Raw genomic sequence first — 141194 nt, forward strand, 5'->3', positions numbered from 1 at the left:
ATTGTTTTTATGCAGATGTCCGTGTAGACTATAATGTCAAGGATCAAGCGGGTTATGATGGTTGTATTTGCTTTTCACCATTGGAAACCATTAAAAATCTAATAATTTGTATGTTTCTCCCCTCCACAACCAGGATCATGCTCACACTACTTCGCTGTTTAAGAGTTATCTAAATAAGTTGAACAATGCAGTGTGGAATATAACATACAAACTATGAAACTATTAATATTGTTAAATGTCTTTTACATGCAGCAACAATGGCTTTTATTTCATTTTGTGAAAGAGGTTGCAGAGAGACATGAAAAGGTATTAAAACATCACAGCGATAGGCACAAGAAAAGCAGCAACATCCAAATGCAACAGAGAAAACTTAATATGAACCAACAGTGAGTTAGTTAATTTCTTGAGTTTTAGGTACACGTTTTGTTGAATTAAACTATTGTAACAAGAGCGTTGTGAATGCTGTCAAAGTGATGCAATATTTTGCATTACTTGTTATCTGGACAATAAAAAGTTCAGCTTTAAATACTGAAAGAATACTCTTACAAAAAGATTTATTGCAAATGTAGAGGTTATGGGAATGATATATCCCGGTGTATCATCCTTTATATAACCGTGCAGTTCATAACACTGTATAGGTTAGCAATAGATGCATTAGCATCATATATATTGATAGTTAAGACGTTTATCAGTCAGTAGAGATGCATTTCACCAACATGAACGAATACAACATGCAAGTTTATAGTGACGCAGCTCAGCGTTTTAGAAGTTCAAAAGTGCAGTTTTTCACCCCCCCCCCCCAAAAAAAATAAACGAAACAGAAGCAGCTAATGTCTCTTTTTACTATCACAAGTCGTCTTTAATATTTTTTTTATTAATTATGCCTCAATTAAATAACTACATTTTGAAATTGAGCCATATTCTGAAGGAATAGATAAATATACACACATAAATACCACATAAAAACATTTAAAGTATGAAGAAAGCAACTTATTACAATCCATCAGTGCTTCCCACAGTCTGAGATAATACTAATGATATAATAGAAATTATGTAATACAATGTTATATCAGTGAATAATATGAATGTCAAATTTCTAGTCGTCCTGTGAGCGCTCTGCTAGTGAGGATCACTTGTATGTCACTTGGCGGTCGGCAACAGGTTAATAAGAAAATGTCTACATATCACATGTTCAGGGAACAAATTGAAATATTCCCCATATTACTTTAGCGTCTGCAGTACATAGTGAGTATATAAAATATACACTCAACAAAAAAGCATATATGTTGATTAAAATGTATATCAGGTGAAACTCGAAGTGATGGTTCGATCATCTGTCGGCTAAAGTCTCGGATTTGCATTTGTCACAGTGTCTCATGGTAAATAAATATGAAATGTGCAGGGTCTGTATTGAAATGTACAAAATGTCACAAGCTCTCAGAATCATTCCCAAAAAAAGTTCACACTGGTTTCTCTAATCTGGCAAAAGAAGCGAAGTTGGTAAAAAAAAAAAAAAGAAAGAAAAAAGTCTATCATTGAGTTTGGAATGAAAACGTCCAGACATGGCCGACCATCACTGGCATTGTGTGTGCTGTGCAGCAGCCCTCTGCTGACAGTGACCTGCTCAGAAGCATGTCCTGAGAGGAAGTCCAGTTGGCAGAAGACCTATAGGATGAGGGAGAAGGCGGCCACTAGAAGGGCGTGTCCATCTGGCTGCCTTTAGCAGCGGGTGACACCACACCGTAGCTCCGCTCCTGCCACCTCAGCCACTGCATGTGGACCTCTTTTTGGACCTGTCAATCACACACAAACAGACATAAGATGCATTAGGAAGCTTTCAAACGAGTAAGATGATGCCGTTGCAAGAATTATGTCATTTCTTTCTTCATGTTATATATAGTTTGTACTCATTTATGTGGAAAGGTGGTCCCGATGAATACACATTTGGGCAGTGCACTAACTTACGTACTACTTACTCACAACAAAACTCACACAAAATAGTCCATTACTGAATTTTGTCACCCTTGTGTGGCTCTCTTTTCCCTTTGTTTCCAGTCTTTACACTAAGCGAAGCTAACTTGATGCCATTTGCAGCCTTAATTTAAAAAAAGGGACAGACATGAAAGATATCAAGCGTCTCATCCAACTCTTTACACGAAGCAAATAAGCGTTTATCAAGCTATGTCGATATACTTTAAAAAAAAAAAAAAAAAGAGCAAAAATAAACTGCACTAAAAGTTGAACATTAAATTAGTACTACTTATGAGGCCCTAAAGCCCAAAACAGATGAACATGGGTTTAGAGTTATTGCGTATTGAATATTAAACCCAGACTGTGTGGGGTTGGAAAGGCCTCGTATTAATCTTGGTGCTTACATCAGGGCTCGAGGTCCTTCCCTTATGCAACGAGGGGGAGAGAGGTGCAAATTATTTTTGCTTTTTAAACATTGACAACTGAACCACTTAACCCTCACTGCTATGTGATCTGGGTACACATGCGTATTATGAGCTGTACAATATCTAAGTGCTTTGTTGAACGTGTTGTGGTAAATGCGTGAGAGTGCTGTTGTACTGACCTCTTGGTTGAGGAAGCAATAGAGAATCGAGACAAGAAGCCCCTGTCAGAGAGATGGTTTAATCATTAATGGTTAGGAAGAGTCTGCACCATTAAGTTGCTCGGGTGAAGGTAGCTTGAAAATTAGATGACAAATGAGAGCTGACAGGCTAAAGAATAAAACATAGATCAGGAAAATCCATTATGTTTCTTTCACACCAGCAAACAAGAGTGGAATAAAGAACTGTTATGGATTATTATCTCATTAGCACATCTGTGTGATCTGAAGGCTCTACACTCTGCTGCCAGTCTCATAATAACACTAAAATCTTCAGAATAAAAATGGATATACTTGTTGCACCTCTTTTATAAACAAAGCCTGGGTTACTGTGATTGGGAACTTTTGTTCCAAGTATATTTTATACATATATGAAACTTAATTTGAATTAAGGAACGGGGGCCAATTCCAATTTGGAGAGCTGACGAGTGAATCAGCACAGTCCTTTCCCACTAATTAACTTATTTATATATTCACATGTAACAAGTCCTCTTCGCTGTTGTTCAAAGTAAAATGCCTTTGACAATCTTTTAAGCCATGCTGGTCCAGATCTTAATATCTCAACAACGAGGGATTCAAAATCATATTTTAGCCCATTTGCCACACAAGAAAAACGTGACAAAGACAAAACAAAAACAGCCGTCCATCCCTGGGCTACTCATAACAGAGGACAGTTCAACATTTGACCAGATTATATACTTCTCCAAAGTAATGCAGCATGTATTACACAACAGCGATAATTCAACCAAACGTGTTAACACAAATACATGCGAGAGAAAAAAACATGGAACCAAATTTAGCAGGAGAGTGTATAACAGTGTACAATGTGTCAGATTGTTGTGTTTATGTGTGTACCTGGAAGGATCCAATACACAGCTCGATACAGAGGCGCAGGTTAACATTGAAGTAGTCAGGCAGAAAATTGAAGACCATGTAATGAGTCCCAAACAACGGGATGAGGAGCAGAGTGGACTTAGTCAGGCGTCTGTTGCACAGAAGGAAAGAAACGCGATGGTGAAGCTACCGCAGGGAGTCATTTAGCCCATGTTAATCTAAATAGCATCATGCATGCAGGCTCGCTAATCATCAGTCGGCAATCAAGAGGACGCTTGTGTGTGTGTGTGTGTGTGTGTGTGTGTGTGTGTGTGTGTGTGTGTGTGTGTGTGTGTGTGAGTCAATCAGTACGCAGACTCTGTTCATGAGAGTAATGGTCGTAGCAGCAGGTGCATGATTCAAATTGAGGTTAACAAAAGATAAGTGCCGAGGTAATGTTTTCTTTTTGATGTGCAGGGGAACAAATCAATCTACCTGGTGCAATTAAGTCAAGCCTCCCTCAACTTACATGCCTTTTGATATGGCTTTTATAAGATCCGGATATGTATTAAAACGTGCTTGATTATGTTTCAAATAGAAATTCTAATTCTGGGAAGTGGAGAACGAGATGCGGAAAGACTGCCTAGTTTCACATTCAGTAGTGACTCAATGAATAATACATTGCCCACTGTGGACTGAGCATCAAAAGTTGTCATCCGACTTGCATCTCTCCCTACATCAAAGTATGTACTTATCAAAGTATCAACCACAGTGAAAAGATACTTGAAAATGTTACCGTCGGACTGTAAAAGCTTAACGGTTAAAGATAAATAAAGTCACGCGGATGCAACTTTGAAAATGCAAGACCGTGTGAGAAGAAGATGAAAGCAAAATCTGATGAAAGCAATAAAATGAGGTAATGACTAAAGTATGAGGAACTGTATCACTGGTGAGTTCAGCCACCCACACCGTGTCTACATGCGTCTACATCACCTGTACTGAGAGGAGTTATTGAAGTGGATCAGCCGAGGATTCAGCTTCTGGATCAGGATTCTGATGATGTTCATGAAGAGAATGAAATTGACCTGTTGATTGAAAAATCAAGAATGAAAAATGAAAAGAACAAAAGGCTAAACTTTAATTAGATAAAATGTCAAATGTCCTGTACAACAAAGTAATGATTAAATGTCATGGCAACAATATGGGCAGCGCCAATGCATAATGGACTTGGACAGGTGAGGGCAGTTTGGAACAGTCTATCTACTGAAATATGTTTAACAGGACGGTACGGAGGACAATCTAGGGCAGCGCAGCAGTCACAGGCAGTCAGTTCTGCAGGTTTTACTAAAAGAAACACAAGAGAACTGAAAACGTTTGTCAGTCCAGAGCTCTATCAATTCACTAAAGCCGGGCTGCTAATCTCCACGAATAGGAGAAGAGATGTTTCCTGTCTCTCTGCTCCGTTTCCCCCCTCCCTCCTCGGCTTTTGTTCACCTCCCTGATGGGTTGATCAGGATCAGGTGTGTCTCTTCTCTTCCCACACCTGATTTCAATGCTCTCCTGACGAGGAGTGGGTGGAGCCTTCTGGCTGGAACGTAGATGCCAGCCACTACCTTTCCCTTGAGACCCTTACACATACAACAAATACTTTTCCCCCCAAAACAATTGCTCCGAAACCATCGCTAATAAGAATGTGAACAAAACATCCGCATAACAATCTGCTGGGTGCACAACTAACAGTTTTGTTTGTATCACAATGAGAGCATTTACCGCAATAGACACGACAATTGGTCCCTTGATGATCCACCAGTAGGGCGAGTCCTCGTTGATGTCCCAACATCTGGAGAGGAAGACGAAATGTCTTTAGTCGGTTTGCAGAAGTTCTTTAAAGGTTTGATGTACAATGACTTCAACTGACCATACAATCAACTCATAACCAGCAAATAGTAGCAAAGTGAGTGCAATTTTTTTTTTATTGTTCAAAGTGCCTCACCTTTCCTCCTAAGAGTGTGTTTCTTAATCAAAAAAGCTGTATATCTTTCAATTTATTTAGAAAATTCCATACACTGTGGCTCTGTCGGTCATTGTCTGTAAATATATATATGTATATAGAAGTGGTTCAGGAAGTTTATACAAACTCTGTGTCCTCGAAATACACTCTGGATCCAATCCACATGATGATGAAGAGCACAGGCACACCTGCGGAGAGGCACGATAGCAAATCTAATGTCAGCTAAATGCAATCAATACACGCTGAGTCGGTTGATTCCTAATTAAACAGTTATATAATGTGTGAACATTTTGAAATGAAAAGCTTTCTAATATCTGTATTGATCTGTCAATATATAAATACATATTTCAGAGGCTTTATTGTGCACGACACATCAACAGAAACATGTTTTTGCCTTGCCACCGCTGGGACAAATTCCTGTATATTCATTGTACTTACGGGGTAGAAACATCCAACACACACACACACACACACATAATCAAATCATAATTAGTCGAGTCTGCGACAAGGACACACATTTTTATTCTGTTTGTTGCCGCTGTCGAATCGAGCCAGGAGAGTTTCTGGCTGTTTTAAAATATTACCATGGGGATATCTGTCTCCTTCTTGCTGTCCTAGAGGCAGCTGTGAAACTTTTAAATCACAGAACTGCAATAAAAACTGTTCAGCTCAATAGGTTTGAAATTAGTTATTTGATTTTGGAGAACAAAGTATAATTCTGTTTGGCCCTCCCATTGTTATCTTAAACCCACTTGGCAGGATGTTATTGAGAGTGCTAGATGTGGTATATTGATACCTATGTTTGCTATTTAATAATGAATGCTATTTGGAAGTAATTAAAGGTAAACACTTCTCTAGTGAGTGATCCTGTGGAGACCTAAAGTAAATGTACATTTAATATTAAATTTGAAACTGCAAAGCTGCTGATGTGACTTTTATAATGCAGAGGCTTGATGGCTCTAATTTAATGTAGTGTGTTGTACATATTTGTAGACAAAAAATAATTAGTTTCTAAAATAAATATTAATAATAGTTTCCAAAATAACAAACGTTCCAAACTAGGTGCAAGTCATGGACTAAACACAAAATCACTCCTTGCGAGAATGTCTGCCCTCCAAGAAGAATAACTCTCTAGAATAACAGAATTTGTCTGGAGCATAAAATTATGGGTATACTAATAAAAAACACCTCTATTTTCGAATACAAAAAGCCGAAAGTCATTATGCACATCATGTATTCGCTGCAGAATAAACAGCAAAGCCTTGGCTTAAACAAACAATGAAGACTTTTTCATGCAATAAATAACTGTTTGCTAATTTCCTGTTCTCTATTTATAATTTATAAGTGTAATTTACTTTAAGCAAACATTTATATTTTATTAGTTTAATAACTAATCCAGCATCCAGTCCACTCAAGTTGTTGCCCTTGCATCTATCACCCACAAATGCTTCATTCCCTACTTGAATGTTCAGTCTTCGGAGTATCATGTCATTCAGGATACTCTATTTTAGGACATTTCATATTGGAAACAGATTTCTGAAGCTCGGCTTAACAAATGTCGAGGAAATAGCGTGTCAAGATCTCTCACCCCAACCCAGCAGGCTGAAGCCCCAGAGGCATCGAAGGCTGTGATAAAAGGACGAAAGCAGCAGGGAATTGAGGTAAAGCGCCTCCACCAGGAGCCAGAAAAAATTGGACATTACACAGTAGTGACAGAAGACCACAGAGACCTTACAGGCCAACTGGACAGAAAAAGACAGGAAGGAAAAGAAGGACATAGGGTGAGTGCAAGGGGGCAATAGTAGGAGGGAGGTGCACAGATGTTATGCAATCAGAAGATTGAGGAATCTGCCCAGTGAAGATTTCCGAATACAACAAATCTTGTTCTCACCGTGGAAAGGGTGCAGTGGTTGGTGTCGTCACTTGAGAACAGAGTTGCATCCTTTATGAACACAGCCACAGCTTTCAGGATAAATGTGACGAAAAGCTGGATGTGGATGAAGTTTCTGGCACAACGCAGCCTCCTGTTGAAAGATCAGACAAGTAATACACACACTGTAGTGTTGTCTTATGCAGTGGTTGTTCTAGTACACCCTAACCAGCGCAGAGCATTATTGGTTGAAAAAACAATGTAATACACAGCGCTGTGCCAACAGTGTCTGTTTTATTATAAAATATATACAAATAAGTTTAAGAACTTACACTTATATTATTTAATATCAATTAAATAACTATTTAAAAGGATTCTTTTTTAAATGTATGCTCATTTTAAATATATATTTTTTAAATCTCAAGTACATCCTGAGGTGCCTTCAAGTACACACAGGGGTACTGGTACCCCCATTTGAGAACCACTGATGTAATGCACCAAAATGGCCTTTACAAGCGAGATGAGTACAAGTCAAATATGTTCTGCATCACACTGCATTGTCACACCCAAACTAATACCCATAATGGCTTGGTGTTCATGGTGATTGATACGGTATGATGTAAATGAATAAATAAAAAACAATACACACAGTGTGAGAAACTAACACAAAACATATGAATGTAAAAAGTGATGGAAGTTATGGAACTGCACACCAGCTGCACAGAGAAAAAATTAAACCAATAATTGAGAGGTTTTATTGTCCCACACGCTCCTACTTCTTTTTAATCCAGTGACCCACAGAGCTGAGTGATGCGGGGAGGTGAGGAAATGATTGACATTGTGACCATGAGTTGCTAAGTGGACTTATAACACCTGTTGGCCCGTGTCAACGAGGGTCCAAATCCATGACAGAAACAAATAATACTCAGAGGGAATAAAGAAAAAGCACGTAGGGGATTAAAAGAAGAAACATGATGGTACTTTTCTTGCGTCATAAGATATGACAACTGATTTCATTATAGTAATGTTTGGTTTGTGTTTTCAAGGTGAGTAGCTTTAAAATGACTTCTCACAACAGCACCGCTCCAATGCTATCCAATGCTATCCAATGGTATCCAATGGTATCCAATGGGATATTTGCTTATTTGCTTTCCTGCCAAGCGTTAGATGAGGAGACTGGTATTCTTATTTTGTGTGTATGCTATATGAATAATTCATGTAACGCAAATACAATTTAGCGTTGTTATATTTATGTTGGAGTACATTTTAACCAAACAAGATATATTGTTTATAAGTCAAATCTAGAGGTGTCAGCTGGTGGACTTTTGGCAGGGCCAGGCTAGATGCTTCCTCCAGTTAAGTCTTTATGCTAAGCTAAAATAATCACCTGCTTTTATAGCACAAGTGGTGTCAGCAAGGCAGGAACATTTCCCAAAATGGCAAACTCCTCCTTTAATAAATACAATGGAACATCATTTTCTAGATGATGACATTATTAAAGGTGTTTTATTCGATTCAAGACTGAAGGTGTCGTGGATTAATCTTTTTTGGTTTACGGTAAAATAATATTGATGTGATTGCTTTTGCTTGGCTCTCTGTGATAAATGAAATGGCCTAAAGTTTATTAAAAGGCACTTGGTACTGATGGAAAATTGCAGTTAACAGTCTGTGTCTTCTCTCTAGAAAACTCCAACTTATTCTAATGTCATTCTTCTTACCTGAAGAGCAACAGGATCAACACTGCAACAGCCAGCACCACGAGGGAGAGGCTGTAGCCGACGGTGTATATCACCTTTACAGTGGCAAAGTATGATTGCTCCATCTGAAAGCAAGACGAGAAGGAAGATTTTTTATAAAAAGGATGTTGTACTCCACCGTCAAAGCTTTTCAAAATGCTGTGAGGCCATAAATGAATTTAATCTCTCAAAATGACACCAAATTGCCAACAAGCTCAGGACGCAGCCGCACTGAAGAGATGAAGGCGGCATAAGAGCAAGAAAGCTTTCTCCATATTCTGAAGCTGAGTCAAATGGCAGTGTGACTGGAATGAGCAGACGACTGAATCGACTTACAAAAGTACATGAAAAGCTTCTTAATTACATCAGAAACTTGTAATTTGTGGCTTTCCACCCTACTATGCTGCTCTTTTTTAAACTCCTGATCTGTAGCAGTAGTTCTCTATTGCACCAAAAGTGAAATATCCTCCAAAAACACTGTCCAGCACAATGAAGCACCATTCTCTCTTCATGGAATAAGATAATTTCAGCTATTACCTGATATAAGTGACAAAGGTATTTTCATATGAGGCACATTTACCCTTGAATACAGTTTATTTTCTGCTCTTTCGCGGCAGGAGGCATGTATACTCAAATTTAAACTACCACAAAAAGTAATAAAGTTAATGTAGCTTGCTTGGTCTGCTAATGTCTTTATTTGTCTTTGCTTCGGTTTGTCCTTGTCCCTGTTGCGTCTCCTCTCGTCCTGACCTCTGACCTCTGTGCTCTCTCCAGTCGGACCGATTCATCCGCTTCACAGGCTCTCACCTCGGGTATGTCGTCATCCACACTGCAGGCGATGTGGTACGGTGGGAAAGCTCTGGACCAGCCTCCTCTGGTGCAGTTACGGCTCACTGAACCTGAGGTGAAAGGTCAAGGTATCAAAAAGGTCATCAAGAGACCTAACTTGTCAGTTAAAAAATTGAATGATTGGTGTTTTTAGTCACAATATAAATCTGTCCCTTCCACAACCAACGCTGCGACCATGCAGCCTCATTGAAGACTCCGATAGTCGTGACCACTTGCTTGTTGTGAACATGAGAATCTTTCGCTCAAAGCGCCACTGTACGCCACCTAAATACAGCCACACAGGGCCAGTAGTGCGGCTGGAGACAATCAGTCTTATTTCAACACTGTTGTATTCTTACCGATACACAACACATCATGGTGATTTGCCTCAATGTGGATTTCACAATCTGCCTACACTTCTTCATCTGCTAATTTACCTGTTAGGCAAACTAATTTGATTTCAGATTCCTGTGACAATCTATCAAGCCTGATCACTGAGAGCTGCCACAGAAAACACACTAGTAGTTGAATACCTGAACAAGTAAATAAACATACTTTATGAGATGAAAAAAAAAAAAAAAAACACCCTTTGCTTTCATTAGAGCAACAATTTAACCTTTTTGACTCACTGGTGAAAACGCTGCTCCCGTCATTATCTCCACCCAACACACTACTCGCCCCCTTCTTTCACCATGTGATCCTTTAGTCACCTGTGTTGTTTTTGAAAAGGGAAAAAACGGCAGGGCAAGCTCTTTGGACTGATTCCCCGACGGCTGCACGAGGCCAGCAGTCCACCGCATCCCAGAACGGCTGACAACCTTTTGTGTAGAAGAAGAAGAGAGAAGGTTAATTAAACAAAAGGGTCGGTGTGTGTCTGTCTGTCGGGGTTGTTAATCAGAAAAAAAGATTACATAAACATACATTTATATGCAAAGTCATGCACCGCCCTTGAAATGCACACAGTTAAAATATATTCTCATGAAGATACAGTGGAGGTAAAGGGCATGAATCACGTACAATACCCGCGACAACATACCCTAGAGCCATAACATCCGCCTGGTTTAAGACATCAATGAGGAAGTATTGTTGATCTACGACCCAGACATGTATTTTAAGATAGAGTACATCCATACCTTCTTATGTAACTAGTCTTAATGGTCTTCTCTACCAATGGATCAAAGTGACGGATCACCCTTTTTAATTCTGCAATCAACTGATGATTCTCTAAGAAGCATTCATTCCAGCTTAGACTCTTGTCATAACATTTTCAATTTATTAAATATTCAGCCACGCCCAGATTTATATGCGCTCTACTGCTGCTGAGTGATGTTTTAAAAATGGAAAAAACACCTTCTGTGCTTCTGTTGCTCTGCTCTGCAATGTACTGAAGGCAGTGGCGTTCCTCCTTCTCCAGCTGAAATATGAACTCGCATTCAGGGTGCAGGCTCGACGAAGCCTAGAGATAGGAAAGAAGGAAGAAGGGAAGGAAAGGTTAATCGATTAAATATATAAACATTCATGCTGAGGACACAGTGGCTCTGTAACGCAATGAAAAAAAGGCATCCTGTGTCACGTGTACGTCAATCTCTAAAGGGCAGTGAGTCATTTTGGCTTCAGTGGGAAATGCTTTCCCACTAAAACAGTAACCTTTCAGTCTATTTCCGTCAGTGGCATTAAGCAAAATGGTCTTTCACTATAGAATACAGAGAGGGTAAGCGCAGACCATTCATTAAATTAGTTTGTTCCAAAGGACACAGACACAGTCCTGGCGTCCGACTGTGCGCTCCATTCATTTCGTGCCGCTCGGAAGTCCTTTTGTTGTTCCGCCCCTCCTCATCCCTTCGATTCCTGATGCCAAATACAAACAGAATAACTGCACTTGCCCTTGACTGACATTGATCTAAGACTAAGACATTCAGAACACTTTGTTTCTGGGAGAGAAAAGGACTGATGTAAGATGGATGTTGGAGTTTGATGCAGGGAAAAGGGTGGACGGAGGAATTAAGCACCAATAGATGACAAGGCTGACATGACTTGAGAGCTGCTCATGACAAGGAACTTCACAATCGACACTGCATCTCCTTCGTGAGCTGTACCCAGCATGCCGTTAGGCGGTGCAACAGTTAATAGGCATCCCCCTCTCAATACACTACAATGATTACACACCAATAAATAGTCATTTTCATAGGCGATGTTTCCAGATGATGGGTATGCCGAAGAAGAGAAAGGCCAGAAGTGAATCCACATAACAAATCTAAGGCCTCAATTTTATTGTACACATTCGTTAAAACAGATAATTTTGCTGTGCTCACTGAGAAAGCTGGTGGCCATTATATAAGTGGAGTATCTTGTGTAAATGAGCTCAACTTTACTGGTTAAACTCATTTATTTTAATCTCATGCAGCTGGGGACCTGAGGTGGTCTCGACTATAAATGTCAAAGCAGCAGGCGGGTGCTTTTTAGTTAGCTTTGAAAGCATACTCTCGAACAATGTATGTTGTTAAAAGTCTTCTATGGTATCGCTACTGACAGAATATATTTGCTTACATTTTATTCAGCCCCACATTTTGGCCTCATAAAATATCTGCTTTCATTCAAGGGAAAAACAAGATTTTCTTGCATGTTGGAAAATATGTATTTATGTAAACTGCTGATTGCAAATTATTGTTAGATGTTAGTGGTTGACTTGGAAAGAAACATTTGATTTCAACCACGCAGCTGTTCTGGTGCAGAATTTATCACGAAAATAAAAAAAACTTTAAAAAAGCTCCAATTTTGCAGATATGTAATCTCGACGCCTCTCCATTTCCAAAATGACACGACATTTTCAAAATGCTTAGCATTTCGTTTTTCCCATGCTGAGTAATTTGACTGTGTTATTTCCAATGCAAAAAAAAAAGATGAATAAAACACAGAGGATAACACAGAGGGTTGCAGACATAGCAATAATGAAGTCATCTCCGTTATTGAAAGGCACACTGCACAGATCTTTGTGCTGGATTCAGCGTCGCTCCATCGCATTCTGAAACACTTGAGGGAACTCATAATGAAAGAAGCTTCAGAGACTCAATTCCTCTGGGACCCCCAACACTCTGGAGAGTTCCCCCCAGTCAACAGCCATCTGAGTGCCACCTGAGTGCCATCCAATAGGATGCGCCCGTTGTGCGTTATAAACATTTCCATTAAAAAGATCTATGCGTTTCTCTGAGGGTAAAACAGCAACGTCTGCAAACCCACCTGGAGCCAGTTTATGAAATTACACGACTTAATGCAGCTTGCATAGATATAGCTTTTTATTATCATAATGTGGTGCATATCATTGGAACTGAGTGAGGGCATGTTGTTACTGGAAAAACAAAATCGCTCAGTAATTTGAGAACAAAATGCCAAACATGTAATGGCAGTGTACAAACAGTGTTCAAAATGTACACTTTTTGGATAACAAAGTAAAATATATAGATTTGTGAGTTTCAAAACAGGATACAGTTTTAGATTCAAACACATTCATTTCTTTGACATATTGATTATTATCTCCAAAGGCAATAACTCAGTCTGTCTTTCAGATTCACATCAATGGAAAAGCCAGGACATTTGAAGGAATTAAACCAAAAATGCTTCACAGTCAATCAAAACCAATGCTGTGAAAATAGATCAAATCGAAAATTGGTTTGAACCAAAACACTTCATTTCTATGTAATCTACCACTGCGGCCTCATTTTGTGTCTCAAGTTTGATCCTGTCTCTCACACACACACACACACACACACACACACACACACACACACACACACACACACACACAAGCTTGCGTTTGTGCAGAGTAACACACCACTTTGGTAACTCAGATTGGAATTCAACACAATTCCAACAGTTGTTAGACGCAAACAAATGTGTCCCTCTATTTTCTTTACAGCTACTATAATGAACTTTTCAGTGTGTATTGACTTGGTCCTCAGAGGGCCGGTTGCTGCCCGAGATCCTGGTGAACCTGGGTGATTTTGTCTGATTTAGAACTATTTAGAAATAGCCAATCTTCTGGCTGATGGTGTTTAGTTGTTTAAGGCAGATATAGTCATCAGTATCCCCACAAGTAGGAACAAGGGTACAACCTCTCACCACCATCTCTCCTTCCATCAACGACGAACAGACGTGTCGGAAGAAACCTGAGCTGTCAATCCTCTTCGTTCTAAATGCAATGCCAACAATTTAATGAGAGGTTTCATCGCACAATTTACAAAGCAATTACTGCTCCGTCTGTTCAAAGGGAGACGAGGGACCCACGAAAAAAAAGGGTTTATCTAACCTCCTGCTGAGACACCAGACCTTGCAGCAAGTGCACTTCAAGCTGTGATATGTATCCAGACGTAAAGATCTATTGTTTTCTGCTAAACTGTGGCTGTTGTTATAAATCATTGTTTAAGCAAGCATGAGATGAACAGCACCACAGTCAGGGCGCTGACATTGAAACATGGATACCATATGCTACCATAAAGCTCACAAACGCATCAGATGGGGCACACATGGTTTCCCTATTTACATGCAAGAGGTTACTGTAAAGACATTTTATTCGAAGTTGAGAGCAAAGCATTGAGGAGCAGGAGGTGAGAAACAAGGCAAAAGACCGAGTGGCAGATATGCTCATGCATTTTAAATGCATGATGGGATAAAGGAAGACACTAACTATTTAAGAAACCAAGAGACATTAGAAGAGAGGTGTAGGGCCGTATGAGGTACGTCTGGGTATATGAGCCATGAAACTAAATGCAAACCCAAAGCCCCTCACACACGGGCAGGTTAGTGTGCAGTCTGCTGTAAAAATGCACTCTGAGAGGTGAAACCTATTATCCACAAACCAAAAGGTGTCCATCAAACGGGGCTCACTTTGCAGATGTCGCCTTATTTTTTATTTTATTTTTTTCTACAGCAAATAGGGTGCACTTTCATGCTTCTGCCATGGTGCTGTGGCACGGGACATAAAAATATAAAATAAATCAGATATCAGAAAGAGAGCACGGATCACTTACGAAAATATGGTTATCAGGTTGCTTGCTAAATAAAAAATATTACTTGTATTCTCATATGTGTATGCTAAATATGAGCTAACAGCTGATTAGCTCAAAGATTAGAAACAGGAAGCAGCGAGCCCGGCTCTGTCCAAAGCTCACAACATCTGCTGACCAGTAGCTACTTTAGTTCCAGAAGAGTAAAACACTTTAGGATTTTGTGCCAAACTGTTTTTTTTTTTTAAGGCCAAACCATAACTTTTCACTCCGCACACTGTTTCCTTGAGTTTTTATGCTAGGCTAAGCTAACCGGCCGCTGAATGTAACATTAGCTTAATATTTAGTGGTACAAAAAAAGAAAAGAAAAGTAGTGTAGTTGATCTCTTGAAAATCTATGACCGCATTTCTCAAAATGTTAAATATTCTTGATCTCACAACCGCCAGCTGTCTGTTGGTGAGAATTCGTTTGGTGAGAATTTGTTCATAAGAATAAAGACATGACCAGACAACTTCCATATTTCTTTTTCCCTCTCTCTGGTGCTTCTTTAGGTGCAACAATCCCATCTTATCTGAACATTGAAAAGAGACAATGTGCGAGTTGCCTTGTTTGTAGTGACTGTGGTTTATTATGAAATGTGTGATTTTGTGTGTTTATGGACTCAGTTTATTAGAACTCTCTGCAGTCCTGAGCATTGAAAGTGAATAGACTGAAGTGGAACATGGTGATGAGTGTTTGCTCTGTCAAGCTGATCATCATTGATAAAAAAAAAAATGCTGTCGGTGTGTGGATGTGCAGAAACTAGTGTGTGGTTTGTTGCCTCTCTTGCTTCTTCACAGTTGATTCGCCGAGACGAATTGTAGTAAATACAAAGAAGTAATGCTGTTGTGAAGTAAATTCAGATTACATATTACAATTTGTGTGTGTGTGTGTGTGTGTGTGTGTGTGTGTGTGTGTGTGTGTGTGTGTGTGTGTGTGTTGTAGGTTAATGGAAAGCATAATAAGTTTAACATTCCTATTATTAATATTCCATCCCACGAGTATACATTTCCTGTTTGGCATATAAAACAATTTACATATGAATGCACAAACACAATGCACAACAGCTAAACATACTCTCATATGCATCTTGCCTGCACTCGCAAAATATATTTTACTTGTATCAAACTACACAAATACAAACCTATCTCCAAAAATGTAAATTACTAAGTAACAATGAATGATTACATAGTATATCTACATAATAAATCACATATGCATTAGGATTGCAAATAATGTTTTTTTTTAAATTTATAATCTGTACATACATTGCATGATGCTTGCCTCCTCTACGATATTGATGCTGTTCAGCTTTCTCTGGGTCTAATTTGACACACGGTGTTTTATTGTTGCTTAAATGGCTAATTTAAGGGGAGAGAAGTTGGAAATTATCATTTTGTCTAACACTTACACACTTCAGTGGTCAATAAACGTGCATTGTCCCTGAAAATATATAAATAAAAAAATCCATTGTCTCTAAAAAATACACACTACCACAGCTACCCAGAACCTGAGGCGACTAAATTCAAAGCTCTTGTTTTGGCAGACAAATAGTCCAAAACTAAACAATATTACATGAGGAGACTCACAAAACCAGTACCACCTCATATTGTGTGCCATGAAGCTAAACACAGTTAATCTCTTACATTTCTTTAACATTATAATAAGATAAGATACAAAAACAGATTATATGTTAATATGCTAAAGGCTCAAGATTCATTTACACATAATAATGATATGGTGTTTGGGGCTACACTAAAACACTTAGTACACACTCACTTCATTGTTATTCTCAATAATTATCGCCTACTGATTAAATTCAGACGTGCAGGGCTCGCGCATTTTCACCCAGACAGACGCACGCAAACACACACACACAGGATAAATTAAAGCTCATTAAACTCCTGAATGAATATGTCGAATACATTTTAAGTCTAGAAATTAAGAGAACAAAACACGAGATACATTTCCTAAAATGTATAGCTTAAGGTGTTCATTCATCATCTTTCATAAACAGTTCACAATGTTTTGGTTTTAATAGATAGCTTGAAGTTTTCTACGTGTCACAAATAATAATGAACCCCCCCTCCACCCTTATTCACAAAGGTTGAATCAAATGAAATCACTCACAGTTGAAGCCAAACAAATAGTCAGAAAAATCCCTCTGATGTGGAGACAGGACATGTCGTCGGTTCAGTCCAACGAGACTGCAACACGCACTCCTGGAGCACGGGATGCTGAGACTTTCTTTCTCTGTGCCCAGGTGTGAGCTACAACATGTGTCAAGCACACAGCAATCAAACTGTAGCGCGTCCTTGTGTATTTTCAGAATAAAAACCTCACTCGCAAAATATCAGTCGGAAATTTCTCTGGAAGCAAATAAGTTCCATGGATTTCTAAAGCCTTGAAAACAAATGGCTCCAACACTATGATGAAGGAGGAAAGTTGAATCAATCAAAGGTTGCGATAGCGTGAAGAGACAAGTTCCTCTTTTATTTTGAAGGCTCCTCGTTCGGCCAGAGCGCTTTACAGCTGCTGCTGAGCTGCTGCTTGTTAGATACTCAAAATGCATCCCCCTGTTTTCACACACACACACACACACACACACACACACACACACACACACACACACACACACACACACACACACACACGCACACACACACACACGTTGGATTTGTGTTGTGTTTCACGGAAACATTTGGCTGAATTCAAACTGAAAGAAGAGATACATAAGATATGTGTCGCAGACCTGGCTTTTTGAAAACCATACCTATTTTTAGTCCCTTTCCTCAAAAATTGCATACCCAAACTAAAAAGGGTGTATTGCTGCAACCACTAGGGCTATTTGAATAATGTTGGTTATAATAAAAGACTAAACATGAGAGATTTTGTACAGATGTGTAAATATCAGGATATGTTACTAAGGCTTCAGGTCCGCCTAGAAAAAAATCACTTTCAGGATGATTATTTCTCTGAAATGCAGCTGTGAGGTCCAACTCTAACCCAAATCATAGCAGAATGTGTGAACATTCACTCTGCAAAGGTTGACTTCGGTAAGCGAAGCGGAAACAAAGTTAAAGAGGGTTTATTACAGAGAAAATTCAGGCGAGGACTCCAAAATTTGCATTGGAGCACATTTTTGACATTTCAATTTGTTCATGTACCAAACCACATATTTTACTTGTATATTTCGTATGATGTTCAATACATCTAAACACAGCAGTTTGGGGCTTTTTTTTTAATAAAACAAGCTATGATTTGATTTACAGTTTTATATTGCTTAGTCTTCCGTTTAGTTCTTTCTGACGCATTTATTATCGTCAAGTTGTTCATTTAATAAAGTCTTCTTCCAATTTCATGGAAAAGTGTTTCAGGATTATTATATGTTGGAGTTTTTTTCACATAAAATCTAGGTCTGCATCAAACTGTTTATTTTTGTGGATTAAAAACCTGTAACGAGAGATCTTGTTTAACTGGAATGTTTGTGTCTTTGATATCTGAATGATTGAGGCTGCACATATGTTAATCTTGTTGTTTCCATCGTTCCAAGCCGCCAAACACTAAACCAAACACAGATTATTGGATGTCGGAGGCGTTCTCACTTCCACGTTTTATTCAGGTTTACTGGGTGCTTGACAGATCCGTCAACAGGCACACAGAGTGCTTGCAGTGGAGATTCGTGCACATTATATTCCTCCAAAATCCTTTAAAAACAGAACGTAAAAAAAATCTTTCCCTGCATGAACACTTTGACAAGGATAATGCCAATTTAACAGATTGAATATTGTTTTTAACAATTTATAAAACAATTATAACAAAGTGCAGCTCTGTAGAGAAAATATGAGCTTTTGCATAGAAACCAATTTACACCCATCAAAAATATAAGAGCTCTGACTGTGAGGTGCCAATAAATTTCTATAAAAGCAGCATATAGACACGCCCCTTGCGTCATCAAGTAGTGTATGGTTGTGTCCAAAAGTGAGCAAGCCTTGTTTTCCTTATTGCTTCGCGATAAAAGAAACAGTTAAAATCACACAATACTGAACCCCCTCTGATCAGAGGGTGATCTAAACAAATCACAAAAAGATTCCAGAGATCCAAACAAAATCCAAACTGAGAGACTTATTTCAATTGATGAACTGAAACATATTGTGCATATTGTGATTTAAACATAACTGGAATTACGTTTTTACAGAATAGTATCAACTCATACCAGGTGTCATGGTTTGTGCTCATAAAAAAAGAGTATAATATACTGATATAAAAGAAAAATAATCTCTGGCGATTAAGAGTCATTAGGCACTTTGAAAGTACTGCAGCTCATAAACTGACAGTGATTAATATACTTATAGTGAAGGTCTGTGTTAGAACAGGCACTCTGCTTCAATGGATCCTAGAACCAAATGGAGAACGCTGGTTTGTAGTCCGCTTACACACAAAGTAAGATGGCAGTTGTTCTTTTTCAAAAACATAAAGTAGGACATGCTTCCACTGGAGGACAATGCTATGTCCCACTCCTGAGATTTGCATAAAATGAATATGTTTCGTGATCAAACGGAAACATTATTTTTCCAAGCCAGTTGCTTTTTTTTTTCTTTTCCTGCGCTGGCAAAGTGCAAACATAGTGTTCAGACGAGTCAATTAACAAACAAGCGAGGAAATCAACTCGGCTGCCCTTTTCTGCCTTGAAAGCTTTGACTTAAAACTACTGACTGACCAAATAAAAAAAAATCTTTCCTGGCTAGACTTCTTTTGCAAATAAATACTTGTCGTCAGACATCAGCCTCTTATCATATTTCATACCCGAGTGTTACTTGCAGTGATCTGCATTCCTTAACGTTAGAGCATATTTGGGGAAACGAGCGGCCAAATCAGTACTAATGCTGCGTTCACACCGAACGCGTCAAAAAATGTCTCGGCGCGCGTCGAGAAATAGTGTTCACACCAACAGCATCAAGACTAATCGCGGCGCCACAAAGGGGCGTGGCTTATCTCTGCCGCTTTTTTTAAAAACTTTTTTTTATAGTATCCGTAGTCCCACAACAGCGCCTGAATGATGCCGTTATCAGCTCCTTCCGGGTGACCGGCAGCAGTTTGATTCAGCACCGGCAGGGCGGCTGTGAGGAGCGGACTATCTCAACGCTGATTGGCTGACGCAACTATGACTCGGGCGTTTTTGCAGCCGGAGTTGGGAAATTTCCACTCGCGCGTCAACCCGACTTCGCTGCGCCACCAGTCTACGCAGCGTCGACGCGGCTGCGCATTGACTTTACATGAAATCTCCACGCGCGTCGAAAGCTTGACGCGTTCGGTGTGAACGCAGCAAGACCAACACAAACTAAAAGGGGAAAATGTGAATAACAACTTACTAATTTAAACCTTGCTGCAATAAAAGTAGGTACAATACTTGGTTTATATTTTAAAACACAATACAACTTTAACATTTGACTTTCCGTTTCTTTCTAAAACCGTTTTCATAGTTTTGACAACACCTCACTTGGTAAAAATATGAGCACGCCTCAAACCTTTAACTTTGACTTAAATAGCACATAAAACATAAAATACTTGGGTAAAAACAGGTTTGGGAACAAAAGAGAAGTCTTGAATTTGCCATCTTTCCAGTTGCAGCAGTGACATCATGACGACGTCTCTATGGGATTTATCCAGCTTCAGGGAAAGTCGCTTCCATCATAGATTATGGGCCTCTCCATGGTCAGACGGTAGAAGACTTTCTTGGAGATAAACCTGTTGGAAAGGGGTTTTTGATTAAAAGACTGCAAATCCGATTAATTTAAACGAGAAGCTGAGGCACAAAAGAAAAGCCGGTTTAAAGGCTGAATGCACACACATACACACACACAGTAGCAGGATATGATTGCAAACACAATACGAGTTAGAACGCTTCTATAGCTCTGGAGCTTCTCCCACCGAGAGGAGGAATCAGATCAAAGACGCAGGACGTCAGGAGGTCCATACCGTGAGAAGGAGTTGTCAAAGACGAGCGTGTAGAGGCCGGGGTGTCGGACTTTCAGCTGTCCCTGTATTGTCTCTTTATGGGAATTGCAGCGAGTTAGAGGAATCAGGACCTGAGAGAAGGACAGACACAGGAAGTTAAACTCATCATCAAGCAGCAGAAAGTCTCCAGCAGAAAATCTCCCCTCGGCCACTATAATTATAAGAATTATGCTCTGATGCTTTTGTTTTTCTGACATTTACGTGTCATTACACAATTGCTTTAGCTGTTAAGCAAGAATTAAATGATCATCATCATAATAATTATTGTAACATATTGTAACACACCTTAAATCTAAAGCAAATTCTGAAAAATGTAACATCGGGAAATATTACCAACCCTGACATTTGAAGTGCAGGGCGTGTACCTCAACCTGCTGAGCACTGCAGCACAGGCAACCTGTAGTGGTTTCCCTCAGTCAATGATATTTAAAAGCTCAAGCGAAACACAAAGAACGGTAGGGGGCGCCCATATACGCAAGCACACGGTCAGTCCCTTGTGTCCGGGGAGAACTTCTGCTTTAGAGTCATCAATATTGAAGTGGCAGCATTTTTCTAACAATTTCTCAGCACTGCATTCAGCTTCATGATGATCACTTTTGTGCTCTTGGACGTTTCCTGTGGCAGAAGACAAGGACCAAGGACCGAGTCTCATGAACACATCCCATCACAGCTCATCTACCTTTGACTGCTCCACGTGGGTGTCGGTGGATTCCCTGTAAACCACACTAAAGGAGATGCTCTTCGGCTCCGAGGAAAACATCCAGCTGATGGTTGGCCCACAGTCACCCATGGTGACCGTTATCACACTGTAACAGCTGGACTTGATGAAAATTTCCCTGGAGCCGTCGCCAAACTGAGAAATATCTTCAATGCTGAGAGGGACAGCCATCCTGCAATGAGAATGATTACTTCCAGTTTGATTGGTATAAAGACTAGGAGACTCATTATATTATATTATAAAAGGGTGATTTGGTTATTGTTTTTTTACCTGGATGCTATTTTCCCACGTTTTTGTGTCTAAGTGACTTATTTTTTAAACTGGTCCAGAGTTCAGGGAGAATACTGCAAACAGCAGACCCTAAACTGGCAGCAATGACGTCGTTTAGGGCAATACCTCACCGTCCACTTACGTTGCTCTCTAAAAGGGCTCGTTTTCTTTTGCCACTGACAGACTCAGAGTGTTATTATTGGTGTCTGACAACATTATGGAAAACCTTTTTCTTCATCTTTTGCTTGATGCGGTGTTTCTCTTGGCTCGGAGAAGTCTCCAAACCCACATTGTTGAAATCAGCTTAATATTGAGCCACAACATTGACGTTTTACGGCTGTCGTCTGCAGCGTTCTCCCTCAATGATGGACGGGTGTGAATAAAAATGTTGTCCCCATTATTAGTTCGTGAGACACACACAAATGTCTAAATAGGGTACAGGTTGTAAAACACCAAAGTGACTCATTAAGTTAACCAAAAGGTCAAGACTTACGTGACTTCTCCTGATTTGAGAAGGTTGATTTCTGAATCCTGAACAGTGGCAACATGCTCTTCCGGGTCATCAGGGGTTTCTCTTGTGCCTCTGCAAGACACATGCAGTAATATAATGTTTTCAATGCATATAACACTTTAATGATAATGATGAATTCAGAACCATGATTCAAGTCTCCTGGTAGCTGACATAAATCAAGCTGTCTTGCAAATGCCTTGGTGATACACTTGAGATTCGTCATCAGGGAGATAAAGTAGAATATGGACTTTACCCACGTATTTTGCAGGTTGTATCCCCTTTTTTAATTTCCAATACATTATGTTGATCATGATTTATGAGAGTAAGTCAAATCTAACACAAGTTATTGCAACGTTAACTCATCTTCCTCCGTATCTTTGGTGTATGAATCCTAGGACGACAGCGACAGAATACTTCTGCGCTTAAAAGGTGTTGAAAACGTTTCCATACTATTTGACTATTTACAACACAATGCTAACACATGCATGCTCCAGTTTCTCTCCACGACCCTGTTATCTTAAGTAACATGAAACTGGCACTTCTTTATTCTTGCAATTTTATTTTTTCTCATCAATGAAAACGAGAAGAAATACTTCCCTATTTACTATTTCACACCTGGTAAGGAGGCAGGATTCCCTTAGGGTGCTGCTATGTGTTGGAGATCCCATTTCTTGAGGTGTGCTGTGACTTTTAAGAGAGTGGGACATTCACAGCAGTGCTTGCTAAGGGAATGAGCTATGATGCCTGTCTTCAATAATCTTGTTATTTACAACAATGAATGAAATATGTCAGAATGGACACATTCTCTCTGTGGTACATTAATGGTAACACAGAACTAGTTCACTTCCTTAATCCTACTTTTCGAAAGTTTGAAGAGGTGAAACCAACATGACGACCCGAAAGAAAGCCTCATTGCTTGGCTGCTTAAAAGTAGCTGCACATTCTGGACCACTGTTTATTGTTTTTCTGTTTTCTTAATGATTTTTTTTTTCTTTTATATTTATCTTCCGTATATGTATGAAGAGCAAAGATAGACCAAATTCAAATTCCATGTATGTGCAAATTTACATGGCCCTTGAAGCTAATTCTGAAAGCAAAATTTGAAACATGTATACATTTTTGTATAATGCGTACATCCCATTCTCATGAACACAATATCTCAGGAAGGCCTGGAGAGAATGTCCTCAAACTGATGAGATTTTGATGATTCATGCTAATTATGACAATTGTGTATTCAAATTAATCCAGCACCTTCCCATACAGGCCTTCAGTACGTAATTTACTTTTGACTTGAAGCGAGCTCTAATTAACCAACACAACACCAATGCACTTCATGAATGTACTGTACGTAGTTGTCACTTAGAGATACAATTAATTAAATTGTACGTATGTATGTAAGTATATATATATATATATATATATATATATATATATATATATATATATATACACACACACACACACACACACACACTCACATATCCAGTGCTCCTGGAGGCCGTGGTTCTTGATCTCCCTCCATGGAGCCTGCGGTGGTCTGGGAGATGGTGTCACTGTCATAGACGCCATTCACTTCCTCCTCAGTGATTATGTCAAAAACGCCATCGTCAGATCTGATGCTGGGGTCTGAAACTGAGAGGAACAAGAATGTATCGGTTAAACTATTGGACCATTATATACTTTTGTCTGATTACACCATATTCATAAAACATATTGAGTCTCCACTAGAGAAGAAAACCTATTCTGGAAATCATGTTTGTGACTAAGCCACCACAAAAAGAGACCTTACTTAACAAGTTCCTTCATTTTTTTTTACAAATAAAACAGCTTCTCCCCTGAATGGAAATGTCACCTTCTTCCCCTTTTGTCCTTTGGACAAGAATTCTGTGTTCCTCAATACAATAAATGTAATAATTTCACTTCTGCTTAAAAGCTCACAGTTACGTCACAGCACAGGGCCGGTGAACTACAGCAATCGACACTTGGGCCAAGTGTACCAAGTGTGTCATGTCAGCATGTGTGGTTCTTTCGAGCATCTCACCTGTTACTCTGGGAGTGGGTGTATACGGGGCTGGTTCCGGTGGTGGCTGAGGTCCAGCTCCTGACGGAGGGGGCTCAGTGTCTGAGGGACTCAGCTCTGCCTCGGTGAACCTCTCCACCACCACGCTGTGTTGGGTGTAACAGTCTCTGCAGCAGCGCTCCTTCTTCCCACTGTGCTTAGTCATCACAAAGTTGTTGCTGCAGTAGTAGCAGAAGATGCGACCACAAAGCCTAGAGATGAAAAATGCAAGGGACAAATATGTGTTTTTAACCATATTACACCTACAACGTTGATGCTTTGCATTCAAACAGGGCAGGTACAGAAAGTGGCAGGAGCAACAGCGCTCGCAAAAAGCCCACCTGCAGTGATGTCTGCGCAGCCACCAGGTGAACTGGCCCTGGCAGCCGAGGCACTGCGTGGTCTCCTTATCGACTAACCACCAGCGTTCCTCTGCTCGTAGTTTCTGCTCAAACTCCAGAGCGTCTGACTTCTGCCAAAGGGCATCTTTGTCCCTGAAGTAATGACAAAAGAAAGATAAATGCAGTCAAGTTTTGAGTCATTTGCTGCTGTCACAAATCATTTTAGCCCCTGGGATCAAAGATACGTTGGAAAATGTTGTTTTCAGATGGATGATTTCAATTTCAACTACGACAGTGAACTTTCAAATCTGTTTTGATTTGGTGTTCTGTGTGGACAAAAGTCGGCGGAGGAGATGCTGCTGCTGAAAATGTATGAATTATGTTCTGTTTGATTTTGGAATATATAATGCTATCTAGCTGTAAAATAAACATGATCTTTGAAGATGCATGTCACGTACTTGTTATGAACTATAATTTTCTACTACCATGCTGGATGTACTTGACACCGGGAGCAGCCTCATTACTCCAAATGAGGCAGCTGATAAACCACACATGACACTAAAGAAGAAAAGACTGAAATCCCGTGGGCACATCCCAAAGGAACCGGCTGAATCATTGTATACGTGTTTCATTCCCGACAGGGTATGAAACCTTTTGAGGCAATGGTAATCCCTGAATCCAGAGTAGAATTAATAATATAACGATGCCTTTCTACTCAGTTCTCTAGCACACTTAACCTTCATGTTGGCCACTCAGCATCAGCTGCTCTCACCTCTGTTCTCTGTAAATTCTCTCAGAATTCATCAGAGCTTTTCCCCCTGATCCTGCCCTTCAACCTTAACTCTCTCTCATTATGTCAAGTACAACACCAGAGATCTGCTCTGACTTGAAGATCCAATTCAAAACACATTCCCCAGTGGGTCTATCAAAGAGACGCAGCATCCAAAACATAACACGGAGGGAGACATCCAACAAGAAAAGGAACTTTAACCCTTTCTTCATTAAGAAACTCTAGAAACACCCACCCTTGACGCTGCTGGAAGCTGTAATAGATACTGGTCATACCTTATAAGCTCGATGAGCCGCTCTTCGAGGATGACCTTGGTACTGTTGAGGTCATCGATCTCTGCGGTCATCTCCAGGCTCTGGCTTTGTTTGTCAGCTTCTGCTGTGTCGAGTTTCTGCTTCAGTTCCTCAGAGACCTTTAGCAAAGCTAAGTGGGCTTCTGTACCACTGGAGTGCGAGGAAAATAGGTCAGCAGCTACATATTGCACAAGGATGAAATTTACGGGTGTCACTGGTCAAAACGCACCTGGTGACTGCATTTCTCAGTTGCTGAATCTCGCTCTCAGTCTCACGGATGGATGTTTCTGTCTTTGTGATGTGAGCATCTTTCTCGCCGGTGAGTTGCAAGTACTGCTCATTTTCAGCCTTTATTAAATATTATAAGTACATGCATAAAAATACTCATTAGTCATACATTTTTGACATGACAAATGTTTAAAAAATTGTTCTATGTTTGTTCTGAAAGGTCTGTTGAACACACCTGAAGTATTGTTGTATAAAAATAGTTTTTTTTGCTGATCTTGAACTAGAGAAGTTGGTCTCAACCTTTTCAAGTCACGACCCCCATGAATAACTGGTGTTAGCAGCTCCATGGCGTTGCAATGTGATCCAGATACTGTGGCTTTTTGATGTGTTCAGTAAATTTGTTCTCTCCTCCTGACCCGCCAGACATCCCCCCTCAGAAAGTCATGTGCAGGCACACTTTGACTCCCAGAAATACACTCAATAAAACCTATTCTGAGGCGAATTAAAACAGGCGAGTCCCGACTCACCAGATTGAGAACCATTGCACTGGATGACATGTAGCTAACATATCATTGAGTAAAGTCCAAATAGCATCCGTATCGATCTCTAAACACATCAAAGTACTAAACAAACAACCTTCCTGTTATTAAGCCCCATGTGGTCTATAGCTACCTTTTCTCCATCCCTTCTGCAAACCCACTAATGATAAAGGCATTGTATAGGAGGTTGCACTTTTGACTGCAACCTATCTATAGTCTTCTCTTAATCATATATATCTTCCTAAGACTTGAAAGAGTGAGTACATCAAACATTTTTCTCTCTCCAAAGATTATAGAAGACTTCTTATGTTATCATCAATCAATGTGTTTTGATGCTTTAAAGACACAAACCTCGAGTTCGGACACTTTGGCCTGCAAGCTGGACACATTCTTCGACTTCTCCTGCAGTTGGGCTTTCATCTTCTCCAGCTGCTCATTTACACTCTGAAATATGAGACAAACGTAAAAGAAAGGAACAGGAAGGCTGGAAAGACACAGTGGTGCTTTGAGCTAAATGCTAATATGCTTACAATGTTTACATGTTCATAATCTTATTATAATTATCAAATACATTTGATAATTAGCACTAAAGTTAACGCTAAGCCAGACAGGAACAACTTTAGTTTGGCTAAGAACCAAAATCTTATCAAAAGTATTAAAGTATTGAACAAATCCAAATATTTATCTGCCGATGGCATTAGATGCAAAGTCAGTTACCAAAGAGACATCTGTAAATCAGTAAATAATTTTAGGGAACAGTACAAACACTTCAATAGCCAATAGTCATTTTTAAATCATTGAATCCTAAAATTTGTAAAATGCATAAAAAATAATTTTCCTTCGATATTTTTCTTCTTTTTTTAAATGATTTATGGCATACTATATACTGCACAAAATACATATTTGAGTTCTCCCCACACATGGCTACAGCTGTGGCGTAAACACGCAGAACTTATGTATTGCAATGGTAAAAAAAAAGCATCTGTGAGTAAACTGTAACTGCTCGGGATCAGAGTTCAAATGCAATCTGTGTCTGGATTAGTTATCTGGAGGACAAACGCCTGTTAATGCCAGGTGTAAATACATGCATGGTGTCAGTCAGACCACATTTGGAGCTGCTCAGGACGGCATTGAGATCTGATCTGACCCAGGTAAAAGTCGTACCGTGTGACCAAGTATTTGACCAGCAGATCACTTTGTTCTGTTGGTTTAAACAAGCTTATGAAAATATATAATGAGTAGCATTGACTCACAAGACTTCCCTTAAAAAAAAGGAATTAAAAACGATAGACGTTCGTTTGTGACATTCTGGCATTGACAGCCGATTTAATTTGCATGCGGCACATTCGAGATAGCAACGTTAGATAGCAACATTTTAATACCAGTTGTAAATTCAATGAACCATGGATCGCATGTCATTATCCAGATATAATATTCAGTAACAGATCACATGGTCAAACCGGGTATTAATGGGGCCAATGAACTCAAATCTACAGTGCAAAGAATCATAAAGGCAAACATTCATAAATCTTAAGTATAACACAAGTCATAAGATACAGTTTCTGACCGACTCACCTTCATCTGGACCTGATGACTCATGCTCTCTGAACTCATTTGGAACTTGATGGCCTCCACCTCCTCTCGGTTAGAGACCTTGACACTCTTTATTTGGCTCCTGGCCTTGTCCAGATGCTCCTGGAGCTTGACGATGGTCTCTGGGAGTTTCACCTTCTGTGTCAGCTCCTCTCTTACTTTGGTATTCTCCAGCTGTAGTCCTGCCATGCTCTCTTCTAGTCGCGCCACCTCTTTCTCCAGTTCTTCAATCCTGGAAGCATCCCCCGCCCAATGCTCCTTAACCTCCTCCTTTTCTGCACTTATCTTACAGATGGTCATCCCAAGCTCTGCCATCTCTGTGTTTGCCCTGTGTAGACCCTCACGCGTCTCGCTGGTCTCTGATGCAAGCCTGATATTTTGTGCCTTGAGGGTGGAAAGCTCTTCTCGGATGGCAGCCGCAGAGATAGACAACTCGGCATGGGCGGCTACTTCTCTGTCACGCTGTTCAATCAGAGCCTCCTCTTTCTTTTTGGACTCCATAAGCTCTGTTACATGCCTTTGATTCAGGGCCTCGGTCTGAGCTTTAAGATGCTCAGCCAGAGTCCTGAGCTCATCTCTTTGGGCCTCCGTCACCTCCAGCTGTGCTTGTGATTTGAACCTTTCCTCCTCAGACCTTTGGACCCGCACCCTGAGGTCCAGGATCTCTTCCTGGAACCTAGACACTTCTTTCATGCACACCTCCAATTGGCCTTCAAGTTTGCCTGTCACTTCCTGGCTCTCTTTTGCTTGGACTGTACTCCTCTCCAGTTGAGATTTCTCCATCGCCTGCTTGTCAGAGGTAACCCTTTCAATCACCTCTGTCTGTTTAGCGCAAGTTGCTTCTGCATCAGCTTTGGCAATCTCAAGCTCCTTTTCCCTGGCCTCAAGAGATTTTAAGCTGCACAACAACTCAGCAAGGTTCTTCTCTTTACTTTCTAGCTGGGCCTCTTGGGCCTGAAGTTGTTCTTGAAGGCTTGCTTCATTCTTGCGTGACACTCCTAAGCTCTTCTCCAAATCTCCGATCTGCCCGTTAACACTCTTCAGGTCAGCTTGCATGCGGCTAAGAGCTGCTCTCACAGTTTCCTGCTCCTCTCTCAGACTCTGGTTCTGATGCTCCTGCCGCTTGATGGTCATAATGGCTTGCTGCAGACTCTCATCCAGCTTGCGGTTCTCTTCACGCAAGCACCTCTCTTTTTCATCCACTGTCATCTTTGTATCATCCAGCTGGCCGCGAAGCTGTTTCTCAGAAGCTCTTAGAGCAGCTAATTCAGCTTCAAGCACTGTTCGGGTTTCCGCCATCTCCTTATTTAGCTCCTCATTTCTCCTCACAGTGGTCATCAGTTTCCTATTTACTTCAATAAGATTGGTGCACTGCATCTTGTAGTCTTCTATCTTCATGACTTGTTCTTTCACATCACCCTCCAGCTCAACAAGGTTAGTGGTCAGTTTGCCCCTCTCTGTCATCAGGCTTTGGTTCTTGGCTTCTAGCTGTTGTAGTGTCTTGCTGCTGGAGGTAAACTCTGCCTCCTTCGTCTTTAGATTCTCCTTAAGGGCAGTGACTTCGGCTTCTAAAGATTCTTTTAAACCACGAGCATTCTTCTGCATTTCGTCTTTATCTTTGTGTGCCCGTATCTTCACCTCCTGCACCTCTTTCTCCTTCTCCTCTAGAGATCCTTGAAGGTCCTGCAGTTGCCTTTGTAGGTTGCTTGTCTCCTTCTCTCTCACTGTCATAGCCCCCTGCAGCTTATCAATGGATCTGCTCTGTTCCTCCACTTTCGCCTCTAACTTGGCCTTCGCCTCAGACGCAGATGTAACTAAGGCTTCGAGTTTTGTTTCTTTATGCTTTGCAGCTGCCTCCTTGACTCTCAGCTCATCCTCAAGCCTTTCTGCCAGTCTCCTCTTCTCCTCTACCTCGGCTACAGCTTCCATCGTCCCTCTCTCTGCTTCCTTCAATCTGTCCAGCAACTCATGTATCTTTTGAGCGGAATCAAAGTAACTGGCTGCCTGCTGGCCCTTCTCACTAAGAACCCCATCCAACTTGGCCAGGAGCTCTATGTTCTTCCCCTCAGAGGCTGCCAACTTTTCCTGAAGCAGTTGTTGTTCAGCCTCCCTGGCTTTTTCCCCGGCCCTGACTGCTTCCACCTCTCTGGACAGTGCTTCTTCTCTTCCCTGCAGAGCTTTGAGATCTCCATGCAAGCCCTGTTGCTCCTCTTGGGCAGCAAAGGACACATCCAGCTGCTTTTGGAGCTGCACAACTACGCCCCTGAGCTCAGCACTTTCCTCGCCCAGCTGATGCACCTTATCGAGGAGCTCTCGCTGCTTCAGCTCTGACTGGTCCAACTCCAGGCGAAGATCTTCAACTGTGCTGACATCCTCGTTGCAGGCAGGCAGAGACTCATTCAGGTCACTTAGCAGACCCTGGCCATAGTCAGGGCTGGAGGGGAACTCATGTGCTTGCTAGATGGTTGCAAGGAGAAGAGAAGGAAGAAAAGGAAGAGTGATGAACATTATGCAATTATTTTAATATTATAAATCAATGACAGGATGTTATAACGTGTATTACCTGGGAATAGGTGCTGGCCAGACTGTTAATACTGGAACTGCGACTGGGTGGTTTCCACATGTGGCCAGGGGAATTTGCACTTCCCAGTGTTCTCCTGTTGATCAGAAAGGAAAACTGATACTGTTCTCCAAAGTAGGTGCAAACAAATGGCTGTATTTAGAAACACATGTTTCTGTAATACTAGATATTTGTGTAGTATTAATCTGCTCAAATTGTCATTTTGTTTGTTACCTTGCAAATGTGGGCCAGGAAGCATCAAGGTCATGGCCCCTGGAGGCCACATCAAACTGGACCTCATTGAGTTCGTACAGGTGATTGACTATGTCAACACTAAGGTGGGGCTTTAAGAAAGGGCTTCTTGCATAGTACCAGTCACTGTAGGTGAAGAGGTCACAATAGAACATAGCGAAACAACAAGAAACAATATTGGTGTTAAGAAAGTAAGTTTTGTCCCATATTTTGACAAGAAACTGCTATGGCATCAAATAAAAGCTGTATGGCTCCTTCAAGTTAAGATGTTGATTTTTCTGTTTGTTACAATACCACAGTAGGGCACCCTTTTTAAACCACTGAAAACTTTGTTTTAATTATTCGTTGTTGGACTGCACTTCATATTCAACTACTGCTGACTGCTACTTTAACCGAGAGGGATACGGGTAAAATAAAACAGCACAACATTCAGCTCAGCAAAAATGAGGAAATCAAATGCCTATTTCTGTAAAAGTGTTTCCTTGTGATCCAAAAACAGACGCGGTTCCATTTTTCTATTCAGTTTACTTGCACTTCAACAAAAGCCTGTCATTCTTTATATCTACGTGACAAATAAAACATCATAGAGACCTCTGCTGTGACAGATTTACCTGGTGAGTCTCTGGTTCATCAGGCACTGCTGCAAGGTGTCAGCCAGTCGCTGATGTACGAGGGAGTATCGGATGAACGCTCGTCCTTTCCCAAGAGATGTCTTCAGCTATCAAAGCAAATAAAGACATTGTTTAATGTGAAACCTTTAGTTAGTGAAAACTTTGCATTCAAAGTGCAGGGACATCCACCCCATAAAATACTAAAAAGTAAACAACAATTAATTATTTAATCTAAATCATAATGGCAATCTGTTGAAGATGTAACACTTGCACATTGAGATATGTTAAATGCTGTTGCATCTTTTGTAAATGACAAACGCATCTTAAAATGCTTTTGTGATTTACAAAAGCATAAAAGAGACCAAATAAATGAGAAAATCTTGACTTATCTAAGCTATTTTCAAAGCAACAATACTTCTTTGAAAAAAAACAAACAGTACAGATAAGTTTCACTTTCACTTCAGAAAATATTTGAAATATAGCATACTTAAACTGATATACATTTTCTTGAGTTGAACCTTTAGGGGGCTAAAATGTATTTTGCTGCTGCCCCAGTCTATATCAGTATACTGCTTTGCGCCCGTGCTAGTTCTCCGGCCTGTTTCTCCAGACCGGGGGCGTGCCAACCACCATCTACGATAGATAATATGCTGACTGTAAATAAGTGTCACTTGTAATAATTCAAACTATCCATTTAACTTGTTTAATGCACTCTAATGCGATAAAAAGGAGTAAAAAGTGACTCGAGGGAAAAAGCAATACAATCACTTTCTTATAGTTTTAGGAGTTAATGATCAGTGTATTAATGTAATTAGTATTCTATTAGCGGTGTCATTGTAAAAAGAAACAACTCTTCTTACCTCAGTGATGGATTTGACAAAGCGAATCCCATCATTGGCTCCTTTGAGTTTAGCCAGGCAGTCAGTAAAGTATTCCCAATAATCCTTCTTTGTACCAAGAAATGTAGTCTTATCCTTCTGGTCAAACTGAAAGATATACAGTCGGATCAGAAAACTGTTGAACAGATATTTTGAGGCATGCCATTAATCATCTATTTATTCACATCTTATTTTGGGATTCACTGGGTCAGGTGTGACAGTACAAGCTAAATCATTCACACCTGCAGCAGGTACTCCAGTTTGTAGGAGAACTTGTGCAGGTTGGGACTGTCATCTGTGATTGGCTCCCCACTTTCCCTGTACTCCTTTGCAAGCTCTGCAACAGCCTCTGAAATTCACATGGTTAAAAAAGGAAAAAAGATCTGGTATTATAATAATGCCACAGTGTTCATACAAACATTCATGTCGATTGACCGACACATGTGGTAAAAGACACATACTTCTTACAAACACTTATATAATATATAACAATTTGTTTTGTTTTTTTCCATAAAATATATTAGGGAAGAAGTATCAAATCAAAAAGGCAGAATATTACAAAAACAACATTTCCATAAAGTCACAAGGTCTAAAACCAAGTAAAAGTAAATTCATAATATTTTCACCCCTTGGTGCATTTTGGTTACACACTCACACCTAAACACTCCTAGTGTCTAAATCTTCAATCTATTCATGTTTACCTTCCATTTCTACCCTCTTCAAGCACAGCTAGTCTGTAAATTGACCACTTGCCTCGTATCCATCGCAAAAACTGGAAAGACACCCGTGATGGGTGCATCCTCAGGATGCACTCTCTGTCTCGCTGCATGCTGACAGAGGTTTCCACCACACCCTTTCTACAGGGTCATGAGGTCGGATGCACGTTTTCACAAATGATTTGATGACCGGGAAAGGTCAGATAGTTCCAGATGTAAAGATGGTACTTAGACTTGACGCTGAGACGCTGGTCATGACATCACATCATGTCTCTTCTTTCTCCTCTCTTCAGTCACACCATGTCAGCCGACAACTGCCAGCAGACAATCTATTCACACACATTCACACAAATAGGCGTGCACACATAAAGCCGCCGTACCATGCAGATCCCGGATAATCCTCTGGAGTTGGCTCTCCCCGACTGTAGCCCCAGCAGCCATGGTCCCACCGCTCTCTCCCTGGCAACCAGGGGTTACAGGGTCACATCCAGTCTGCTGAGTCAGAGAATCAGAAGCTGTCAGGAACAAAAGATGGACAAGAATGCTGCAACATACTGTACTCTCCCGTGGCACACTTGATACACAAAATGTGTGACACATTAATGAGAGTTCTCATGACGGGTACATTGCATTTGAGAGTGTATGATCTGCATAATACATGTTACTTTACACATTCTGATCTTCTGACTACAAACAACTGTTCAACTGTTTTAAATAGAATAATATAATGTGTTGCATGACTTGTACTGCTTTAACCCCAAATGTCTATAAGACATTAGCTCCACAAATTATGGCTGCCATGATTACCAAGAAGGTTATATAGTCAACTCCTCTCTAGTTGAAAATCATAACACTCACAAAGGAAGCAGTTAATCATTGTCAGTATTATAGGTTAACTGGATAGTTTGTAGAAGCTATTGTCCTCATGTGAACTCCTGTTCGTAAGCTATGACTAAACCCACATGTTACCACACAAGCATTGGCATATGCTTAATAATAACTAGTTAAGCTAAACCTTGTATAACGTTAGCTAACAGTTAGCTTAACTAGGTTGAGGTTAGTTGGGTTTCAACAGTTGGAAAACAGTTTAACAACCTTAACTGTCAGCTCTTTCAGCGCTAACAATGTTATTTAACACCGAACAACGACAGACAATAATACACAACGTTAGCTGGCACCTTTTACAGACGGGTTTTGTTCTTTTTTTAAGCTGTCACGGTGAAGTTAACGCAGCTATATTTAACTAGCTTTGACACAGTAAAGTTTTGAGGAGACGTTTTAAAAACAACCGTGACGTCGACGAGAAACAATATATACAGTCTTTGGCTTACACTTCCAAGTGAAAGAATAAGAAAATAACAATAACTTTGACATACTTTTTCAGATATGACTTAAGTCCATAACAAACCAGATATTTAATGTGAGCGTACAATCTTGCTGAAAGTGTCGTGATCGACAATGTGCCGTCCACTCACAGAGCGACATGTAGCCCTCCGACCAATGGCTAGAGGTTGGGAGGCGGGACCCTGAAGCTGGATAGTTTGGTTGTCATATCAGAGTAAACAGTGGTGTCATGTGATCCCAATAACATAAATGCGTGTCCCACTTATCTGTGGTCCTTTGTTATCGGTTATTGCACATCAGTGTATTTAACTCAACTGCACCCCATTACACTATTTTTTTTCAACAACAACAAAATGATTTGTCTTTCATTACTTGCAAAGCCTTTGTGTAGTAAAATAGCTTCACATTTAATATGGCACCCAGATTATTGTTCAATTTTAGTGGGGTCTCATTTCTTAAGGGCATCCATATGATTGACTAAAAGTCAATGCATCTCCGCTTCTAAACAGTAAATTTTGACTTCAACTTTCAACTTCTTTAAAAAAAAAAGAATTAAAAAAATGTTTCCCACAAGTACGCAAGTGTTATGACCACTTTTTAATATTTTTTTTGTATGTATTGGCTCAACCACACCCACACACACACCCACACCCACACACACACACACACACACACACACACACACACACACACACACACACACACACACACACACACACATTTCATACTTGCCCTGTATATTGGAGGGTTTGTGAGAAAGTGAGCGCCTTAATTTTATTCCGAGATGTGGTCCAAATAAACAAGCACACACCTGACCGCATAGTCTATGCGTATAAGCAGAGCAGGTTACTAGAACAGGAACAGAGAATGCTGTCTGTCATGAGAGTAGATTGAGCTCTCCGGGAATACAAAAGGTATCACTTCAACATATTAGTCCAACCAAGCAAGAGGTAAGTCAGTTATTTTCTATGCACACTAAAGATAATAACATTACACAAGTGGCATACTATTACGCTCTAATTTAAGGAGTTCCAGTTTAGCATGGAAAACTACCTTTTTTTCTTATTATTATTACTCTATGTACCCCTCTTGTCTCTATTTTATTTTGATTTACCAATGACATGACTTGAAATAGCCTGCAGTAATTCACAAACTAATACTGTCTTTTTTCTTCTTCCTAGAATCCATTTGTAATGGCAATGAATGATACTTTTAATGAGATCCATTATGACCAGGACTATAATGATGAGGTGTGTGAAAAAGATGAGGTGGTCAAGTTTGGATCCGTTGCCATTCCTGTGTTCTTCTCCGTTGTGATCACACTGAGCGTCACAGGAAACCTGCTCGTTCTCGTAATCCTCACTATGTACGAAAACCTCAAGTCTCTCACCAACATTTTCGTCCTGAACCTGGTCATCTCTGACCTCGTCTTCACCACCGGTCTGCCCTTTTGGGCGATTTACCACATCTGGGGATGGTTGTTTTCAGAGGTCCTTTGCAAAATAGTGACTTTTGTCTTCTTCACTGGGTTTTACAGCAGCATCCTCTTCCTGACCATTATGACCATCTACAGGTATCTGGTAGTGGTCCACTCACAGTCTAACCTGAGCACACTGGGACTCAGCACCAGGGTTTGTGTGTCTTTCCTGCTGTGGACATTCAGCATTGGAGCAGCCATTCCCTCCCTGCTCTACAGCTCCGTGGTCTCGATCCCTCACAACGGGGAACACTCCCTGGGCTGTGAGTACAACGTCTCCCTGTGGAAAAGCATTGGGGTCTTCCAACAGAACATTTTCTTCTTGATCACTTTCGCCGTGATGGCGTTCTGCTATGTTCAATTACTGCGGAAAATCACGAGAACGAGATCCCGCAGAAAGAACAGAGCGGTGAAGTTAGTCTTCTGCATCGTGGCTGTGTTCTTCCTCAGCTGGGTGCCGTACAATGTGGTCATCTTTCTGAGGGTTTTAGCCGACAACGTGGTTGCACCATTTAATGACTGTGACGCAAGTATCAATCTCGACTATGCCTTCTATGTGTGCCGTTTCATTGCTTTCTCCCACTGCTGCCTGAACCCCGTCTTTTATGCGTTTGTTGGTGTGAAGTTTAGGAGTCACTTGAGGTCGTTGCTCCTCCGATTGTTTATTCGAAGTCCAGCTGAAGAGCAGCAGGTTAGAATGCCGAACTTCTCACGTGAGTCTATGCTCTAGCTGCTGATTATGTATTCCACTTGCTTGCATTTACTGCCGCGTTTGCTGAAGTCCAGTGTGTACTTCATGAAATCCATTGTATCGAAATATAGGAATCCAGGGTTCATATTTTTTAGTTTGTAGCAAGCCACACTCAATATTAAATTCTGACTTTATCTGTTTACCGTGTCTGTGTCAAACCTCATGTTATACAAGTCATGTTTGATAAGCATGTCATTAATTAGTTACAGTGGAGCCATATAAAAACAGTTTAAATGAATTATTATGATGTTTATTTAAAATAATGCATACTCTCGCTGATGTGAAGATGTTTTCACTTATCACTTTATTTAGGATTTATTCTGTGAATTGAATAGAATGTGTCACAGCTAAAGTTTGTTTCATATTGTTAAAGGAAGGGGTTTCTTTATATTCTGTTGTAATGCTACTAAATATACTTGAATATAATAATTAGTCCGGCAATAGTCCCACCCTGTATAAAGCAATGTACATATATTTTAAGTTTTGAGTCCCTCTGTGCAATAAAACACCCAATGGCTTTCTTCAACTACAATTACTGTTCGAAGTGCATCTTTATCGAATTAAAGGTGCACTAATGGACAGGGCGGGTGTGGCTCAGGAGGTAGAGTGCAATGTCCACTAATCTGAGAATAAGTGTCCTTCGGCAAGATACTGTGCTCCCGGAGGCTTCAGTTTATCCTCTGATTCATGCAACCTCGGCCATCAGTGCATGAGTGTGTGTGTGTGTGTGTGTGTGTGTGTGTGTGTGTGTGTGTGTGTGTGTGTGTGTGTGTGTGTGTGTGTGTAAGGTTGTTAAGTGATCGAGGAAAATGTAAAAGTAAAAAAATGTAACCATTATGAACATATAACCATTTTCTTTTTTGCTCCAGTATAACCAGTATTGCTCCAGTTTTTTATTTCAATTATAGTTTGTGATTAGACCATATGAAATGCATAGGGGGCTATAAGTTGCTATGTTTTATAATCGTTTCTATATTAGAGGTATTGTAAAAAGCTCTCTTGTGTAATAGGATACAGCAGCTAGTGTTACCATATTAGGCAACAAACAGACAAGCATCTTCTCTCTGAAACTGTTTCATTGAATTGAAATTGTTGGATGTGATATGAACTGTAATATAACTCGTCCTTATAATTTGTAAGTGAATGAAACCAAACAAAGTGTTCTAGTCCTTCAGAACAATTCACCACCTCCTTCCCTGTCCATCCACCGTGGGATACAGAAGTGACGACTGAAACTACCGAAGAAACTTACAGGTGGCACATCATTATTATGCTTAGTTTGGGCTTTGCGGAATTATCCTGATATAATACTCAACATATTGGAACATTTGGCGATGGCTCTCTACTTACTCTCAGGTTTCAGTGTCAAATACAGACTGATTATGCTTTCACATTGGTTATACCCTCTTTACATGCTGCCAAATGACATCGAAATCTTGAAAATACAAAAACATATGTTGATGAAGCAGATGTCTGGTCATTCAAACTTAGAGCAGATACATATGGTATCACTTTTGATTCGAGTTGGCAGTTATTTAGAATTGAGGCACTCATCAAGAAAAGTGTGTTTTTATCGGCACTCCAGACTTGGATCTGTGCTGTGTGTCGTCTTATTACGAGACTGGAGAAATATAGGACATTGAATTCTTTTGGCAAACCAATAAACTATGAGAACAATCTGACACACAGGTTGAATCTGCAGTAAAGGGAACTTGTACTTTCTTAATCATTTAGCTAAGCGTGTGGGTGGGATCAGCCGCGCACTTAGATTGCCCTTTCCAACTTCCTCCTTCTGTCTGTTGACTTGTTGCGCAGTTCTTAAGCACCCACTGCACGGCAAACTGTCACAGGTGGAGGATCCATTTCTAGAGGTCCTTTTTTCCTCCAAGAGACTTAAACAGCAAGTTCTAGGGTCTGAAGTGTGACATCTTGACTTAAGGTTTTTTTCGGAGGGCCATTTTATCCAGGTATTTTAAGGTAATAGAAAAGAGTTGTTGCGATTAATGTGTGTTTAATTATTTGCCTCTGAGGGCTTACAAGGCTATAAAAGCGTGTTTGATTTTGAATGAAACTATACAAATGCCTGCTGGTAACTTTAACTGCTAATTTAATTCTATTATTGCCATTTATTCAAATAAAAGAGCGGACTTTAATGTATGGGTTAGTTTAAAGGCATATTGAGTGGACAGTGTGGGATTGTACATTTGTCGTTGTCCTTCTGCATTGTTCAAAGGTGTGTAATGATACTTACTTATCAGTGGAATATCACGGTGACGGGTCAAAGTTATTAATCCCCAGTGGCCGCATGTTTATGAAGAAGTTGTTTTGTTTTACAGATGGGGTTGTGGATTTTGATTGGCCTTAACGTCATCACAAATGTGTATGGGTACTCAAATGGTCTCGTCTCAAGTGTGTGTGAATCAATGCTACCTGAGCATAGTAGACTGAATGGGCCACTTCTTCCTGCTCAGACCACTGTTGCACCATTTGATGTTTTACCCGAACCCGGAAATGAGGGAGACCCCATTACAGGTACAGAGACTCATGGATCCATTTTCCTGGACGCTTGTTTTTCACTATCAATATATGCTGCCGTTGTCATTCCCTAAGTAGATATTATCACTACTAACACTGCCTTCATTTTCTGTTCCTCCACCTTCTCCCCAATAAATCTTCAAACTGTTTTCCAGTTTCTCTCAAGAGCAAGTCACAGACAGGGTTTCAAGGGTTTATGTTGGAGGCTCGAGAGAGAATAAGTAAAACCGTAATCGGAAACCGTCCTATTGGACAATTTATCGCGCTTGGGCAACAGACTCGACTCTTGTCTTGTTATAATTCAGAAGTAAGTAACCACCCCATGTTGTTACTATTACAGGTATTACGTGCATTACATTGATGAATTAAATGCTTTCCTTTTCTGTTATTAATTAACACATTTATTGGAATATAAGTGGAAATGCAAGGTCAAAGCCTTAACACGCTTTCTTATGGATGTGACGCTTGCTTTACTATTGTCTCTCTCCTCAGGGCGCGGCTGTTAGTCATAGGGAAAACCAAAAAAAGATTTTGATTAAAGTTAACTGGACGGCACCGGGTGAAGACGTCAATATAACTTTCAGGTATTTGTACAGTTTGACTGTCCTCCAATGGTCAATATTACAATGCATAGCAAAACATTCATCATCAACATGCGTCTGATATGTTTCAGAGCCACATTTCTTGAAAATTTTGAGAAATTCTGGATAAATGTGACGAAGGATCTCGTTTTCCCTCCACACACCACACCAGCACCCAGTACTCAACAAACTACTCCTACTACTACTACTACTGCTACTACTACTACTACTACTTCTACTACTCAATCCAGTAATACTAAATCATATACTACAGTGTTACAAACGACCACTCCTCCGCAAGTGCCCAATACTTCATACACATTGGAGGTAAGGTAGACGCCCTATGAAGGGCTCATTCTAAGCTGATGAAAATAAAACAATTTCTAGTTTTGGGTGATTACACACGAATGGAAAAAGAGTGAATATTATATTCCTTTTTTGCAAACGGAACCCCCTGAAATGCGACACACTGGTACTGTAAGATATGTAAATATTTATTTACACAGCTCCTCTTCTCTCAATTTGTCTTCAGGGAATTGCAGTGATCAGTGCCAACAGTTTCCCTGTGGTGCTCAATCTGGTATTGTATACATTTATGTCACACAGTGAATGCTATTTAGTCCTACTACAGAAAATAAAATGAAAAATGATCTCTTTCTCTCATCAGGGACTGCCTAATATATTCTTTACCGTCCTCCCCAGCGGCCCCCTTCCTCATCGTTTCAATAAGGTAAAGCATGAGTTGGGGGCTTGTGAAGCCATAATCTATAGTAAAAACTACAGAGAGAGCTAATTATAGAATTTACAGACGTTGAATTACTTTTTGAAAACGCCAACCAAAAAAAGGTTGTTTGATTTGATTAACATCTTAAGGAACTTTAATGGTACATTTAATCTACTTAGTGTAGTCATTTGCATGTTGTTTTTATTGTTTGCATTTTCTGTAAGTGCATCTCTTTCTGAAATATTGTGTCGTTTTGAAAACGTGAATTCATATTTCTACCGTAAAACTACCATATAGAGACGAGTGTTGCAAATCAGCACATCCTATAATTATATGGTATTTGTAGGCTCCGTCCGTATGCTGTGTAGACAAACCCATATTGAATACTAATTATTCTGGTTTATTGAGATAAGTGAAAGTGCATTTTACTTTCTTTGTAGGTGTCACAGATATCTTGCAGTCTGCTGTGTGCGGCAGTTGAAATATTGTCTGTGGTCATGTTTTGTCATCCCATCCAAGTAGGTAATAATAAGAGGTGTGCAACATTTCTCTGTATCTACATCTATAGAAAAGGTTTTAGTTGGATGAGGTCATATTGACTGTGTGTTTACGCCTGTGTGTCTGTGTTTGGGCACGTTTAGGTCCATCTCCTGGCTCTTGTGTGTGTGGCGCTTGTGATTAATTTCATAAAGCTGGTAATCGCCTGTCTGCCAATTGGACCCAGCCATGAACTGTAAGTTCAACTTCCTCTTCTCGGTGGCTGAGTGTTTGACCTGAAAGTCAACTTCAACACTTTGTGCTTAGCTGTTATTGTTTCTCTTGTGTTCTGCTCTAGAAAGGAGATCTGCGACCGTGCTGTCAAAGTGTGTTCTGTCGTCCATCTGATTTTTACAAGTAAGGAGATTCCCTTGATTTGAAACTGTAAAGTAAGTAAGAAAGCACTCAGATGCATTCATGTCGCTCTGTGAGAACACATGTTAAATGTATTTAATGAAGTAGTTTGACATTTTGGGAAATACACTTGTTTGTGTTCTTGCTAACCAATGTCACAGCTTGTCTCTTAGCCTGCCTTGTTATTGCACTGATTTTATCTCGAAATATGTTTTACGCACAGTCGCTGTCGTCTTTGTTGGTGTTTTGGAGATCGAGAACTGCAAAGAGTACATCAGAGCTTCTTGGCTTCTGAAAATGATGATCACTTCCACAGTCTGGACTTTCCTGTTTGTAATTTGGGATCTCATAAGCAGTACTCAAAGAAACACAATACTGGGGAGAAGCAAAATAGGTGAATGACTTGCACTCTAGTGCTGTGTGAAAATGAGTAAATATACACATTGAATACTATATGGAATATTGTTATTTGCCCCTATTTTCTGTTACAGGGAGTCCACAAAACAGTCAGAGATGGAGGCAACAAAGCAAAGAGGTGAGAGCCAGTGGCAATATAACATGTTTTAATGACATGCATTACAGTCAAGATGCCAGTTTATTGTTGTTTTTTTTCCACCTCTGAATCCCAGAAGAAGCTCAGCGGAGCTGAAGGGATCGTCGTCGCTGTCTCAGTCGTCTTCATCTTTGGAAGCTTGTGCTTCGCTGTTGCTATCACTGTTGGGGTTCTTGGATCAGAGTGGTGCATGAAGGTGTGATGGGACATTGTCTGCATGTAATTCACAGTTGTTTTGGGGGTTGTGTGTATTTTTGTTATATTTAAAAAAGATAATACTTGTGTGTGTTACTCGTTTTTTTTTTTTGCACTATTCTCTGCACCTTGTTTGTATTCTTCTGCTGTGACTTGCACATTTAAAATATTGTTTTATTATTATTATTATTATTATTATTATTATTATCTAAGTAGCTTCTTTTGTAAAGGTTATGAAAATGTATGTTGATCATGTAAAACTGTTTTCCTGGTTGGTGCGTCATGAGTGATTGTATCCAAATCTCAGATCAACAGAAACGGAAAATGCTACGAGTACGAACCACTTGGACTAAATGTTTCCGTGTAGAAATGGTAATAAATTTGGTCAACACACTTATCAGAGTTACGCCTGTCATCAACGTCAAACTGCAAATATTTATTAAATTTGCATTTGTTCATAGTTAAGCATCTTCTTGTCCTAGTTACTATACTTCTCATGTGAAAAACAAACTTATTTAAAATTGATATTGCTGAATGAATACTAAATTGCGATAAGAAGGACACCACATGCCAAACACACAATTATGGCATAAATCTGCCCGTGTGTTTACGGGCAAAGGTAAGTCCATTGAGGAAACACTTCATCACATGATATGACTCAAAGTCTGCTGACCTCATGAATCAGCCTTTTGTTGCCTCTGCCAGGACAATTTAATAGTCACTGCAATGTGTGCAAGCTCAGTGTGCAAAGAGGAATAAAACAAAGAACGTTCAACCAGGAGACAAGATTTAACTTAATTGCAATAGCAATAATCTACACCAGTGGTGTCAAACATTTAAGAACAAAATTAGCAGAGCTGGGATTCAAACCTCTGATCCTCTGCTTACAAGACAGACATGCAAACCGTTGATCCACAGTCACAATTGATGTGAGCACTGATATTGTGTTAGAAGTCGTTAAACATGGATCACGTCGTGAAAGTAGCGCCACAAAAATGTCACAAAGCGAGGGAATCTGCAGAGGAGAGCCAAGGCAGACAAACAGAGGGCTGATGTTTGACCTTTTGGTCTTTATTTTTCTAGGTAATTGTTGAAAGACCTTAAAATAGAGTTTATCATCTAAAAACCTTCACCAATGAGTTAAACATAGAGAAACATTGTCGTTAATTATGCGTTATTACGCTGTGATTTTTCTGGTCCGGCCCACTTGAGATCAAAATGGGCAGCATGCGGCCCCTTCACTAAAACGAGTTTGACACCCCTGATCTACACATATACCCAAAAGAGAAATATACACATATATCCAGAAACAAAGGCAACCCCACGCTTATCCTATTTGAGGGTTGATGGGGCGCGGGAGCCGATCCCAGCTGACAATGGGCGAAGGTTGTCGAAAGTTGGCAGTTTACCGCAGGGAGATAAACAACCATTCACACTGACATCACACCTACGGGCATTTTAGAGTCCAATTCAGCTGAGCTGCATGTCTTTGGACTGTGCTGTGAGGCGACAGTGCGAGCTGTGCAGCCTAAAGATACAGTTGTTTTAATATGTAAACAAATATTTATGCACTGTGATTTTTAAAGTCATTTGGCACTACATTTGTATTTGCAGTCATACAGCAATCCATCATTATTCTCACTTTGATGATTCTGTGGAAGGAAGCTTATCAACTATATGCATATTCAGGTGGATGACTCATCTAATTATTAAACTTTTTCCAACTACATTATGGAGGCAGATCCTTCAATCGCTTAGCTACTTATTACACCCTAACTGGACTAATCTCTGTTGGGGATGAGTCTGCCTCCAGGTGGGAGACTGACCCGCTGGTGACCTGGTGCAGACAAACAAACAACTTATAGCTCATCGCTCTGAAGACAATGGAGATGGTTGTGGATTTCATAGAAGAACACAGCCCCATCCGTCCCCATCACCCTCTGTGACTCCCTGATGTTGAGTCCTTCCTATTCCAGGGCTCCACCTTTACCCAGGACCTGAACATCAGCTCCATCACCAAGAGGGCTCAGCAGAGGATGTTCCTCCTGAGGCAGCTGAAGAAGTTCAACCTGCCAGAGATCATGACGGTGCACTTCAACACCGCCATCATAGAGTCCATCCTCTGCTCCTCCATCAGTGTCTGGTACACTGCAGCCACTGCCGAGGACAAGGTCAGACTGCAGCGTATCATTTGCTGTGCTGAGCAGGTGATTGGCTGCAAACTGCCTTCCCTCCACGACAGGTTTGCATCCAGGACCCTTAAGCGGATATGGAAGATTGCACCCTGGACACAAGCTGCTCGAGTCTCTTGTCCCTGGCAGGAGGCTGCGTTAAATCAGGACCAAGACAAAGCCCGAGACCCCCCTGACCGACTCTCACATCCCCAGGACTATTTCCTTCAACACCTTGCACATCAGTTCTTTTCTTTATTAAAATACATTTATTAAAAATGACTTATTTTAAAATATATATTTCGTATAACTGTTCTATTCGGAACATATAGTGGTGCATTGTTTGATGTTTGCCATATTTATCTTTAAATGATGTCTCAATGTTTTTTTTTTATGTCTAGCATATGCACCTTTCACCTATTCAATTTCCTTGTATGTGCAACATACAAATAGACTATTCTGATTAAGCTCTTAATAAATGATTGCAGAGCTGCTGTGTAGTTTCAATGCTTTATACTGTTTTATTGTGGGACCTACGCTGTCACTTTATCAAAATGTATTTACAAAAGCAGGTGAATATACTGGTTACTAGTGAAAAAAATTAAACTGTAGTAGCTGACAAGGAAGCTGCAAGCCGGTCTTCTATTTCTGCCGCTGCATTTGCCAGTGACACCAATCAGCTTTTTGTGCTAATCTCAAAACGTTGGTTACTCATAACCCAGATATTTTGTTTACTTAGCCAATGTTCCAGAAACTAAGCATGCAGATAAAAAAACAATGAGTTACATCAATTAATTTTTATAGTTATCAAAATAATTTTTATTGAAAATATATACATGTTCACGTGAGCAAAACTAATCTCAGAATGATAAAACAAGAGGATTGAGTGGCATTACAGGAAACAATACTTTCCTTCAAATTATTATTTGCACAAATCAGAACAAACTTTCTGCAAGAAACCTCGTTTGGGTTGTGAAGATGGTGTCAAATGATTTAAGCACGTTTCAAATACAGTCTAATCTTCAACATACGAGTGTTTAAGGCACATTTTGTGACTTGTCGAATAATATTTAGTAACATTTGAGTTTAACAAATTCAAATCACTTCGTGAGAAGCTGTATATTGTGTAGTCGACATCGGCAAAGAAAAACACCTTTTATATTCAATAAATGTACGGTTATCAAAAAAATATTCCGATATAGGAAAGGGATAACATCAAAAATACACACAGTCTGAAAAAACTAAGAATATAAAATATTTATCTTAATAAAAGCCAGCAGTCTTGTTCAAGATAAAGCAAAAATGTTAGTGCAAATCCAATTGTGTAGACAAGAGAATTAAATTAACAATGGGACATATCTCCATAGGGACATTAAACAGAAATACAAAGCAAGCCACCAGCCGATACAGAAAAGGAAATGTACATTTCCATCATAAAACAAAGTCCATGAAAAATGTTTGTTTGTTCCAATGAAAGAACCAGTGTGACCCATGCTGATCGGTCACAAAATGCTCTTTTTAAGATGAGTAAAAACAAGCTGTTGAACAAAGTGTCGTCAATACAGAAGAAGGAAAACACATCAAACTATATAATATATATATGGTAAGCTAAACCTGCATTAAAATATGCATTTCTTACCCTACTTTGAAAGTGGAAGAATGGTGCTACTGCAACATCCTTATGCAAAGCATGTATATGTATGCATGTGTAAAAACTCAGTGCTGGACATATTGAGAGCAGTTAAACAGAATCAACAACAATAGGCTGCAGCACAAGTACAACCTCAACTTCAACAGAGATTTATACAACGGTCAATCATTCAAGTTCATACGTTTAATGTAGCATACCACAAGTTATATTTACATGTCACTTCTTTGGTTCATTGCTCCTGCGTGTTGCCAAAGAGGATGAGGCTAGTCAAAAGTGGTATTCTGACATCCTTGTTGGTGGCTAGCTTGGTTCATCAGCATCCGTTCTGCTCTACATCCTTCTCAGACACTACAGGTAAGATAAGATGGGAGATGCGGCTCCACAGTCCCCCAAACTTGTCAATGTCCATGTCATAGAAGCCGATTTGGTTCCTGGAATACACCAGCCTTTCCTCGACATAGTCATGCACCATCTCCTCCAAGTCTTTCAGACTCTGGATACCTGTGACCTCCTCTTGAGGAAGAAGCACAGTAAACAACAAGAACACCTGCTTGTATGCAGCGTTCTCATGGTCGCAGTAGCGATAAAAAATGAGGGTGGAGCCTGGAGGCAGCTCTTCGAAGCGATGAATGACAGCCACTGGTTGGTTTCCTTCAAACGCTGCTCGCAACTGGCTGTCAATGTCCAGCTTCACCTCATCACTGTCCTGGCTGGCTTTACTGGCTCCATCAATGTGAAGTATGGAGGCGTTGAGGGCAGAAGAGAAGGAGGAGGCCAGCCGCTGAGCCAGGCAGTGCAGCGTCCTCTTAGCCCTGTGGCCTGCGGTAAAGATAAGACTGACAGGCTGAGTGGGCTGTGCCGTTTGGAGGTGCTTCTCCAGGTGGATCTTGCTCATCCTCCACAACTCAGGCCGCTGACTTGGAAACTGAGTCTCAAGAAGAGACAAATGATCAGCGAAGATTTCTGGCTTTACAGCCCTCGATGGATGCGTTCCATCATCTGCAGTCTTTTTGAGTACAGGAATGATCTTGCATGCCAGCAGGAGGGTCGAACAGAGCAGCACCAGGAGAACCAAACGCCATAAATACCAAATGAATCCTGGAGGGACACAAGGCCATAGTCACATGTAGTATTGCAGATAATGTAAAACAAGTATCTTTGGTTGTGAAGATAATGCAATTACAACAATGATATCTTACCTCGACCGGAATATCCAGAGCTTTTCTTGATAACAGCAGTTTTCTTTATTCCTGGTAAAAGACAAAATCTCATTAAAGCAATGTCAAACATGTCACAGCTCCATTAGATGTTGCTAATGACTGAAATATTTAGTTAAATCTGTAATACCTTGTCTTTTGCTCAGAGCAGTTTCTTTTTTTTGTGGAATGTTATTCAAAGGTTGTCGCGTTGTGTAGGATTTCTCTGAGGCTGGGTACAAATGTGGGATGTGATTGTTAACTGCTGGTATACCTGAAAAAGGTGAGAAAAAGTTTAATGTAAAAATCTGATATTTTTTGGGAGATGTAAACCCCATTGGACCGCTCAATGCAATTTTGTAGATACAATCTGACTAAATAAAAACATCTAAATAAAAACATCTACAATACCAGTGGCCTTGGCCACCATCGTCCTCTTGTAGTCAGCCATGCTGGAGACCGACACATCATGTCTGTTTGCTGGTGGTCTGATTTGTGCAGCAGACTTCTTGGGGGCTACAGGTTCCTTTATTGATGGTTTTACTGAAAACAAACAAGCCAGATTAGGATGACTGTATTATCCTTCCTTGATGTAATCATTCCCATGCAGAATTATTCTGTAGCCTTTTCCTACCGCTCTTGGTTTTCATCCAGTCCGATTCTTCATTTACAGCAAGACCGGATCTGTGGCGTTTACCGAGATCAACTCGTGGCGATAAATTTATATTGCTAAGGTTGCCTGATTCAGAAAGAAAAGCTTGATTTAGAAAAAAACAACTATGGATCCCATAATGAAAAGAGGTCTTATGAATCAGATTCATAATTAATATCCAAGTAAATAATTATTAATTTAGTAACATCTTCTTTGGTGGAGACAAAAAACATAGAAATATAACTGCTAAACGTGGATAGTGTCCCTAATAATTGATTAATTCATTTGTTAGTTGATCGTGAAAAAAATCCATAATTTTGGTAGCTTTGAAACTTTTTATATAGCAAAAATGCCAAATTTGACAATTACAGTTTCAGTGCTGCATTTCTAAGTTTTATAGAATTGTTCATGACATACGTTGAAATTGTAAACTATTGCCGACAAAACAAGAGATATAAGAGACACTTTGGGCAAACTGATGAACAATGACAATATTAAATTTGTTGCAGCCCTAACTAACCGTAGTATGTTGTTGGTTGATGAGTTTCAATAGAAGACTCCTGTATAATATCCATTTCCAGGTCTTCATTGTTCACCAGATCTTTAACCGATTCCTGGACATCCATCTCCTTCTCATCCCCACTTTTATCCACTGGTCTCCCAGTCCGGCTCTTCTTGCTCGGGGACTCTGTTAAATGGGACATGACAGACTTGAAAAAGGACTGACTGGTGCGATTGTCATTCCAACTATGCAAATACTTTTAACTGAAGCATTTTACCGTCATCGTCTGAGCCAGTCTCCACATCGCCGGAACCATTGACAGCTGGGACAGAAGCTTGGTCTTTTAACTCCTTTCTTGTTCTCTTGAGAGGACCCCTGAGGGTGGGTTCAACCGTCAATACTAGAGGAGCAGAAAGACATCTTAATGTAGACTGGAATTTCAAAAAACTGCTAAGCTAAAACGTTAACATACAGCCTCTTCTGTGGATTGTCTACATTGATAAAGTAAGCGAAACTTAGTTCCAGCAAACATTCAGGAGGGTTTCTCGTTAAACTCTCAGCGCGGTTTAGCTTCGATGGCTAAACTAGCCGTTTGTAAGCCAGTCCCTTTGCTCACCCTTAACGGTCCCCGATGACCGCCTCGTCGACCGTCTCAACGAGCGAGTCGCTTTATTTTCAGACACACTGGAATCCATTGTGATAACTCGGGCGATTAAGGTAACATAAATTAATTAATACGACGAGACATCGCGTTCACTAATGGATAAGCTTCCCTGACTTCCTTGTATAGTTAAGGGGAACCATTTCGTGAGCGGACGCCGTCGAGGTCCGGAAATGCCAACGTTTAGATATCCCCATGGAAACACGAGTTACTGCTGGACGTTCCGACTGGAATATTTGTGACTCGTCGGTGCGACTCACTCACTCACGTAACGAAACCTAAAAACAAACAAGGAAGTGTTACATTGGACGTATTTCACGGCGATGTGATCGAAGGTGTGCTCAGAATTAGTAACTATAATATATATTTAACATGCATGCATGTTATTTAAGTTACATGAAGGCAGTCCTTATAGACTTACGCCTTGCTAACTGTCGTAACCAGCATATCGTGTCCGTCACTTCAATCGTTAGCTAGTAGGGAGCTACCGTTAATCAACACTTTACGGTAGATGGGTTATAATAGCTAGCTTTGTTCAAGCTTATATAGTTTTGCTAGCTAACTAGTCACTATTTTCAGATTGCTTACAATCTCTGATCGCGCAGCAATTTCAGTAAATTATCCCCCAATATATCATCAGCTAACCTCGGGGATCTTGAAACAGACAATTCAATATTTCCAACGTTCACGTTCTAAAGTCTAAAGTAAACGCTTCTTGACATCTGTCCAAAACTGATAACGCTAAATGTGCTAGGGTATTAGCATACAAAACAGTGCTTAATACATATTTGTTTGTTTAAATAGAGCTTTGAACCATCTCGAGTGACGTGCCCCTATCCAAAGACATGGCAGAGCAAGAAACAGATCGCCACCACACAGCAGGTAACGCTACGAAAACCACCAATGACAAAAAGGACAGGTATTGGTGATATTAGACGAGTGTTTACTAAACTTATACAGCGGTCTAAATGTATATCATGTACTTTTTTTAAAATTCTGCTCTTACATTAGTTTGAACCTTGTTATCCAATTCACGAGGACTCATACAATTATTCACGTAGTTATTTCAAACTAACTGGTAAGACAAAATGTGTCCTTCAGATCGAACTGAAATAGGATTCTTAATTTAAAATATTAGTCATTCAGTTAGACTAGAACTTATATGACACTTAATTTCTGGTTATATTACAGATGGTGATTCAGCTGAGAGGATGGTGTCTCCAATAAAAATATCTTTGCCTCCTGAAGACGACAAAACGCTGAATGTGAAGGATAAGAGCAACCCTGAAGAAGGAAGTCATGGGGATGACAAGAGAGAGATGCTACGAAATGAGCAAAAGCCCATTACAGCGGTGACTTCAAGTGAGTGTTCTTGTCAGTGTTGTAACAAGTGATTTTGAAATGATCCCTGTTATTCACATGGTCAAAGAGCCAAGGCACTTATATTTACTCACTTAACTTGCTACAGACCCATTTAATTTTTCACAATTTGTGTTACTGTTCTCTCTGACAGGGGCATGTCCCAGTTCACGGTGTATTAAGTGAATTTACTGAAATTATTGATGGAGCGTTTGTTCTGTGTGATGCTGTGAGGTTTCCATCATGTCATTGCATTAAACATCTCCAAATGGAAATATTGATCTTGCCACAAACATTGCTCAGTTGCAGAAATTTGCCTCGTTCATCATTTTCTAAACATCTAAATGTTTGGCAGTCAATTTCATTTTCACTTAATCATTTATGCTTTGTGAATTTGTGAGCAGAGTTTTCTGATTTCTGGTTTAAACCATTTACTTCAGACTTTGAACATTTGTCCAAAACTAATAATGCTAAATGTGCTCGGGTCTTAGCATAAAAAACAGGTGCTTAATGTAGATCTTTTATTTTTAAATACAGCAATGAACCATCTCTTGAGTGACGTGCCCTTATCCAAAGACATGGCGGAGCAAGAAACAGATCACCACCACACAGCAGGTAATGTTACTAAAAACACTAGTGAAAAAAACCCAGATATATTAGACTAGTATATTTACTAAACGTATACAATAGACAGTCTAAATTTACATACTTTCTCTCTCTCCTCCTCCCTTCATTCTGTTCTAACATTTGTTGAACTTGTTATCCATTTTGTAATGTGTCATACAATTATTCACATAAAGTTATTTCAAATTAACTAGTAAGACAAAATGTTTCCTTCAGATCTGTAATAGGACTGAAAATAGGAGTCCTAATTCAAAATGAAATAATAGCCATTTAGTTAGACTAGAACGTAGATGACACTTAATTTCTGGTTATATTACAGACGGTGATTCAGCTGAAGAGAGGCTGGTGCCTCCAATAGAAAGATCTTCACCTCCAGAAGACGAGACAACACTGAATGTGAAGGATAACAGCAACCCTGAAGAAGGAAGCCATGGTGATTACAAGAGACAAATGCTAAGAAATGAGCAAAAGCTCAATACAACGGAGATTCCAAGTGAGTGTTCACATGAGCTTCAATGCAGCTAAAGCTGTGTCTGCATCTACTGCAGTGTGCATAGGCTCGCAAATCCGTATTCTGCATTTTACCATCCATGTCATGGGCTTCGTTGCTTTGTTTACAGCTGTTCTTTGTGTCTTTTTAATAATGTCGCTCTTAATCCACTGCAATTTGCAGGTGAATGTCATTAAACAAACTGACCTTCCGTCACAGTATGGTATTGGCATTTGTTTGCAGTGCTGTATTCAGTAGCTGTTTAACTGTGTTTATGCACTTGCTATATTCAATTTCCAGGCTCAAATGGTAGGTTCACATTTTTTCCACGTCAATTTTAAAATTATAATGCCGTGCCCTTTTTAGTGTGAAATTCCTTCCGTGTTGCTAACCCTCCATGGCAGTTCAGCAGGGAATCACAGTCTGTTGAAACATAAGAGAAACTTTCATACCAAAAAGACTTTAGTAACATTTACTGTAACTCACAACCGTTCATCAAAACACAATTTCTAATCTAATTTTAACCCAATTTTCGTGTGTTTTCAGGAGAATACCACCCTGAAGAGTATAAAGCACCAGAAACAACCAGCCAACCAACCCTAGATGGCAAAAACGATGACCACGTAGATGGACCTCATGAGGAAACCCCAGACTCTAACGCCACAAACAGTGAAGAGGGTGAGTGGGACTTTTGACATGCTTTCTCTCTCCCTCAGCTTTCTGATTTGGAGTGCTAAGCTTTTGGGCGTTCCAGTGTAACAAACTAGTGTGGTTCACTGGATGGAAGTTGGTGAGGGAGCATGAACTCACACGTGTGGTAACTAGTTGTCTTTCCTTCTCCCCCCCCTCCTCCTATCTGTAAGATGAGAGCTGCTCGGAGATGGAAGACGAGGATATACAGGTGAACAAAATCTCCACAAAGATTGAGGCAGATGTTGAAACCCTTGGTCCTACCATTAAGGAGACTGCTGATGCTGAACCTGCAATTCCAGTGGTTATTGAACATCGTGGGGGCAATCTTGGTAATTTATCCTCATGTTTATATCCTCTTGTTTCTCTTTGGAAACATTTAGATAAAATGTCTGCCATGGATTTACCATCTCTGTGGTTGCAATTTAAATAATGATTCTGAATAACTAACTCAGTACTAACTGAGACAACACATGTACCTTCTCTCCATAGGAGTAACAAGCCTGATAGCAGCCAGTTTGTTTATGTTAGTAATTGCCTTCCTGTGGCAGCATCTCTTCCAAACCAAGTCTTCACATCAGACAGATGAAGTGCGGCAAATTGACATCTTCCTCAGGCAGTTGGAAAAGGTAAAAACTCAGTTCCCTAATCAACGTCCGGAGCTCTGGGAGAGAAGTAAGATCCACCTGCTGAGGCACCTCCAAACATCCCAGCCCACTGAGCCAGTCAGTCTGATCCTGACCGCAGGCCACAGAGGTGAGAAGACACTGCACTGCCTGGCTCACAGACTGGCCTCCGCCTTCTCCTCTTCTCTCAACGCCTCTGTCCTCCACATTGACGGAGCCAGCAAAGCCAGCCAGGACAGCGACCAGGTCAAACTGGACATTGACAGCAAGTTGCAGGGAGCTTTTGAAGGAGACAAACCTGTGGCCGTCATCAATCGCTTTGAGGAGCTGCCTCCGGGCTCCACTCTTATTTTTTATCGCTACTGCGACCACGAGAATGCTGCCTATAAGAAGACCTGTCTGATCTTCACAGTACTGCTGGGGGAAGAAGAGGAGATTCCTGCAGAGACTCGTCTGAGTACTGTGGAAGAGCTGGTGGACGACCATCTTCAGAAGAAGTTCCTCTCCGACGGCCATCCAGTGTCTTTTGATAGGATGGACATCGACAAGTACAGTGGACTGTGGAGTCGTATTTCTCACCTCATACTGCCTGTGGCAGCAGAGGAAAGTATAGAACGTAAAGGGTGCTAGGGGACATCAATAGTCACTCTTGAACTTTTAGTCCGAGCACTTAACGACCGCCTATCTTTCTGATTTCTCACTGGGTGACTCGTCATTCTGAGGCAAGAAGCAGTGGTTTTAAATACCCTAAAGTTTCTTAAAATTGAAATAATGAAGTTCACTACAGATTAAGGAATCAAGTATAAGGAATCACTTATAAATGGGACACTTGATATGAAGATGATACTTTGGGATGTTTGTAAAAGAAAAGAAAAAAAATTCCAGGACATTGTGGTGCTTTGATTAAATGTAATTATAGATAAATTGCAAGATGGTTCAACTGGGGGCTTTGTGGATTTTGCATCACAAAACTACGAAACAGGGCTATTCTTTTGGTATCACAACACAGGGTTTATTGTTTTTATGGCAAATGTCTTTTTCTGCGATACTTAACCCTACATGGCACCAGGTGCCTTAGCCGTACTTCTCATGTCCCTTTTTATATTCACATGGACATGTGTCACACGGACAGGCTGTATATGATCACACTACACTTCGGAGTTTGAAGTACAGGAATTGGATGTGCCTTAAAGTGCAAATAAACAGGTAATTTTAAATGATTTGTCGTTGTTATGGCTTTCTTCTTTAAGTCATTTTAAGCCACGTGTCCTAAGCGTGCACAACCAAATAAAGTTTCGTTCATTCAGCAGCTTACTCACGGTTTGGTGTCCAGTTGATGAATAAATAGAAGAGTCACGTGAAACTAATCCACAACCAAATTTAAAATGCGGCAACCCAAAGTAAAGAAAGAAAGCTATTTAAAACCCGTTGAAAAGCTACTTTGGCTATTAGCATCCTGAAGCTGCATGCACCGTGTGCACAGCTGTTACTAATGAAGACGTAATCAACAGGTGCCAATTTACCAACAATGCAATGCCACGGTTGGCCACATGGGGCGCAAATACCAACAACAGTCCAACAGCACGCTTTAAACAAAGGAATTGAACGTCCTCCAGTCATTGTAGTGAACTATTTTGCGGGCTAGGGGGCAGTAAAAGCACAGCTAAAACTGGGTTGTTGTATAGAGACTGAGAAGCATCACATCAATATGCAACAGGTTACTTTGTATTCGACCTCAAAAATATCCTTTAGAACCTTAAATGCCAAGTTGAATCTCAAGGAAAGATCAAAAAGAGTCTGACGCTTTTAATGCATTTGTTTCCCCCCCTCACCAATAATAATTGTGCTTCACCACCATCATGTTTAAGTCATTTGAAGCAGTTTAACTCCTCCTCGCACGTCAGATCGGGCCCGCCCCCTGTCAGCGCGCCTCCAGCAGCAGATGCCGGCTGCTCCCTCACTGACTGCACGCTTTCTCTGCATTCACTGACAATGAACACGATGGCATCACGCGATAAATCTTGATCTTGCTAACTGATGGCGCCTCTGGATTCACCGCTCTTATTTCGGTGCCAGAAGTGGGCTATGATATTTTCTTGGCAGCCAATTTAATTTGTGACAGGCTGTGCCTGCTTGCACACTTGCAACGTTGCTTCTCTTTTCGGTGCTCTGTGAGCTTCACAACATGTATAAGCTATGCATTGCCGTCGCCCTGTGCTGTGCGTTTTTTCCATGGTGCTCTGCAGCGCCAAAGACCTGGGGTGCACATCCCAGGTCAGAATTTGAGCGCGAGCCAGAGCAAGAGGAAAGGCTGAAGGAGGTGATAGATGGCCAGGAAAGCATCCTCTCAAAGGTAAGAGCAAACATCCCTTCTTCACATGTTTTATGGACATTTCATAATTTCGTGCGTAAAAATTCAAACTTTTATTTTTTTGGATTGAGCGTGGTGCAAAATTCATCCGTCCTCTTCTCTTTGTAGCTGCTGGGTGATTATGACAAAGTGAAAGCCCTCTCGGAAGGCTCTGACTGTCGCTGTAAATGTGTTGTCAGACCCCTGAGCAGGAGCGCCTGCCGGCGGCTAGAAGAAGGGAGCGCCACCGCGCAGGACTTCTACAGCGTGGAGACTATCACATCTGGACCAGAGTGCAAGTGCGCCTGCATCGCTCCTCCGTCAGCGGTCAACCCATGCGAGGGAGAGTTCAGGCTGAAAAAACTTAGAGAAGCTGGAAAAGAGAATGTCAAGGTGAAGTGTCGTCCGGTCCTTTTTCCAGCCTTACTCGATCCTACGATACGCATAAGTGAACAAGCTCCAGAGCCAATAAAGGCTTTTACGCCTATTGTTTTTTTTTAATTTTTTTTAATTTTTTAGAGAAGCTTTGATCACTGGGGTTTATGGATATCACGGGTTAACAAATTAAGGAGACTGCGTTTGGATGGGCTGGGCATAGATCTACCTATGGCATGTCTTGAATTGGTAAAGCCCTTTGACGGAATCCACTTGATCCTTCTAGCTTTCCACTATCCTCGAGCTGCTGGAGGGCTCTTTCTATGGCATGGATCTACTGAAGCTGCACTCCATTACCAATAAGCTGCTGGATCGCATGGAAAACATGGAAAAGGTATACAGCAACAGTGTACTTTTGAAGTGTGCAAAGATGACTGCAAATATGTTGGTATAGCAAACTGTAGTGGGAGCAGGTGTGTTTTATATTGGGGGGCTTGTGGCTTCAGTGTGTCCAGTAAAACACACTCTTTGGGCCAGTTTTCAGATTTATTAGGGGCTGGACCTGGAAGGAGTGCACAGACTTTCCATCACACGTGGAAGTTTATCTCACTGAACCCGTAGCTGACCTGATTATAATGGACCAACAAAAGTGCTTCTTTGGTCTTTCCCCCATTCATTAAATACTGTCAACTTTTTTTATATATAGATCATTAAAGAATGAGAATATTAACCATATTAAATGATGTAGAGTGGTATTTTAAGTTGACTAAATGTTTAAAGCGTACAGTTTTTAGTGTGAAAATATTGTCAAATCAGGAATTGAACAAAAATCAACAGTTTCATTCTTCACTGTGAATTTATTTATACTTGGTTCAGATGGTTCAAATCATAATTGCCCCCAAAAATGTTTTGTACGTGTCACCGTAATGAATCACTGAGTGAATTGGACTGTGATCCTAATTCAAAACATTGCATATGAGTCACATGCAACATATAACTGCAGTGAATAAAACTGAGAGAAAACGTTGCATTTGCTTCTGAAATAAACATGTTCACAGAGTTGTCTTGGCATGCAGAACACAGCTGCAGCTAATACAATTAACAGATAATTCAAGCTTATGCATAATTATTTTTTATTAGTTTCAGCTGTGCCTGTCCTCTAATGACATGTGAAAAGGTTGGTTGTAGAGAAGTTGTAGTGACATCACTGACATTTGTTTACCATGCATTCTGGGAAGTTCATTTTTTTGCCTGTCCCAATAATAATAATAATAATAATAATAATAGCCCACGTGTGTATAATAATAATGAAATTACTCATAGCTGATGCTGCTGCTGCAGGTTCGGGGTATTGTTCATCACTGTCACACTTTAATTGTTTACTGGGACACTTGAATAGAGCAGAGTGATCTTTAATGTGCTTTTCCTGCTATGACGAGTCAAAATGTCTGCAATGAAAACAGTTCACTCATTACTTAAGAAGTTCCGTCTGTTAGTGATTATGACTGCTGATGATTGCAGCCAATCTTTCATGAAAACATATGCATTATTTCTGTCACTATGTTGATCCATGACTGCATGAAGGCAGTAGCTCTGAACTACACGGCGGTTGAAGTGAAGCCCCAGAAGGGCCGTCAGATCCCGGCTGAAAGCCCGCCCACCCCGACTCAGAAGAGACCAAGTGAGGCCAGCAGGACTGCAGCATATCAAGACCCAGATGTAAGTGACACCTTCATATTCACACATGACGCAGAGGGCTTAACTATGAACACCAGTCAGTGCTATTAGCAGTTCTTTATATTTACTGATGTATAATAACACTAAAGTATATTTGTATTTTGGTCATTATTATTGCAAAAGGGAGATGTGCTTTAATGCCAAATATGCCAACATACTTTAGAGCATAAATAACAAGTGATTACTTCTTGTGTATGCTTTATAGTTAACACCTCGAAATAAAGTTGTAACAAGTATGTTATAACATTACTGTCACATTAGGAACATAACTTGGCTACTGTCATTAAATAAGGTAACAAATTATACAGTACTCCCTAGTACTCACCAGATAATTATACAATACTTATACAGCAAACTACATAGAGTCCTACCTGTCAATAATAACCGGTTGTTAGTAACTATAGTACTTACTTACCGTGTACATATTTCTTATGATATTTACTTCTACATTTATTCCTGCCAGGACCTCTTTGTAAAAGAGGTTCAAGATCTCAGTCGGAATATCCTGAATAAACAAAGTTATTTTGTGCTCTGGGTCTCACATTGACGCAGTCGTGGAAAGGGAGGAGTGAGCGAAGGAGAATTTAGTGGGTTTCCTTCTGCAACGACACCGCAAGATGCCACTAGATCCTGTCCCTTTAAGTTGCTATTATTACAGCAAATGACTACATGTAACTACGATGTCGCTTGAGACCCATGTCCGGTAAAAGTGTTGTGAACCAATAACTCCACCAGAACTATCTGAACATCGAATTACGAAATACATATTGAAAATGCTTTCACTATATTCATGTTTCACACATTACTTTACACTAGTCAGTGTGTTACAACTCACTGTGGTGCCATTCTTAAATCAATTAATAGCAGTTTAATAAAGTTTGAATAAAGTGAACTTCCTTATGAGGAGACTATACGACTATTGTGTTATAAATAAAGCATCAGTATTGTTACAGCACAGACCTGACTTACAGTATTCCGCATTGAAAGCTGTTGAGGAAAGAAACAAGTCGAAAAGAAGTGATTGGATTCACATGTTGCCGCTCAGACTGCGAAAGCATTATTAAGTCTCGCATGCATTCAAAACAAAAGCAGCAATTATGTGTTCTTTCCACAAAGTCCCCCATAAAATCATCGTCTCCACATTAAAAACGTGTGAAAGAGTTATTGAGGTAATTGGAAGGTTTGGCAGACCCTGTGGACAAAAGCAGTCCAGCGACTTTCCCACTGAGGCCTGATCCATGGCAGCTACAATGTGACCTGAGGAGCCTGTCCAGCCGAGCTGGGTGGACCCGGCTCCACATGCAAGTGATTCACAAGTTTAATATGCTTCACTGGAGCACGTGTAAGAAGCATTGAACAAGGTTATTAAGGACATAACAGTGAACTAATTAAAAGTGTCCACTTTATTAAAGGATAAATCAGGTTTATTGCAACTTGGACTGCACTTGGTATTATTGTCCATCATTTATCAACAATAATAACAATGCGCTGACCAATTTAATTGCTGAGGGCTGTGCATAGCGCTACTTAGCTAAAAAAAATAAATAACATGATCATAATTAGATTTCATAGAAATCCCAGGTTAACCAAACTGATTTAGAAGAGAAAATGAAGATAAACAGTAAACCTTAGTTTGCTTAGTCCTACTGTTCTTGCAACATTCATGCACACTCTTATGAGGAGTTAATATCTACATTTTTGGTGTTGTTGCTAATTTATTTCCTCTGCCAAAAAGTTGTCTCTGGATAAACTCTTGCTTTACTTCAAGTGTGATTGTCTGACTTGTCGTTTGTTGTTGAGCTCACTAAACAAAAAGGAAAGTACTTCGTCCCTGGAACAAAAGGTTTTATTTTGTTAGGTTTCGCGAAGTGTTCCAAAATTAAGGCCGATTCAGGTCCACCAGTGCAACGGTTATATAATTTATGTTTTTATTATTGTTTTTCTTTCCTTGGATAAAAGTGCATCTGAAACAGCATTCATATAAAACTCTCCTCTCCTATTATTACCTCTTCGGCTCGGTATGCAATCAAACTGATGTATTGGTCTCGTTTGGTCACACTGGTTCTTTCTTCATAGAAGCAATGTGTGTCCATCTGTCCACTTACAGGAACAGCATGAGAAGAAGTTTATTGGGGGAAATCCATCCTTCCTCGAGACAGATGTCTCTGCTCAGATCATTGAAGTTAAACCTCAGGCGACCCTCAGAAACGTGGCTCGCAAGGAGACTTCTCTGGTGTCGAAGACCGGCCCCAACGGAATGATCATAAGAGGGATGACTTTTTATAAATCGGAGCCAGATCCGATGGTGGCGGACGACGGAGACCCTGGAGAGAACTGTGAGTGTAGACCCTCAGTTATAGGGCTGTCAGGGTATGTTGAAAGCAGAGATGGAAAAATACGAGAATCTATAAAAAAAAAAACTGCACCCATTACAGTAGTGTGAAAGACAAGCGATTACTTGAAAAGTATAGCTTCGGGTGTTTGCATGCACTTAAACTATGATTTCAGACACAGATTAACATACAATTGGATGATTTAATAGAAATAGTTTCATAATTTTCTAACGCCGCTCAATATATTTGACCAAATCTTTACTTTCCCCTTTTTTTTTCTTCTTTTTTTATAAAGTCTTTGAGTATCACGGCTTCAGTGGTGACGGCCCAATTAACCTCTTCATTGAGGAGAATCTTTTACAACACAGAGTCCCTCGCCCCAGGACGAGGACGGGACCGAGATCATTCCAACCGAAGACAAGCGGTCCTTTGCACGGTCCCAAAAAGACCAGCCAATCAACCAAACCCAAAGAAACTCGGCCCACCTCAAAAACTCCCAGTGAGTTCGTCAGTGCGGGTGGAAGCACGACGGTGGACGCGTCGACAGATATACAGAGCGACTCGTCCGCAGCGAGGAGCGTCACTATTGGACCAACCGGGACCACGCAGAAAGCCAGTACCATGTTCACTGCACCTCAAACTGCTCAAAGAGTCACTGCTGGAATCACTCAGGGGCCAATCCCTGTGATGGAGGAACCTTCTGGCACTTCTTCAAGCTTCACTGCCGAGGAAACAACAAAAACTACAATAAACACAACCCAGCCATCCGAAATTAAAGCCACAAAAGAAGTCCAGCCAGCATTCACAACAAGAAGTATACCAACCACAAAGAGGGAAAGCTCTACCCAGGAGGTGAAAGAACAAATGCAAATCATTCCCAGCAGCACTGCAGCTCTTGCAAGCACAAATACGCCAAATCCAGCCACAGAGGCTTCAGCTACCATTCCGTCTTCCAGTAAAACCATCGCAACCCATGCTACCCTGACCTCAGCACCGATACGCAGCACAACAGCTCCCACACCGGCTCCCACAACAGCTCCCACACCGGTTCCCACAACGGCTCCCACACCGGCTCCCACACCGGCTTCCTCCACACCGGCTGCTGCCTCGACACCAGAAGAAACAACAGAATCCATTGTCCTTTCAGCTTTGACGTTGCCTCCGACCACACAGAGGCCGATCACTTTGCCTCCCCACACGTCCCTGCCTTTCACCACACCTGTGACTATCCCTTCTTCATCTGCCGCCACCACCACCACCACCACCACCAGACAGGCTGCTCGAGCCAAACAAAAATACAAAATCAGCTGGGAAGAGGGGGAGGAGGGACACCCGGAATTAGAAGAGCCGATGCAAAGACAGGAGGAATCACCCTCAGGGAAACCTGGTAAGTTGAGTCGAATGAGGGGAAGACTTATTGAATGTTCATCCAGTTAGGTTTAAGATAAACAAATGTCTGTTTTGCTCTTCATTAAATTAATAGCAAATGCATTCTTTCAAAGAAAACCGCTAGAAACACTACAACAGCTCCAAGAAACGTTACAGTGGGAGACATGTTGACTGGCAAAATGAAGATGCAATGAATCCAAACTGCTGGCGGTGAGATTGCACTGCAGTAGGTTTCATATTCCTGGCCCATTGAATATCTGTACCAAATTTCATGGGCAAGCACACAATAGTTGTGGAGACGTTTCTCTAAAAACCACAAATGGCGACCCTCATGACGAGGGATCATCAAAGGAACCGTGAATGTTGTTGTCCGGACATGATGTCATGCCTATCCTTCTGTTGAGATATTTGACATTTGACATTGCCATCCAAAGAGCCAGAGTGGCTAACAAACATCTTGGCAAGCCTTTAAAAGAGTTTACAATGAGCCCGAAAAAAGAAAATATCCTATGAATTCTCTAAACTTTGTAAGTCAGTGCTCGGTCCTTCGTGGCAAGCTCAACCTTCCCGTGATAGAAGCTGGTTGAAATGAAAGCCTCTAATTATTTTCAGACGTAGGTTTGGATGAACTGCCTCTAAGTCCTCACTCACGGCTCTGTGACTCTTTCACAGGGGAGTGTAAGGACACTTTGGCAACAATTTCGGAGCCAGTAACTCACAACACCTACGGCCGGAACGAAGGAGCGTGGATGAAGGATCCAAAGTCTGATAATGACAAAATCTACGTCACAAACTTTCTCTACGGAAATAATCTCCTGGAGTTCCGCAACCTGGAGGTTTTCAAACAAGGTGAGAGTCGGCAGTCAGAGCTTTCACTGAACGGCTTTTTGTTGCCCTCTTTATTCGAGGGAGTCTCATGCTTCTCCGCTGTTCCTTATCCTTTCTAGGCCGTTTCACCAACTCATACAAGCTTCCCTACAACTGGATCGGCACAGGCCACGTGGTCTACGACGGGGCCTTCTACTACAACCGCGCCCTCTCCCGAGACATCATCAAGTTCGACCTGCGTCGGCGCTACGTGGCCGCCTGGACCATGCTGCACGACGCTCTGCTCGAAGAGTCCTCGTCGCTGTGGGATTTGCGCCAGCAGTCAGAAGTGGACTTCGCCGTGGACGAGAGCGGCCTGTGGATCATCTACCCGGCACTCGACGACGAGGGCTTCTTACAGGAAGTGATTATCCTGAGTCGACTGGACCCCTCAGACCTCAGCATGCAGAGGGAGACCACCTGGAGAACCGGGCTCAGGAGAAACCACTACGGGAACTGCTTCATCGTGTGCGGCGTCCTTTACGCTGTTGACAGCTACAACCAAAGGGACGCCAAACTGGAATACGCCTTCGACACGCACACAAACACTCAGATGACTCCCAGAATGCCCTTTACCAACAACTACACCTACACCACGCAGATTGACTACAATCCCAAAGAGGGCGTTTTGTATGCTTGGGACAACGGACACCAAGTCACATACAACATTAAGTTTGCCTATGTAGACCCGTAGTAAAGGGCTGACAGTAGTTCTTTTTAAAAAAGTAAATCTGTATGGTTTGAATGGATTGTAGATCAGTCCACACGGCCTTCAGTATGGAGACCAATGAACAAATGTACAAATATACTGAAGGGTTTGTGAGAATTGTTTTCTGTTTTGTTTAAATTTTTATCTGAAATGAATGAAACAATGAGCCCGATTTCTCAGTCAACACATTAAGTTGAACTGTATATATATATATTTTATTAATGTAAAAAAAAAAAAAAAAAGCCCTGTGAGATAAATTAATGTAGAAAGGTGTCAGAACCAGCTCACGTCAAATAACGCTTTAACAGTTCACATAAAATAACCAATTCTTAGGAGAGCTACTCTTCGAACAAATTCCCCAATTACGTGGTGAAATTCCATGTTTCCATTTTATACACATGATTTTTGTATTTCATTGTTCTTTGCATAACATGCCGCAGGTTGTCTGTGTGGTAGCGTCACACCTTTGTCTTGGGGAAGCACTTACCCATCCATACCAGACTGTTTTTGAAGAGACTGCAATAAAGTTGGTAAATACTAACAGAAAATGTCTTCTGTGTTTGAATAATCACATTAAAGTGGCTTTAATTGTAGCTTGTGTGTGTGCTGATTCAACTGTGGGTGAAAAAGACAAGCAGGCAGAAAAAAAGGGGAGAGTGAAAAAAACATAAATACAAAACAGAGACAACGATTGTTCAAGCCTGTAGTTTACAGTTTGTGGAAAAAAATAGTCCTGAACAGACTTTCTATTGTACTTGTTTAAAAAAAAAGAAAAAAGGATACACACGAAGGTATAGTAAAAATCCAGTGTTTATTTATTTCTTTTGCACATAATAGAATACGAAAAAACAAAACTGTCACACACTTTTAATTGTACTTTTTTTTGGATGCAGTAAAAACAGTGCTGTAAAACAAATGTGTTTTTGAAACCAAAATAAAAATATTTTTTTTTAAAATACACACACGAACGCACACACAAACACATGCACAGCAATGGCCTGGCTCAAGAAAAAAAGTCATCTTTTTGTATGGGCCTTTGTGAAGCTAAAACATAACCATCTGTACAAACATGTCGCTAAAAGAAATACACTTTCAGGTACAAGTATATAAACAAATAAGTACATATTCTGATCATGTATAATTTATTATATATTCCTTTACAGTGCAAATCTTTACACGAAATTAGTTCTAAAACTCAGGTATAGCAACAGTTTCAATTAGGTTGCAATTTCAATATAGGTTCAAGTGCACTAAATAAAAGTGGATGGAGAAGTCAGGACTCACACTATGCTTTTCACCAGTGGTTACAAGTCAAACATTGCCATTTTAAGCCCAACTGTAAAGACTTTGGGTTTCAATATGCAGATAATCTTTTTGGAATAAAACCTTGGAATGGCTACCCAGTGAAAAATACCCTATAATTCCAATATTTATCGTACATTTCCTTTCAATGCACCATTTGCCATCTTATGTACATCTCAGCGCAGGAGTTGGCTTTACTGTGACATAATGATATAAATAAATATGGACAGTATCTGAAATTGTTCACATCAGAGAAGCACAGTGCAAAGACTTTAAAACAAGGGGGGAAAAAAAACAGAGCACCTGAATCCTTGAATGAATGCAAACCAGCCAACAGCATCGTGGTTAGCCTGCTAGCTTTCACAGATCACCTGACTTCCTGAGTTTACCGAATGCCTCTAATTGCGGCGTCTAATTAATCCGTTTCCTGTTTCGCCGGTTCCCCAATTCTTTGTATTTAGAAAAGCCAACAGACTACAAATGAGCAAGAGAGGCCGTGACAGCCCTCCATTTTGTAGCCACGACACAAACACAAATGCCTTCCCAGTGAGATCAACCTTCTGTGTATAATCCTTTTCTGTTTTCTCCTCTGGCCTTGCAGCTTGCTTCCGAAATTAAGAACCCAAAAAGAAGGAGCAGACTTGAAGAGAGCTGCTACGGGGCGAAAGTATTTGTGTTATGACGGGGTGACTCAGGGTTCAATGCTCAGCCCCCTGCCGTTAAGCAATTACCCTTTATGTGGGGCATCTGGGGTTAGGAGGAGAAGTCAGTGTTGCCACACAAGGAGCAAGCGTCTGCTCGGACCTCATCACAGACGGCCCCCGGATATCAGCCCGAATAAAGAATGCGGCTTCCTCGTGCTGACAATTTGAGCGACCTTTGCATTGCCTTCAAATATAAATCAAGTCAGTGGGAGTTCACCAGATCTGAACCGTACTTCATCCCACACACAAAAAGAAAACGTGTGAACTGAGATCTTATCTTCCGTGTGTCTTCATTAATTCAGTCGAGGAGTTATAAACAATAAACGGGTGACGGCGAGGGATCTTAAGCAGACCCCATTAGCACGCCGACGGGAGGCGCGCCCTGGCTGTCATTCGAGGAGTGCTGGTAAAACGTCTGCGTGCGGTTGACCCGGAGCAAAGGCGGGATGCTGGAAGACCTGATGTGGATGATCCTGGTGTCCGTCACCTCACAGTCAATCTGCATCATCACCTCGTAGTCTTTGTCCCTTATGATGCTGTCTGTAACGGCAGAAAAAGAGGCGGAAGGTGGTTATTAATATATATTTTGCTCCATCAGCAGTGGATTTATGCCACGGAAAAAAAATTTAATCAACTCAAGACACGACTAGTGCTCGTCTCCATAGTCACTGGCAGGTTTTCTGTCACGCTGGTCGCAGAAAGACATGACACGAGTATTTTGGGAGTGTCAAGGGGTATTGTTTGGAAGGCAGTTGGGGGGCGGAGAACCACAGTGGGAGCGAGGTAGAGGCTGGGTCACACATGGAGTCCAGAGGTGAGTCACATTCTGGATTTATCCATTGCTGAGATAAACAAAACAAGCCCAAACAAGAGCAGGACATGCACATCTGAGAGGAAACGTGTGTGAGAGAGAGAAAGCTGACGTTGACTCAGGATCATTTAGGCTTATTGTGTTTAGAGAAGAAAAGAAGAAAGTCTGGCGAGTTTGAGATCGATGTTGATGAGTCAGACTATTGTGTTTGGAGAAACCCCAGAGACACACCGCCGTCCATGATAAACACAAAGCTTGTTATCAAACATAAATACATTTTCACAAGGTCATCCAGCAGCGTGACCTTCAAACAGTGTAACTGCTCTGGCTTCATCTTGGGAAATATTAGGTTGGGAAAAAGATGCTAGATTTCAGACAACGGTTTGGTTCTGGTTTTAGGATCTCCAAAAGCTTGGGGGGAAGAACACCATTTATTTTTGTAAAAAAAAAAAAAGACGCTATTCCCAACGTGGTGAGGGTCTGTTGAGGATTCATTGCATTTAGCTGACTTACATTTTTGCTCAATGTACCGTAGACAGAGTAAAAGGGAGCAATTAGGGGTTAAGTGTCTTGCTGGAGGACACAACAACATGGACTAGCGGCGCAGGGTTTGAACCACCAATCCTCTGATTGAAAGACCGGCATGCTAACCAGTGAGCCGCAGTCGCCCTCATTCACATTAACAACACAACTCAAAAACGTGTGGCTTCTCTTCGTACGCTGGCGAGAGACAAGATAATGGCAGCATTCCCCACATGGAGCACAGAAGACAAGCCTCAGTCAGAATAAGTGCACTCATCTGACTCAGAAATGGAGCTGTAGGCGTCTTGAAAATGGTCGAGAGCCCTGCAAGTTGGTTCAGCAGTCTCTTTCCAGACGCCTGTGCAACACATCAGCTTCTTCTGCCTCTCGGCCGGATTTCCACGGACGTGTGCTTTAGAGACTTCATCAGATTTTACAGTGACAATACAATAGCTCCTTCTGGAGCCAGAAGACTCTACGGATGTTCATATCATTAAATGGTGCGTGGACGTATAACGCTTGAGCATAACTTCATCTGCTGCCGAGCTTCCGCTTGTGCACCTGCGGTGAAACGGGAACTTTTCAAATGGCTTCAGTGGGTTTTTAAAATAAATAAAAAAATGGAATAAAATGTAAATCCATAGGAATCCATGGGAATATTGGACTTCAAAAGGAATGTTGATGTTGTGTCAGTTCCAGTGTTCACACGCAACGTTTTGCCCACATGTTCTGCGTCAATGTGTAAGAAAAAAAACAAGTTCTGTTACCCCTGAAAGAGATTACTGCACCCCATACTTTATTTCTAAGTGCTCAATAATACAAAATGAATTATAACGTAAGTTGCGGGCCATAATCTAAGCCATTATCCAAGTTGAGGATTCCCATTTAATTCTCCACACTGTTTATATCCGCCTTTCACCAAATTACCAAAGTGTCCAAATTCTATCCAGCCCCCAGAGGAACCCGACGAGTGAAACGGGAAACGCGCACACACGCAGCCGCGGGGCACAACTTCAAACAGCAGCCCTCTGAAGAAGCTGCCAAATGTACCGTCGTGGCCTCCTTACCCCAGTTCACTGGTGCCATCTGGAGATGTTCCAGAAAGATTCAGTGACACAGTGGGTTGGTGTGCGCTGATAAAACCCTGATGTCTGGCAACGACGCATCTGAGGAAACCTGAGAGTGCATCTCGGGGGAGGGAGGGGGGGGGGGGACTGGCACACACACACACCGACGACATGTTCGTGAAGGAAGCTTTTTTTTTTTTTTTTATATGTCAGAAAGGAAGCAATTTCTCAGCAAGTATAATCACAAAATTACGAGGCCAATAAAATTACATGCGAGTCTCATCGGTTGGTGATTAGGCAACTTCAACATTTACGTAACCTACTAATCCCGAACATTTTGAATGTCGGGAAATTATGCCAATATGTTCATCTTCTCTTTAAGGAGTGGTTGGGAGGTTCTGCAATAGTTAAACAAGGCAGTGTAGAACAGTGAAGCAATGTTTTACTATTAATTCATCTCACACAGCTCGCACGGCTCATAACTAGCTTTCTTATTCTTCTTTTCTTAAGTCGCCGAAGCAAAAAGAATCAGCTGCACGAGTTTATTTTGCAAGGGTGGCTAAGGGTTAAACGTTTGGCTCGCGAAGAGTGCACTTATTTTCAGAGCCCTGGATGTTTGTTTAGATTAGAGGAGTAGGAAAATGTGACCCTCATCTTCTTCCGTGGTGCGGCGCTCTACCTTGAACCCCTCCCCGCCCCCTCCACCCTCCACACCCAGTGAAAGCAGCCTGTTCGCCACAGGGCAGATGTACAATCTCAGAGAATAAAAAAAAAAAAAAAAAGACTGCAGTGCGTCTCCCATGGTCGATTCCACCTGTACATGATGTCACCTCCGAAAAACATTCCTCTCCTCCAAACATGTCGCTTCCACTTGATTGAGCTACTTTCAAACTCGGGGGATGGTTAAACAAACAGACCCATGAGTCCTTATGTGGAGCCACTGTTCAAGAGAGAACCATGGTGGTCAAGGTCGAGGAACTTCAACAAAGCCTCTGAAGCGAGGACGCGCAGCGAGACAGAAACGAGCGACGGCTCACATCAAAGCCTTCGGTCTCCGACGTTCAGTTATTGACGGCGACGGACCAAACGCCCCCTCCAGATTAGTCGAGTCTACCCACCTCCTCCAGATGAAAATCATTTAGTCACTGGAGAAGGAAGGCATTCCTCAAGGAGAGCAACAACAGGGAGCTGGAAAGAATTATCCTCCACTGTGGAGGGATCATGCTCCGGAGAGAGGACAGTGTTCGTGCTTGTCGGAGGGTCTAAATGTGTACATTTGCACTTAATCACTTCAAAGTTTAAAAGACAACATGGATATTGAAGGCTTGTCATCTGTGTGACACATGGGGGCTTCCTATGTCGAAGGAGGGAGGACCGTGGCGGGCGTTAACAATCACCACTGTGCCTCTGCCGGCCATGTGTTGGCTTGCACGTCAGCTGACGTCGTCATGCTTTCTGTCAGGTCGTCGAGGTACTACCAGCAGGGGCAGTTGTAGGCGTCTGAAAGTGACGCTACTGTACAGACATCTGTGATAAAAAAAAAAAAAAAACTGCTGTTGGTCCTCTCTCTAAAAAGATAGCACGTGATCGAGCCGGAACATTAGCTGCAAACACGCCAACGCCTGAAACGAGCAGGCAAAGACTATTGGGACGCAACGTTTTGCTTTTTTGGGCCAACTGTAGCCCTCCATGACAGATCATGCAAATCCAAGGTCCTTTCCTTGAGCCAGACTTGGTATCTCTCCCTGAATGCCACCTTTGTTTAGCCATTTCAACAATTAGCTGAGAAGGAGGTCTTGGATTTCACTATTTACTGCTGTTTCAATGGACCGTCTGACCAGCATGGACCGTAACATTCCTCCCTGACAAGACCAACCAAGAACAATGTTTACTTTCATTAATCTTCATCTCTCACCCCACTCCCAAGGAGAAAAAAAAGGACGTTATTCCCCATTGGCCATGTCTTCCCTGCTCATATTCCACTGACTCACTCCTCTCAGAGCTGGTTGACTAATCAAATCTGCTGCTGGTGCGTTGCCACAGAAACCGGGAGACATCATAAGAACAAGAGGATTTCTGATAAGGATGCTCGGCTAGCACCCAACAACAACAACAACAGGCTGTGGTCCTAATTGCTCACGCCCTACGTAAACACAAGGCCTCTTCAGCAGGTTTCCCTTCAGTCCCGGCGGCTCGTGATAATTAACCGCAGCATTTGGACAAAGGAGACTTCTTTCCACTGAAATCTCTGATGACTTTGACATGCCGTATTGATAATCTAGCAGATCTGACAACCATGGAGAAAAGCTAGGATGAGCTCATGGAAATCACGGAAACATCTGTATACTTCAGTGATTCCGAAAAAAACACAAAAAAAACAATTTGGCAACAAATGTACCATATCCAAGTCTAATGTTTTTGTCGATTGAGAGTTCAGATACAGAGGCATATCTCAAGTGTACCATAGTTTAAATGTTCAGGAGGGACATTGTTTCTGAGGGCAGGCGGTCAAATAAACGGGTGAATGCATCTTGGATGAGCTGATGGAAACTGCAATCAAGTGAGCTGTGATTGCCACCCACGACGTGGACAGGAACCACTCTTTCACGGGAATTGAAGCCGTCCAGATGAGCGTTGACCCTGCTCTATAAGCTGAAGAGGATCTGCATTGATTGCTCATCATGAGCATGTTTACATTTTCACCAGGACCAAAATTCATAAGTCCAGAATCATAATTCTTCACTGAGGTCCACACTCGTGTTGTAATTTCTGTGTTTGGGAACGATTTTCGACCAAGTTGCTGGTGTACGACTTATTATCTGATAATAACAATTCATTCAATTTATATCTATGTATTTATTTGTTGAATCTTGTTTTACAAAGTTAAGAAAGCAACATTTCAAGCCTGAAAAGAATGATCCAAGTAATTTCCACGTCGTAATGCACACAGCGTAATAACTAAACGCTGGAGGCGGATCCCAAAGCCCAGGTTTAGGTATCGGGAGTAAAAGAAGTCAGGTGGTGCATCCCTGGTTTATTTTTCTGTAGATGGCACACTTTGGACTGGAAACACAGGTCCGAATGAAACTGACTGTTTTTCCAAGCAGTTTTTGTCTTTGTTATTAAATACAGATGCATGTGTGACAGATAAAAGCAAACGGTTGAAGAGATGTAGTTAGTGATTACAAAAGGTGTGGTCCCATCAGAGGCAAGCTTAAAGGCCTTTAAAATGTTATTCTTAATAATATTGTGACTTTTTTTTGGAATATAACTTTGGTAAAGCAAACAAAATTCACAAGTCACAGGCCTCAACTTCATTATTTTCATCACAAAAAAGAAAAAGAAAGGAAAAACGAGTGAAAAGGAAAATGGCCGAACTGAAAAGGTGACTTACTGTCATGCTTGAGACCGTGTGGGTCGGTCAGTGGCTGTACAGACACTTGACAGCATCGCTAAATGCAACTGAAAGCCTCATCAGAGGCTGAAGGATATAACAGAAACCACACAGGGCTCCGAGGGAGGTGGGGAGCAAAAAGAGCTTCTACGAACAAGACGCCAGAAGCCAAAAAGAAACTTTTCAGGAAAGAAAATCTTTAAAGAAACCTTGATTTAAGTCAAACAGACAACACACACTCTACATCCAAGAAGGTAGATTTTGGAAAACAACATACCAGCGCTGATGAAAAAGGAGATCAGAATCTCCTTAATAGGCTTAAAACGCAAAAGAGCTCTATTTTGGTAATAGGAGTGTCAAGTGTCGTAAGGCATTCTTATAGGGAGACGTGTTTCTCAATCTACTCCCAGCTCGCCTTTCATCTGTTGCATCGTGTGGATTGACCAAACTCGCCAACTGTTGCGTCTGTGCTGCAATGCATACCGTTTATGTTCATGGCCGGCAACACCAAAGACATCTTGGGTCGACTTCCTTTGTTGTGGCTGGTGGCAGGAAGGAGCAGATGATCCTGAGAACAAAGAGGAGAAGGTCACCGAGAGGAAAAGAGAATACATTTGAAAAGAAAATGAAAAAAAAAAACGGCGGTTTGCACGCGCTTGCCAGTTGTTGATCAAGATTTGGAGTCGAGTTTAAGGGGAAGATTTCCCGGGAGACAATAAAATCTCGAGGTTATCAACGATCTAATGGTCATCTGGGAGGTTCAAGGGTCCTCGCACAAGGCAACAATTTCCATAGAAGGCCTTTCTCGTCACAGGATTCTTCAAATTTAGCCCTTTTATTATGCCTGGCCCCATCAACCGGACAGTTACAATCAGTCTATTTGCAAGACTGTCACTCTCGGCCATTAGAGTACTTATTGTACTTACTGATGTACGAGAAGGCTGAGATCAACATGGCACTAACCAGTGCTTTAGTTTCCAAAGCTTTTAAAAATAGCTTCCGTGTAATTCATAACACAATGAGCGGGAAGGTTTTAATCTGAGCACATCCTCTCGGGAGTTGGGGGGAGAGAGAGAGGAATGCTTATGTTCAAACACACATGACCCACACGCACAAATGCACACACACACACGCTGGTGTTTAACTGTAGGTCTACAACCAGATTCAAAAGCTTTGGCTCAAATAATTTAATCAGTTTAATGATTAATACTATCATTATCTGAAAAATAAACTGTATTCTCTCAGTTTGTAATAAAAGAAAGTGAACCATAAAGTTGTGTGACTAAGACACACAAAGTCAAAATCAAAGCACATACATATCTGGACTCGTAGCTCCTAGTATGGGTCACTGGATCCTACTTTTCGCAAAACACAACAATAGTATCTTTCATTTAAACACCCCCTGCCTCCTAAATAATGACTTATTTTAAACACCACTCCTTCTGTTAGTAACACAAGCTACCTCTAATAAATTTCTCAAGCACAATTCCAGATCATCCTTTAAGAGCATTAACGCAGTCAGTATTAATATGACTTTATATAAGTAGACTCTACTTCATGTGGACGGCCTCTTTAAGAAGAACAGGCCAACGGAAAACAGGTTTCCTTTATCGTGCAAAACAAGATGAACTGACAGATGAGGGGTGTTGAGGTGATGACACGGGGAGCCTGGTCTGAGGTTTGGGGGAAGGGATTACAGCGGGAAGTTGGAAACCAGCATTTTAGAATATGTACAATTAAGAAGACGTATTGATGTGAGGGAGGAAGACGAGATACGAATCTATGGGGATAAAGAGACCGTGAGGAAGAACAGAGCACTCGTGGGAGGCTTTTCTCTGTCATTGTTGTAAATAAGTGTTCTTCATAACTCATAGTGACACAAAGACATCGCTCTCAGCTGAAGAAGATATCTTGCTCGGTTTTACTAGTCATGTTTCTTCATCATAAAACCATCTTGGCACCGCAAGGAATAAAGGATAAACTTCAAGCCATCAAAAGGAAGTATTAAAAGTAAGGGTGCCTTGACTGTGTTACGAGGGTGGCGAGAAACCAGCAGCCTCATTACTGCTCATCATCGGGCGGTGGGAGGGGGGAGCTCGTCGAGCTAACATAACAGCTGCAGCTGCCATGACAACAGGTGGATTTTCCTTGAACCCTATGGGAAACGGTCCACGGTGAAAGCCGCCAGTGTTTCCACCACCTCACCTCAATGCACACATGCACAGAGTGGCAGGTGCTGAAACAACACCAGAAGTGATGCAAGGCCGCAAAAACACGGCAGTGGAGTGGGAGCCGGTTGGTTCCAGGTCTCGGTCTTGCTGGGAGTCGTGTTTTCCATCACCTCACTTTCACACTTAAACAAAGTCACGGGAGGCGGTAATGTATCCATCAAGGAGAAAAGCCCCCTTGACCTAAGAACGGCCATCTCTGAGCGAGCCGCAAACTCTAGAGACATCGAGCGCTGGCGAGGGCAAGAACAAGCCGCCACGAACATGACGAGTTCCCCCGGGGGGGCGGGTGGGGGGAAGTCAAAATTGGAAGTGATTGGCTTTAAAAGCCAAAACAAAATTTCTAATTTGATCCAGAGCTTTGGCAATTTTGTTACATCATCATACCTACTGGAACATAACAGCAAAAGAACACCTGTTTTCTGACTGACACACGCTCACTGAAACCCAGGAAACAAAATACAGGACAATAAACGGGCTGAGAAAAGCTAATAAAAGGTCTCTGAGAATTAAAAAACGGTCAGGCTCGTAATTTCTGATCCATCTTTTACTATTTTAGTGCTCGTTGTCATACAAAATAATGCATTTTTGAATGCTCTAAGCTTTCCCGCTTATTAAAACTAGGATAAGTTCAGCTTGGCAGATCATCATCCAGCGTTGGCAGATCATCATCAGACCAGGCATGTAGTGAAGAAGGCCGGACGAAAAAATTAATATAAAATGAAGTCAGAAAAATGAACAAATATTTTTAGAACTGAGAAAATGAATCCATTCATCAACCGCGAGTAAATTAAAAGGAGCAACTACTCGTATAATGGACGAAGCTCATTCTGTGGTTTCAGTTTCTCAACTGTGAAAATTGTCTGTGTTTCTTATTCTGAACTGAATATTTCAGGATTTTAGACCGCGAGTGGTAAAAAAAAGAAGATATATAGACAATGCCATGGCTTAAGGTATTGAGACGGTCATTTCCTCATCGTCATATTAAAATGATTTAAAGTTTTAAAATAATTGAAACGCCTATTTTCTATCAGTTATCACTTTCAAATGAGATTTTTTTTTTTTTAAAAAGGCAATAAATCTAGGGGATTTATTACAAAAACAGTTTAATCAGCATGTAAGTACAACTCTTAACATTTGGAATTGCTCATTATTATTTTATTTAACAGTTGACGGAAAGAGAAAGTATCCGAGAGGCTTTTGAGCCGTCATGCTAAACTAAAACACCGTCAGTAACTCTGCTCATGCAACACAGAGCTGCTGGAAACTGACCGACAGCCACTTGACCTGCAGAGGCCCTCCACTCGGGGACACCATTGTTACCATTGTCCCTGCTGTCACCATGCCAACTAAGAGCCAAACCTATGTGGCTTGCGTGGGAACAAGGGGGTCTTGATCTTTGACCACATGCTTCAAAACTCCCGCCCCACTAAGTAATCCTGAGGATTTAAGGGCTTAACGTCACCCAGAGGTGCTGAGTGAGATATGAGCTCTTTGGAGAAGTCACCAAATGTGTTTATGTTCAGAAACTCCTTAAATGTTCCTTTTTTTGGACAAATTCGTCTCATAATAATAAAACACAAAACTACAATGGAAAGAACTAAAAAAAAATAAATAAAAAGATTCCCCCTTCAGCAAACTTGTTTTCTTTTTCTTGCTGACGAAGGGCTTTAAGTTTGGCTCTGTAGAAACTAACCCAAACAAATCCAACAACTTTAATGCGATTAATCACATCAACAGGGAAATTAAAAACAGGTCCAGAGTCTCAAATGTGGAAAAATGGTCAAATGAATAAAGCCTGAGAAGATTAACAGTGACATGTGGCCGTGCCTAGAAATCTGCAACATGGCCTTGGTGATTGTAAATGGGCCAAAGAAACTGGACTGGAACGGGGTAGTTACACCCTGAGGCGTGTGTGTGTTTCAACCACCACCCTGCACTTCTCTCTCAAATCAAACCTCTCTGTTGAGAACCGACCTATTCCGTATCATTTATGATTCATAAGTTACTCCGTGTAGAATTCATTTCTCGCCTTTCAATCCCAGTTTGGGACGCAGATTTGAAAGGCTCAAAGGTTGACGAGTGTTGATCATTGAAATGTCTTTCTGGTTTACTTTAACCACGGTGTCGGACTCCATTGCTCCTCTTAAAATCAGTGTAATGGACCAAACGTGTGGAAACTTACTCTGCGGAAGGACACCACGTAGAAAGTGTCGCCGCGACGGTTGATCTCATCAAAGAAGTCACTGTAGGTGTGATGAGGGGCGTAGTACACCTGCAGCTCACTGCCAGGATTCCTGTTGATGAAGAAACATTGAAAAATATGAGCAACACTGGAGAAATATTCAGAAACGAGGAGAAAAAGACATCATATTTGGCACGTTTTGTGCACCTATCAGATTTCTAGCAAACCTCCAATATCAAATAATATTTCATTTATTTTAGACTTTCTAAAATATATTAAATTTTCTGCTTTTCCTTGTTTTACATTCTTGGACACTCATTCTCTTGGAATTGTATTACAAAGTAAAACATGTAATGACATCACCTTGTGAAAATGTGATGGTTGTTTTACACAATATTCTGTTTTGTAACAAAGAAATGAAATCGGTTCATCAAGAAAACAGCAGAATATCGATAGTTCTCGTAATCATTAGTTGCACCTCTACAGTAGTTTGTTTCCCATGGTTCACAACACACCAGATAAATAAAAGCTTCTGCTGACCCCACTGCTGTGACCTGGTTATATGGATTGTATATTAAACCACTCTGGATGGTCAAATAACTGTTTTCTCCCTCCGCCTGGTATGAACTACACGGTGACATCCGGCAGGAAAGGTTCTCGCTGACCCCCAAACCTCTGAATCTGTTCAGGGGATCATGCTTTCAAATCACTGTTTCATAAATCAAACAGATTGTAAAAGAAAGAAGAAAAAAAAAGCAGATAAATTACAGAAATGTGGAAAGAAGAGGCGGAGATGATATTTCTCATTACTGCGCAAGTGAATGAGCCACTTTGGTCAAATGCAGCCGAATGAAATGTACCAGTTTGTTATGTCTACAGTTGCTTTACACAGTATGTCTGTAAGTTTCAGCTGACAATAAACAACACACTCCGCAGCTTTAAACAGGCATTGTTTTACTCCACCACACTGTTGGTTTACCACACAAGCAGTAGTTACTTCATAGCTACAGTTTATTCTGCCCTCAAAACGCTTAATGCAGCTTTAAAATCAAGTAGGGATTGCTTGTAAGAGAAAACCTGCAAAATGATTTACGCGAATATGACACAATTCTATTGCAACAAGCCTTTACTCACTTTTCCTCAGATGTGTCTGTGTATTGGACGGTCAAAATCTGGGCGCTCTCCTTATTATCTGCTTTCTGCGAGGAAAGAAAAACAGAATGAGCCACAATCTCTTCATAGTCGTATCGACTAATCTTTAGATAGAGCAGGATAAACAGTGAAAATACATAAATACAGACTGTCAAGACTGATCATTTCAAAACAGCGAGAGATCAGCACACGCATTCCTGTACCAGGAATGAATCCGGATGAATTCCTTCTAGTTTAGGAATCCTAACATTTAAACTAGCATATTTAAATCTCTTTATATTGTATGTATATATTTACAATGAGAGCAATGTGAAACCAGAAAAATTCCATGTATGTGTACACACATATGGCAAATAAAGCTTTTGATGTGAAACCATTCAAATGAACAGAAACAAAAACACATATATATTTTATTAATATGAAGATACATAGGTTGAAATGCCGTGACGACTTAGCGCGTCTGTAGAACAGCTCAATTCAGGTGAGAAATAAACACGTCGACACTTATTTAAAGTAAAATGAAGAATGGGTATATACGAGTTGGGCAGCGCCGAATGGATGTGACAGATTTTGATAAAAAATGATGGAAAAAAAGGGGCAGGGGGCACTAATCCCACAGCTCGGCTCTAAGTGTTGTGTTTACTTTCTCAGGGCTGCCGGATTAAACTCAGCCCAATAAAGAGAAATGAGAGGGCGGAAAAGGGGAAGGTGAGAAGGGAGGTAAAGCAGTGGTGGAAGAGTTGTTTGGGTTTTATATGGCCTAAATTACAAGCGGAGTTTACTTTGTAAGCTGTATTGCAAACCCTGAACATCACAAAGGTTCTTGCACGGCCCATTAGATGCTGTTTCTTGTTTTTCCAAAACACCACTTACCAGAATGGTCCTGGTGGGCTTGTGACTGCTGTTACTCGTGCGCCTGGATTTGTTCTGGTGCTCTTCATGACGGTGGACCCAACCCCTCAACTCGTGGGCCAACCTGCCAATCAAAGTGGATGAGAACATTTGTTTTTCACATTTTAGGTCAATTTGGAGCATTTTTCTTGATTTCAAGTATGAAAGAGTTCATGACTTACTCTAAGCACTTTGTCCTGTTAACAGGAGGCAGGCAGGGTGGAGGCGGTCTGAGGAAGATGGGATCCTTCAACACCATCAGGGACTTATCCTCCGCGCTGAACGCAGAAGAAAGAGCAGACAGAGGCTGGTAAACAAACAGAAAAGTGATAACGAGACCTTTCATGTGCTCTCAAATCAATGTCAAATGCCAAATAATAATAAGGACGTAAACATTTCCCACATGTTGAGAATATGCTTTCAACGCAAGCGGAGAGCCAACATGGCTGCTGGCCCTCTGACGGAGGTCAAACGGAGTGGATCGAGTGACAGGAGGTGAAACGGTACCAAGAAAGAACCCAGCGTGGCTTCACTGTGGGGACAAATGTATTCCTTTTGAATTTCATTGGTTACTAAAGAGATTCATTGATTCAGATCCCTAATGCGAGACACGTGTAGAGGTGGCAGAGCTTCAGTTCTTAATTACGAACAGAACCGCTGACAGGAAGTGCAGATTCTCAAGTGATACACAGAATAATCGGAAACATGTTCCAGACAGCGTAGCACCACCCTGCAGGTCACATCAAGTCTGATTATGGACGACAGAGAAAAAAAATACAGCAGCCCAAACGATCTGGATTATTGCAGTGGGTTTAAATACATTATGGATAAGCAGCAACCTGCACTGCATGACTTGCCCTTCGTCCTTGTTACTGTGACTTTAATTACAACTGTTATATCTCCCCGAATGAATGATTGTGTTGCTTGAGGTGATGATGTAGACTGTCCACAGGCAGGGCCCACCTGCAGGGGGCTTGTTACCAAAACATCTGTAACCGACGTAATACCTCCCCCGGGACCCCTTGATCTGAGCCGACGGGTGGACTCGGCTTCGCGTTCCCGACTCTAAACACTGTGGAAATGGTTCGGTGAGACAACATGTCAGCCCGAAGAGGCTTGATCATAACTCTAACAGAGGGGCTTGTAATAACCTTCCCGCACACACACACTTTCCTGTTCAGTGGGACCCCGAGATTAGGTTGCATGTCTCCCCCCCCATCCTCCTTCCCGGTGCGTTCGCTGCTGTCAACCCTTTTGTAAAAGCTAATGTGTTCCTTCCTGCCCGCGCTGGGTTTAATGCTGCCGGGAAACCCGACACTACAGAATGAATGGTTCGCATTAACATGTAACATACCCGATGCAGCGATCTGACAAAAGACAGGCAGGCGATGCCATGCAGACATGAGACGCTCCGACCACCTTGTAAAAACCGCTCAGAACCTTGGGGGTGCAGGTAATGCACCAAACAAGAATGTTATTGATGCAATTTACAAATGAGGCTGCTAGGCCCAAATCACTTTGTTTTTTTTATTAAGAAGAAAAATACATAACCTTTTAAAAAAAATAAACTGTTACTGGAAATATAAAGCTGGATGTCAAACAAGCCCGGACCCCAATTTCCAACCTTGTTACTCAAAGCACAACTGCTGGCTCACTGGCCCGGGAGGCTTTTGAAAAGCAGACGTTTGGACAGAGTTGGTCATCGGCCGGCACGCGTGTTTACACACGCTGTATGTAATGAGCTGTACCGATTCAGGCTGGGCCCGGGCACAGGTGCATCCGGGTCTGCTAACGCGGCGTCGCGTTGTTAAGAGGGTGTCGAGCTCATTACCTGTCGGCCATCTCAGAGGGGCCACGGGCGAGGGGTTCGGGGCCCATCACAACCTCGGTTTCTGCCTCGGAGGAGAAGCCCAACAGGTGTCTGCCGCCTTGCTGCGCGGAGATCACTCCGAGCTTGGATCCCGGGCCGCCCTGAAACAGACTGGAGACGCAGAGGACAGGAGAGGTGAGGAAACGAGACAGGTGGGATGGCGGAAACACACCGAGACGAAGAACTAGTTACTGGACTGAAATAACCGGCAAATTCCATGTGGCCCACATCCTGTGCACAGGAGGGGGTTTTCATTTTTTTTTGCCACCAGAAGAATCTGAACCTTGATCTAGACTGCATAACCCAAAGCATACACAAGCAAAAATACACACACAATCTCTTTCAACGGTATTATTTCTCTGGGTGGCATTTTCATTTCAAAGGGATCCGACCTCAAAAGCGGGCATATTTTACATTCCAAAGGAGAGCCCAAACACAAAACACACCAATTTGAGCGCAGGTACAGACGCACACATACTTCTGCCGCTGTGAATACCTCTCAAGTCATAAAAGCAAACTCATTCAATAGTGCACAGAAACGTTTCCATGTTGACGCACGAGAGAACAACTGAAAGGCCACATTCCCAGCACTGAGTGCGGACAGATCATCAAAGCGAGCCAGTCCAACAATCCTCGCATCTTTGTGGAGCAAGCTGATCCCAGGAGAAAACAAACATTTTCATAACATGAGAACAGAGGAGTCATCGCTGTAGTTAGAGGTGGACTTGAGTTGAGTTGGTGGGATTACGCAATCTCTCCATCTGCTAGCTGGGTGGAATAAACTCTTTTTCCCAGTGTTGTTTCACATATCCTCTTAATGTGTTACGGCTGTCAACGTTACGAGCGCCGATCAGAAGTAATGCCATAAACACATGATTTACACTTTTGTAGCCTGAAATCATTTTCTTTTTACATCTGTAAGTGCGACGTGTTTATTTTCCTCGCAATCCAGCAGAGTGTCTCAGAGGCGGATTCAGCCATTAGTCACAAAGTCCTTAAACTCTGGCCACAACAACAGAGGGATGGAAGATATTGTACGCACAACATGGGCGAACTATTCGAACTCTACCAATTACCGGTCCATCGGTTTCATTTAAGATTAGACTGTTAAAGTGTGTGCACTACATTACAGTGGATTGCGCCACACGGTTACTCCTGATGGTTACATACCATGCTTTTTAGGTTCATGCTTGTATTTGGGGTTTCTACTACAACATGTTTACATGCTATATTCTAATGAGCCTACGTATGACATAAGAAGAGGAGCTGGATGTGAACAAATTGCCGAATCACATGTTTTCTGATGTTTTCATCTTATTTGTGAGTTTGTAGACACATCAGAAACCCAAATGAGTACAAGCAGTGAAAACTAGAGAAAAAAGGGAAAACATTGTTTAGTCTTATATAAACTGTTGGCAAAGTATACAGAAATGATTGCTTTATAATTATTTTTTTTTAATCCAATGTGTTTATAACTTTGTTAACTGAAATACGCGGGAAGTGGGTTCGTGTGTGATCAAACTACTTCAATGTGACGTGTCCTGCTCTGTTTTCAGGAAACGTTTTTGTGTAATGTCTTACAGGAGAGGCGTGATTCCCACAATGACTCATCAGGCTTCCCATTTGTTTTCCTCCAGTAATCATCCACTGTTTGTTGCTGTTACTGTTTATCTTCATCCATCTTGACTTGAGCATGCCATCATTGCTGTCCTTTTCAATTGAACCGAATGTAAGCTTTTAGAAACTACATCAGACTGCTGTGTAGTGCGTACAGAGAGAAATCCACAGGCTCACCTCATTGGTCCGACGTTGAGCATGACGAACATCAACACCACCATGAGACACACAGCTCTCCTCTTGGGGGCGGTCACCTTCAGCACTGTGTTCTGCAGGAAAAGTTAGGAATCATGTTGCATAACAAACTTCAAACCAGAGATTATAGAGATGTACAATTCTCACAAGACTTGTGGTGGAACTTTCTCAGCACAGGCCTCTTTATAAGTGCCGGCTGTTTGGAAGTGTTGGCAGAGCTGTGGCTGCGGGCCTCTCACCTCACACAGCAGGCCCTCCAGCTGCTTCTTGAGGTTGCCGTTCTCGCTCTTGAGCGTCTCGTTCTCAAACAACGCCACGTTCAGGCGAGCCTCCAGCGAGAGCAAGTAGTCTTTCTTCTTTTTCCGAGACAGGGATGCCGACTCGCGGTTCTTTATCATGCGCTGCTGCCTCTGGCCCACCTTCGACTGAAGCCGGATGAGCGACGGAGACAGAAACAGAAAACACACATTGGAAATAGGTTATTACTCATATCAAATCATCCCAGTGTGGATGTATCCACGCCACACCTATCCTATCCTAACAAGGAAGAGGGATGGTTATTGTGAGAACACGATGAAATGCCTGCCTGTTGGGTTGTAGATCATAATATCACTGGATAAAGGAGTACGTAAAGGTATTTTTGACATCCTGTATTTGACATACTCTGCGTTTGGAATCACTAAATATTTTTCTGGCATACTAAATAATATGGTAGTACGAGTATTGAACTGCACGGTATGTTTTTTATGATCTCAAGGGCAATTGGTTAAAAATGACTATTCAGTTTCTGGGAAATCCCCCAAACAAGAGTCTAGTGGGGATAAGTAGGAAACTAAAATTACCGCTTCGCGTTTGATTGCCTCTTCAAATCATTTCTAAAATTGCGGTCAAGAGAATGGGACCAACATACAGACTGACAGGTTGATGAAGAACTGAAATAAGGAGGGACAACCCCAAAACATAATGCTTTCGGCCGATGTGTAAGCCTAATTGAATTACACACATTTTTTGACGCAATAGTACGGTCACTGGTGGAGATGCTTATCCATATTTCCCATACTGGAGCTTCAACATCTGCTCTGTCAATGTTTTGCACCCAGTCATTAATACTGAGGAGGATGTTTGTGGTACATTGAACAACACTGAGAACCTCCATAAAAGAAGAAATGTGAGACCCTGGCATAAGAGAGAAACCACCAGTAAAAGGATATAGAACACATGGTGAGAAACTAATCAGAAGAGGGGGAGAGGAACTCGACATAAATGCCGGGGGGTCGACTTTGTTATTCCCACAGAGAGTGCGCCATCTTGGCTGCTGATGGTCCAGCTTACCACAGTGACAGAATCATACAGACATGTTCAAGATGTGTCTTGAAGTTAATGACACCTCTGCTACAAATCATGTCTTAACCATCTCCCAAAAGAGCCCTTAAGTGCACACGATCAAGCTTCCGCTTGAAAATATTTACACCGAAATCCTCCGAGAGGTCCAGAGGTCGTCTGCGATGCCTCTGTTCTATAGGTGAAGAAAAATGTGTTTAGGGAAACTGTCACCCTTTGAGAAATGAGCTCACATGTGAGACACAAACACAGAGGCCAAATATACATTACAGGTCTTAGTTACAGTCTTAGTTACAGTCTTAGTTGCCTTAATTAGCATCTTACACACTCAAGTCCATTTGTAACTAAATGGACGGTAATCTGCATTTTTATTTTTGTTTGTTTACCAAGAGCTTTATTTCAGAGGTTGCCTAAACGTGAATGAATACATAAATAAATAACAGTACTTAAGAAAAGCCATTGGGATTCCTTCCACTGTGAGGTAAGTGACTAAAATCGAACTCAAATAGCTCGAATCGTAACACAACCTATGTCAAATTAACGCGACCCATAGCTGTCGTGTTACCAAAACACCTTCGTTGACCATCCCGCCCCCGGCTGCCCCTCTCCTGCCCTTCTCCAAACACAAACACCCTCCCCAGAGTAATAAGCCTCAAAGATCCTGGGCCTAATAGCCCTGCTGGTGATTAAGTTATTTGGATCCCTGTATTTGTGTTCTGTCTCCTGAGAAACCCCTCTGTCTCCCAGCTCGAATCTGGGAGCCGTGCCACTAGCCCGAGCCTGGGAACACTGCAAGTAAGCAGTTACCAGGGAGTGCAGAGAAGGGGGAACTTCACATCGCCACCAGAATGAGGCTGAGGAGGAAAATGTGGGACAGGCGGCAAACATTTTTATTTCTTAATGAACCTCTCTGGAATGAGTGCAAGCGCAGACACTGGTTCAAACTCCAGCGAGTGTGGGAAAAGTCAAGCAACGACAACAGCAAAACTAACACGGTGCCCATGAGCAGGGGACTTTTCCTCCAGGTGCATGGGCCGCAGGGTGTTGCTGAAAGGGAGAATGCTGCTCAGAAACTCTTCGATGGGCGAGTGCAGGTGTAGCGAGAGAAAACAAGAGTTGACAAGCCAACAGATCCCAGCGTGCCGGACTGCCACTCTGCCGCTGAGGGTCAACTCTTGTCATTCAGCATCTGAAGGGTTACCCCAGGAGGAGGTGTGAGACCAACCAATAACCTCTCTTAACGTCAGGGAGCTTAGTTTAACAAGTTCCTGATTTTACCGTAGGTCAAAAACACTTAGAACTATGGTATGTGTTCCACAGGTGACAGAACTGTCAACCTCAGATGTTGAATTCTTCCTAAGAGCTATTTTGGGTTGCAAATCACTGTTTAGGTACTCCGTTTCCCTTAGTATCCACTTTAACACCCACACGGTACTTAACTTACTGTGGATTAAACATGGAGGTGCAAAAGGTTTTTTTTCTTCTTTTTTTTTTTGAACACGTCCCAGTTGAAAAAGCAGCGTGTACACACTGTGACAAAAACAACCAGATATGGCGACAAAAGCCTGCGCTTAAAGTCTAGGGAGCTGAACTGAGTGCAATTAGTTAGGAACCGCTCGTATCCATGCGAAGCTTCCTCCCCAGACAAGTGTTAAATAATGAGACAAAATATTCAATGGTCTTAATCAAGCTCCCTTGTAGCACCCTCTTGGAATTTTCTCACAGTGATCCTCCCTCCTCACCCCTACCTCCCCCAACTGAGCACTCAAAGTTGTAAACTGCACACTGATGCAAAAAGAAAATTAAAAAGACGCAAAAGCATCTATCTTCTGTGTTGGAGGGAGGGAATGCCATTCCACCCTACTTATGGATGGATTTGATGAAGCCTGCAATTCCAGGCAAGGCTGTTTTTCAGTGTGTGTCTCACACACACACACACACACACACACACACACACACACACACACACACACACACACACACACACACACACAGAGCTAAATCCCTTGCTCTATAGGAGCTCATTATGTTACACTGACCCAATCCCTGATGGCTGTTTACAGCTGTCGCAAACGCTTCGTCCTGCAGGACACCTGTCTGAAGCATGTAATCGTTAGCAGCCATTTAACACGGAGGCTTATGAATGCTAACTATAGCCCAGAATATAGTGCTGGAAACACCACGGACAGGGGATACGGACAAAACTGTAGATACAACATGTAGCAACACCTGGCACATGCATGTCCTCTTTAACAGGCATTTTACACGACCACCACTATGCTGTTGCTCAAACCACAGCGAGGTTATAAAGTGGACACAGCTGCAGCGGGTCCGAACACGAGCGTGCACATTCACACAGCATGACGCCCGCTCAGGAGCCTCTCGTGGGCCACGGAAAACAACTCTCAAGTCCATCTACAGCGAGACTACCGGTATGCTACTAGGATGCATGTTTAGAGAGATGAAAAGACAACATTATTTTTCTTTTGACTGGAAAGCTGAATTTATATTTGCATATTCATTAGACAGAAAACAACCCCTTCTTTCCTCCTTAGATACTATTAGGCACTATTTCTTACATCTATTTCAAATTATAATTGTCTAAGGGCTTCAGAGGCTGCCATTCAGCAAAAAATATATAGTCTCCCCTTAAATCATTATACGACTCTCAGATTCTACAATATGAATATATTTGGACTACTTTTACTGAAATATCTTAAAAACATTTAACACTTAAGAAATGAAATGGAGGTCTCAGCTGTCTCCCCCCGCGCCCTCATGATTAATGTCAGTCTCTCCCCTTTAGTCACCTTTTGTGCACTTTATTGACTTGGTTTGCTTTACAAATGGCTGAAAAGCGATATTTGTTTTGGCCTCTGAGGTTTGAAATTCCTCAACATTGTTCTTAAGGTCTGGTACAAAAAGTGCTTCTCCAGACTTGATTATCCCCATGATAATTGGACGGAAGTTCTTCTCGGGCCATTTTAGGGGCCCGACTATTTTTACAGCCAGGGGTGAACCGTTACCCGTCATAAAATAACAACCACTAGCGAAATTTCAGGTGAGGTTAATCACTAAAAAAGACCTTGATAGAAAAATTGAAAAACAAACAGTTAACGTCAAGATGAATTGAGCAGGCTGGTTAAATAGAACGTTGTGACATTAGGTTATGACTCGTGTCCATGGGGTAACACTGAAATGATGATAGCTGATAATTGGATCCATTTTCTTTTTTTGCAGAAATTGCTGCAAATGATTAGAGATATTTCACAAATGTGACACACATGGTTCTTCTTAATTAAAAAAAGCGACCATCATAAGACAATGACTTCTTACAACTCCACTGCCACGTCAGTTTAAACTAGGTGGCGAAATGAAAACGCTGAATGTGAAAGATTTTCTCACAGAAAAAAAAAAAAAAGAACACAAGCAGAAGACGTAGCAAGAACATGTTTCTCAACTCTCTAAAAAGGCCAGCCATCAGGGATTGTTGGACCTCAATCAACACTGAAGTTACTGAAAGTCACTGCATCTCTCTTTCTTGGATGCTGACAGTTTAGACTGGCAAAAAGATGCATTTGCAGTTTATTCAAGCAAAGAGAACAGAATCAGAAACACAGGCCTCCAAACTCTCCCCAGGTCTATAAAAGACAAACTCTTCCACATGAAATAAGTGCAGCATGCACATTGAGAGGCCACAAACAAACTTTTAAATATCTGGGTCAGACAGTGCTGCACCTTTCCATGAATCCATTCCACAAAAGCTCTGTGCTTTCATTCTACAGACCAAAGAGAAAAGCGTACACTGGGGAGAAATACTAAAGATCAGGGGACTTTGCATGTTTGTGTGGGTCTCCTGTTCACTGCAGCTGTCCTGACATCACTCCCGAATGCAACACACGGAAAGATCCCACCCTCTGTCATCCACATGGAGAGTAGCCCAATATCCCTCTCTGACACCATTCACGCCGAAAGAACTACAAATGCATAACATTCGTCTTTCCAACGAGACCCCACAGGTTCAAACAAAACAGAAGGTAATGCTGATTATCTGTGAATTGTTTGTGGCTCCATAAAAGCCCTGGAGACTCATGCGTTAACGTTTTCCTTTAAACATTTTCACGCCGAAATTAAAGTTAATGGTTTGTGAAATTAAAATAAACACTAAAGATGTTGGACATGTTCCAGAGTGAACATGGGAACCACAACAACATAGTAGCATGACGGGCAAGTAGAAGCACGCTGGTCCCGCTACTCACAGGCACGCAGCTGCACGCAGGCAATCCTCCCACGTCCATGCTCACAAACACTTGAAGCTACTATTAAAGGCTCCGTCGTATACCTTGCTTGGACACATTCTTAGTTCAGAAACAAATGTAAGAGGGCGACCTCCAGAAGCGCTTCAGAGCATAAATCCTGACAGATTAGAGTAAAAAAAAAATAAAACAAAACTGAAATGGTTGACAAGGATGTCAAGAATTCTGTGTTTGAGCATCCAGATGTCAAAATAGACCGATGGGGCTTTGGGAACATGGCACTATGTTCACCTGTATTTACAGACTTCCAAGTGAACAAATCTTCCGTTTGTGCACAGAGTTATATTTGTAAACAAAAAGTGGTTGGGTGTAACCGATGGAGGCAAACTGAGCCCCTAATCCAATAACATTGTGACAGTTATGTGTAAATGACAGCACCTATGTGAGCACTCGGCTATAATGACAAAAATAATAGATCGTTGAAGGGGAAGGGGGTGGAATTGTAGGTTTTTGCGAAGATGTGGCAAAGCACTGTTAAATTATATTGCATGACTGGTTATACATAAGAGGACATATTCCATTAATCCTTTAAAAGTGGGAGATCACTAATCTGGGCTCTGTCTCATCTACACCCCTCTGTGTAAATAACTCAACAATGTAACAAGTAGGACGACTTGAGTCATAAAGAGCGTGGACGGGACTCACATCTTCATCTGAGGACGGGGCTCGGAGCGTGACCGAGACCGCTGGAGGAGCAGCGACGGGGACGGGCCTGTCCTGGCTGAACACCACCATGTTGGCGGTGACTGCCTGTGGTGCCTGGATGTGTAGCACCTGGCTGGGCTGAGACAGCACGATGGGACGTCCTGAGGAAGAGTACACAACACATGCACGGTTTCAAATTACGGGTCTTAGCGATCCTATAATCATCATTTTTACTGTATGATTAACATTGATAACCGCCGTCTGTGATTGTTAGTTTGTTCCCGTGTTTGTGTTTATGTTCTTATCCCACATTTGCCTCGTCTTTGACATTCAACCTGATATTCTATGAAATCACTTCCTGCTGCAGATGGCACCGTCCGGACTCTTAAACCCCGCCTCACCGCTGGTGACCTACATTAACCCCTCGTCTTTAACGGCACTCTCTGTGTTTAAACTACAGGTGGAGAAGATGTTTACCACCTCGACCTGTGGTCTTAACCTTCCACATTCCAAACTAAGGGCTGTGTGAGTAGTATGTGCATGAACACACACATATAAAACCTAAAAAAATGTTGGCCCACATTCGTAATGTATCATGGCTTGAAAGAAAGAAACTAACAAAACACAAACACCATGTTTATACAGGTCCTGTTAATGCAGGCGCCTCCCAGAGGGCCGACCCCTCCCAGCAATTCTGTGCCAGGAACCATTCTGAGCCAGCAACTCTATTACTAAACAACCTGCCAGTGCTAATTGTGTTACTAATGAATTCAAGTGGTGCCAATGCGCTGTCGTGTGCCCAAGCTCACAATTTGAAAGAAAAATAAATGAAAAGCCTTGGAAACAGACTGTTTGTACTCTATAGTATGTGGATTCATCAGTAAATATCTCTTATTTATTTCTTCCATCTGCCTCCACAGGACTCACTCCTCGGCTCTGCATATTGGGGAGATCTTAAACCAGTGGGTCTTGTAACACTAGGCAGGCTTGACTTGACTTCCATCTGGGGTCCTAAACTTGTCTTGGCTTTAGTCAACTGCCACCTTGGCCGTGACTAAGTCGTCGGAGAGCCAAGTTCAAATTCAAAGTCGAGAGAGGTCAGACACTCCACCCACTTGATCCCAGACAATGACATAAGTATTTACATTGGCCCCAGTGTTGTGTATGTAACCAAAATGGTAACCCAGGCGGGCGAAACACAACATAAAATAAAAATGATTTTAATGCAGGAAACACACAGCGGCCCATAAACAGTCTTTGGCCTACATGTGGGTCATAAAACAAACTTTCCTGATTGTCGGCTGATTCACAGCATTGGGACTTTCCCTCAAAGGGAACCAAATTTGGGCATGTTTTGGATGCAAAAAGGAGGAATCAAACATCTTAATGTCGAATTTAGTTCAAATTATTTCACCATCAGACATAATGACATGGAACAGTGAGGATTAAAGATGAGCATAAACTAAGGTTATACCACCATCTGCTGGACAAGACATGACACTTCAACTATTGTCCAAACAAGAACCAAATTCATGATGCAATGTGTGAGCTCTCACCTGGAGGGGGCGCTGGTTGGATGTTGATTGGCACTTGTTTGACCACAGGCAGCACAGCCGGTGGCATGGGCTGTATGATGATTGTCTTGGCCTGCAGGGGAGCTGCTGCATGAGCCAGAGGCACAGCTGTAATCAGCGGTTTCGGTTGGATGGAAACCTTCGGGCCAATTGGCCTCTTGATTGGCTGAGCTTGCCTGGCTGTTACGTGTGATGGGGGTCGGCAGGTAATGAGACAAGAAAACAGAAATTATGTCAATGCAAGGAGAGGTAGTGAAATTAGCATTTTTTATTTATTTCTCCAAATCATTTCTAAAGGGAGACCATTTATATCTTCCCATTGTGTTTGATTACATCCCAAAATTATTGCAAACCCAGAGTATGGTGCAAAAAACCAGCAGATGTGCAGTGGGGAAGAGGCTCACCTCGGGCGTTCTGGTTGGTCCTCTTTGGAGCTCTCTTAGCTGGAGGAGAGGTCACAGAAAAGCCGCTGGATTCTGAGCAGACTGAAACAGGAGAGGGCTGCGATTGCGGAGACATGGCCTCATCCTGGACGGGAAAACAGAGAAGACTTGTGTATTAGATACTGAACCTCTTTTTTCTAGACGTCAGCAGTAAAGAAAAGCAGTAGTTCATTGACGACTAAAACCTGAATTGGAAATATGGGTAACTCCGACAAAAGGTTTCATTATTTTTGACTTCTGCTGCTCAACACTTAACAATACACAGTTCTAAGTAAGGCTGTGTACTGACTGCCTGTTTTGTCATCAAAACAGGCCATTACATCAGAGCAGCTGTAGATTAATGATGCTTGCCTGCAATCAGGCTTCAGCAAACTTCATTAGAAATTAGGGAACACTTTCTGACGGAATACGATTGTCATCACATCAGATAAAATATGAATCGCGTGTCCTTGTCAATATTTAAAGACTAGTGGACAAAAACATGTCCTTGGATTCCATCAGGGTGATTGGTGTGCAGACTTTGTCGAGGCTGGACGAAGATGTAACCCTTGTCCTTGTTTTGACACACTGTGAAAACATCTGCCTGCTAAATTATGCTAATGTGGCTGAAGTTGTCAGCACCTTCTCTTTAACGAGGGGTGGGGCACAGCTCAGGCGGGCGGCAAATGATTGGTTTGACAAGGTGTTTAAGGCTTGTGTTAATAAAGAGTCTCAAGTGTATGTGTAGTGTATCCAAAAGTAAAGAGCAGCTGTTAATATTTGGACGCCATCTGGATGTAGCTTTTACTGGCTCCAACCGCGCACCAAGAGGGGCACGTATGTAAATACTCGCAACCAGTAACAACAGTGAAAGATTTGCATTGGAAATACAAGTCAACTGCAGAACACTGAGAAGGGCGAAGAGTTGAGGACAGGGACTTACTTTTAAGTAGTATGGTGACGGGACTTCCACGGAGGCAGGAGAGGGGACAGAGCTCAGAGTGTAGGCAGGTGACAGAGAGTCCACGCTCACCTCACCATCTGGATACACAAGGACAAAGGTGTCAGAAAAAAAATGTGTCATATATGTCAGCTTATCAGCACAGATGGATGTGATTGTCTTATCCCTTTGTAATCCTACACATAAACTCAACACTAACAGCCTTTCTGTATGCTTTATTCATTCATCGTGAATCATTGTGTCCCATAAATACGGTCCTCATTAATAAGCTACACCTGCTGTCTCAACTTATCAAACATAAAGCAGCTATAAAGACATTATATGAACAAACGTAAGTAATCAATTATATGTTGTCATAATAGCCCTCTTTTTTCAAGATATATTACAATCATTCTGAAAGGTAGGTGACTTCAGTAATATTCAATAACATATATAAATAATAATAATCTTTGCTAAAAACAAATTTTCTTGAACAAAAACAACAACAACAGTGTAGCTGAGAATATTATATTCAATTGCCTTTACATATCACTGAGCAACATTGCATCACATGTGTGACATCATATAAATATGAAACAGATGGATATGGGACTTTTTTTTTCTTCTCTACATTTGCCTCATTTCATGCTGAAATGTGATAGCCCCGTTTACACAGATGTCAAGTTGTGTTGATGTACCTGTGCAGGTGCTGTTCGTGTCCACGTCATACCACGACGGTATGTCGATATCAAAGTCCAGGGCTGGACCCTCACTGGCCTGAGAAACCAAACACACACTTTTTAAACAATGGTCTGTGTAACAGCATACGCAAAGGCCATATGATCACTTTATTATCATATAAAAGTTTGTTTGTTCACACTGAGCCATGCATTTCTGCCACGTGCAGAAAGCAGCGTGTCAATAAAACTCCTGTAATAACCCCAGTTATTGCCTACATGATGCTGACACCTCAGTGAGAGAGTGAGAGAGAGAGAGAGTGTGTGTGTGTGTGTGTGTGTGTGTGTGTGTGTGTGTGTGTGTGTGTGTGTTGCTGTTTTATGCATCACATGTTCTTACATAACGTAATGTGTGCTTCCATGTTAGCTAATGTTGCACCTGCATCTCTGGCCCTGCACCACTGTTACCAAGTACTTTCCTTCAGGTTTCAGTTGATGAAATATATTTTGCATACTGAGGGGAAGTTACTCACACAGCCGGCATGCAGCAGGGCCTGAAAAAGCTCATCCGCATCCCCCAGGTCGTCCAGCTCATCAAACAGGCTAATGTCTGTGCAACGACAAGCAGACAGCGCGCAACATCAAGTCAAACTGCTTTCAGTTCATTGAACAGTTTAAGTGAGAGACAAATCATGCCCTCAGGATATATAAAAATAGAAGAAAAAAAACTGGCAAATGAGATAATCTACTGTAAATCTTGTTTATATTGTATTTATAACTAGCTAGACAGTTATGCAAATGTAGGCAGTTTGTACATAATACATGCTTAATATAATAAACTGTAGAAGCATTATAGTGGGAAAGATAAAGACACTCCACTCAGGTGTATTAAAGCATATTTACAGCAAAGTCTGCACCATATGTGCTCGATAGTGTTGTATCTCCGTGTTGGACGTCATGTCTTCAGCCATATTGCCCGTTGTTATTTACACTCTTGCTCAGCAGGTTACATCAGCCAGCTAACGCTAACTGTACGAGCTACGACAGGAAGCGTGTGTAAGTACACGTAAGCTAAGCAATCAAACGCAGGTGTGTAAAGAGTGTTTTTCAAACGGCACCCATGTCAGATAGTACATATTTAAAGGCACCTTCATCATGTCTGTGTCCTCAACCAGTGGCTCGCTAAACATTAGCTTCATTTATCAGGAAAGTGCAACCAACGCTTACCCCACTCTCCTCCGTGGTCGATAGACATGGTGCCTGTCTCATCGTCCATCACGGGATACTGTTGATCGTTGTTTAAGTATAACGTTAAATCGGATGCCATCTTTTAAATACATCAGTAAATAGTCTCAGACCAACAGGTAGTAATCAAGCGACGGTACAGAGGATCGATTCATGTTGCAGCTGTTTGGTCGGAAACTTCCTGTTTGACGTCGAGGAACCAGTTAGATACACGTCCGACTTTACTGTTAATGTACGGGTGCCGCCGAGGGACGAACGTGTGAAACAGAAAAACGCAGGGGCGCTGTTGTGAAAACGTGAAATGTGCCGTATACTGTTGCTGCCCGAGCAGACCACGGGGCGGCAGGATAGTACAGCAGGCTGTGCAACGTGCCACAGCGAGACATTGTGCTAAATTGACCTCTCGAAGGGGTGTAAAGGCACTGAGTTCATGATAGAACAGCGAGGAAGGGTTTGCATTTTCGCTCAATAATTTGTGACTTGATGACTATGGTGGTTTATAAAGGAAATGCAATGTCACTTAAATTGCACAATCCCTTCGTTTTGAAATGATTGACAATCCAATCCTTTTGAGTATCTTGTTAATCCAAGAGATGCAGGCTAAATTGAAACTTTAAATTTAACTGATCTTCTTAAAGAACAACTCTAGTAATGTCTAGTCAAGGGCTCACTCACATTACTGTGAATTAAAGCCTGTTGAGAATATGAGGCAATCATACACAAGCGTAGAGCTGAGAGAAAAAAGGGCCATATGACAGTCACCCATTTTTTTTTAAACTAAGTAAAATTATAACCTTAAATTGTGATTGATTTGCCAACATGTTTCTATGCTCAAGTATGAGCGTTGGTGCTTATGAAAACTCCTGATAGTGCTCTGGGTAAAATCATAACAACTGAGCTCACTTGACAGCTAATCCATCTCTGTGATAACTTGGCAAGCTGCATCCACTGATCGTGAGCATGATTGAAAGTTCTGGAAAAAGGTAATGAGTGGACCTTGAGTTACGATTTCAACCAAAATTCAACCAACAGTCTGAGTGATTTAAACCACTGTTTCTCAAAGTCGGGTCTGGGAACCCCGAAGGCACTGCAGCCCTTGCCAAGGGGGTCTATGAAAGGCTTTCAGATTCATTCAATTTAAATAATATTTACATTTTTAAATTGGTAACATGTTATGTAGATTATGTTCTTATCTAACAAATCTATCTTCAAATATGTGTAATACATATCTAACTTCTTTCTAATACACTTCTCTTGTGCTTTTGTTTCCCATAACTATAACTGTAGATGTGTACAGAAAATAGGCAACGTTTCATTATTCCAGGAAATATACATGAGGGGGTCCCTTGTGTAGTCTCTCCTGGAAGGACCTCTGATTTAGTTTACCTGTTCGGAAGCCACCAAAACTGAATACAATGAAAGTCTGACCCCCCTTTGCCTACTGATGTCCTGTTTATAGGCTGCGCCGGCCATTCAAACATCCTCCGGTTTCCTCCAATATGCTATAAATTTGTGAAACATATATAGATTGATGAGACAGTTTCTCTAAGGTAATTTAACAAAATCATTGACGTGATACGGATATATTAGATATCTTCTACATATTTCTAACATAACCTTCCTGAAAAACATTTTGTTCTCCCTTTGAATACACTTATTGGTTTGGTATTGCTGATGTTAGTAAGCCTGGTGAAGATAGTTTGGCGGTCTGCGGTCCTTTCAGGACGCGCTCGCCAAGGTGCTGAATAGATGCATGGATCTGTGGACAGTGATGACCATAACCGGTTGGAGTTGGTGAGGATTGGACAGATGGATGCTTCCATAGGATTGACATGCCACCGATGCATCCATTCTGGTGTAAATTGTACTTTAGTGTCATGACAGGCAGCACAAGCATCTGGCTTGGAGTCCTTTTAAGCCATATAAAGCCTGTTTGAGGGCAAAGCTTTTGTGAATTAGAATTTGTGAGTGCATACAATGTTTTTATAGTGAACTATTATAACGTTTTGCAGAGAAAGATAGATAACAGTAATACTTGAACATTAAGCAGAAAATGAAAAAAAAAACATATTGCCCCTATGTAATATATAAAAAATGTACATGAAAATGGTTGTTTGTCGTGTTGTATGGCTCTTTGTCAAGCCTGGAAAATAACAAGAACAAAGACAAGTGTTTACCAGGCAGGGAAGCTCTATTTAAAGACAGTTGCATAATTGGATGCGAAGGATCCAGTTTTTTCATGTAAAATCAGGACATCTTGACCTCTGCTCTTTACAATCTGTCCAACTCCCCAACTTTATGAAAGAGCAATACTTAACTGCTGGAGTACCCTTTCAATTCAGGCAATTTCCTATAACCGTCTATAAAAAGAATCAGAAGGATTGGCTGAATCAGTATATGAATCATTTGAATCGGCACATGTAAATGTCAGTGCACCTATAATTTGATCTCGCTGGTCACAGAACAAAATGTTCCTGAACTGCTGTTGCTGACGTTCCCACATGAATCCTGCATGTTGTGGAAAACACAAACATGACATGGTAAACCACACGTTTGGAAAAAAGCTGTCAGCTTCCTGCTTTTCCAAAAATTGGCTTCTTATCTGACAAATCTGTGAACAGGTCTCATCTCATCAGATGGACGTGTGTGTAAGCTCTTGTTACAGTATGAACCTTCTCTATTACACTTTGTTTGTGACTTTTAAATGGTACAGGCACAGCAGTAAGTGACATTGTGGGGCTAAAAATCAGCGACTGGGCTTAATCCTTCATGGGCTTTTCAGGCCGTAGTGAGATTAACCTGAAGTGGTCCGGCTGATTCCCTGCTGGATTGGTTTAGCGCCACACTGGAAGAACAAGTCCCCAGTCTGTATTAACTTATTAAAGCAAGGTAAAGACTAATATAGGGGTCAGCCATCTGCCTGGAGTCTGTTGGTCACCTATAACAGAAATATAATCATCTAATGTAAGCAATCATGAATCACGAGCGAGTCTAGTCAGTGTAACGTTTCTCTGCTCTTTGTTAACGTGACAGTGGGACTGTGCACATTGTCAAAATCCAAGGTTTCCTAACGCATCCAAGGGTCAAACATTCCTCACAGAACTTAAAAATACAAGCCATGTGTCCGGTTGGATCGCGTGCCCTGGTGGTAATGAAAATGCACCCGCTTCAGATTGGAGTGGTGGTTAATGGCGTGGACTGTGTGTTTGGTGTGCGGAAGGTTGAGGACTCATCATATTGATTGTGTGCAAAGCCCCTCTTACTCAGACGCGGACAGAAGATTAACAGGTTAACCTGATTTTTTTTAACAGAATGTTTGTGTGAAATGAAGTAGGGGCTTTGGTCACATTGGTGTTGGAGCTGCTACAATATGTCTCCTCCTTTGTCTGAAGTAGGGCATTGGATTGGGGAACAGTGTAATATGAAAATGATAATCAGGGAGGGGGGCCTCTTTATGATGGATAAAACTATTAAAATAAATCTAAAATTTAAAAAAAGAAGATTGAAACAAGATTATCATCTCGACAATATCCCATTTTTCATCTTGTTATCAGCTATATATACAACAAGATGTTGAGCGGCTGTGCTCTGTGTCTCTTATTATCTGAAGTCACAATGGCTAAAGATAAAACAATTTTCCCTGCGCATCAAAGAAGAGATGAAAGGTTAAAAAAAATAGCACAATGTTATCCACTAGAATTCAATTATCACGCAATTCTGCTTTGGATCACAATGTCTGCCCATAACAACGAACAATTGTCGTCTGTGTGGCTGCTGCGAAAACACAAAGTTCCGTTTGGAACTGGTTTGCAAAAACTTCAGCGCTAAATTGAGTGTGACAAAAACATCACGGCAGATTACATTAAACTCATTGAAGGGCAAACTGTCATGGTTCTGCATCATAATAATCACCATTTTGTTATCTCAGAAATGTTATTGTGGTTTATGTGTTTGAAATGTTGATTCTTGAGCCTCCTTGGAAAGGACATTTTAACCTCAGTGGGTTATTTTACCAAAATAAAATGAAGACTTCAACTTAAGACACTGCTGCCTGTCACAGACTATAACCAAAGATAGCTGGTGGTTAGACAATGTAAACCTAATTAGGCACAAAAAAAGGAGGAGAAACAAAAGGTGGATGGTGTATTTGTGTGTGTGTTGCTGGGCTTTTAATAAGTAATTACCACCAAACAAATTCATGGCAATTTGGCAGATCCCTGTTGGAGTGTCCGCGGTCTGTTTTCAATCAAACATTCCTTATCTGCAACATATTTGTCTTGCAGAGGAACTGAAACAGAGTTCATCTATCACTGGAGATGTTGAAATAATGTCTGGATACTGTTTTTGTGCAACTGCAATTATGCAGTGTTCTTTTTTTCTGAAATACTTTGAATAGTTGCAAATGCATTAACTCCTTTCCTCCAATCGAGAGAGGCCGAAGAATTTGTTGGTGAACCAGTAATCCAGCAGTGAAAAGGTGGAGGACGAGCTTCCTCTAAGCAAAGAGAGACCTCTTTGCAAAAGGGAGTTCGAGCTACATTTCATCTTTTGTGTCCCAGATTGATGACCTCTGAGATGGATGATGTTCTGTAGTGCTGTGTGGCATTGTCTTATCCTGGCCGACACAAAGAGGGGGAACACTTATCATCTCAGGCTTATGTATGGAGCAGGGGGTAGGGGTTGTCAGAATTGTGAAGAGGGTCCAGGAGGGTGGAGGGTGGGGGGGGTGTAGGGTCTCCCCCTCTCTCCTGGATAAAGCGTGGTGGAGATGGGCTAATGACAGTAGAGGCAGATGGAGAGAGCCGTCTCCCATGACGACGCAGCCAGAACCTCCATCCTGAAGCCAGAGAGGGATGGATACAGAAAGGGAAGGAGAGAAATAGAGGAAGGGGGCCAAACGGAGAGAAAGAGAGGAGTGAAAATAAGATGTGTGCGTGTTTGGATGTCAATCCATGCTCGTTGTGCTTTTTGTATCGATGCGTGCGAGGTGTTGTGAGGTGACTTTAAACAGGCGGCGTGTCGCTCAGCTTCGCGTTGTAGCCTCGTAGCTAAACTGTGACTTGCTAGCAGGTGGCCCAGGTCTGTAGAGCTTGGTTTAGGATTAGGCTTTAGGACATTGTTTGGTGGGAATGGTGGTGTGAATACAAAGGGATTAGTGCAAAGGGTTGCTTCATTGACTGTGAGTTTGTGTGTGTGTGTGTGTGTGTGTGTGTGTGTGTGTGTGTGTGTGTGTGTGTGTGTGTGTGTGTGTGTGTGTGTGTGTGTGTGTGTGTGGAGGGCGAAGGGGTGGGGGTGGGGGGGTCTGAAGTTGATTGATGAATTGGGTAGCCACCAAAATAACACATTTTCCTTGAATTAGGCAAAAACAAAAGAAATGAAATTGTAAGACACAATGAAACAATATGATGAAATAGTTCATGTAAAATAACGTCGTTAAGGTCAGCATATATGGCCCTGATATTGTTTTACTTTATTTTCAGAGAGCACTGCAAATAAATAAATAAATACGTAAAACAATAAACTGTTCAATTTTGAATTTGAAAATGCAAACCATTCATGAAAAGAGGGAAACACACACGTTGTCCCCAGTTCCCACGTTCCCCTCCTAATGCACCGGGGAGGAAGAAAAAGCCCCACCAAAGCCACCTCAATGCCTCGAACCATGTGCCACCATTAGGGACACACAAAGAGAGATCTGACAAATGACCATTTTAACGTCCCTCTTTGACTTTAATGAATTTATACGTTATCTGGCCCTAATGGAGGCTGCGGTGGAGGGGCTGGCGCAAGGCCATAACAAATGAAAAGCTCTGATTAGTGGAGAATGAGTTGAGGGAAAAATGCCATTCATCTTGGTTAGCATCCTCCTGTGCTCTTTTATGGGGCGCTGTTACAAGGACGGTGGAGCCGGGGGTGCTTGTCCCATTAGCGGGGCAGCCCAAAGGCCCGCTGAGTGGTCAAGCGGGCCCGGCGTTGACGGAGCGTCTGCCCGCTCCGCAGTTCGAGACTGTGAATGCCTCAGTGCGGCTTGACTCCTGAATAACCTTCCGAGGTACCGGGAGCCTCACCCCTCCATGACCCCGCACTCCGAAGAAGGGGTGTGGGGGGACTCCGGGGGGGTACCCGGACCAGGACTCACACTCGCACTGTGTAAACACGGGATTGATCCAGGACGGCAGGAGATTAAAAACAAGTGTTTTTTTACATGTTAAATGGTAAAAAAGCATTACGTTATAGATTTAATAGACTTTAAAGCAATCTCCGATTAGACACTTTATTAGATTAAATAGTACCGATTAATTAACAAGGGCAATTTGGAACCTGAAAAGCATGTTGAAAATGACACATACAAATATATATATATATATATATATATATATATATATATATATATATATATATATATATATATATCGTTGTAGGCATTACATTGAAAAGGTACTTACGGCATGACAATCAGTGTTTGATATGACTCGACAAAAAGAATCAAGCTAAAATAACATGGTTTTTAATCTTATCTTAATTGTTAGCTATCACATCTATTGGCACCACTGATGTGTTTGCGTTCCCTTATTAGACCTACCGGCTGCTGCAGTTTTGTGTGTGTGTTTTTTCCCCGTATTGTGTTGCAAAGCGATTCAAGGGGGGGGGAAATCGGGTTGCATTCACAAGCACCACCGTCTCCCCCCTTTTTCCCCATACGCCGATGTGATTCCGGGAAGTAACACGTTACTGTGAAAATATTGCAAAACAGTGCCACTGCAGGAGACATGTTTCGTCACGATCGGGTTGGAGTTTGATATCGACCACTGTTGTCATTGGGAGAAGCCCTGTTTTGCCGCCGCCCCCCCCTCGCTGGGCCCCCGCGTAGAGCCGCCTTGCAGAGTTCAGTCGGGCTGGGAGAGGAATGCGCTGGGATGCGGAGCAGCACCAACCGGAGGAAATCGACGCAACAACTCGCCCAGTATGGACAGTAATGATCCGTATTTACACCTCAGTAAGTTCGCCTCAAACATGTATTTGTGACCCGGGTCCCGTCCGCCGTGCTGCTCGCCGAGCTGCTGCATGTTGTTTTGACTTCGAGAGTGCGTTCGTCTCATGGCGTCTTCTCCCCAGCCTGCGAGCTGTGCGCGAAAAGCGAACCGAGGACTTTAACCACCGACTCCCGTCTGAGAATCCCGGTTGTTCTGCTATTCTTCTCGCTGGTAGTCGGGTTTTTGTTGTTGTTGTTGTTGTTGTGTGTGCCGACTGAAACGAAAGCCGCGACCGATACAAAAGTCAGGTGATCGAGGTTGTGCCGGTCAGGCAAGGTCAGAGGTTGGCACTTTAATTGCGCGTATGTAATTTATGGCGCTTGTCGCGCGTCTCTTGCTAAACTGTTTGAGACAGAAACGCAATTTATTGGTCGGGCAATGGCGGTCAGATTCAGAGAGAAATGCATGAAACAGCGTTGAGGAATGGCGGAGCTCGACTGATGAACAAACTTGTACTTGGGGGGGTAAAAAAAAAAGGAAAAAACGAGTGCACGACGCGCCCAGGTCAACACTGTGGCTGCGATATCCAGCTGAATGACAGCATGGTGTGGTTTTGTCAGGCTGAACCCTGCTCTGACTCGGCGACTTTGCCCTTGAACCCAGCTGATGCCTTTTTTCTTTTTCTATAAGTAGAAATTTGGGGGCAATCCTCAGAGACAAGGACATGCGACTCCACTGTGGAGTTTGCAACATGTGGGATACACACTGTACACGTATCCTCATCTTTGTCGTACCAAATAATCACCAGGATTCTGTTTTTGTTAGCTGAACCTTTTTTCTTTTCTTTTTCTTTTTTACATTTAGATCAGACTATCTGGAGCCTGTGTGCGCTTCACTGAGTCACACACTGTATGCATCATTTATCATGTGATGTTTTTTTTTTCTCTCACTGAAAGATACACTCATTGTTAAACCCCACTGCAGTACAGAAAGGCCATGTGCTTCCAAACCGCTGCCTTCTGTAAGGGGGCAATGAGCAATAATAGTGTGGCATTACAAGGAAACAAATAAAAATGGGTGTTGCAACAAAAAAAAAAAAATGACTGTGCAAACCCCCTTTATGTTATCTCAGATATCTCGGCACCATTTTGAGGGGCTGAAAATTGTTTCCATAATGAATGTGGCTCCCCGGGGAATGAGGGAGACATCTGGATTGGAGAGCTTGTAGAGGGAAGCCTGCAGCGTACAGGAGTAACAGAGAGGTCCCTCTGGGCTACACAGGCCTTCAAGTCAGTCTTTGAAGACTAACTCTGATCAGGCAGTTGTGGCATCTAAAGGTTTATGCACATCAGGACAGCATCACACCAGTGTACTATTGTGCAGATGTGTTATTGATCCTTTATTATTAAGTATGATATGTGTTTTAGTCCTGTAGTCCCCTGCTGATGCTGTTTGCCTGATGGTGCTCTCTGGTTACAGTGACGTCGAGGTTTGTTTTTTACCAATCTTTTAGGAAGATTTGACAAAAGTTGTAATTGATACATTTATTATTTATATTCATAGTATCTTTTAAGGTGTATCCAATTGTTTACAGTTTATTTAGAGTCACTTTTTAAAAACTGCTCATCTCAAAGAATTGTATCAATCTTGATTTCAATGCAGGGTTTTGTTATGGTGCAACAGTACAGCTGTTGCAACTTTTCCTCGCTGAAAATGACTTTGCAATCTGAATATTGGTCATTTTAGAAGCTACAAGTACTACAAGTACTGTTTATAATATAGTATCAGCTATATAACCTAAAGAAAACAACTCTAATCTGTTCGTGCATTTACTTTTTATAAGTTGGTGGTAAAGCCTCAAGGCTGTTTAAGAGTGGAAAGCCACAACCACTAAGACATAATTTCAAGAACTGTTCTTGTTTTGTTCTGTGTGTGCTGGCCCCCAACTATGATGTATTATTTATTTTAGCATCAACAGCCCACACATGTACAAAAACAGGGCCGTTCACGCCTTCAGTGGGAGATGATAGCTCGAAAATGAATCCGTCATTATTAGTGTGCAGCAGAAGGGAAGCAGTCAGAAAAACTGGTGATTATGTGTAGATTGTTTCGTGATCCACTCAGCTTTCTTAGACATGTTATGTTGATGCAGGCCTTCCCAGGGCTTTCAGTAAAATCAGCATTTTTCTCTCTCAAAACTCAGCGTTTTATCTTTTTTTTTCTCTCTCTCTCCATTTTCCGTCAGTGGAAGTGATTCTAGACGAGCTGACGAGCGCCCACGCAGGGAGAGCGTATTTAGCTCGCAGATCGGGGAAGTCGTGGCAAAAAGAAGAACAGGGTGGGAGAGTGAAGGGAGAAAAATAAAGGGGAAGTGTGTAGGGGCTGGAGAAAGAGGTCACCCTCGTTGATGTGAACTCTCATCACTTGCCAGGGGTCAGTGATTCACCTCCCAGTACACACTCAGGAAGAGGAGGTCTTACACACACACACACACACGCGCGCGCTCGTGCTCATGTCGAAACTTCACAGCTGCAAATATATGGACCGCCTATGCATAGCTTGTTGCACAGCAAAATGTGACTGTGATATCATGTGACTTAAAGAATGTGGGTGATACTATTTGACTGTGAAGTGTGTGTCAGTATTAAACCTGCTCTCTGAACAGGCCGATCCCTGCACAGAGCATTCCCCCACCCACTCCTATAGAGTTTAAAACACACCACACAGGTAGAAAGGGGTGTGGCTCTCCGCAGGTATTTGCTCAAGAATTCTGTGGCTTGAGACCCGCAGAGCCTCGACGCTGACACACGCATAAGCACACGCTGTACACAAAGAGTTTATTCCCAGGCACTTTTGATTGAGTGTGTGTATTTATGTGTCAGAGAGGCTGCTTGTCTACAGAGTGTGTGTGAGTGGGTGCTAATTGTGAGAACAGGATGAAGGAAGAGAAGGGGCGTAAGGAGGCCATTCTCTGGGCTAATTGCCAGTAATTAGTCATTAGTAAAGAAGGTCAAAGCCTTGATTTAATTCCAGCTTTAATCAAGCAGAGAACCTTGAAAGGCTCACGGGCCGCAGCGGCGTTAGGTTATCATATAGCTTTTTCCTCGCTAATCATGCAGTATGACATGCATGTCACACATGGACGCACACCGACTCGCACTGAACATAACATATTACACATCCCTGGCGTCTTAGGCGCGTATCCATCTCAGTGTTTGCTTTTAATTAATTCATCGATCTCAAAGGCATTGGAACTAAATACGAAGGTTGAATAAATAACAGTGTGCCTCAGTGCAGAGTAAATGCAGCACATCGACGGCTGTCGATGAGCCAGAATTATTCCCAGTCATCATCAGGGTTTCACAATAAGTGGTAAATAAAATGCCAGGTCAGGCTCGTAAATCCATCATCTCACTTGCCCGATTGGGAATATGGTATGGAAGTATTAAACACGGAGCTGATAATGGACGTATCGGAGGAGTGAGCCATCTCACTTCCTTCTTGATGCATAAACATGAATGTTAAAACATCACAATTATCTTTAGTCTTTTTTCTTTTCTTTTTTTAATGTAAAAATAAAAAAATACAAATTGTATAGGGGCAAGTTCAAATTGACTTTGGACAACTATATGTCTGACCCGACTGGGCAAGTATGAAAAAAACAACAACAACACGCTAAACACTGATAATGAGAAGAAGAGGGAACTAAATATTTTAGTTTGTTGAGGTGGAGCTCAGCTCCCTTATTTACTGTTGGGTAGTTTAGTCTCTGACAATGTGCACACTATTTATAAACTGATGCCATGTTTTATTTGTAAAATACTAATTTTTCCCGGGCAAAGAGTTCTGCTCGGCACTCGCGGATTCACAGGAGCACGACTGGCAGCAACAAGTAACATCTATTATGTCTCATTAAACCTCTCCACTGAGGGACACGAAGAACCGGCTGAAAACCTTTTGCTTGGCTATTCTGAGTGCTATTTAAGTGCGCCGCTCCTGTTTCACAGCCTCACACATTAACACACGAGCAAACTTAGCTGTTTGGGGGAAAAAAACAACCTATTTTTCACATTGTTCTGCTTCTTTTTCAGAAAGCCATTTCCCATTAACGTCCACCCTACCGAGTGTCTTGCATGATAATGTCCTTGTTTTGTGTAAGATTTACAATTTACAGACACAAGTTCATGACACTGGTGACAGTATAATGATTGGATTATGAGCCTGTTCGGAATAAACATTTGAGAGTGTACCATACATTTAAGGTTGCCAGTTATCGTCCTCCCATGTTTTCATAGTCCATGATACCATGAGCTATGAATGCTAATTATGTCTGTCAGGTCTAATTTGGCGTATTCTATGTGGGCCACGACACACTATTATAACACGGCGTCCATTTAAGGAGGACTGCATTATTTTAGCTTCTCCCTGCGGGGTTTGTTAAGTCTGAAAGAGAGGCAGCATGTGTATCTTCTCCTTCTCTGTCCTTCCGTCTTCTTGTGCCCGTCGGCCGAGTCTCTTGCCAAGTTACTGTCACAGAGGGGATCTGGTTACCGGTGGCTACCCTTCAAGCACTGTATAGACACTTGATCCAGCCTCGTGCAGGTGCACAGCACAAGAAAACTCTGTTGAGTCATGTTGAGTAAAATAGACGCGCACATGTTGGGGAAGGCGTCTCAAGTTTTTAGTGCCACCCTTCAATGCAAATGCCTGTTTCCCAAAGCTTGAAGGGTGCACTTTTAATCGGATGGCAGGATAGATTAAGTGCAGCTGCAGACTAAAATCAGTGTCAATTTCACATTTATTGGCTCGGGCTTATTTCTGGGGATAACGATATTACATACTTCCATGACCAAGAATTCATGTTGCCTCTGACTTTGTTGACCAAAAAAGAAAAGTACAAGAAACATGCACTTTTTTTAATCCCCTTGGGGAAATTCTTCTCTGCATTTAACCCATCCTGGGCTGCCCTGTGAGGCCCCAGGGGAGCAGCCAGGGGTTAGGTGTCTTGGCCAGGGACACTTCAACCTGTGAACTATGGGGGAACGAACCGCCTACCTTGTGGTAACGGGACGACCACTCATCCCCATGAGCGACAGCCGCTCCAAAAGAAGTTAACTCCTACTTTTCGTAGGCTGATTTGAGTGCTGTTTGCTCCACTAAAACTATTGTATTACTGTATTACTAAAGCCTGTTTTGATACACAATGTCTTGAAATGGGTCAGACTAAAGATTGAATCCATCCGCGCGTGGGTGTTCTTCGTTTATTTAGGCTCCCTTAGGGTTTGCCATGTATTGTTCCTCATTGCCTTTAAGGTATATTTTTGGCCTGTGTGTGCATCTGGGTTTTGCATCTGGGTTTTCACTTTGCTGTGTGTTTGCGTGACTATCCTGGTGCACTGAAACAGACAATTCCTGACTTCCTGGAATGCTATAACACTTGTTAAACACACAAACACAATAACTATGTGCACGTAGGCAACCATGAAGCATGCATGCTCCTGGCACTGGTATTTCTTGGCATTAAGCAGGAAGGGAAATTACAACTTTTATGAGGCAGATACAAGAGATAGTTCTTTAACTTCTGCATACTTCCAGTCACTTCCTTTCTCAACACACTACACATTTATACCACTTACGCATAAGTCAAAAAGCTTGTGACAAAAGGGAAGAAAGTGGGGACATCTGTCATTGAAAAATGTCATTTGAAACATAATGCTCTCTGGTCTACAGGAACACCAGTGTCGTACTGTCTTCCCACGCTCCCCAGTCTTGGTCCCTTTTAAGAGGCAGTAATAGGAAACGTGTGGCTGTACTGTACACTACACAAGTGTGAGCCCCTCCACCAATGAGCGCCCTCCTCGCTCGCGCCAGACAACTCTGTTCTGCCGCTACAACAGGTGTCGCTGTATGGATAGTTTTACCGACGCTGATCGAGATAGACGCACGCTGTGAGTGGGCGGTGGGAGAGCTGACTTGTGCAGCAGTCGGTCAGTAAACAGTTCCTGTTGGGATTGATCTCTGAGGAAGGATAATCTGGGTAATCCTATAACCGGCGTTGGTGGACCCCGCCTCTTTTGCTCTTCGCCAACATCCCCGCCCATTTTCCACGTCGACCCGTCTGTTCCTCTTCTGTCCTAAAAAGTGATTGATGTCTGGAGTATCCACGTAATTTCTTTTTTAGTTTGTCTCCGAGCCAACACTTGAGTCCTGGTCCTGGGGGACTGGCATCCTGCCAGCGCCACACTTGCACCCGAAGGCATGTGGCACCCCATGGCATCACCTGCAGCTGGAGGCAGCCCCGGGAAGGAGATAGGTTATGGCCACTGTGAGTAGCCGGGTTTTGTCTTGCTTGCGTGTGTGTGTGTGTGTGTGTGTGTGTGTGCGTGTGTGTGCGTGTGTTGTTGGATCAGATCAGAATGTATGTTGTGAAAGAGGTTGCCTGTCTGTGCTCTGCGGTTCGCGCTGTGATTTTCCACAGAAGTGGAGATGGGGCACTAAAAGCTAGCGCTGCACAGATGCACTACGATAATGCCTCTAATCCCTGTGGACTCTCCGAACAAGTTATTTTGAATTTATTTCCCTAGTGGAAGAAACCTGCAAAGAACAGTGCAAATTCAGCGGTCGAGCTTCTTTGCATATAGATTATATATGATCCTCACTGTGATCTGTTTCTCACATTGACTGTATTTTGGTAGGGATGACATTAAGATACAGATTTCATGATCTTATTGGCCCCCAGCAGCTGAAAGCCTTTAAAATCATTGGATCATTTTAACCAATTGTGACAGGTACAAGGCTTTGGTGTTGCTTGTGACTCACTTTAAGTCTCAGATGTGGTCAGCAGGGATGCCACTCAACTTGGGAGGATGCTTCCAGCTCCCTTTGCCTCGTCCTTCACTTTCAGTTTATCCCTCAACACTTGTCTCTTCCTGTTAGTCCTCTCAATCGTGCTTTCTCTCTCTCTCTGTCTGCTGTCTGTCACCCTGCATCCCTCTATCAACGCTCACTGTAATGAGTTTGTTTTTTGCTTTTCCAACTTCTTGTGTTAAAAAGAGGCGTGGGAGGTGTTGATGGGAGCTCACTTCCACGCATACTGTAGTCAGCCTATTAACTGGCTCACTGTTTGTTGTGTGGACAAATGTAATGTGTAGATAGATTCTTTCATCTAGTGCCACTGAGGGAAGCATTTTTCCCTTCTGTTGTAACCGTAGTTCCTCCTGACTGACAATTTTGAGGGTGTTCATTCATTCTTCAGCTCGGGGCCGATGAAAGGGCAGAGACAAACTTCACAAAGCCTTTCACAGCATCCGATCTTGGCCCTGGAGTACAAAAGCGTCCATGCTAATCCACCTGTTCTGCATGTACATGCTGTCTATATTTTCTGTTCCGCTCTCTCCACTAAGCACAGCAGGGCAGTCCACACAGCTGTGATTACAACCATAATAATACTCATCATTAGTCTACAATAACGTTGACGGAAAAATGGATTGAAAGGGCACTGGAGCCTCTGCTGAGTAATTTGTCGAAAACAGTTGGAGTGCGGTTTAGATAAAAGATGGAGGATTTTGAAAGTTTTCTGTTCTCTAGAAATGTTAAATTGAGGTTTGTGGAATTACTTTGTATATTCCAGACTTTGTTTCTGTCCAAATTTGATGTGACTTTCTGTGAGTTCATTTTTACAATGTGGTTGTATAATGTGAAAAATCAATTTTCACATTAAAGTTGTTAAAGGGGTTAAAGGGGGAAAACATGTAAAGCTTATCAGCCCTTTAAAGAAAGCTGATTTATATACGGCCAGTGAGTTGGTCCAATCAGAATCAGCTTTAATGGCCATGTACATTCTGACATACATGGAATTTGACGCCGGATTCTGCGCTTCATACTTCTTTTCAAGCTAGATAAGTCTGTCTGAAATATCTAAAAAAGTTATTGGATGGATTGCTATAACATAATGGTCAAATATTCACATGCCACGCTGGTTGAACTCTGACTTTTCCTGTGGTGGCACCATCAGGTCCACTGACTTATTGGTTTATCAGAAGAAATTCCCCACAAAACTAAAGACGTTCCCTCCGGCCTCAGCTGTACTTTGTGTTCTGTGCTGATTAGCAGATATTAGCATGCTAACACATTAAACTAAGTGTTGTTATTCCAGCTTCTCTGCGCTTTGTTAACATAGCGAGGCCGGGTGCAATGCCTTTTAGTGCATGTTATCGCATGTGAGCGGGGCTAGCTCGCAACAGGCTAGCTCATGGACACTACTCTCTCTGCATTGCTCTCATGCAGCAGTTTCAGACCGCCGGCATCATGGCAAAAGTGTAGCACCGTTAGGCGTTAGCTGACAACACCGTTGCGTTGTTTGGACCACCATCACTGTTAGTAGGCTACCGTTAGCTGCTAGTCGGCCGCCACCATGTGTGGAAGCAATAGATAAGCTCTGATTCGAATCTAGCACCCTCAAATAATATACCTGCTTAAGATCAACATGTTAGCACCGCTGTCCCCAAGTACAGTTTCACAGAGCTGCTAGTGTGGCTGTTAAGTACCTTAATCAATAGCCAGGTTTCCATCCTGATGTAGCCCAAAATGTAACAATATTCATCAGAAAATTGTGTAATTGTGTGAAAATGCACCTTTCTATCTATCCACTGCTGTTATGTGAATAACTGGAGTGTTCATCAACATAAACAGTGTCAGCCAAACCTAAAACATTGGGGAAAAACATGTATAAAATGATAATTTGAGGAAAGTTACAGTCTCCACATTGCTCCACACAGATCGGATGCAATTTTTGTCTCTTCAGTGAAACGTAAACCTCAGTGGACGCTGAAGTCACATGCTTTATGTATGTCATGATTTTTATGTCAGAACAACTTTTCCACTTCAGCCAGGCGTGCAAAACAAATTTGTATAATTTTTTTTTGCCGAATTCCAACCAATTCCACTAAGATATTGTTATATAAAAATACAAACAGATAAATGGAATTTAAAAAAAAAAGCTTTGACTATGTAAAACATCCTTTTCTTTCACAGTTTATAAGATGCCACTTTACTCTGAGACTACTAAACCAGTTGTGTAATCTGGCTGTCCTTCTAGGATCTGGTCACAGATCCAGAGGTCAGGTCACCCTGGTCACACTCACTTGGTCACAGCATGAACTGAGTGGGTTGGTATGTATTGTTTGTGTGTGTGTGTGAGTGTGAGTGTGAGTGTGTGTGTTTTGATGGCCCCTCCCCATCTCTCCGAAGCCCAAAGACTACTTCTGGGGACTAATTTCAGTTACCTCATCAGATGGATGCCTCGGTTTGCTTTGGGTCTTTCAGTCCACCTGTTTGTTTGTTTTTCAGGACGGCTCGGTCAGCCTGTTCTGTCCATCTGTTAGCTCTTGCGGTCTAAGTTCCAAATAATTTTTTGTTATCACACAACCATATCTATCTCGTCCCTGTCTCAGCTCCGGCCTCCTCATCGATCCTGTGCCTATGTGTTAAAAGTCCCCCGCTGGCACGTCTGCTGTGTCTGTGCATGTGAGGACACGGCAGCAATGGCCCACATATGGGAAATACAGTATGATGTGTTTACTTTATGTTCATAAGCTCCATTTTCTCTTACATATTTGAAGCTATGCTACACAGATATAACAGAGCGAGGGGGGGATGCAGTAGGGAGAAAGGTAGTAAATATATTTTTTCTTGATGGAAAGTATGTGAGTTCACAAGCGAGTTCACTACGACTACAGGACAGAATTTAGGTCAGAGAGGTTCCCGAGCTCGACCGCTTGTGTTGTCACAGCCGTAGGCCTTTATGGGAAAAACATTTTTCTATTTCTTAATGTTTTCAACAAGAGAAGAATGTTTCTTCTCTTGTTTTTAAAAAAAAAAAGAAAGAAAAGAAATTTATCCAGTATTATGGGCTGTTTTTAGTTTGGCTGTTCAACTCAGAAATGGGATCAGGTGTCGCTGGAGCAGCTCCGGACGATTTACTGCTGATGTAACGGTAGAGAATGTCTTCATTTTCTCTCACCAATAACCATGTCTATCTCCTCAATCACAGCTGTGCAGTAAAAAACAAACAAACAGGGGCTTTTTTCAATTGATGATCTAATGTTCTCAGCCAGGAGGAGAGATTAGAGCGTGTGTGGTGGTGAGATCATGTGAGCTTTGGGAAGGGATGCCAATTCGGAGTGAGACAATGCCCTCCCCCATCCACCAATCGTCCCATCCATCCATCCATCCATCCACGGCTCCCCTCCTTCCTATCTCCATCCCTCTCTCTGTCCCCTCCTCCTCTGCCCCCCACCTTCTTGACAGCTGGCCTGCTGAGCTGCAGATACTTACCCGGGGATAAGAGGATTTACTGACACAATTGATCAGACATCAACCTCATTTAGCACAGAAATGAATGTTTAAAGGGTGGTGATTTTGTACAAGTGTGAATGGGACAGTTTAAAAAAAAAAATCTCTTTTAATGTGAAAGGCGACCAGTCTTGTGCTCGCGAGGAGTGTGTGTGTGTCAGACGAGGGTTCGCGGCTGGCGTTCATGAGCTGGATTGGCAGGGAAGAGATTTCTTAATTACATGTCCGCTAGATGTAATGAGCTCCGTTGGCTGTCCGCCTGATTACTTTAGGACACGTTCTGCTCGCTGTCACTTGGCGAATGTCTGATTCGCTTATGAGCACGAGAGCATGCACGCGTGCTCCACATGCAGACCCATACAACGTTGGTATTGAACAGGTCGATGCACACGCTGAGGATCTGTCTTCATAGAGCTAATCTCATAGATACTGAAGAGTTGTTCAGGAGTTGATTTGCTGCTCCCTCCTCGGTCCCTCATCCCTCACTACCCCCCCCCCCCCACCCTCCAACATACACTCCCATTGCTAGTCTGCTCTCCAGACAGGAGATATTATTAGCTAGTGGGCCATGGGCTTATTGAATTACCACACAGTGGAGTGCTCCATCCAGCCTCTACCCAGTAATTAACAGCGAGGGATTTAGAGGGGTTTGTGGTCTGTGATGTTTCTGTAAACCTGTTGATCATCACATCGTTGTGATACATTTGTAGCTTTGGCGGTTCTCTGCCACAAATGTGGGAATGTGTTTTGACCTACATGAATGTTCCTCTAAAGCATACAGCAGCCGTGTGATGATGACGATGATGAGGAGCAGGAAATTGTTTACATTGGAGACGTTTCTGATGAGTTCATAGTGGGACTGCATTATTTTCACTGTCAATTATTTGTCAACTATTTCTTTGACTATTATTCTAAAATACATTGTTTTGTAGTATTTAATTTACAATGATATACAAAAATATACATATGTATAATATATATATATATATATATATATATATATATATATATATATATATATATATATATATATATATTGTTGGAGGGGGTGAGATCTTCATTGACAGCGACTGTTTTGTAATTTAGCAAAATTGTCTCCAATAAATAATTTATATTACATTATACTCAATATTACTACAACATGGAAAAATTAATAATGGCTAAAGTCCAGTCCAGGATCCTAAAGTGGAACATGAAAGAAAATATATGCTGATGTGTTTAAAAACAATTCACCATGAGTAGTGCACATCCGTATCTTCATCCCTAATCCAGATCAAACTTTGATTGTCTGCTGTTTTAAGGGCATTTCGTGCGGCGGCGCCGATTCACTTTGTTGTATGTGCGTCCGCCGTACAGTCATTTCTGAGAATGATCGGTGTGACTGTCGGCTGCTGCAGATAGGAACTTTTTTGAACTTGATTCAGGAGTTTGGCAACAGTCGACCTTTGAGTTGCGACGCTAGCGGTCAAAGGTGCCCTTCGCTGCTCTGTCTGCTTGTTTGCTCTCAAATAGATGCTTGAGTTGCTGCAGCCCGGTATAGATTGCGTTATTTTAAACAATCAGGATTATTTATCATGATTATTCCTTGATTTTAGGGACAAAATAAATAGTACTTTTCCACACAAAATTGAATACTGCTGTTGCTTTCAAGTTGTGCTAGACTACGTCCTGGCAAATGCCTCAAAGTAAGACTTAAAAAAAATACAAAATTCCGTGAATTGTTGTGCAGTGGGGCAATATTAGAAATATTGCTCGGTTGCCTCCTGACCGGCGAGGAGTGAGGCAAATACTGCGCGCTTGCCTCCTCGATTGCCTCCTTTTAGGCTGCTAGCTTAGGAACACTTGATTTGATATGCAGCAGAGCTTCTACGAGCGTAGAAAACTCTCACAGTCAAACATGTTAATTGAATTGCTGGAAGCCAAAATTGTGATCGCGGTTTTTATTTAATTTATTGTGCAACCCTCGTGGGAAACCGACAGGAAGCAGTGAAACTAAATCTGTGTGAATTCTGCAAGTGTTTTTTTTATTTTTTTAAGGCTGCCTATAAACAACCTTCCGCTGCTTGATAATGTACCTTCCTCTGCTGTGCAACGTGTTTTAGGCGTGTACATTCCAGGGGCTTCTTTGTTTAGAGTTGATTTACATAGAATAGAGATGGAACAGCCGGTTAAGGCGGGTCATTCGAGGATAGGCCCCTTTGAGCCGCTCTGGGCCGATTTATGCTTCCTCCGCTGAACATGTTGGCCTTCTTCCACACACACACACACACACACACACACACACACACACACACACACACACAAACACACACTCCCCTCACAAAGCATCCTCAACTCGCCATTCCCTTTCAGGCATCCCGCCACCAGCTGACTGTCCATGTGCTTTTGTGCTCTCCCGTGTACTGCATCTAGGAAGACTCTCAGGTCCGAGCAAAATGCAGCCATCTTTATTTTTGTCTCAAGCACGCAACACAAGTTTTCTAGCCATGTAGGAAAATATACACTTTAACAAGACATGAGACTGGATAGGTTTCAAATGCATCGCATGGTTATGTAAAAAAATTCTCAGAAATGTTTGGCGATCAAAAGTTCTCTGAGCAGTTGACTGCTGTCCAAACAACAGTGCAGCATACAGATATTTTCAATTTCCAATGCTATGAAACATCAGGCAGACCTCACATTTGAAAAGGTGGAAACAAAGAATATTGAAGATTGAACTGTCGTCATTAAATGTTCTCTTTCACATGTTATTGGTCTTGCAACATAAATTAAATATGAGCAATCCTGCAGCTCAACATTTTGTGTGTTATTCTTTTTTTTTTAAAATAGAAACCATGTTTTTGAGTTTGCTGCTGATGCTTTACTTGTTTGCCTTGACTTCAAGCTCATGAGAAAATGTAAACACGATGAAGTACAAAAGGAAGAATACAAGCACTGGTGCACTGCTCCAAGTTGTGAGTTTAGTTTCAAATGGCGCTTGTTTACCCCAACGAGCTGTCTATTAAATACTTTTATCCATGTAACAACCATCATCTTCTGGCTTTGATGATACTTTTGGGTCTCGATGTCTGCGAGAGCATGTTGGCAAATTGTTGGCTGGAGTGACGATAGGCCCTGTTACTGTATCTCCTACTCAGCACTTCTAGAATAGAATGGATCTTTACGAGCCCCAAAGGGAATTTGTCATGCAGATAAAGAGAGGGGTCAGTGCACAAAATCAGACACAGTACATGCTGTACAGTCCTCATCCATTACATAAGCTCGTTATTTAGAGGAATCTGCCCTCCAAAGAGCTGAGAATACACTCCCGCCATTGTAGGATTTAAATCTAGGTAGCACTTGCAGGCAGTAGCATACAGCTGAAAGTATGCTACTTTTGAATTGTATTTTACTGCAATATTTGTGTGTCCAGTCCGCTCTGCTGGAGAGAGGGAGGCCCCATTACATATTTGTCTGCCAGGGTTCACTCATGGAGGGCTGGAGAAAGTGGACGAATAGGAGAGGGGGTGGAGAAGCTGCCGTCTCCGTGCTAAACAGGAAGTTGCGCAACATCTGTTCCTTGGCATACAGGGAAGGAGTGATTGGTCAGCTGTGTGTTTCAACAGTGTGTCCTCATGTTAAAAATAGGCAGACAATTTGACATTACTCTTTGTTTCCCAATTCCCTGAAATCTGAAAAAGCAAATGTCATGCATTGCTCAAACTTTCCATTTCCTTAAAATAGAGCCATGGTATCCGGTGGAGAAGAAACTAATATCTGCTTCATCAATGTCGAAGGTTAAGTATCCGAAAGCTTCTTAAAACGATTGCAAACTATTTAGCAAGACAAACTTTCAGCTGCAAACTGAAGTCACATGCAGAATTTGTCTCAACATTATTTGCGAACCTGAGCTATACTTATATGACAGGTTAGACGCGGAAGAAACAAATCTTAGTAAACATTGGAGATGCTCCTCTGACAGCCAGTGCCTGTGGGCATGTACATATGTTGAGTTATTTTCAAACTGTCAAAGGAGTTCCTTATGTGTGTGTATGAAAAACATATTTAAAATGGATGACAGAAACAGGAATGACAACTCGATATGTGAAATTCAAATTAAGAACCAAACTGTTCAAAAGCAGAGTTTTAAGATGTCCTGCTACATGTAGTCATCCTGGTGTTTACATATATTATACATGTCCTTACCATCAAGTATCAACAAGCAGACGTCAAAACTAGAGGAACTAGTTTGTCCCGATAATGCGCAGCACATGATTACATCACAGGTAAGATTGTGAGTCTTGAATACAGCCTGCCAACAATATATACTGGCAAGTGTAATGCTACAAAATACATAGAGACAAGGAAACAAATTGGTGTGGGACCTTTCATTGGAGATAATTAGATCATAAAACAAGCCTGTAAGAGTGAGTCTTCAGACAAGTTTTAAAGAAAAGGGTCTTTTTCTAAATCTAGCTTCCGTGCAGAGCTTCCTGACTTTAACCCAGTTCTGAAAAGTGAAGCCAATGAGGAAGTGCCTAAAACTTGCATTCTTCCGAATAGCCGTCAGGAACTCCTCCGGTTGTCAAAATAAGTTTGATTGTGTAGAGTTCTATAAGAAAATGACCCTTCTTCCCACTTGATTCAATCCCTCAGTAAACATTGGGAACATGAGTTGATGGTTTCAATCGCTAGTTTCAAATTGTCTTCAATCCAGCATGATGTTCAGTTTGTAAATAATGGTCCCATTCAGAATGGAACAGACAACGGTGTTGAGCTTTATGTAAGAAAAAGACGAAAACATACTTTTGTTTGCATCTTTTTAAAAAGCCAAAACACAGGTACTGTTCATTGCGTGCTATGCCATCTTTATATGCATAAGAAATGTGAGATTTAATTAAGAACAGCGGCATTGGGCCCGGTGTCACACTGTGAATCTGTGTGTAGTACGTGTGTGTGTGTGTGTGTGTGTGTGTGTGTGTGTGTGTGTGTGTGTGTGTGTGCGTGTGCAAACGTGTGCGTGTGCGGGTGGACGGATGACACACAAGCGAAAGCTTTTGAATTTTCTGAGCATTCAGATTGGGGCAATTGCGCATATGGTGGCATGTCACTCTTCATCAGTAACATTTCGCTCAAACGAAAACAGTTTTATTCATTTCTTTGAGTCATCAACATTAGCCTGGAGATGAGCTGCTTATTGCATCTGACCGTAATAGAACAAGCAGTGACAGCTTGTTGCATTTGCCTGTGCAGTAAAGTACATTTTGACCCTGTGCATATGCATACTGTAAGTGTATGCTGGTATTTGTAATATGTGTTGATGATGAATGTATGCGCTCAAAGCTACATCACATGCATGAACTTACACACCACGCCCCGATACTCAGTTGACTGACAGCTTTTCTAAGTAGGTCATCTATTTAAATGCCAGCTTGTCGGTTTACATCAATGGATGCAAAGCAAAGTCAGCACCCTCTGACCAAAATCCGACGTGGTTCGCTTTGTGTAGCCATATTTTACACAACTGTGGCTGCATAAAGACATATTGCACAGTTATAATCTCAATATATTCTCAGAGTCTCGGGGTTGTTTAACCTGTCATTTCCCCGGAGGCAGTATGTTTTACATGTTTTTTCTTTTTAGAACCTGGTTCTCCCATTTTAAATGAATGCTAAGATTGCCGCTGCTCTGTTGGATGTGTAAATGACGTGCTGTTAGCTAACATGTTAGGCTGTATAGATGCGTTTATACTTCCTCCCACTGTACGATAGTGAAGTCAAAATATCCCGGATGCAGGAGCTGCCATCTTGCAATTTTTTACATAATAACGCCTTCCTGAGCCAATCACGAGCCACAGCTTGTTAGTGTTAGCCGGCTAGCTGCTAAGTTAGCACAACGTGTTTGGTTCGAAAGACACAATAACGGTGGTATTTTACGTTCGTGGTCAAATTGACACATATTTGATTCCACTTTGGAGTGACGGTTATGGAAAGTTTCAGTCCCCTCCCATCTCTTGTGCAAATCTCCGACTCCGGGAACTACTTTGCTCAGAGCGGCCGTCAATAACAGCCCCTATTTGAGAGCATCAAATAACTAATACAAACCAAAAATGAACACTTGAAAATACATCAGCATCATAAGAACTACCTAAAATGACAGAAACCATTTTGATAAAAATGTATTTGATGTGTACTATGACTTTAGCCCATCCGCTAACAAGTAGGGGGCGGGGTTTTTGACCTGTACTGCAGCTCGCCACAAGGGGGCTATCGAGGTGTTTTGGCATCACTTTGAAACAGCTGTCATGTCGACCATCTTTATATTCAGTCTATGGTTTGCCTTAGCTACTTCACAAGTTGATAATGTCAGTGTTGACAGGTTTAAGCAATATGTTTTGTTCGTGCATTCGTTTGTGTCCTAATCAACTAATATCTTAGTCAATCTTTTTATCTTGTGTCTCCTCACGGGTTTTTAACACATTCTTCCTTCTCCTCCAGACTCTACGGGGCCAATGACCCACACCCATCCTCCTCCAATGGGTGGCATGGTCGGCCATCCGTCAGTCATCAGCACCTCCAGGCCCTTAACGTCCCCCATGTCCACCATGGGATCTACAATGAACGGCCTGGCCTCACCCTACCCCGTCATAACATCTTCCCTGGGCTCGCCTTCTATATCGTTGCCGTCCACGCCCAACATGAACTTCGGACCACTTGGCAGTCCACAGGTGAGAAAATGTGTGGGTGTTTTGATGGTCATCAGATAGCTGTGGACTTTGCCTTAAAAGGCTTCTTTTTCTGAAGGACTTCCATTTATACTTTTCACTTGAAGAAAATATACTTTGGTACACTCTTAGACGGTTCATCTTCAAATGATATGGGCATTCCAGTTGCAGTAAAAAATGTAATTCATCTTAAAAAACATCAAGCCAAGATACTTTGAAACAGAGTGCATGTGTTTCGTCCTCAACACTCACCCGCTGGGATTCCTTCCTCCCAAGCTCAACAGAGGTTCATATTATTTCAAATTTCTGCTTTCGGGAAGCTTTGTCCGCGTCAAACTATCATGTTCTGTGGCTGCTCATGTGCTTCTCATTCTTGGAATCTCCAACAGCGGACCGAGGTTGAAGCTTAGGCATATCCAATGTGTTTGGCGGGCATACCTTGGCTTTCCTCTCTCTCTCCTACCCCTCCAGCGACCTTTAAACTTCTCGCCCTAAAGGTCACCCTTGGGTTCTGTGTTACTGCTGTCATGCGAGGGGACTTAAGATGCAGTCTGTCCATTAGCCCTTAATGAGTTACAGAGAGAAAGGAAGAGAAAAAGAGCAGCCTCCATTTTCTCTGGATTTTTTCACTTTTTCTTTTTCTCGCCATTTCTCCTCATTTTTCTTTTACCACACTTTCTCTCTTCCCTTGTCCCCGCAGTCTATTTTTTAGTTCGATCTCGATTATGGTACCCGAGTTGTTCACGATTCTAAAAGAGATCCTTTCGCTGCAAGGTTGCATTTTTTTTTTTTAAATTGGATAGATAATATAAAGACACATGCATAAGACTACAAGAGGGAGGGCTAATGGAGCTGCTTTTCTTTGATGCTCGTCCGCACATACAGAAACACAGATGTACACATATGGAGTGCTTCAGAGGCTGGATGGAGGCCAATGCTGCAGGGCACAGCAGACAATGATATACATCGGTTCAATCACAGTATGGATCTGTGCCTTCAGGGACAGCCGGGGTTTGATACAATTGTTCGACGTAGCCGTCTTTTCACTGCTCGCCCAGCCGCCAGTGACCAGGTCTCCATCAGGTCACTGCATCGTGCAACATCACATCCGATTTTCATGGGTGAACTGAAGTTCATGAGCAGTTCTTCGCTGACAGAAGAAAAATCTGATTCCACGTACAACCACAGTGGTGGTGTTCATGTTTTCCACTATCATCTTGTTCTTATCACTTCAATCCGAATTTTCTGATCGTATAAATTGCAGGTGTATTTACATACATCATTCAGACAGGGAAGAATACTTTTTTTTTTGTGATATGACCATTTTATTGCTGCATTTTGTTGCAAACAGACCTGTAACGGCAGCGAGAGAAACCATTACAAGTTATGTAATGTACCATTACATCGCAACTTGAAGTGTACTTCAATCAATCTGAGAGTGAAGGCTATTTCCATTCATGTGTTGTGAGTTTCACTTAAGAGGGGGCTCCATTTTCGTGTTTAATTCCGTTATTTGCTCAATTAATTGATTAATCATTTGGTCTTTATTTATTGAAAAACAAAAAATCAATCAAACAATCTTAAAATGAGGTAACCATAAATAATAAGGTCCCCCTGCATAAATAGATGATGAAGTCATTCTAAAACATAGCAAGATCGCGTGAGTCAATTTCTTTTTTTTCAACGTGAGGATCCATTTTGCAAACGAGACAGCGTTTTCCAAGTCACTCGTGACAATATTCAAAATCATCCCGATAATGGAAATGAACCACGATCCACTTACGGTGGGTGTTTTTAATCGCGGCCCACGATAACGTCCCACAGCGCCCCATTCCTGCACGTATGATGCAATCTGGTCTACATACAATGTGTCGTATAAAGAATGTATGATGCATCAATAATCCAGATACGGCGCTTGAAGCTCTTTACTACAGTTCTCTGTCGAAAGCGACATGTCTGAACAACTGTTTGAATGCACCACCAAGACTCCTTTTTTTCAAACCATACATTACCGTTCATATTTGTGAAAATGACGTTGAGTGGTGCGCTGAAGAGGAATAGCTGTGCACTATTGACTCACACAGGCGAGTCCGCAGGGGCCTCAATGCTCATTTGTGTGTGACTACCTGCCTTTGGGGCATCGGCAGCAGGAGATGTTTGGTGGTGGTGGTTTCGAGAACTACTGAGCTTGTGGTAAACTGAAAGATAGAAAAGAAAAATCTCTTTTTCTACTCTCTCCTTCGCTGTAAGGTCACAGTCTGCCATTAGGGGATATTCAGAAGAGAGTGCACATTGTAAATAAGTGATAGGAAGAGCCTGAGGTGACTGTGGGTAGGATGTCCTATATGCAACGCAGCATCAAATATATAGGACAGGAGGGCATGTGTAGGTCAGTCTTGTTGTTACAACATGGAGTGCAGATGTTTGCAACTAAACAAACAAAAATGCGCAGCGCAAATATGCGTCCCGCCTGGCGCGTCTCCGAAAGAGGGGGGGGGGTCAAAGGTCGCAGAGCTTATAAAATCGAAAGAGACTTATGTAAAAGTCAAATGGACTTGTTGCTCGGACCCAAAAACCTTTCATCCCTCATTTCTGCAACGTTTCAGTGGGACTCCTTGAGAGCAGATATGAGATTGATTAATGTCTCGTGACGTTTGAAATGGAGGTGTGAATGGTTGTGGATCCTTAGAAAGAAGCGGATGATCAAAGATATCTCAAACTTGGACTGCTGTCTGGATCAGAAGTTTCAACAGCACCTATTTCAAAATCAGAAGGCGCTACGCAGTGCTGCCCTCTGCTGTGCGTGTCAGAGAACTGCGCTCCCCGCACGCGTGACTCGTCTCAGCCGCCTCTCCCTGTCAACAAACACTACAAAACCTGTATGACAAGCCTCGGACAAAAAGTCTCAGCCCCGCCCACTAACTGAGCACGTGATCGCACCCTGCGCTTTCACAGTGAAGTGTGTGGTGGGGGAGAGGGAAAAAAAAATATGGGTGAAGGAAATAAGAGGAAGGGGGAGAGTGTCATGAGGCGGCCTCACACTTCCTCCACTCTGTTCAGTTCAGTTCGGGCCAACCAGGTTTTTAAAGCGTTGCCTCTGTTATCTCCTCTGTCTTCCTGTCTTCCTCAGATGAACTCTATGAACAGCGTGAGCAGCTCGGAGGACATCAAGCCTCCGCCGGGCCTCCAGAATCTGGGAAACATCAACTACCAGTGTACGAGCCCCGGGGGAATGTCAAAGCACATCTGCGCCATATGCGGGGACCGCTCCTCAGGTAATGTTAGAGGGTGAAGCGGGGGGGGGGGGGGCAGACCAGTGTACTCTCCCACTAACCACAACCATCGCCAGCCAGATGACTGAGGGAAAGATAACAAAGAGCATAGAGAGATAGATTTCAAGGTAACTTGTCAGGCTTTTTGTTAGGTTTATTAGTGCAATGTTGACTTGCTCTTTGAACATTTCAAGTGCTATTGGCCTGCAACCAGAAAGCAGATGTGTTGAGTCAGCGGCGAGAAAGCAGGAGAAGCTGAGCGCAAATTCAGAAAAAAAAGAAATGGACACACGACAACTGCAGTTGATCGGCCACTTCTAAAGCGAGGCGGCCCAGACGGATTGACTTCAAGAAGATTTCAATCCGGCTACAGACCTCATCACAGCACGGATAATCTGGGAGGCTCCTCGGTTGCTTTAGATCATATCTGGAAGAACGGGTCTATCTTGTTGCCGTTGGTGATCAGACGTCTGAGCAGATAACAATGACATGTGGCATCCCACCTGAACATGCTCCCTCTCGGTCAAATCATACATGACAACAATGGGTATTACCACAGCAGTACTTTCATTTTTGTATGTATTTATGTAAATTTGATCTGTGTTATCTTGTCTTAATTGACTTAATCATGATTTTTATTGCGTTATGTGCGCTGTATACGAGCTGCCAATGTGCCGTTGACAAAAGCTGCCTTTCCTCGCCGTTGTTTAGTTGCCTACTTTCAATTGTGACACAAACAAATGACGCCAACCGCAGGATTACAATCTTGCGACCGACCATGTTGCCGCCGCTGATGGCGTTGACCCCGTGTCTGCAGGAAAGCACTACGGCGTGTACAGCTGCGAGGGATGCAAAGGCTTCTTCAAGAGGACCGTCCGGAAAGACCTTTCCTACACGTGTCGAGACATGAAGGAGTGCCTGATCGACAAGCGCCAGAGAAACCGCTGCCAATACTGCCGCTACCAGAAGTGCCTGGCCATGGGCATGAAGAGAGAAGGTGTGTGTGCAGGTGTGATATGCTTTACGGATCATCAGAGTATGAGCTGCTGGCTTGTGTTCGTGATCATTATTTCCATCATTACAAGTGCATGCTACGCAATAGAAGTTATTGTCAAAATTCTAGTCAATATATTTCAAAGAATCCCCAAATACTAACCGTGTCAGACTCCATGGAAAATATGTCATATTTATGTTCATCTTTGATGGTATGGTGCAGTAACCAACAATCAGTTCAACCACTTTGAAGCTGCTAAAGGGGGACATTTAAGGAAAGCATTCAGTTTAGAGTCTTCAATTGGTTGTTTGATCCATAGAAAAATAACAAGCAGCTATTTTGATAATCAATTATTTGTCACTTTTCAAGTAAAACATCCTTGGCACGTTCTCTTCTTGATTTTATTTGCCCTGTTTGAGAATAAACTGAATAGTTTTAGGTTTTGGGCTGATTTTTGATACCATCCTTGGGCCTAAGAAAACTGTCATGGGAATTTTCTGACATTTTAAACTTTAATAATTTGATTATTTATCATTGGGTAAAGTGTTCAAGTGATCAACTGTGACTCCTTATCTTCTTTGTCTTTCTTATAGTCACACTATAGTCACAGCGACTCTCTTTTAATAGGGCCCAGTGCTGAGTTAACATTAGTTTAGCTTATGTGTTTAGACAATGACAATATGCATGGGATGTTGAAACACGTGTGTTTGTGTGTGCGTGTCCAGCGGTGCAGGAAGAGAGGCAGCGTGGAAGGGAGCGGGGGGAAAGCGAGGTGGAATCTACCAGCAGTTTCAACGAGGAAATGCCAGTGGACAAAATCCTGGACGCCGAGCTGGCTGTGGAGCCCAAAACAGAGTCGTACAGCGACGGCAGCCCCAGCAACTCGGTAAGAATCGCGGCCGCCGAGCTTTTGGTTTGATCAAAACTATGAATTATTCATCGCTGCTTTTAACGTGAGGCTGAGGCGGCTGTGCTGCTGCAGCGGTTAAAAAACACTATTGTATAGCTGAGTGAAGAATTGCTTTGCGATAGCGAAGCTGAATGAACATGATCAGTCCAAGCCAAATTAAAGTCCAGAAAAAAACTATTCAAACACACAATGCTGCAGATTCATGAATTTAAACATTTCAAAGACGTGTTTAACTCCTCAGTTGAATCACGCTTCTGACAGACTCTTCATCTGCTTGTGTTTTGTAGCATGCATGTGTTGGGTAGACGTGTACAATTTCGTGCGAGCCATCGCAAAAGCTTTTGCGATACATCTTACCACCTCACCAGACCGCGCTCACGAGGTTGAACTCTGGTGTCAGACAAGAAGCGAGTCAACCAGATTCTCGTACTTTTTAAGTATCTAAACTTCAAGAATGTCTTCAAACTCTCGTGGGTCGAGAGAGGAAATTGGTGACCTAGAAATAGCCACAGCTGCATCTGCTAACCGCTGTCGGACACATTTCGACGTCACTAAAGGAGCTCAACAACACATTCACTGACTATCTCATTTTGACACGCTTCCAGACCAACGACCCTGTCACCAATATCTGCCAAGCAGCCGACAAGCAGCTCTTCACCTTGGTGGAGTGGGCGAAAAGGATCCCGCACTTCTCCGAGCTCCCCCTCGATGACCAGGTCATCCTACTACGAGCAGGTAGACACATACCCACACACACACACACACACACACGCACCCCCATGCATGCATCAGAGATATATGAACAGACGTATGTGTGCAGGGGGGAGATGAACAGCATTGAAAACAGATGTTTCTCTATGACAGTAAACCTTTCTACGACCTATTGTCCTCGTGGTGGTGGTGTAGCATTTCTTTCTGGGTAGTTATTCATCCCCAGACAGGCGGTCTATTTGAGTCTTTTACATTTGCTCACTACATTTTTGCCATTTAGTTTAATGGAGCAGTGAAACCAAATATATCTGCACTATTTGTTGAGTCCCAGCGGTGCGGTTTAGCGCCACGCCAGCGCTGACCTCTGCTGGTGACACACAGGCCGGCTAATAATAATCATAATAGGAGAAGACTGATACGTCATGCAATATATGTCCTGCATAATTTGCAAATAATTGAGAAGGACTTAAAGGGAGGAATACGAGTATGTTTTGTTGTCTGTTGGCATCCAGGCTGGAACGAGCTTCTTATCGCCTCATTCTCGCATCGCTCCGTCACGGTAAAAGATGGCATCCTGTTGGCGACGGGCCTCCACGTCCACAGGAACAGCGCCCACAGCGCAGGAGTGGGCTCCATCTTTGATAGGTCGGTAGCTTTCAACAATATGGCCAGAGTTACTATATTGTCTTATGAAACATGTGTTTTTACGACCGGCAGCCTCCTCCTGCTGGTCACAGAGCAGTCTGCTTCTCTTTTTGTCACAAAAGAGAAATGTTTGTTTTTTTTATTATTTGCTTACTGATCGGGGACTATTGGGATGTTGCGTTAATCAATAACTCTATCAAATTCAGCAGACATATTACAGTCATTTTGTGGTGTCAGGTTGGTGTTGTGTTAGTTGCCTTCATCGGAGCTCAACAATAAGGATAACAATAAGGACAATGATAAGGAAAACAATTAAGATAACAATCAGGCAAATTAAATGCCCTCACGGACTATTGAGCTAGTTTTTGAAATAATTAAACACAGTTTTTTTCCAGAGCTGATGATAGAAGTAGATAAGGAATGAGTCTCTTGCTTCCTTCTCAATAAATACAACAGCAAATTATGTATTTTTTGTACTATTTCTATAGCACCAGGTATAAATAAATATATATATATATATACTTGCAAGTACACTTGCAAGACTCACTTGCAAGTGGAAAAATATTATTGCTTCATACAGTGATTAAGGGCATATTTAAGTTTTTTTTTTTGCTCTATTGACCTTCATTGTCGAAGCTCTCTGACGTTGTTCATTCGATCTCCTGCAGAGTCCTGACAGAGTTGGTATCCAAAATGAAAGACATGCAGATGGATAAGACAGAGCTTGGCTGCCTGCGAGCCATCGTCCTCTTCAACCCAGGTCAGCTCGGCCTCCAGTCACTTTCAAACAATACGCCAGAAAGCAAAACCTCCTTGGAAGGGAATTTAATCTGCATTGGCATTGTCCCTCAGTGTCTGCTAAATGAGGTAGACTACGATGCTAAAAGTGTATTTGTATGTATTAAACATACAGTATCATCACCATGGGAGGCTGAAGGGACTTCTCTATGAACCCATACTGTATCTTTGTACGAGTACAGACACGTGGCTTTGAAATATTGTACCCTCAATGTTTTATGGGTGTAATGTTTGGCCTTACTTTGAGTGTGTGTTGTTTTTTTTTCAGACGCAAAAGGTCTTTCAAACTCACTAGAGGTTGAGGGGCTGAGGGAAAAGGTTTACGCCTCATTGGAGTCGTACACAAAACAGAAATACCCAGACCAGCCTGGCAGGTAGGAGGCACGCCCCATTACAGCAGCAATCAATAAAAACACAGCGTTGAATTGCTGCTTTGGCTTGTACGTAGCCGTGAAGATTTCAGATGACTTTACATCACTGCTGAGCTCTCAAACACTTGAAACAACATTCGATTTAAAAGGAACAAGGCCGTTAGTGTTGCTGCTTATAGAAAATGGTTGCAATTGTTTGTTTTTTTTATTCACGTTTGGCCGCTACATAAGATCGACAGATGACGTAGAATAAAATAAAGTCTACAATGTCAGTTTGCTACAGCTGTGGAGTTACCCTTGTAATTGCAATTGCAATTGAAGTTGTGTTGATATATAACACTCATAAAATACTGCATTGAAGGAAGACTTCTTGGATTCAACATTTTACAGAAAATATTAAAGCATTAGCAGTGTAGAATTAAGAATTAATATCATCAGAAGTCAAAGTTCTCATTGTTAAAATACAAATGCAGGATGTAGGATTTTGAAGCTGTGTGTGTTAGTTGTTGATCTAACTAAATACACAGGAGCAGTGCATCATATTTTTGTGTTTTTTCATAAATCACAATTGACAAAGTCGTTATTAACCACAGTTATAAGATAAATGTGGCGGTGAGATATTTTCAAATAAAATGTATTGCAATCAAAACCCTTTGTTAGTCCTTCAATAAGAGAATATTAGCATCTCATTAAATGAGATGCCATTTCATAGATTTTGGTTATAATATAAATATGGTTTTCTGCATAATGGAAAACGATGATGGCTAAAGTCTGCTGCTTCTTCTTCTTCTTCTTCTTCTTCTTCTTCTTCTTCTTCTTCTTCTCTCCGTCTCTTTTCCCGCAGGTTCGCCAAGCTGCTGCTCCGCCTCCCCGCCCTGCGCTCCATCGGCCTCAAGTGTCTGGAGCATCTGTTCTTCTTCAAGCTCATCGGGGACACGCCTATCGACACCTTCCTGATGGAGATGCTGGAGGCTCCGCATCAGATCACATGACACCAGTCCCCCCCCCTTCCCCCTGTAAATATTCCCACATTGTGAGCGATATGGAGACGGAATTTAAAAAGACTTGATCAAATTGTAAAACACCGTATTTTGTACCAAGCAAAACATTGTAATTAAAACATTTTAAAAAGGTATTTTAAAGGTTGCGGGGATGGTGGAATAGAATTGTTAACAGATTTCTTTTGTAAATAGATAATTTCAGGTGTCCGTTTTAAAAGCAACCCAATGCAATTTGAAAATAAATAATATTTTATTCAAAGAGGAATTGTATAAAAACTGAAACCATCCATCATTTCTTAAAACACATTTGAGAATTCTTACAGAATAAAGTTATTTAAAAATGTGTCTAAAATGTGTTATTTGTCTTGTCTTTTTTATATAATTTGTTGTAAAACTGCAACACAGTTAGAGCCAGTGCAAATATTGTTTGATATGTAATATCAGTATCAGAAAAACAGCTGCCTTTAATATCTAAATTCACCTTTACTTTTTATCCTTGATCATCTGAAACTGGATTTTTATAATGACAACACAAGAGTATTTGTTAAAGCGTTTAGGTCCTGAAGGCAGGATGCTGTATATTTAAATCAGTGAGAGAAAATGTTTCAATACACAATTTAGATATAATAAAATGAGTCATAAACAACTACTCCAATGCTGCAATATTATGTTCAATTGTTAATTAACTTAAACAATTACTTAGAATCATGAAAGTGTCCTGAATGTTGCCAGAATCTCACATTTTTGGCTTAAATCTTTTTTTATATTTTTTATTAAAAGGAGGCAAAAATATTTTCTGTTGAGGGAAAAATCAAACAACTGTTGTCCCTCGTAAACATTTCCAGTTGTTGGCCACTAGATGGCGCACACAGAATGTAAACGCCACAACCAGGAGCCGCTTCCTTCATGCAGCAGCCTGGTTGATAGTACATTACATTTCATTGAGCTGACGCGTTTATCCAAAGCGACTTACAAGTGCATTCAACCATGAGTACAAACTCAGAACAACAAGGATCAGGAAAGTACAATTTCTGAAATAAAGTCAAACTCCAACATGCTCTGAGAGACATTTAAGTGCTATACTAAAGTGCTTCTGTATTCCTGTGTCTTCCTCCTCATGGTGGTTCTGTAGGCCTCTGCATCAGTAACACCACACTCCTCATGACAAAGACCTGTGGAGAAGTAAAGACTGGTGGTCGTGCCGCCATTCAGGAATGTAAATGTAAAAAGAATGACGCGTCACAAATATGAGAAAGAACCGATGAAACAGCTTGTTCACTTATCAAATCAGTGGAGATGTCGTCCTCCATGACATTGCATTACCTTACAGAAATGCACAAAATGAGTGGGAACATGTTAAATAGATACAAAATTACATTTATAAAATATATTTTAGAGGCCTCAGAATGTATTAGCATAGTGCATTTTTAACTCAGTTTTTTTTCCTGCAACTCTTTATATCTGTCTATTAAAAAACAATCTGATCTCTTTCTTGAGAAAACCAAGTCTAACGTATATATCAAGATTGTTTATATATATAATATCAATTATCTATCTATCTATCTATCTATCTATCTATCTATCTATCTATCTATCTATCTATCTATCTATCTATCTACCTACCTACCTACCTACCTACCTACCTACCTACCTACCTACCTACCTATCTATCTATCTATCTATCTATCTACCTACCTACCTACCTACCTACCTACCTACCTACCTACCTATCTATCTATCTACCTATCTATCTATCTATCTATCTATCTATCTATCTATCTATCTATCTATCTATCTATCTATCTATCTATCTATCTATCTATCTATCTATCTATCTAACTTATCATACAACAATAAACAATCTTAAGAAGCAATGTGACCCTTAAAGTATGACCTTTCAACCTGCACTTTGCTTCCTGAGCACTATAATGCATTATTGCTTTATAATGAAAGAAAAAAAAAAACCTTTCATGTGCGTCTCTGGTAACTTTGTACCATCCAATGTGGGGCGAGAGAGAGAGAGAGAGAGAGAGAGAGAGAGAGAGAGAGAGAGAGAGAGAGAGAGAGGGCGAGGGGTGGGGGGAGAGAGGTAACCGGCACCTGCAGGACGTCTCTCTCTCTCTCTCTCTCTCTCTCTCTCTCTCTCTCTCTCTCTCTCTCTCTCTCTCTCTCTCTCTCTCTCTCTCTCTCTCCCTCTCTCCGTCCTTCCCGTTCACTCCTAATAGGATAATTGATAGAAAGCCTAAATAGTCGATACCGGTGGACTCAGGAAGGTCGTCGGAAGCTCAGAGGAGAAACTTTGATGCGCTGCTCTCTCGCTTTCTCTCTCTCTCTCGCTCTCTCTCTCTCTCTCTCTCTCTCTCTCTCTCTCTCTCTCTCTCTCTCTCTCTCTCTCTCTCTCTCTCTCTCTCTCTCTCTCTCTCTCTCTCTCTCTCTCTCTCTCTCTCTCTCTCTCTGTGTCTCAGCAAGTTGCAGGACTTTGAGGCTCTGTGATGCTCTGAGAGCTGAAGAGTTGAGAACACAACACTTTTCTGCCGTCTGGAAACTCGCACTCTGCAGGTATGACCTTCTAAAAACTTACACAACTGTATGGAAACTGTTATTTGTGTCATATGAATGTCCCATTAATTATCGTTGGTCAATAAAAGGCCTATTTGACAATGCTTCTGCGTAGTTGTGGGTCGTGTTGTGCTTCAGTGGGTAAAACTTGATGGCATTGTTATTAAAGCTTAGCTAAGTTAAATTTCAAATTTCAATTTTTAGCATGAATTTAACTTGTGAGATTTGATTTTCAGCACTATTTTGGCACATTGTCATCAGCCTAGCGTCATATTTAGTCGAATTAAAACCCACTTGAGGTCTCAATATATAAAACCCCCTTTTTAATAAAAAAAAAACCTCCCTTTTTAACCAACTTTTCCCTCCTGAAGACGACGTATCGTCGCAGTCAAATGACCTCGTTCATCCCTGTTCGCAGCATCTCCGCTGCGTCCTGCTGATTGGGAAAGTGTCCTAATTAAAGGATTTCCCCATCTCTGCAGATATGGATCAGGGGGCAGTGTGTGCCGGATGCCACCGGCCGATCACAGACAGATTCCTGCTCAGAGTCACTGACGGCCTCTGGCACGAGGAGTGCGTGCGGTGCGCGGCGTGCGGGGACGCGCTCAGGAACTCCTGCTTTCTGCGGGACCGCAAACTTTACTGCAAGCGGGACTATGCTGAGTGAGTGCTGCTCTCCCACTCTCCTTCACTGTTTGGTTTGCTCGTCATGTCACAGTCGGCAAAAAGATCCCGAAGCACGTGCGTGTGACTTGTTAACTCTGGAGAGACGCTCAGGTTCACCTTCACCAAAGGGAAAGATTCTCCAGGTTGAGCTCGTCTGATTTTACTTTTCCCCACTGATTTCATGAATATATTGTGTGTATACACAGATTGCAGTTTTTTTTTTTTATTTCAAATGTATTTAATGTGCTAAAATAATCGTTTTCTTCATCTTTACATATGTTATGAAGAATACAGTTTTTTCCTGGTTTTCGCTTTGGCCCATATGTTCCACAATAAGTCAATGCCAACACACACAAAAAAACATCTAATGGTATCCTACGAAGACATTCTTTATTTTATAACTACTTATCAAATTTGTAATTCCTCTCATTTTATTTACTTTAATTTTACTTTTTGGCCCGTGGCCCAAATATTACTGTGCATTATTAAGAGTATTTTGACAACGGAACCCTTGTCCAGATCTGACCTTGACTAAGAGTGTGTGTGTGTGTGTGTGTGTGTGTGTGTGTGTGTGTGTGTGTGTGAGAGAGAGAGAGAGAGAATGAGAGAAAGAGAAAGAGACACAGAGAGAGAGTTGTGAAATAAGTTTCTCTTTAAACTAACTAACTTAAACATATCCTATTCCTACTTACTTGTGTATGTTTTACATATGGATATGTTTAATTGTGTTATGAGTGTGTGTGCATGCGAGTTGTGTACGTGCATACTGTATATGGTGCAAGCTGACTTGCAGGGAACTTGGCACAGTGCACTAAGAGAACAAGGTGACTGGAGGAGGAAGGGGTGGCGAGGGAGCTGGAATGTGAGAGCACTATTGCATAGTGTACATCGACACACACACACACACACACACACACATGCACGCTCACAAAAACACAGTAACACCTTCAGACACAACACACACGTACACACACACAGCACACAACCAGGGGTAGAGCTCAACTGACACATTGTCAAAATGTGTTAAAATTTGGAGGCCCATTGGCGTGGCAACTGCAAGCTGGGGACAACATATGGTCTGGTGGATGAGGCGGCCACCCCCCCCCCCCCGCCCCACCCCTCAAAAAAAAAGGAAAAAACTCCCACTATCACCGTTCACCCGGCTCCTACCAGCCCACTGCCTCATCCCGGCATCCTTTCTCCTAAACATGCTCTCACCTCCACCAGAGCCAAGAGCTGCACACCCTCGCAGGCAGCAGGCTCACATTATTTCTGAACAATTTAGTGACGGCCGTTCTGCCAAGCAGGCACGGAAACGAGAAGTGGCGCACTTAACCGCTCCAAAACGCTCCCCGCCACCACGTTCCCAGTCAACTGAATCACTTTTAAAAGCCATCGCGCTGCGTGACGGGCCGAGCACTGATTTCAACGGTAGAATTTGTAGTCGCGGGAAAGGGCTTCGCGCGATGACTCAGAGCGCAGAGAAGACGAGCGGTGCTGAGAGGTAATTAGCGGAGTAGAGCCATATGTCAGAAGGTCTGCCGCAGCCGGACAAGAGAGAGAGAGAGAGACGCTGAGGATGGTGTGAACTTATTTTGGGGGGGGACAGTGCGCTCCGCGGGCCCTGGCGTTATGTGCCGCGGCATCTGGAACGCTCCCGCTCACAGCGGCCCCTGTGTCGAGCGACGGGACGACGCCCAGCCGACCGTGAGATATCTGACCTGACCAATTAGCAGGAGGCCCGGTGCCAGAGCTCGGCCTCCGAGGTCTCACGTCTCCGCCTCCCTCTCGTCCCGTCTACACCTTTAGGACACACGAGCGCCACTGTTGTCCACGGTGTGGTTGAAAAAAAAAAGAAAGTGTGCCAGTGTTTCTCTGGCGGCGCAGACACTGCGTTCTGCTCCCTGCCTCCTTTTTCATGCCGGACGAGTGTGAAGCCAGCTCATAAGTGATGATCATTCCACACTGTGACAACATTTGTCTCCAGCCACACGCTGTATCCTCGGCCTTGTTTTCCCTTTGAGTGCTAAGTCAATGCCAGCCGAAGCTAGAAGACACTAACGCCTCAATTTAAATTACGCTTTACTTCGTGTTACTCCTCTTTAATCATCGTGTCATCATGTGATTGAACTACTGACTCCAAGAGGCGAAACAGACAAGTTTTCAGAATTGTTAACTATTTTACATGTCAAGATTATTATGCCAGAACAGGCCGAGAGTTCATATCTGAGCTAGGTAAAACTTTACAGTGTTCGGCAAATGACAGTTGAGGTATAATTAACATAAAATAAAAGGCACGTCAACAAACACAACAAAAGTCAAATATTAATGCAAACCACAGGTTATAAAAGGTAAAAACTGCCATACAGTGGTGTGCAAAATATTACGATAGAAATAAAATCCCAAAATAACAATAACCTCCCCAATAAACACCCAGGTATTTAAAAAAAAAAACATTCTAAATGCTATTTTCAACATTCTTACATCTTGTTATCCAGTATGGAAATAATTATTGAAACAAATCGCATCACTAATATTTGTGTCTAATTTTCAGTTGCTCTACATGAGGATGTCAGTACTTTTCTTTTTGGACATCTTTGGCGAATTAATACGTTCGTCTTCCATCCATTTATAAAAACTGCATCAAAAACATAAGAACGATAACAATATACATGATATGAATAATAATAATATCAAGAATAGGGTCTCTACTCCCTTTGCAGTGTTATAGCTATATTTGATCATAGTTATGTATGTTAAAGACAAAACAATTGGAACATTGTCAGAGATATAGATACCAATAACACGCTCATATCGTGCATGTAATTCACCCAGTTTGTAGAGCCGAAGCAGTCACACGGGACACAGAATGCATCCATCAGACTGCTCTGTAATTTAATGAAGCGGTATGCAGATTCCTGTCCGACATCTGTGACGTTCGGGTCGCTCAGATTGTCAGTGGATGTCGTTGGGCTAAATGGTTCAGTGGACGGGACAGCGGATCGGTCGTCAGATCAGCGGTGCGCCCGGCGGTGCACTTGACCCGCAGATCTATATCTGATACACACTCTGTGTGTGTGTGTGTGTGTGTGTGTGTGTGTGTGTGCGTGCGTGTGTGTGTTCAGCGGCAAAAGGATCCATGTTAACCTGATCCAGAAACAGGATCTGTTTCCCTGCATGTCCACTAGACCAGCAGTCTGTCTGCCAAAGGTCAGCACTGAAGTCAGGGCAAGAACAATGGGAGAGGAGGGCTTTGCTGCGGAGTAAGTGTGTGCGCGTGTGTGTGTGTGTGTGTGTGTGTGTGTGTGTGCATTTCTGCCAAACACTCATCGTATCATACAGTGCATCGAGCGTGAGACTGGCTGACCCCAGTGTGTGCCGGATTTTGCTGACTTATTTCTCTGTAATGATCTTGTCACTAATTGCCGCGTCTAAATCCAGCGTGACGGAGTGTTCCCGCTCTCCTGGCAGCGCCCGTCGTGCGCCAATCATGTCAACGGAAACTCTGAAATATTAAACGCCTCGAGCCGCTCCATACGCATCGGAGCTACTCTTCCCTTTGCATTAGCGGCGCCGGGTACCAGAACACCGACCGGTCTCGTGGCGGGAAGGATCTCAAAACATCTCAAAACATTGAACGCCGTGTAGCGTTAGCATCGCGACGGGGCGTTAAATCGAGCACTTTGCTGTATCACAAAGCAAACCCAGAAACCTTTTTGGGTGTTTCCTCCGCCACGCTTCCTTTTGAACGTGTTTCGTTGATGCGTCTCGCGTTGCCAGAGGAATGCGCACGCCGCAGACGGTATGTTTGCCGCATTAAAGCGCATGCCATTGAGGCCGCGGTGGCCAGACGACTCGGATGGGTCAACCAGCTCGACTGACCCGACTGAGCTGCCGGGAATGGGCTTTACCGTTTCCCGAGCGACCCCGTAGCAACAGTGAGAGGTCCCAGCAATGTTTGCCTTTAGGATGTTGCAGCTTCAGACCTTTTGGCAGGGACGTCTCAACCCGGCTGTTTGCCCAATGTTTCGTCTGAGGTTTTGTTTGTTTGTAAATATTGGGCTGAATTTCCATGTTGCGTGTATTTGGAAAGGAAGTCACAAGCAATATTTGTTTCACTTGAAAGTTAGAGTGAAGTCTTGGATTCACTGAAATCACCTATTGCTAATATTTCTGCTTATTTTCATGTTTATGTTTACTGCTCGAGGCTTAAAAGTGACACACCATTAAAAAAAAAGAAGTAGAAATGTAATGATTTCTTTTTGTGGTGTGGTACTTTTATGCCTCGAGCAGTTCTGACATAACAGTGAAAATAAGCAGAAATATTAGGTAATTAATAGGTTATTTTTCTGCTTGGTAGAATTGCTTTGAAAGTGCGTCTGACACAGCATCATTTTATTAAAAACCATAATCAAATCTGTCTGAAATAGAACACACAACAGAACAATTAAAAACAAATGTATAGTATATTTAATATATAATTTAATCGACTAAAAAGTGAATCATCATTTTTTTCGATGGCTGTGGTTCTTCACACGAGGCCGATATAAAATCAATATCAAACGGAAAATATTTGTCATATATTTAGAGGATCAAAAAGTTAAAAAAAAAAAAAAAGAAAAAAAAAAAGGATTTCACTCTATAATTTCCTCTACAAAATAGCAAAAGAAAATACAAAATATCATCTTGAATCAGTGACATGTATACTCTCCTTTTGGGCCGCTGGAAGTATTTTCATGTGAAAACCCAAACGTGGAGAAAAAAAAGAAAAAAAAAGCTGTCACTTTCTCATGCATCTGAGCTGCCTGGTCTGGTGACCCAGTCGGGCCTGCAGACAAACGGCAGCTCCAGAATGATGACGCATCATCCTGCGTGACAGACCCAAAATGCCGCGGTGCCAGCCAGCAGACAATGGTCCCGCTGCTTGGGGGCCGGCTCTGCCTTTGTCCCGCTCTGGTAAAGCAGACTTAGGGATAATTCCGCGGATAATTCATGGGACCGGCGGCTCAGCCTCTCCCACCGGGAGATCTGATTCCCCCCCTCCGCCTGGAGCCATGGCCTGCCGAGAGCTTTTCTCCCGCCTCCCCAGGAGCACGGCCTCGGACAAGGCAGCCGGAGCCACGGCAACAGTCTCTGAGGCTAAGCCCACCAGTCCTGGTTGCCGGGCGCTAAGATGCACACCCGCCACGCCGAGGGTATGTGTCTGAGTGGTCGGGGCGGGAGGAGGAGGGGGAGGAGGCGGAGGATGGGGGGGGGGGGAGAAGTCAGGTTTGGCAGTTGTTGTGAGTGACAGCTCGACTCAGCAACATTCCCCGAATCAACCAAGCATTTTCTCCTTTCTCATGGAGTCCCGTCTTACGGAGGTGCGAGGGGTCCTCGAGTGGCTCGGCTTATGCTCCCGGCTCTCGGCCGGCAAACAAAAGCATCGCACTCTGTTATTTACTGAGCTCTCTCACAGTTTCTCTCTATTTCCTCCCTCGCTGCCCCCCTCCCCCCACCCCCATCCCCCTTCCTCCAGTCTGTTTGCAGTGTGTTGCGGGGGCTGCGCCGAGGCCATCTCCCCCGCTGACCTGGTGATGCGCGCGGGGGCCGCTGTGTTCCACCTGCGCTGCTTCACCTGCAGCGTGTGTTCCTGCCGCCTGCAGACCGGAGACCGCTGCGTCCTCAGGGAGGGACAGCTCCTGTGTGCCAGAGAGGACTATCACCAGTGTGTGGTCAGCCCCACCTCCTCCGACACAGGTGCTGGTCTGATTTCTGTGTGTGTGTGTGTGTGTGTGTGTGTGTTTTTACATGTACACACCAATCACACAGGACAGCGATGCTGGGTTTGAAAAGACCAAACCGTGGTTGTTTTGTCCCAGTAGTATGTTGGATTTTTTAAATATGTCATGGTTGCAAACTGTCGTGTTCTACTCGTGTCATGTGTTACTGATTGTTAGTCATGTGGGTGTCCTCTGCAGTTTGGACTGTGATGAGCACTTTATTTTGTAGGACTAACAGTAATTGTGTGAGCAAACTTGAGCTTATTGTCTCGGTCATCCATTCATCCATTATCTTTAACTGCTTATCCTTCTACGGGTTACGAGGGGTTGGAGCCGATCCCAGCTGACGTTGGCCGATTGTCTAGTTCAAAATGACCTTATTTTATTTTGGCTAAATAACCCAAGAGTATCATGAGAAAGTAACACTAACAAATATTGATGAAATGATGCTTTTATAGGTACTTTTATGACTAAAACTACCACTAGTTACCACTTTTTTTTGCAATCTGTTCATTGAGAAATTCAAGAAGTCAAGGACCATTCCAGGTTGCTAAAAAGCATTCTGGGAAATGTAGGCAACCACATATTGAAGCAGAGATCAGACAAGTTGAGGGAAAGTGGTTTAATTAAAACTCTAAAACTGAAAATAGCTAAATACAAATATTGCATTGAATGCCTCAGATTGATGGCTTAGGTTTTCTCTTTGTTTCATCCGCCTCTTGACATGTGTTTTTCATATGTGAACGCTTCGGTTGTGAATAAACATGTGCTTTTCAATCGCGTCTGCCCCCTAGGTCGAAGTGAGGATGAAGAAGAGGAGGAGGAGGAGGAATGTGGAAGGGTTACAGGCAGACGAGTCAGATCAGAAGACCTGGAGAGCAAACGTCCCAAAAGGCCACGCACTATTCTGACAACTCAACAAAGACGGACCTTTAAAGCCTCTTTTGAGGTCTCGTCTAAGCCCTGCCGAAAGGTAAAGCGTGTTTATTCTCTGCACAGTCTGGAGGTTCTGGTCCTGCCCTGCTCCATAGCTTCTGTTCCAGATATAAGAAAGGCTTTGTTGCACATGTTTGTTTGCATAGAGGTTATCTTAAACTGTTCGTTTCTCTTAGCATTCTTACTGTAATTCCTACAAAAAAACCTGAGAATTTAAGTTCATTTTAATGAGGATTTAACAGACTTTGGTAGAAATGAGCAAGCAACAGAATCATAAACTTACAGGGGGTGTCATTTTCTAGTTTTTATTTAACCAAATAATATTTTAATCTTTTTTTATACCTTACATTTCATGGAATGTGGACAAAAAAAACATTAAGTCATGCGTTGATCTCTGTTCTAAAAAGAACAAATATATATAAAACTTTTCAATGCAGAAAAATACATTGAATTACGCCTAGACGTGTTCAGCTATCTACTGTATCCAGTGTTGCACTGTTTTTAGCCAGATTGGTAGATCTGTTATAGCCACGGCTAAATTACAAAGCAGACTTTAAAACCCCCAAAGAGCCGATATTAAGAAAGAAATAATGTGTAAATGCTTTATCCTCTCCTCCTTGTTTGAGGTGGTATGGTGAAGTAATATTAAAAAAAAAAAAAAGTTCAACCTTCAAGTGACCTCTTCTCTCTTTCTATTTCACAAGTATGACCCTCCCGTTCTAACTTTCTCCCCCTTTCCTCCCCCTGAATCTTAATCCAAGGTAAGGGAGACCTTGGCTGCAGAGACGGGTCTGAGCGTCCGGGTTGTGCAGGTCTGGTTCCAGAACCAAAGAGCCAAAGTAATACAGCGTACACGCACACACAAGCACACACACACACACACACACACACACACACACACACACACAGTCGTATGCGCTACTAATAAAAGGACTCTTTCTGCACCATGTTTGTGTGCCAGTAGAAATCTGCCTGGTTATCTCTTCATACAGGAAACTGATGACATCTCACTGCGAGATCACGGCAGATTAATCCCCATATTTCCTCACAAAGTGGGCTCATGTGTGGTTTCCCTCCTTCCACTGAAAGATGTCCTTTACCCCACTGTTAATACTTTGCAATTGAGTGAACACAGTCGTACGCCTGGGTGGCAGAGGGACTGTGGAGTGATACAAATGGTGTACACTAGGCCTCTATGTGAGTTTCATGCCTGCTGCGGGTGCGTGTCTTTCTAGATGAAGAAGCTGGCCAGGAGACAGCAGCAGCAGCAGGAGCAGCATCAAACTCAGGAGCAGCGAGAGCATCCGTCACATCACACAGGTATATGGATAACGTCTTAATAAGAGCTCCCATGCAATACGATATACCAAAGATAAAAGTAAGATATATATATATATATATATATATATATATATATATATATATATATATATATATATATATATATCCTTTCAATAAAAAAATAATATACAAAGAAATACTTCTATATTTTACAAAATATTTTACAATGTACTTTTTTAAGTGTTTTAGCAGACAAACAAAATCATTCCAAAGTCAAATAAAGCTGAATACCAGATTCATGATTCACCAAAGTCAGTTATAGTGGAGCTCTGAAGATGCTTGATGGCTCTCGCAACATGAAGGTGGCCCAAAAGCCTTACTGTCACAGATAGCAGTAAACACAACTCATGTGTGTCTGTCTCCTGTGTCCCACAGCGCCCCCCTGTGGCGGTTTAACATCTGAGCTGGAGCACCTGGGGTCCTCCTTTCCCCAAGTCCAGCAGCAGCAGCAACAGCAGATGGGACTCACCACGCTGGAGCCGCAGGACTATGACATGGACCCCTTCAGGCAGGGCCTGACCCCTCCTCAGATGCCCGGGGATCACATGAACCCCTACGGTAAAAACCTCAGAGCTATCACACCGTGATTCTGAATGACAGTATATGTTTGAAGTAATGCTCGACAAAGAAAGAACAACAAAAGGAAATGTATATTAGACCGTTTTGTTTATTTCCTCAAATTTGGAAGCTCCACTTTGCATTAAACACTCGTGCAACTTTCTGTTAAGATGTGCAACAAAATGTCACATCATGTGGACGGATAAAATAATAGAAAAAAACAGTACAATGTAATTTAACACCGACCTGAATAAAAATCTCTCCAGCACAAAAACATTAAGATTATATATTCTTTAAGGGATTTTGTATTAGATTTCATTTTTCCGTTCCTTGTACTGTGCATGCTAGTGTGTTTAATTGACAGAAATGGAAAATATTACTCATAACTATGTGTTCCTTCGTGTACAATCACCTGAAACTAAGAATCAGTGTGTTGTCATTATCTTAAAAAGAGCCCTTGATATTTTTAAAATAGTGCGGATCCCCTTTATCCACCTTGTTGCACTGCTATATTTCTACGGTAGCCCAGAATAGACAAACCAAATGCTGGCTCTAAAAGGGCCTTTTGTGTTTTCGTACTAGAAGGCCCCTTGTGTGTCTCCGACACACAATGTAATCTGCACGCTAGATGCCTTCAAATCCTGCACACTGTCCATTTAAAGTCCCTCACAACTGATCAATGACTTTGTGTCGTCCTCAGGTTTCAAGGATCTGTATGGCGACATGGACAGAGACCCTCTGTGTCACGTGGCCGACAGCGACTGCCTGTCCCTGGGTGACTCCTCTCTGCTCACCCCTATTGACCGCCTCTACTCCATGCAGGACTCTTACTTCACCTCCTGAGGTTGAAGGTCGGACTCAGTGGGAAGCGGCATGTCTCCCCCGCTCGGCATCGCTCTCCAGTCGCATCATTTCATCTGTCTGTACCGTGCGCAAGGCAGTGGTTGCCGAATCACCGCCGATGGCGACCTGGGTACTGGGTGACACCGTGCAATATACCACGTGCATATAAACATGTGACACTACTGCCTCTTATGCTTTACAATCCCTCCGTACGACACGGCCTCCTGTGAGTGTACGATACTGTCTGACCTCTCTCACTATGTTTGAATGTTAGATTATGATATTATAACTGCATCTACTAATGTAAATACCTGTTTGGGTGTGTATTTGTATTTATTCTCACAATGTGTGTATGCTGTACATCTCGGATGAATCAACAAGGATCAATAAATGATGGTTATGAAACAGAATATTTCGTGTAACATGTGTGGCAGAGTGAGCACGGGGCTTTATGATGAGGATGGGGTATTCATGCTGAGGGTTAGAGCCGGGTCAGTCCATCCTCGGTGCTTATCAGTCCAATCTAGGTGGCAGGTCAGCGAGACATCTTCCCTTGGCTGTCGGGTGGATCATCAGATTGTGAAATGCTGGGCTATGACAGCTGTATGGGTCAGTGGCGGGTAAGCATCACATCCACGCCGCCATCATCAACGCTCACATTGTGCTCCTCTCGGTCAAAGGCCCTCGCTGCATTTTTCTGCCTTTTCCTTCCTCCAGTCATGGAGGGTGGGAGGCGAAGGGTGGAGGGAAGAGGGTGGAGGGGGACCACCCAGGTGTCTTGCCCAGCTGGAATGCACCAATCCTGGGGAGGAAGGCTGAGAAAACCCAGGGCGGGGGCTCCAGACAACGGAGGGGCTGAAAGCTGTTTCAGGGGAGAATGCCCAGGGTGACACAGAGATATGAAGCCCCACTGTATGGAGTGCCTCCTTGCCCCAGCCATGAACCCTCTCCTGGACCCATCTCATATTTCCCACTATGAAATCAGACCTTGCGGAGCAGAGAGCGCAAGTCAATGGTCAGGAACAATCTAACTGTCTGTCACCGTGGTATGCTCCTGCCAACCAGAGCTGAAGAAGTGTGCAGCAGAGTCTACGAAGTGTATGTTTCTTTGAGTCTGCCTTTGTATCTGTGTCTGTATCTGTTCTAAGTGTCTGGCATGTGCTCGTGTGCGAGGTGGAACAACACTCTTTGTTGCAGGGACTAAAGTATCATTATGTGGTTCCTTGTATCTTTAGAGGTGGATGAAGGGAGAGGAGCCAGACTTAAATATCAGGGAAGGAAGCCAAGGTGGTCACCTGCAGGGCTTTTCCCCCTTCTTGTGCGCGAGTCTGTGCACAGTTGGCGCGCATATATGGTTGCCAGCAGCAGTGGGTGGGATGAGAAAAATAATCAAACCGTGATCATACGCTCACAGCAGGTAGCAATAACCTCATTATTATTCTGATGGTAGCCAAACAGTTTCCTGTCGACAGTGTGGTTATTTATTGCACCCTTCATGCCAACCACAGGCCACAAACCCTCTGTCTTTTAACCGCTATAATTGGCTTCACGCTGTTGCAGCGCCAAGACAGATGCACACGCTTTGCTGAAGACACTCCATTGGCCACTGCCAGCACAAGTCTGGGGGTCTATTGGCACAAACACACACGGACGATTCTATACATTAGATACAGCCATAGAATAGAAACACCATACTTAAACAGACAATGGACCTAAATTAGCAAGTATAAAACGTAGATCAGCCCTAATGTGAACCGTTTTATCACCCTGTGAGTCACAGTTCAGGCGATTTAAATTCGTAATGCTGTATTTAATGGGGATTTTTCGCTAAATGTGGGATCAGTGCCCAGTGTGAGACATCGCACTGAGACTGAGAATAGATCACCTCATTGCCACTCAGTGACGGGAGCTTTCCTGGTCTCTAAATGTGCTAAACTGACACTTTGTGGCAGTTTGGTAATCTCAGATGTTTTCTGCCACGTCCCCAATTGACCTCATAGTATTGGTTCTTATTGAGGAGGTCAAATGTGAGTACTTTGGGCTGCAAGGGAGGGCATCAGCAACACCGGGTCACCAAATTACACCGGACACGGACAACAAAGAATGCCGACCCCGATCACACGCCTAATGTACGGCTAATTAAATACAAATAAAATAGGTCTGATTCAGGACATTTAAAATGTGTTCTTTTAAAATCAAGCAATATACAAGCACACTTTACCTACAGTCTTTAAAAAAATGAAAATGTGAAGATTTTCATTCAAAAATGTAAAATTGAAGTCACAGTCAAGGTGAAGCTCTAATCCTACTGTGGTCTTTTGGTGCCAGCATCATACAATAACCAGCAGGATTCATGAAGTAACAGCAAGCAATAGGCTGCAGTATTAAAAATGATTTGCCGGAGAAAAAAAAATCAGTTATCAAAATCAAAGGCTGGATTCTCTCTGTCCCCCCATGCAGGCGCATCAGACATGTTTGTGTTTCCTGCAAAAATCAGAAGTGAGGATCAGGAATTCGATGTGAGCGCTACAGAAGATGTATGTGTATGCATGAAATTGCACAGCAGCAGCACTACTCTTCTTACCTCTTTTCTTAAAACGCATTATAATCAACAAAGCCAGTCCTATCAGGACAAGTAGCACGACAACGATGGCTGCTCCTCCACCTGCAGCCAGCAGCATGGCAGTCCCTGCTGGCATGCCTTCCAAAGAACACATCAAGATCACAGTCAATACAAGGCTTTCCACAACTTTTAAACATTTTTCTTATTATATCTTCACTGCATGTTTCTTGATCCTGAGATTATTCATCACAATTCCACCACTTTGGTCCCGTCTGCAATATCTAAACAAGTATTAGATGGATTATCTAGTTTGCACAGGCATTCATGGCTACCAGAGGATGGATTCTTGGTCACTTCCCCTCCAGCGCCACCGGCAGGTCAAACTTTTCGTCACCTACCTGATGACTTCGATGACCCCCTTGATTGATCCTCTAGTGCCACGCATTCATGTCAAATGTCCAATGCTTTGGTTTATAATCAAATTCAAGCAACACTAATGACATTCCCATCAGCCTCAGCTGTAGTTTGATTTTTTACAATATTTAGATTTAAAAACATTGCTTAATATCAGCATGTTAGCATTGTCATATGTTTATGTGATCATGCAGACACATTTAATTCAATATCTTTATTTAAAAGGGACCATGTACAGATTATATCTTCAGCTAATTTGCATCTGTTGTTCCTTGACTTGGCAGTACAGGATGAAAGACACAATACAGCTTCATATGTGGTGAGAAGTACACACAAGACACATAATACAAAGCGACAGAGCAGCACATTTTAAAGTGAGACATCAATGTACCTGTGCAGTTAGGCCGGCTGTCGTTCCAAAGCCCAGAGGAGGAGCAAAACAGCAGCTCTGTGCCGTTCAGGGAGAATCCCTCTTCGCAGGAGAAAAGACACCGGGAGCTGAAGCTGAAGTTCCCCAGAGGATGGGAGCAGTTCATAGACAGGGATAAAGACAAGGCCCGAATGGCTTCACACTGTACAGCTGAGATGTGGAAAGAAAATGAATTAGAATGACTGACATTGGATCAGCCGTGCATGACAAAGGGGAAGTTTAAGGTATTGTGAGCACTCACGTCGGCATGTGGGTAGATCTTGACTCCAGTGACCGGAGTCGTCGCACGTCATAGTTGGTGTTCCTCTCCGCCAGAAGCCCTCATTACATTCAAAGTCACAGCGGGAGTCGTAGCTGAAAGGGGCGTATGGATGACTGCAATTCATCCTCCCATGTTGTGGAGCCTTGGCCAGTAGAGGGCATGGCTGAGCTGTAGATACCAAACAAATATGACTGCTTCAGACCAAATAATCCTCATCTTCTGGGTATTCCCTTCAAGACCTAATTATTCATTCAGGACGAGACAAGTTAATGACACAGCTGGTGTGGTGTGATATGAATTAATGTATGGAC

At 42.1% G+C, this 141194-nt stretch overlaps 10 protein-coding genes across 17 annotated transcripts in view; 5 read left to right on the forward strand and 5 right to left on the reverse strand.

Moving 5' to 3' along the window:
• Positions 1-1071: 1071 nt before the first annotated feature.
• Positions 1072-17109, reverse strand: ghrhrl (growth hormone releasing hormone receptor, like). Its single transcript, XM_068591252.1, has 13 exons — positions 17040-17109; positions 11220-11325; positions 10580-10687; positions 9849-9940; positions 9024-9127; positions 7327-7459; positions 7024-7177; positions 5563-5623; positions 5195-5264; positions 4418-4509; positions 3467-3596; positions 2576-2617; positions 1072-1793 (listed from the first exon to the last, which is right to left on the reverse strand). Exons 1-13 carry the CDS (start codon positions 17091-17093, stop codon positions 1692-1694), a joined length of 1248 nt encoding a protein of 415 aa, XP_068447353.1. The 5' UTR covers positions 17094-17109; the 3' UTR covers positions 1072-1691.
• A 1403-nt stretch (positions 17110-18512) lies between these two features.
• On the reverse strand, positions 18513-34746 carry fyco1a (FYVE and coiled-coil domain autophagy adaptor 1a). Of its 4 annotated transcripts, none has more exons than XM_068591246.1 (18): positions 34663-34746; positions 33667-33781; positions 32813-32919; positions 32553-32678; positions 31693-31799; positions 31064-31207; positions 30833-30926; positions 28252-30726; positions 27028-27120; positions 26139-26257; positions 25892-26059; positions 24827-24979; positions 24468-24697; positions 23905-24058; positions 22409-22498; positions 21607-21817; positions 20889-20998; positions 18513-20657 (listed from the first exon to the last, which is right to left on the reverse strand). In XM_068591246.1, exons 2-18 carry the CDS (start codon positions 33725-33727, stop codon positions 20582-20584), a joined length of 4518 nt encoding a protein of 1505 aa, XP_068447347.1. In that variant the 5' UTR covers positions 33728-33781; positions 34663-34746; the 3' UTR covers positions 18513-20581. The 4 variants fall into 4 exon arrangements, with proteins under 4 accessions (XP_068447347.1, XP_068447348.1, XP_068447351.1 ...); XM_068591247.1 differs by having other exon boundaries at positions 33667-33778; positions 34663-34716; XM_068591250.1 differs by lacking the exon at positions 34663-34746 and adding an exon at positions 34465-34605 and having other exon boundaries at positions 33667-33778.
• A 1077-nt stretch (positions 34747-35823) lies between these two features.
• Positions 35824-42376, forward strand: LOC137794397 (uncharacterized). Its single transcript, XM_068591116.1, has 14 exons — positions 35824-36830; positions 37441-37459; positions 39195-39390; positions 39549-39700; positions 39886-39977; positions 40067-40301; positions 40507-40554; positions 40642-40704; positions 41139-41216; positions 41340-41431; positions 41534-41592; positions 41813-41983; positions 42081-42124; positions 42219-42376. The coding sequence occupies exons 1-14, from the start codon at positions 35824-35826 to the stop codon at positions 42342-42344; spliced, it is 2382 nt and encodes a 793-aa protein (XP_068447217.1). The 3' UTR covers positions 42345-42376.
• A 3951-nt stretch (positions 42377-46327) lies between these two features.
• On the reverse strand, positions 46328-49358 carry LOC137794595 (torsin-1A-interacting protein 2-like). Its single transcript, XM_068591478.1, has 8 exons — positions 49126-49358; positions 48787-48909; positions 48528-48695; positions 47990-48094; positions 47767-47898; positions 47507-47629; positions 47359-47409; positions 46328-47257 (listed from the first exon to the last, which is right to left on the reverse strand). The coding sequence occupies exons 1-8, from the start codon at positions 49202-49204 to the stop codon at positions 46473-46475; spliced, it is 1566 nt and encodes a 521-aa protein (XP_068447579.1). The 5' UTR covers positions 49205-49358; the 3' UTR covers positions 46328-46472.
• On the forward strand, positions 48914-54179 carry LOC137794596 (torsin-1A-interacting protein 2-like). Of its 2 annotated transcripts, none has more exons than XM_068591480.1 (8): positions 48914-49013; positions 49975-50052; positions 50362-50532; positions 51067-51144; positions 51473-51646; positions 52190-52321; positions 52507-52665; positions 52826-54179. In XM_068591480.1, exons 2-8 carry the CDS (start codon positions 50016-50018, stop codon positions 53587-53589), a joined length of 1515 nt encoding a protein of 504 aa, XP_068447581.1. In that variant the 5' UTR covers positions 48914-49013; positions 49975-50015; the 3' UTR covers positions 53590-54179. The 2 variants fall into 2 exon arrangements, with proteins under 2 accessions (XP_068447581.1, XP_068447580.1); XM_068591479.1 differs by lacking the exon at positions 48914-49013 and adding an exon at positions 49360-49505.
• A 754-nt stretch (positions 54180-54933) lies between these two features.
• Positions 54934-63240, forward strand: olfml2ba (olfactomedin-like 2Ba). 2 transcript variants are annotated; one of them, XM_068591395.1, is made up of 8 exons: positions 54934-55312; positions 55439-55702; positions 55971-56078; positions 57269-57403; positions 59529-59757; positions 60050-61141; positions 61816-61992; positions 62091-63240. In XM_068591395.1, exons 1-8 carry the CDS (start codon positions 55145-55147, stop codon positions 62702-62704), a joined length of 2787 nt encoding a protein of 928 aa, XP_068447496.1. In that variant the 5' UTR covers positions 54934-55144; the 3' UTR covers positions 62705-63240. The 2 variants fall into 2 exon arrangements, with proteins under 2 accessions (XP_068447496.1, XP_068447497.1); XM_068591396.1 differs by having other exon boundaries at positions 55209-55312; positions 55510-55702.
• A 294-nt stretch (positions 63241-63534) lies between these two features.
• On the reverse strand, positions 63535-92018 carry atf6 (activating transcription factor 6). The gene is made up of 16 exons (XM_068591742.1): positions 91800-92018; positions 91106-91182; positions 90594-90672; positions 89899-89996; positions 88938-89061; positions 88516-88713; positions 86960-87120; positions 80897-81082; positions 80640-80731; positions 78807-78956; positions 77158-77253; positions 76958-77060; positions 76067-76131; positions 74933-75044; positions 71003-71087; positions 63535-65265 (listed from the first exon to the last, which is right to left on the reverse strand). The coding sequence occupies exons 1-16, from the start codon at positions 91897-91899 to the stop codon at positions 65069-65071; spliced, it is 1923 nt and encodes a 640-aa protein (XP_068447843.1). The 5' UTR covers positions 91900-92018; the 3' UTR covers positions 63535-65068.
• A 6666-nt stretch (positions 92019-98684) lies between these two features.
• Positions 98685-124855, forward strand: rxrgb (retinoid X receptor, gamma b). 3 transcript variants are annotated; one of them, XM_068591318.1, is made up of 11 exons: positions 98685-98814; positions 104973-105116; positions 115621-115850; positions 118978-119122; positions 119937-120128; positions 120839-120999; positions 121629-121758; positions 122247-122379; positions 123048-123139; positions 123446-123551; positions 124393-124855. In XM_068591318.1, the coding sequence occupies exons 2-11, from the start codon at positions 105050-105052 to the stop codon at positions 124538-124540; spliced, it is 1404 nt and encodes a 467-aa protein (XP_068447419.1). In that variant the 5' UTR covers positions 98685-98814; positions 104973-105049; the 3' UTR covers positions 124541-124855. The 3 variants fall into 3 exon arrangements, with proteins under 3 accessions (XP_068447419.1, XP_068447420.1, XP_068447421.1); XM_068591319.1 differs by having other exon boundaries at positions 119937-120116; XM_068591320.1 differs by lacking the exon at positions 104973-105116.
• Positions 124856-127054: 2199 nt separating this feature from the next.
• lmx1a (LIM homeobox transcription factor 1, alpha) lies at positions 127055-137334 on the forward strand. Its single transcript, XM_068591321.1, has 8 exons — positions 127055-127108; positions 127591-127771; positions 133293-133513; positions 134331-134509; positions 135234-135311; positions 135708-135792; positions 136189-136371; positions 137072-137334. Exons 2-8 carry the CDS (start codon positions 127593-127595, stop codon positions 137212-137214), a joined length of 1068 nt encoding a protein of 355 aa, XP_068447422.1. The 5' UTR covers positions 127055-127108; positions 127591-127592; the 3' UTR covers positions 137215-137334.
• Positions 137335-139441: 2107 nt separating this feature from the next.
• The window catches only part of selp (selectin P), a 9235-nt gene continuing 7482 nt past the window's right edge, over positions 139442-141194 (reverse strand). The window contains exons 18-21 of the mRNA XM_068591117.1: positions 140863-141051; positions 140583-140771; positions 139799-139915; positions 139442-139698 (exon numbers count right to left, since the gene is read on the reverse strand). Coding sequence (XP_068447218.1) covers positions 139628-139698; positions 139799-139915; positions 140583-140771; positions 140863-141051 — 566 coding nt within the window. The 3' untranslated portion in view covers positions 139442-139627. The remainder of the gene's footprint in view (positions 139699-139798; positions 139916-140582; positions 140772-140862; positions 141052-141194) is intronic.

The sequence above is a fragment of the Clinocottus analis genome, unplaced genomic scaffold (genome assembly GCF_023055335.1).
Source record: "Clinocottus analis isolate CAN_PGR_092001 unplaced genomic scaffold, fCliAna1.0.p SCAF_25, whole genome shotgun sequence".
Lineage (NCBI taxonomy): Eukaryota > Metazoa > Chordata > Actinopteri > Perciformes > Cottidae > Clinocottus > Clinocottus analis.

What these genes read in the sequence shown, in the direction of transcription:
- ghrhrl (XM_068591252.1), bottom strand. Translation starts at nt 17,093, where the DNA reads ATGTCCTGTCTCCACATCAGAGGGATTTTTCTGACTATTTGTTTGGCT. An exon ending in GAGCAACAGAAGCACAGAAG is followed by an intron (nt 10,688 to 11,219) that starts GTGTTTTTTCCA and finishes TCTACACAAAAG; the next exon opens with GTTGTCAGCCGTTCTGGGAT. An exon ending in CTTCAGCCTGCTGGGTTGGG is followed by an intron (nt 5,624 to 7,023) that starts GTGAGAGATCTT and finishes GCCTCTCCGCAG; the next exon opens with GTGTGCCTGTGCTCTTCATC.
- fyco1a (XM_068591246.1), bottom strand. Translation starts at nt 33,727, where the DNA reads ATGGCTGCTGGGGCTACAGTCGGGGAGAGCCAACTCCAGAGGATTATC. An exon ending in TGGCCAGCACCTATTCCCAG is followed by an intron (nt 30,727 to 30,832) that starts GTAATACACGTT and finishes GCAACCATCTAG; the next exon opens with CAAGCACATGAGTTCCCCTC. An exon ending in CGGCTCATCGAGCTTATAAG is followed by an intron (nt 24,980 to 25,891) that starts GTATGACCAGTA and finishes TCATTACTTCAG; the next exon opens with GGACAAAGATGCCCTTTGGC.
- LOC137794397 (XM_068591116.1), top strand. Translation starts at nt 35,824, where the DNA reads ATGGCAATGAATGATACTTTTAATGAGATCCATTATGACCAGGACTAT. An exon ending in ATACTTCATACACATTGGAG is followed by an intron (nt 40,302 to 40,506) that starts GTAAGGTAGACG and finishes ATTTGTCTTCAG; the next exon opens with GGAATTGCAGTGATCAGTGC. An exon ending in TGTTTTGTCATCCCATCCAA is followed by an intron (nt 41,217 to 41,339) that starts GTAGGTAATAAT and finishes GGGCACGTTTAG; the next exon opens with GTCCATCTCCTGGCTCTTGT.
- LOC137794595 (XM_068591478.1), bottom strand. Translation starts at nt 49,204, where the DNA reads ATGGATTCCAGTGTGTCTGAAAATAAAGCGACTCGCTCGTTGAGACGG. An exon ending in GTCATCGGGGACCGTTAAGG is followed by an intron (nt 48,910 to 49,125) that starts GTGAGCAAAGGG and finishes CTGCTCCTCTAG; the next exon opens with TATTGACGGTTGAACCCACC. An exon ending in GATGGTGGCCAAGGCCACTG is followed by an intron (nt 47,630 to 47,766) that starts GTATTGTAGATG and finishes CACCTTTTTCAG; the next exon opens with GTATACCAGCAGTTAACAAT.
- LOC137794596 (XM_068591480.1), top strand. Translation starts at nt 50,016, where the DNA reads ATGGCAGAGCAAGAAACAGATCGCCACCACACAGCAG. An exon ending in CATTACAGCGGTGACTTCAA is followed by an intron (nt 50,533 to 51,066) that starts GTGAGTGTTCTT and finishes TTTTAAATACAG; the next exon opens with CAATGAACCATCTCTTGAGT. An exon ending in CGCCACAAACAGTGAAGAGG is followed by an intron (nt 52,322 to 52,506) that starts GTGAGTGGGACT and finishes CCTATCTGTAAG; the next exon opens with ATGAGAGCTGCTCGGAGATG.
- olfml2ba (XM_068591395.1), top strand. Translation starts at nt 55,145, where the DNA reads ATGTATAAGCTATGCATTGCCGTCGCCCTGTGCTGTGCGTTTTTTCCA. An exon ending in AGGAAAGCATCCTCTCAAAG is followed by an intron (nt 55,313 to 55,438) that starts GTAAGAGCAAAC and finishes TTCTCTTTGTAG; the next exon opens with CTGCTGGGTGATTATGACAA. An exon ending in CGGAGACCCTGGAGAGAACT is followed by an intron (nt 59,758 to 60,049) that starts GTGAGTGTAGAC and finishes TTTTTTATAAAG; the next exon opens with TCTTTGAGTATCACGGCTTC.
- atf6 (XM_068591742.1), bottom strand. Translation starts at nt 91,899, where the DNA reads ATGGCATCCGATTTAACGTTATACTTAAACAACGATCAACAGTATCCC. An exon ending in CACGAACAGCACCTGCACAG is followed by an intron (nt 89,997 to 90,593) that starts GTACATCAACAC and finishes TTGTGTATCCAG; the next exon opens with ATGGTGAGGTGAGCGTGGAC. An exon ending in GACCAACCAGAACGCCCGAG is followed by an intron (nt 88,714 to 88,937) that starts GTGAGCCTCTTC and finishes CACACGTAACAG; the next exon opens with CCAGGCAAGCTCAGCCAATC.
- rxrgb (XM_068591318.1), top strand. Translation starts at nt 105,050, where the DNA reads ATGTGGCACCCCATGGCATCACCTGCAGCTGGAGGCAGCCCCGGGAAG. An exon ending in ATGCGGGGACCGCTCCTCAG is followed by an intron (nt 119,123 to 119,936) that starts GTAATGTTAGAG and finishes CCGTGTCTGCAG; the next exon opens with GAAAGCACTACGGCGTGTAC. An exon ending in TACCCAGACCAGCCTGGCAG is followed by an intron (nt 123,552 to 124,392) that starts GTAGGAGGCACG and finishes CTTTTCCCGCAG; the next exon opens with GTTCGCCAAGCTGCTGCTCC.
- lmx1a (XM_068591321.1), top strand. Translation starts at nt 127,593, where the DNA reads ATGGATCAGGGGGCAGTGTGTGCCGGATGCCACCGGCCGATCACAGAC. An exon ending in CGTCTAAGCCCTGCCGAAAG is followed by an intron (nt 134,510 to 135,233) that starts GTAAAGCGTGTT and finishes TCTTAATCCAAG; the next exon opens with GTAAGGGAGACCTTGGCTGC. An exon ending in GCATCCGTCACATCACACAG is followed by an intron (nt 135,793 to 136,188) that starts GTATATGGATAA and finishes TGTGTCCCACAG; the next exon opens with CGCCCCCCTGTGGCGGTTTA.